The sequence below is a fragment of the Hyperolius riggenbachi genome, chromosome 10, assembly GCF_040937935.1.
Source record: "Hyperolius riggenbachi isolate aHypRig1 chromosome 10, aHypRig1.pri, whole genome shotgun sequence".
Lineage (NCBI taxonomy): Eukaryota > Metazoa > Chordata > Amphibia > Anura > Hyperoliidae > Hyperolius > Hyperolius riggenbachi.
In genome coordinates this window covers 292,237,817-292,378,256 of record NC_090655.1, presented here as the reverse complement: position 1 = coordinate 292,378,256, position 140,440 = coordinate 292,237,817, and the positions used below count along the sequence as shown (strand labels likewise).

General features: G+C 48.6%; 2 protein-coding genes across 2 annotated transcripts; both read left to right on the top strand.

Moving 5' to 3' along the window:
- The first annotated feature begins 10,801 nt into the window (after positions 1-10,801).
- Positions 10,802-19,125, top strand: LOC137537302 (zinc finger protein 84-like). The gene is made up of 3 exons (XM_068259378.1): positions 10,802-10,851; positions 15,469-15,512; positions 15,547-19,125. The coding sequence occupies exons 1-3, from the start codon at positions 10,802-10,804 to the stop codon at positions 17,010-17,012; spliced, it is 1,560 nt and encodes a 519-aa protein (XP_068115479.1). The 3' UTR covers positions 17,013-19,125.
- Positions 19,126-60,791: 41,666 nt separating this feature from the next.
- Positions 60,792-124,722, top strand: LOC137535612 (zinc finger protein 585A-like). The gene is made up of 4 exons (XM_068257467.1): positions 60,792-61,277; positions 87,043-88,681; position 88,767; positions 123,843-124,722. The coding sequence occupies exons 1-4, from the start codon at positions 60,842-60,844 to the stop codon at positions 124,335-124,337; spliced, it is 2,571 nt and encodes an 856-aa protein (XP_068113568.1). The 5' UTR covers positions 60,792-60,841; the 3' UTR covers positions 124,338-124,722.
- Positions 124,723-140,440: the final 15,718 nt, after the last annotated feature.

Here is a 140,440-nt window from a genome sequence, read left to right as displayed (position 1 = left end):
TCACGTGATAGAAATTACCATGTGTGTGGTTTTTATTCATTCTACCAACCTGTAATAAGCTGATAACAGTCACTGTACATTACTGTACACAGATTGGTTACAGTAGGGGTGACTTAGTGTTACTGGCCTGTAATAAGCTGATAATGGTCACTGCACATTACTGTACACAGATTGGTTACAGTAGGGGTGACTTAGTGTTACTGGCCTGTAATAAGCTGATAATGGTCACTGCACATTACTGTACACAGATTGGTGACAGTAGTGATGACTTAGTGTTACTGGCCTGTAATAAGCTGATAATGGTTACTGTACATTACTGTACACAGATTGGCCACAGTAGGGGGTGACTTAGTGTTACCGGCCTGTAATAAGCTGATAACGGTCACTGTACATTACTGTACACAGATTGGTCACAGTAGGGGTGACTTAGTGTTACCGGCCTGTAATAAGCTGATAATGGTCACTGTACATTACTGTACTCAGATTGGCCACAGTAGGGATGACTTAGTGTTACCGGCCTGTAATAAGCTGATAATGGTCACTGTACATTACTGGCAAGGATCGGCCAACAATCAGCTCCAGGAAGATCAGAGAAGGTCTGGAGTTACCTGTGAGTACTGTTACATTCACATGGATAGAAGAATAGCCAGAATGGCAAGGACTCTCCCAACAATCAGCACCAGGAAGATCCGAGAAGGTCTAGAGTTACCTGTGAGTACTGTTACATTCACATGGATAGAAGAATAGCCAGAATGGCAAGGCCTCGGCCAACAATCAGCTCCAGGAAGATCATAGAGGGTCTAGAGTTACCTGTGAGTACTGTTACATTCACATGGATAGAAGAATAGCCAGAATGGCAAGGACTCGGCCAACAATCAGCTCCAGGAAGATCAGAGAAGGTCTGGAGTTACCTGTGAGTACTGTTGCATTCACATGGATAGAAGAATAGCCAGAGTGGCAAGGACTCGGCCAACAATCAGCTCCAGGAAGATCATAGAAGGTCTATAGTTACCTGTGAGTACTGTTACATTCACATGGATAGAAGAATAGCCAGAATGGCAAGGACTCGGCCAACAATCAGCTCCAGGAAGATCATAGAGGGTCTAGAGTTACCTGTGAGTACTGTTACATTCACATGGATAGAAGAATAGCCAGAATGGCAAGGACTCGGACAACAATCAGCTCCAGGAAGATCATAGAAGGTCTAGAGTTACCTGTGAGTACTGTTACATTCACATGGATAGAAGAATAACCAGAATGGCAAGGCCTCCACCAACAATCAGCTCCAGGAAGATCATAGAAGGTCTGGAATTACCTGTGAGTACTGTTACATTCACATGGATAGAAGAATAGCCAGAATAGCAAGGTCTCCACCAACAATCAGCTCCAGGAAGATCATAGAAGGTCTGGAGTTACCTGTGAGTACTGTTACATTCACATGGATAGAAGAATAGCCAGAATGGCAAGGACTCTCCCAACAATCAGCACCAGGAAGATCAGAGAAGGTCTAGAGTTACCTGTGAGTACTGTTACATTCACATGGATAGAAGAATAGCCAGAATAACAAGGACTCGGCCAACAATCAGCTCCAGGAAGATCATAGAAGGTCTATAGTTACCTGTGAGTACTGTTACATTCACATGGATAGAAGAATAGCCAGAATGATAAGGACTCGGCCAACAATCAGCTCCAGGAAGATCAGAGAAGGTCTGGAGTTACCTGTGAGTACTGTTACATTCACATGGATAGAAGAATAGCCAGAATGGCAAGGACTCTCCCAACAATCAGCACCAGGAAGATCCGAGAAGGTCTAGAGTTACCTGTGAGTACTGTTACATTCACATGGATAGAAGAATAGCCAGAATGGCAAGGCCTCGGCCAACAATCAGCTCCAGGAAGATCAGAGAAAGTCTAGAGTTACCTGTGAGTACTGTTGCATTCACATGGATAGAAGAATAGCCAGAATGGCAAGGACTCGGCCAGCAATCAGCTCCAGGAAGATCATAGAAGGTCTAGAGTTACCTGTGAGTACTGTTACATTCACATGGATAGAAGAATAGCCAGAATGGCAAGGCCTCGGCCAACAATCAGCTCCAGGAAGATCATAGAAGGTCTGGAGTTACCTGTGAGTACGGTTACATTCACATGGATAGAAGAATAGCCAGAATGGCAAGGACTCCACCAACAATCAGCTACAGGAAGATCATAGAAGGTCTAGAGTTACCTGTGAGTAATGTTACATTCACATGGATAGAAGAATGGCAAGGCCTCCACCAACAATCAGCTCCAGGAAGATCATAGAAGGTCTAGAGTTACCTGTGAGTACTGTTGCATTCACATGGATAGAAGAATAGCCAGAATGGCAAGGCCTCGGCCAACAATCAGCTCCAGGAAGATCATAGAAGGTCTAGAGTTACCTGTGAGTACGGTTACATTCACATGGATAGAAGAATAGCCAGAATGGCAAGGCCTCGGCCAACAATCATCTCCAGGAAGATCAGAGAAGGTCTGGAGTTACCTGTGAGTACTGTTACATTCACATGGATAGAAGAATAGCCAGAATGGCAAGGCCTCTGCCAACAATCAGCTCCAGGAAGATCAGAGAAGGTCTAGAGTTACCTGTGAGTATTGTTACATTCACATGGATAGAAGAGTAGCCAGAATGGCAAGGACTCGGCCAACAATCAGCTCCAGGAAGATCAGAGAAGGTCTACAGTTACCTGTGAGTATTGTTACATTCACATGGATAGAAGAATAGCCAGAATGGCAAGGCCTCGGCCAACAATCAGCTCCAGGAAGATCAGAGAAGGTCTAGAGTTACCTGTGAGTATTGTTACATTTACATGGATAGAAGAATAGCCAGAATGGCAAGGCCTCGTCCAACAATCAGCTCCAGGAAGATCAGAGAAGGTCTAGAGTTACCTGTGAGTACTGTTACATTCACATGGATAGAAGAATAGCCAGAATGGCAAGGCCTCTGCCAACAATCAGCTCCAGGAAGATCAGAGAAGGTCTAGAGTTACCTGTGAGTATTGTTACATTCACATGGATAGAAGAATAGCCAGAATGGCAAGGACTCGGCCAACAATCAGCTCCAGGAAGATCAGAGACGGTCTATAGTTACCTGTGAGTACTGTTACATTCACATGGATAGAAGAATAGCCAGAATGGCAAGGCCTCTGCCAACAATCAGCTCCAGGAAGATCAGAGAAGGTCTATAGTTACCTGTGAGTACTGTTACATTCACATGGATAGAAGAATAGCCAGAATGGCAAGGCCTCTGCCAACAATCAGCTCCAGGAAGATCAGAGAAGGTCTAGAGTTACCTGTGAGTACTGTTACATTCACATGGATAGAAGAATAGCCAGAATAACAAGGACTCGGCCAACAATCAGCTCCAGGAAGATCATAGAAGGTCTATAGTTACCTGTGAGTACTGTTACATTCACATGGATAGAAGAATAGCCAGAATGATAAGGACTCGGCCAACAATCGGCTCCAGGAAGATCAGAGAAGGTCTATAGTTACCTGTGAGTACTGTTACATTCACATGGATAGAAGAATAGCCAGAATGGCAAGGCCTCTGCCAACAATCAGCTCCAGGAAGATCAGAGAAGGTCTAGAGTTACCTGTGAGTACTGTTACATTCACATGGATAGAAGAATAGCCAGAATAACAAGGACTCGGCCAACAATCAGCTCCAGGAAGATCATAGAAGGTCTATAGTTACCTGTGAGTACTGTTACATTCACATGGATAGAAGAATAGCCAGAATGATAAGGACTCGGCCAACAATCGGCTCCAGGAAGATCAGAGAAGGTCTAGAGTTACCTGTGAGTACTGTTACATTCACATGGACAGAAGAATAGTCAGAATGGCAAGGCGTCGGCCAACAATCGGCTCCAGGAAGATCAGAGAAGGTCTGGAGTTACCTGTGAGTACTGTTACATTCACATGGATAGAAGAATAGCCAGAATGGCAAGGCCTCAGCCAACAATCAGCTCCAGGAAGATCAGAGAAGGTCTAGAGTTACCTGTGAGTACTGTTACATTCACATGGATAGAAGAATAGCCAGAATGGCAAGGCCTCGGCCAACAATCAGCTCCTGGAAGATCAGAGAAGGTCTATAGTTACCTGTGAGTACTGTTACATTCACATGGATAGAAGAATAGCCAGAATGGCAAGGCCTCGGCCAACAATCAGCTCCAGGAAGATCAGAGAAGGTCTATAGTTACCTGTGAGTACTGTTACATTCACATGGATAGAAGAATAGCCAGAATGGCAAGGCCTTGGCCAACAATCAGCTCCAGGAAGATCAGAGAAGGTCTGGAGTTACCTGTGAGTACTGTTACATTCACATGGATAGAAGAATGGCAAGGCCTCGGCCAACAATCAGCTCCAGGAAGATCAGAGAAGGTCTATAGTTACCTGTGAGTACTGTTACATTAACCACTCTAAACCTTTCGTGCATAGCACAATAAACATGTGATATAAAAGACAATGGGCCTGATTCACAAAGCGGTGCAAACTTTATCGCGGACTTTTGCGCGCGCAAAAGTCCGCGATCGCGCGAATCGCAGCACTTTGCGCGCGCAAAAGTCCGCGAAAAAGTTTGCACCGCTTTGTGAATCAGGCCCATTGAGACACTTTTCTTGCAAAAGGTATTGGTGTATTAAAACAATACTATAACCTGCTATATAAACGTACCCCGTATATTGCACACACCCATATACAATGGACAGGCCCTACTATTGCTTCCGGCCTATTCTATACTTGCTGTGCTGCATAACAGTCCTTGCTGACTGCTGCTAAACTGAAAAGTCCAGCCGTATTCATTAGGACTATAACAAGCAGAACTATGCAATCTTCACTGGCCAGCAAAAAGAAGCCTTCACATGTCCATAATTATAGTGCTTTGTTAAAAGAAAAGCCAGGATCTCACCACTCTTACCCTCACCCACGTGCACATGGGGGTATTCGCCTAGTCTCCAGAAGCCTTGCGGTGGTCGCTTGTGACGGTGGCCACACCCTCCCCTTCTCACTTGGACTTGGAAAGTGCGGGCGTCCCCGCATGCCAGGAGGGGGCCGCTATGCTGCAAACAATGTCTCTTCCAAACCACACCGGCTTCAGACCTCAGGATGCTGGGATAGTGTGGTTGGAAAACTCACAGCATCTTCCTGGCTGAGAAATGGATGGTGGCCTGGCTTAGCCAAACTTAGTCCATTGGCCTAATACTAAATCTTATAACGGGGCGGGGGGGCCCCGAGGGACCACGAGACACCCGCCACAACCTAAATACAGTCCACAGCATCACTGCCAGATAAACGAACCCCCCCCCCCCCATGTACCAACCCACAAAATGTAAACTAAATGCCTGCTCTAGTGCTGGGTTCCATGTGACCTTGTTGGGTTGTTTTTTACCCGTTGCGTCGGTCAGTGGTTTAGCCAAAGTACTATAGGATGGAACAAGCTTCCTATAGTACCCCGCTGTTCCCAGGAAGGCTTGGATTTGTTTTTTGTTGGTAGGTTGAGGCCAGGCCACAATGGCGGCGACCTTCCCTATCTGGGGTTTCAGGGTCTGACTGCCCACTCTGTGCCCTAGGTAGTGAACTTCAGTCATGGCAATCTGACATTTGTTGGGCTTAAAGGTCAGATTGGCAGCGGACAGCCTTCCCAGTACCTGTGACAAATGGTCAAGGTGCTCTTCCCAGGTGGGGCTGAATACAGCGATGTCATCGAGGTAGGCTACTGCGTAACCTTGCATTCCTTCCAGCAGTTCGTTCATGGCCCGCTAAAAGGTGGCTGGCGCATTCTTCATCCCAAAGGGCATACGAGTGAACTCATAGAGCCCAAAAGGGGTGATGAATGCAGATTTCCCTCTCGCCTCGGGCACAAGCGGAATTTGCCAGTATCCACGGCTCAAATCCATGATTGTCAGATAGCTGGCGGAAGCCAGCTGATCCAGCAATTCATCGATTCGTGGCATGGGGTATGCGTCCGTTGTGGTGATGTCATTCAGTCTCCGATAGTCAACACAGAACCGGGTCGTCTTGTCCTTTTTGGGGACTAAGTCAACCGGGGCGGCCCATGGGCTAGCGGATTTCTGGATGACCCCCAGTTGAGGCATCTCCTCAATCTCTCGCTTTATCTCGGCTTGTACTTCTGGTGAGGTGCGATAGGGGCCCTGCCGTAGGGGCGTGTGGGTCCCAGTGTCGACTCGGTGAGCCGCTAGGTTGGTTTGACCAGGGAGTCCTGAGAAGGTGGCTCTGTGCACACTCAGGAGGGCAGTGAGCTGGCATCGCTGTGGATACGAGAGGTGGGGGTTGATGTCCCAATCCTCCGCCACTTCTCGTAGCTCTGCTAACAGGTCTATCAAGGGATCCGGCTCTTCTGGCTCTAGTTGGCTACACACGGCCATTACATATTGTTCTCGCTCCTCATGTGCTTTTAACATGTTCACGTGGAACAGTTTCTGACGTTTACCTCCCAGGCCTACTAGGTAGGTGACTGGGTTTACTTGTTTCAGAATGGTGTACGGCCCCTCCCACTCGGCCTGCAATTTGTTGTGCCTGACAGGGAGTAGGGCGTAAACCTTCTGGTCGACCTTGTATGACCGATCCCTCGCATGCTGGTCATACCAGGCCTTTTGTTTGGCCTGTGCCCTGGACAGATTTTCCGTCATGAGGGTTACAAGGGACTCCATTTTGTCCCAAAATTTTAGGACATACTCCACCACAGAGACTTCTGAGGGGTCATCTTTCCCCTCCCAAGTCTCCCGAATCCGTTTTAGTGGCCCTCGGACGTCTCGGCCATAGAGGAGTTCAAAAGGCGAAAACCCAGTGGACTCCTGTGGCACTTCTCGGTAGGCGAAAAGCAAATGAGGCAAGTGCCTCTCCCAGTCCTTCCCCTGCGATTCTTGCATTCTTGCCAGCATTTGTTTCAACGTTCCGTTGAATCGTTCACACAAACCGTTGGTTTGAGGGTGATAGGGACTGGAAGTGGTGTGCTTGATTTGCATTCGCTCACAGAGGGCTTCCATTAGCTCTGACATGAAGCAGGAGCCCTGATAGGAGATCATTGCGGCGGGAAACCCCACTCGCGAGAAGATCCCGATTAAGGCATCTGCTACGGTGGCAGACCTAAGAGAAGACAGTGCTACCGCCTCAGGATAACGGGTGGCGTAGTCCACAACCGTTAGAATGTAGCGCTTGCCAGAGGTGCTAGGAATGGGTAGGGGCCCAATTATATCCACTGCCACCCTCTGGAAGGGCTCAGTGATGACAGGCAGTGGCTGCAAAGGAACTTTGCGGGTGCCCCCGGCCTTCTTAACCTACTGGCAAGTGGAACATGATCGGCAGTACTTGGCTATGTCCTTCCCCATCGTGGGCCAGAAAAAATGGTTCTGCACACGGGTTTGGGCCTTTTTGGTACCCAAATGTCCTGCTAAGGGAATGTCGTGAGCTATGCGGAGTACCTGCGCACGAAACTCCCTAGGGACTATCAGCTGGCGGATGTTCTCACCCGCATCACCTGTGATAGGCTGCACCGGTTCGCAGTACAGTCTATAGTTTTCCCAGTATACTTTGTACAGAGTACTCTCATCTGGAGGCTGGCCGGCTCGGGCCCTAAGCGGTTCCAGACTGGGATCACTCCTCAAGGCCTGCACGAAGGCAGTGCCACAGGTCTCCTCCAGCTGACCGGTGATGCAAGAAGTCCGCTGCGGAGAGTTACCCTCACTGCTGGGGTCAGATGTTATTGGAGGGACAGTTGGGGCTGCCTCTCCCGCATCACCTGAGCCCAGGTTACTGGCGACACTGGGAGTATCTGCCAGCTGAGTTGTACCATCAACATCACAAACATTAGGAGTGTACGACATGATCTCTTTTCTTTGATTGTCATCCGCCTGAAGGTCAGAGCAGCCAGAGGGGGTCCCTGCTGTCGGCTCTGAGTTCAGGTGGCTGGCCATAGCAAGTGTAATGGCCAGAACAGAGACAGAATCAGGCATATCACAATTATTGACATTGACACATTCATCTGGGTCAACAGTGATAGGTACAGGCATAGTTAAAGGACATTCAGTCGCTTGTACATTTAAGTCTGATACCTCGCGCCTAGATGCGGTCGGTATGGTAGAAATAGCAGGTAAAGGGTTCCCCTAACCCTGTTTTCCTAAAGGTTGGTACAGTACCTGGTTGTCAGGGAGTCCGGCTTGGGTCACCTGCGGGTCCGCAGGGTATTCATAGTGGCAAACAAGTGTGCCCAAATCAGTGCCAAGCACTGTGGCCACGGGAAGATCATCTAGAACCCCAACCACTCGCTTGTTACACCCCACACCCCAATCCATGGTGACTTGGGCTTGGACCACGTTGGTTCGAGTACCTCCGATGCCTGTCAGTGTGAAGTACTTTCCTGGGAGAATATCCTCTTCCGAAACAAGATGTGAGCGGACAAGAGTGACATCTGCGCCGGTGTCTCGAAGCCCGACGACAGTCTGGCCGTTCACCGTGACAGGCTGGTGGTTCTGGGAGATGCGGTGTACCTCGGATCCTCCAACCAGCAGGGCAGTAGACGAAGCAGGTGCGGATGGGTTGGCCCCTCTAGGCCTTGATGACGCTGCGGTGCTAGCCGCCTGGCAAGTTGCTGGGCTGGCTTGCCGGCGTAGCAAGTTTGCTTGGTGTGGCCAGGCAGTTGACAGCGCTCGCACCAGGGCTTGGCCCACTCCCGGTTCGGAGGGCCAGCGGGCCTGCTTTCTCTCCAGTTCTGGGACATAGCTCTGTCCTTGTCAGGGGCTGGAGGTTTGCGGCTGTCAGGTACCAGGGGATTGCGAGAGTCTGGTACCGCAGGCCTGCGAGTGTCCGGTACCCGGGTCGCGACATACATGCCGGCCAGCTCAACGGCTTCTTTCGCGGACTTAGGCTTTCGCTCCAACACAAACTGTCTCACGTCTGTAGCGCAGACAGCAAGGAACTTGTCGTGGAGCATCAAATCCACAATAGCATCATAAGTCTTTAGTAAACAAAGAGACTAGTTGCGCTGGGCCTAAAGATGTTATCTAGCAGTTTAGCGAATAATAGATACTGTTCAACTTAATGAAAACATTTATCAGAATTTATTCAAAATGTACTTATAAAACACAAACTGTCAGTTGTTGCATAAATAAAGCGATTTTTTTTTCATCACAATATTGCATATATTTCATATTCAATGTATATACATATCATCCACTCACTCAGACATACACAGACCTTCCAATGTGCATGAAAAAAATGAAGATAAAAATTGGGATAAAAAATGGGATAAAAACTAAAATAGAGAGGTTTTAAAATAAAAAATCTGTATGGTATAGTCTCTATTGATAGCTCTGAATATGTGTTACTTGTAATGTCTTTTTAATCCTTAATAGGAGTGGAGTAGGTTGATGTGCTCCCATAGAGATACCCCATGGGGAACTAGTTATCACATCACAAGAGTATATCCTCTTCACTATAAGTTCCAAGTAGAGCCAGATGAGTTATTAGTGTTTACCTTGGCGTCTATGGTTCCTGCAATAAAGCATCCACACTGGTTCTACTCACGTTCCTGACAGGTAGGTTTAGGGTCAGGCTGGAGTCCAGTATTTGAATCAGAGCTCAGGCCGGCTGCTCCGTGACTCAACTCCGCGTGTGCACACGCTGTATCCTCAATCCGTTCCGCCGTCCACCACTAAGGTAGTTCCGGGTGACGGCTGGTTCACTTCCGGTGACGTCACCTATTCCCCGCATCCTGTACTGCTCAGCTGTTGCCTGGTAACAGCTTGAGTGGGTCAGTCCGTTAAGTGCGTCCTGTACCTAGTTGATGCGGCTGCAAGGCATTTGTTCCTGTAGCAATTTTGGACAGCGTGGGTTGTATGATGAGGGATCATCAGTCTTGACTTCCAGGACTCGGAGCCATTGATGCAGCGTGGTGCTTAAACGGCTATACACGTCTGCGTGAGAGTCTGCGGATCCTTTCTGGATCAGGTGGAATTTTTTCCGGTAGACCTCTGGCGTGAGCTGGAACTTAGCGAGAATGGCCTTCTTGATAGCCTGGTAGTCGCTGTCCTGGTCTGTGGGTAGCTCCGCAAAAGCATCCAAGGCTTTACCAGTGAGCTGCGGTGTCAGGTGGAGTGCCCACTGACCCTCAGGGTTGCGGAACTGGCGGCATGCTCTTTCAAACGAGCGTAGATACAAGTCAGTGTCCCCATTTTTCTCCATAACAGGAAACTGGACTTTAGGGATTGCAGGTAGAGGCGTGCCTCCTGCAGCAGGAGCGTTGGGAGGAGCTGGTCTCGCCTGGGCAAGTTCTAGTGCATGCCGGTGCTGCTGCTCCCCTTGCTCAAGCTGGAACCGACGCTGTCGCTCCTCGTTCTCAAGCTGGAGCTGCTGCTGTCGTGCCTGGAACTGGCGCTCCTCTCTCAGGAACTGCCGCTGTCGCTCTGCTTCCTGGCGCTCCTCTCTTTGTAACTCCCAGAATGCAGGTACAGCTGCTCCTGTCAGTCCTGGTAACAACTGCTGGCTCATGGGGCCCAAGACCCAAAAGTTTAGTCCAGAGCTGCTTCCTGGCTGTGGGTTAGCCAAAGCTGGGAGCAAGGCGTGATCCTGGATATTCACATCACCCAGAGCTGCAGTAGCAACGTCAGCACTCACAGCGCTCATGGTGCTGGGCGACTCTGTACGAGGGGGTGGCGAGGCTTCCTGTAGGGAATTGGAATCTTCCATTGACTGGCCGTTCCTCTCCGTCAAGGCTTGGATCAGCTGTGTGCGGTTGCGGTTCAAAGCGGCAATGCCGTGCGACTCGCACAGGGTTCACAAGTCAGAGACAGACCAATTCTGGTAATACTGAACTGAATCAGACATTCAGAAGAGAAGAGTACAAGGAAGAGTAGGATATAGCAAAGAAAAAGTTAGGAAATGTAGACCAATCTATTCGCTATCAATGTGTACCGTTTTGTGCCCAGAACTTCGGTTCTGCAAGACAGGATACTTTGCAACCAGAACAATAAGACAGTGGTCGCTAAGACTGAGTTTGTCAGATCTTTGCGCTCTGATTTCCCAAAAGCTGGCTATGCCTGGTTTTGGGGTGTTGCTATCACCACCACTGCCAACCAATGTGACAATCCAGCCCCGCGATCCCGTCGAGATCTGCTCCCATTAGCGTACGCAGGAAGTACGGGCGCAGACGGACAACGAAGACCGGTTGCTGGATCGTCAGAGGGAAGAAGGAAAAGGCGGCAGAGCGTGTCAATCCCGTCTAATCTGCTCCCGTTAGCCTACGCAGGAAGTACGGTGAACAGACTGACAATAAGGATTGATCGCGCAGCTGCCGACAATATGTAATGTGACAAACATCCACCAATCTCGTATTACTAGGCCACTGTTGCCCTGCAGGCCTCATGCACTAGAGACTGCTGGAGGCAACAGTGGCCTAGTAATCTGGGAGTGGTGGATAATTGTCCCATTACATATTGTCGGCAGCTGCAATCCTTATTGTCAGTCTGTTCACCGTACTTCCTGCGTATGCTAACGGGAGCAGATTAGACGGGATTGACACGCTCTGTCGCCTTTTCTTTCTTCCCTCTGACGATCCAGCAACCGGTCTCGTGTTCCGTCTGCGCCCGTACTTCCTGCGTACGCTAACGGGAGCAGATCTCGACGGGATCGCGGAGCTGGATTGTCACAGACACAACTACACATCAAGCTTTATTCTTACAGCAGAGAGGTTATTATATATAAAAGATTCCTGTGTGCACAGCAGATATACAGCCACAATCAGATATGTATACGCTTTATTGCAGCAGCACAAGTAACTGTGTTTGATTGGTTTATTTCATGTTTGTGGGCTAAGCACTGCTATTACTGTATATACAAGTAATTCCAGATGACTATTATCTGAGACATAGATTGTTATATTATTATTACATGTCTGTGGGCTAAGCACAGCTATTACTGTATATACAAGTCATTGCTGATGACTATTAGCTGAGACAGAGATTGTTATATTATTATTTCATGTTTGTGGGCTAAGCACTGCTATTACTGTATATACAAGTCATTTCTGATGACTATTAGCTGAGACATAGATTGTTATATTATTATTTCATGTTTGTGGGCTAAGCACAGCTATTACTGTATATACAAGTCATTTCTGATGACTATTAGCTGAGACATAGAATATGTTATATTATTTTTTTTAATAAATGTTTACATTTATTAAGAGTTGGACCATTTCTGTACGACTCCAGGTGCCCCAAAATTGCTCCGACTCCACAGCCCTGCTAATTATATGCAATGTTATGCAGCTGCTGTATCTGGGCCATTTCTAATCCGTATTGTGCAGCATTCACAAAGCTTTAGGTGGTAAAAAAACACCTCCATGGTCAGGAAATTTCCAAATGAGGTATTTTTCATTATTTTTAAGCATTCACAAAGATTTACACAGGTGCGGTAGAAGTTCGGTCATTTACAGAAAAAGACCTGTGTGGTAACAGTTCCATGCTGTTCTCTCAATAACTGATGACGTTATAATAGTAAAGGGCATCCCGAGAATCCCTTTACATTTACATGTTCTAATAATGTTTGTTCTACTCTCTCTCAATCTAATAGACTTTATTAACATTTTATCTAAAATCCATAGTTGAGATGAACTCTCACTGAACTCTCAATAAACATTAAACATGCCATGCTTAGATGATTCCCCCCACTAGCTCCTCCGCATTTTCAAACAGGAAAAGGTTCAACATCTGAAGGGCTGCAGGGGAAACCTCTTTTGTGCCCTTTTCTCTGCTCTGCAGCCTGGGGGGAGGGGCTTGTTCCTCCTGAGAAGGTGAGGCAGCATATCACAGGGAGTAGCAGGAGGCGGAGGCTGTTCCTATTGGCTCTCTGCTCTGCAGTCTGGGGGGAGGGGCTTGTTCCTCCTGAGAAGGTGAGGCAGCATATCACAGGGAGTAGCAGGAGGCGGAGGCTGTTCCTATTGGCTCTCTGCTCTGCAGTCTGGGGGAGGGGCTTGTTCCTCCTGAGAAGGTGTCACAGCATATCACAGGCAGTAGCAGGAGGCGGGGCTGTTCCTATTGGCTCTCTGCTCTGCAGCCTGGGGAGGAGGGGCTTGTTCCTCCTGAGAAGGTGTCGCAGCATATCACAGGGAGTAGCAGGAGGCGGAGGCTGTTCCTATTGGCTCTCTGCTCTGCAGCCTGGGGGAGGGGCTTGTTCCTCCTGAGGTGTGGCAGCATATCACAGGGAGTAGCAGGAGGCGGAGGCTGTTCTTATTGGCTCTCTGCTCTGCAGCCTGGGGGGAGGGGCTTGTTCCTCCTGAGAAGGTGTGGTAGGATAACACAGGGAGTAGCAGGAGGTGGGGCTGTTCCTATTGGCTCTCTGCTCTGCAGCCTGGGGCGAGGGGCTTGTTCCTCCTGAGAAGGTGTCACAGCATATCACAGGCAGCAGCAGGAGGCGGAGGCTGTTCCTATTGGCTCTCTGCTCTGCAGCCTGGGGGGGGAGGGGCTTGTTCCTCCTGAGAAGGTGTCACAGCATATCACAGGGAGTAGCAGGAGGCGGAGGCTGTTCCTATTGGCTCTCTGCTCTGCAGCCTGGGGGGAGGGGCTTGTTCCTCCTGAGAAGGTGTGGCAGCATATCACAGGGAGTAGCAGGAGGCGGGGCTGTTCCTATTGGTTCTCTCCTCTGCAGCCTAGGGGGGGGGGAGGGGCTTGTTCCTCCTGAGAAGGTGTCACAGCATATCACAGGGAGTAGCAGGAGGCGGAGGCTGTTCCTATTGGCTCTCTGCTCTGCAGCCTGGGGGAGGGGCTTGTTCCTCCTGAGAAGGTGTCACAGCATATCACAGGGAGTAGCAGGAGGCGGGGCTGTTCCTATTGGCTCTCTGCTCTGCAGCCTGGGGAGGAGGGGCTTGTTCCTCCTGAGAAGGTGTGGCAGGATAACACAGGGAGTAGCAGGAGGCGGGGCTGTTCCTATTGGCTCTCTGCTCTGCAGCCTGGGGGGGAGGGGCTTGTTCCTCCTGAGAAGGTGTCACAGCACATCACAGGGATTAGCAGGAGGCGGAGGCTGTTCCTATTGGCTCTCTGCTCTGCAGCCTGGGGGGAGGGGCTTGTTCCTCCTGAGAAGGTGTGGCAGGATAACACAGGGAGTAGCAGGAGGCGGGGCTGTTCCTATTGGCTCTCTGCTCTGCAGCCTGGGGGGAGGGGCTTGTTCCTCCTGAGAAGGTGTCACAGCATATCACAGGGAGTAGCAGGAGGCGGAGGCTGTTCCTATTGGCTCTCTGCTCTGCAGCCTGGGGGAGGGGCTTGTTCCTTCTGAGAAGGTGTGGCAGGATAACACAGGGAGTAGCAGGAGGCGGGGCTGTTCCTATTGGCTCTCTGCTCTGCAGCCTGGGGGAGGGGCTTGTTCCTCCTGAGAAGGTGTCGCAGCATATCACAGGGAGTAGCAGGAGATGGAGGCTGTTCCTATTGGCTCTCTGCTCTGCAGCCTGGGGGAGGGGCTTGTTCCTCCTGAGAAGGTGTCACAGCATAGCACAGGGAGTAGCAGGAGGCGGAGGCTGTTCCTATTGGCTCTCTGCTCTGCAGCCTGGGGGGAGGGGCTTGTTCCTCCTGAGAAGGTGTGGCAGGATAACACAGGGAGTAGCAGGAGGCGGGGCTGTTCCTATTGGCTCTCTGCTCTGCAGCCTGGGGGGAGGGGCTTGTTCCTCCTGAGAAGGTGTCACAGCATATCACAGGGAGTAGCAGGAGGCGGAGGCTGTTCCTATTGGCTCTCTGCTCTGCAGCCTGGGGAGGGAGGGGCTTGTTCCTCCTGAGAAGGTGTCACAGCATATCACAGGGAGTAGCAGGAGGCGGGGCTGTTCCTATTGGCTCTGCTCTGCAGCCTGGGGAGGAGGGGCTTGTTCCTCCTGAGAAGGTGTCACAGCATATCACAGGGAGTAGCAGGAGGCGGAGGCTGTTCCTATTGGCTCTCTGCTCTGCAGCCTGGGGGGAGGGGCTTGTTCCTCCTGAGAAGGTGTCACAGCATATCACAGGGAGTAGCAGGAGGCGGAGGCTGTTCCTATTGGTTCTCTCCTTTTGCCAATCATGGAATTTTGCTCTCTGGTTTTCACCACACCAGAGCTGCCGGTAATTACAGAACCTGTTTCTGGACTTTATCGCATCTTTTAATCTTTGTGAATTGACATTTTACTGACATGTGATGAGGTAATTACCACACAAGTCAGTAATTTACCTCACTGCCCGGGAATTTCAGCTCGGCAAGCAGTGACAGTCTTAGTAAATTGACATGTCACTAAATGCTCAGTAAGATCAGTTGTTTTCTGCATTACAGCATGTGGTACTGCTTTGTGGATGCTGCCCCTGACTTTACATCAACTTGGAATTATCAGCAGCTCACTGACCCTCCCTGATAATTGCTCCTCCCCTCAGAATTCTCTAACAGGAAGTAATGATGTTTCTCTGTTTGCAGGGCGGAGTCCCGGCATCAGGAACCTCTCAGAGACTCGTCTCTCTGTATCCACAGACTGTACAACGGATGATGATGTCACTGGACAAGAGTCTCCTGCAGATATTCTGGTGACCCCAAATATACCCCCAGACTCCCCTCACCTGTCTAACCCTGAGGGGCCTCATACCCAGCACAGCTCTCCCCCTGCTGGAGGGTCTTATTCCTGTTCCACGTGCAGGAAATGTTTTATTCAGAAGTCACATCTTGTCACACATGAGAGAACTCACACTGGAGAGAAGCCCTTTTCATGTGCTGAGTGTGGGAAATGTTTTGTTCAGAAAGCAAATCTCGTCACACATCAGAGAACTCACACTGGTGAGAAGCCTTATTCATGTGCTGAGTGTGGGAAATGTTTTGTTCAGAAATCAGAACTTGTCAGTCATGAGAGATCTCACACTGGTGAGAAGCCATATGCATGTCCTGAGTGTGGGAAATGTTTTGCACATAAATCCCTTCTTATCTCACATGAGCGATCTCACACTGGGGAGAAACCCTATTCATGTGCTGAGTGTGGGAAATGTTTTGGGCAGAAATTGCACCTTGTCGAACATGAAAGAATTCACACTGGTTTGAAGCCCTATTCATGTGCTGAGTGTGGAAAATGTTTTGTACAGAAATCACATCTTGTCCGACATGAGAGATCTCACACTGGCGAAAAGCCCTATTCATGTGCTGAGTGTGGGAAATGTTTTGGGTATAAATCACAGCTGGTTGAACATGAGAGGGTTCACACTGGTGAGAAGCCATATTCATGTGCTGAGTGTGGGAAATGGTTTTTGTTTAAATCACAGCTTGTCCAACATGAGAGATCTCACACTGGTGAGAAGTCGTATGCATGTGCTGAGTGTGGGAAATGTTTTGTTATTAAATCACACCTTGTCCAACATGAGAGATCTCACACTGGTAAGAATCCCTATTCATGTGCTGAGTGTGGGAAATGTTGTGTGGGTAAATCACAGCTTGTCAGACATGAGAGATCTCACACTGGTGAGAAGCCATATTCATGTGCTGAGTGTGGGAAACGTTTTGGGTCTAAATCGGACCTTGTCCAACATCAGAGATCTCACACTGGTGAGAAGCCTTATTTATGTGCTGAGTGTGGGAAATGTTTTGGGTCTAAATCAGACCTTGTCAAACATCAGAGATCTCACACTGGTGAGAAGCCCTATTCATGTACTGAGTGTGATAAATGTTTTGTGAATAAATCACAGCTTGTTGGACATGAGAGAACTCACACTGGTGAGAAGCCGTATTCATGTGCAGAGTGTGGGAAATGTTTTGGACAGAAAGGACAACTTATTATTCATGAGAGAAATCACACTGGTTCGAGGCCCTATTCATGTACTGAGTGTGGGAAATGTTATAAGAGTAAATCGCACCTTGTTGAACATGAAAAAATTCACACTGGGGTGAAGCCCTATTCATGTGCTGAGTGTGGGAAATCTTTTGTAAGTAAAGCACATCTTGCCAAACATGAAAGAATTCACACTGGTGTGAAGCCCTAATGATGTGCTGAGTGTGGGAAATGTTTTGTAAATAAATCCGAGCTTGTAACACACGACAGATGTCACACTGGTGAGAAGCTGTACATTTCTGCTTGTCTGACATTTGTGTTGAGGGTGGGAAATGTTTTGGACATATGTGTCCTTCTACATCAGGGGTCAGGAACTTTTTTTTTACTGAGAGAGCCATAAACGCCATGTATTTTAACCACTTTACCACCATGGGTGCGTGTATCTACGCCCCTTTAAACACCCTTTGACCACCAGGGGCATAGATACACGAACCCCCGCCGCTGACCGCGTTCCCGCTCGCTCGTGCACGCCGCCGGCATAATGAGTCACCTAAAGAAATCCTAATTGGTGGTGGCAAAAACAAGACATAGTTCATTTCATTGTGATAAGTAATGATAAAGTTATAAAAGAATGAATGGACGGAGCGCTGAAAGGTGAAAATTGCTCTGGTGCTCAAGGGGTAAAACCCCTCAGTGGTCAAGTGGTTAAATGTAATTCCGTAAGAGCCATACAATATTTTTCAAACTGGGACAGTAGGGCTCACGTCCCTGTTGCCATGGTGATGTGTACACAGTTGATCCTCCAGGCAGCGGAAGTGTCGCACACATCTTCAGCTTCTCTTGGATTTCAGCAACATCAGCAATTTGCCCAAGCGCCAGACAGGAGAAATACCGACTAACAGCTTGTACAATTATCTAGCTGACTTTGGGGTTGATTCACTTTGCAGGACGAGATCCCCGCACTTTGGCCCAATAGGCTGCCTGTCAAGTGACAGGCAGCCTATTGGGCCAATCAAAGTGTGGGGTTTTCGTCTTACAAAGTCATTGCACCTGACAGGGTCCAGAGTGGGACAATTGGAGCAGCCATTGATTTTGGGGGGAGCGCGAGTAAGTTAGTGGTGCATGCTACAGCAGTGCACTACTTAGAAAATGCATTTGCGCTGCCACACTAAGCTGTGCTGCTTGAGCCGTGTAGCTTAGTGAATCAGCCCCTACTGATGTGTCTGTGATCCAGATGCCACATCTGTCTCCCGAGCCATGGGTTCCCTACCCCTGCTTTACATGAAACTCTCAGAACGCAGGTGACACGGTGAGATAAACATCTCCTCATGTCACCACTGGTACTAAGCCTTGTTAGAACTTGCCTGGGTTCACTTATTATAGTCTGTTTCCTCTTGCGCGCAATTGAATCTCTTACGGAATACGTATCTGGTATTTAATGTGGACACTCGTTTTGCATATGTGTGTTTTTATGCGGAGATACGCAAAGTGATTTGAAAGCTGCCCAGCAACAACATATGTCACATGTGCATGATGGGTAAATCCGCGTCCGTAATGTGAATTTCCGCATTTGTAACGCAAATCTATGTGGCCCCCCTTGACTTACTTTAGCCGCGATTCGCATCCTGACCCCACCTGCATGCACCGCATCACTTCCAAACATTTGTATTGAATGGAAATGGCTCCATTCACTAACGTGTTGTAATTCCTATGCGGAAATTTGCATGCGGAAACCATGTGTAGTGGAGATAGGCCCTTTATCTATGCAAATGAGGCAGGATCTGCAGACACAGCTCTCCTGAAGAGCAAATAGAAGCCAAAACACTTTTATCTAGCTTAACAAGCAAGCCTGGTAAAAAGAAAGTGCTGAAAAGAATGTCTTTTCCAGGAATGGAAAGCACCCATGAGAGATAACCTCCCCTCCCCAATCTGGACAGGAAGTGGGATAAAATATTCAGATTAGCCACAGGGTATATATGTGCTGCCGTCCCACACACTGCCAGCTAATAGAAAAGATAACACCACTCAGGATAATATCTCACATACTTATTAATACAAATACAATGATGGGAGGGTTGTTAGGGTGCTGTCCTCTCCATTCCTGGAAAAGGTGTTACCACTAAGTAATGTTCTCTTTCCCAGGTCATCTCAGCACAGCACCCCTGAGAGGATAAACAAGACTAATAGATTAGGGAAGGACAATTACCTGCAACACTCCGCACCAAAATGTTACATCTCTTTTAGCCAACATATTTAGCCTTGTACATGGTCAGTAGTGGCTCCTGGCCTCTCTGCACAGGATGGGTGTCAGATGGGTGTCAGATGGGTGCTCATACCTTGCTTCTTCAGGGGGCAGCAGCCTTGTACATGGTCAGTAGTGGCTCCTGGCCTCTCTGCAGAGGATGGGTGTCAGATGGGTGCTCATATCCTGCTTCTTCAGGGGGCAGCAGCCTTGTACATGGTCAGTAGTGGCTCCTGGCCTCTCTGCACAGGATGGGTGTCAGATGGGTGCTCATATCCTGCTTCTTCAGGGGGCAGCAGCCTTGTACATGGTCAGTAGTGGCCCCTAGCCTCTCTGCACAGGATGGGTGTCAGATGGGTGCTCATATCCTGCTTCTTCAGAGGGCAGCAGCCTTGTACATGGTCAGTAGTGGCTTCTGGCCTCTCTGCACAGGATGGGTGTCAGATGGGTGCTCATATCCTGCTTCTTCAGGGGGCAGCAGCCTTGTACATGGTCAGTAGTGGCTCCTGGCCTCTCTGCACATGATGGTTGTCAGATGGCGGCTCACATCCTGCTTCTTCAGGGGGCAGCAGCCTTGTACATGGTCAGTAGTGGCCCCTGGCCTCTCTGCACAGGATGGGTGTCAGATGGGTGCTCACATCCTGCTTCTTCAGGGTTCAGCAGCCTTGTACATGGTCAGTAGTGGCTCCTGGCCTCTCTGCGGAGTATGGGTGTCAGATGGGTGCTCATATCCTGCTTCTTCAGGGGGCAGCAGCCTTGTACGTGGTCAGTAGTGGCTCCTGGCCTCTCTGCACAGGATGGGTGTCAGATGGGTGCTCACATCCTGCTTCTTTAAGAGCCAGCAGCCTTGTACATGGTCAGTAGTGGCTCCTGGCCTCTCTGCACAGTATGGGTGTCAGATGGGTGCTCATATCCTGCTTCTTCAGGGGGCAGCAGCCTTGTACATGGTCAGTAGTGGCTCCTGGCCTCTCTGTACAGGATGGGTGTCAGATGGGTGCTCATATCCTGCTTCTTCAGGGGGCAGCAGCCTTGTACATGGTCAGTAGTGGCCCCTGGCCTCTCTGCACAGGATGGGTGTCAGATGGGTGCTCATTTCCTGCTTCTTCAGGGGGCAGCAGCCTTGTACATGGTCAGTAGTGGCTCCTGGCCCCTCTGCACAGGGTGAAGAAGCTCTGGTCAGATGGGTACTCGCTGTCAGTGCTGGTCATTTCCTGTGTAGTTTGGAAGCTAGAGAAATTGTCTGATGAATCCAGAGGCTTGTGAAGTTTGATTGGCTGTAGATGTTTCAGAAATGAGGGTTAGGAAAGAGCTGGATCTACTCCAGACAGATGTAATCTTCAGGCATCAGATGACACAATATCTGACACCTAGATAGTGGGGAACATTCATCCATTTCCTCTTTAGATTGGTACAGAAGGAAGTTACAGTAGATACATTTCATGACACCTGTGGATTCCTATAGAAGAGATCTTGGGAAGGAAGAGTAATCCGCAAGGAATTATATATCCTACCTAATAAAAGCTAACTGTCCCTGCGTACTCCTGTCTCTGTGTCCTTGGGTCTGTGCTTTATGTTGCTGTGCATGTGCGCAGCACGGACCGTTGGGACAGGAGGGCGGTGCCAGTTAGCTGGACGGGTGTGTGTGCACTGACATGCGGCGGCGGCGATAGACAGACCTTCAGCCTGTTTTTACATTTGCTAAGGTCGCTAGTTCCATTATAAGACAGTAACGCTCTGTACTAGAGAGCTGCAATCCTGCCAGCATTCTGGGATCCCCGACAGCTGCAAAACCTTACATGTCGTTTGTCTGATATCTTTTAAGAACTCAAAGGGTGTTTCTGTTAAAACCTGAAAGACTATATTCAGATATCAAGAAGGCTTTGTTACCCCTATACTAATGTCTTCTGGGGAGGGTGCTGGTTTCTGGGGGTCCCCTTCTTAAAGGGGACTCTCAGATGCTACCATGCCCCCCCCCCCCCGGGCATCATTGGCCCCCCCTCCTCCTCCAGGGGCAGCTGAAGGCGGGGAAGAGCCCCTTGTCTATGGATTGGACAAGGGCACTGGATGACAAGGGGAGGGTTGGCCGCCTATCTCCCCCGGAGCCCCCCCATACCATGGACCATGCGGGCTGGTATAGCTCAGGGTGTGAAGCCCCACGTGGTCGGGGCTCTGCATTCTCGCTATCCCAGCCTGCGTGGGGGACGAGGGGATAAAGAGGCTCGGGAGGGGGGACCCCATGTCATTTTTTTTTACATTTCCCACACTCTGAACATATATATAAAATAAAATACATGTTAATACATTATCTGTCATTTTTACCGCATTAAGTTTGCTACTTTTTTCCTCTACATTTAATATTGATGTTCTCGAGAACTGTAAGATCTTGCATTTTTTTCCTGTTGTTCCCACTCTCCTCCTTTACATATCCTGCAAATCTAGCACATCAGCTAATTATAGCGCTCATAGATTTGGGCGTGGCTATCTTTATTGTTATTTATCGATTTTGTAATTTTTCACCCAACTTTGCAAATGTTTGGGCGCCTGTTATACTCACCGCGGTGGCGTCCTCCGGCGTTCCAGTGCGTGTCCTTATGCGTGCGTGGGAATACGCTGAGTTCTGTGGTCCTGTCCGGTTCATTACGCCGTTACGTACTGCGCATGCGTAGGCATTACTTCTGGCACCAAGTCCAGATCCTCACCAGTATATAAGCAGCACTGCCCACAACTGCACTGCTGTTCAATCTGACAGTCTGGAGGACTCTCTGTTGCTCTCCGCCTGCCCTGACCCTTGGCTTGTGACTCCGACCATCGGTTGCTCTCCGTCTGCCCTGACCCTTGGCTTGTGACCCCGACCATCCGTTGCTCTCCGCTTGCCCTGACCCCTGGCTTGTGACTCCGACCATCGGTTGCTCTCCACCTGCCCTGACCCCTGGCTTGTGACTCCGACCATCGGTTGCTCTCCACCTGCCCTGACCCTTGGCTTGTGACCCCGACCATTCCCTGCTCTCTTCCTGCCCTGACCCTTGGCTTGTGACCCCGACCATCCCCTGCTCTCTGCCTGCCCTGACCCTTGGCTTGTGACCCCGACCATCCCCTGCTCTCTGCCTGCCCTGACCCTTGGCTTGTGACCCCGACCATCCCCTGCTCTCTGCCTGCCCTGACCCTTGGCTTGTGACCCCGACCATCCGTTGCTCTCCGCCTGCCCTGACCCTTGGCTTGTGACCCCGACCATCCCCTGCTCTCTGCCTGCCCTGACCCTTGGCTTGTGACCCCGACCATCCCCTGCTCTCTGCCTGCCCTGACCCTTGGCTTGTGACCCCGACCATCCGTTGCTCTCCGCCTGCCCTGACCCTTGGCTTGTGACCCCGACCATCCCCTGCTCTCTGCCTGCCCTGACCCTTGGCTTGTGACCCCGACCATCCCCTGCTCTCTGCCTGCCCTGACCCTTGGCTTGTGACCCCGACCATCCCCTACTCTCTGCCTGCCCTGACCCTTGGCTTGTGACCCCGACCATCCGTTGCTCTCCGCCTGCCCTGACCCTTGGCTTGTGACCCCGACCATTCCCTGCTCTCTGCCTGCCCTGACCCTTGGCTTGTGACCCCGACCATCCGTTGCTCTCCGCCTGCCCTGACCCTTGGCTTGTGACCCCGACCATCCGTTGCTCTCCGCCTGCCCTGACCCTTGGCTTGTGACCCCGACCATCCATTGCTCTCCGCCTGCCCTGAGCCTTGGCTTGTGACCCCGACCATCCATTGCTCTCCGCCTGCCCTGACCCTTGGCTTGTGACCCAGACCATCCGTTGCTCTCTGCCTGCCCCTGAACCTTGGCTTGCGACCCCGACCATTCCCTGCTCTCTGCCTGCCCTGACCCTTGGCTTGTGACCCTGACCATCCCCTGCTCTCTGCCTGCCCTGACCCTTGGCTTGTGACCCCAACCATCCGTTGCTCTCCGCCTGCCCTAACCCTTTGCTTGTGACCTCGACCTCCGCTGTTTGCTGCCTGCCCTGACCCTTGGCTTGTGACCCAGACCATCCGTTGCTCTCCGCCTGCCCTGACCCTTGGCTTGTGACCCCGTCCATCCGTTGCTCTCCGCCTGCCCTGACCCTTGGCTTGTGACCCCGACCATTCGTTGCTCTCCGCCTGCCCTGACCCTTGGCTTGTGACCTCGACCATCCGTTGCTCTCCGCCTGCCCTGACCCTTGGCTTGTGACCCCGACCATCTGTTGCTCTCCGCCTGCCCCTGACCCTTGACTTGTGACCCCGACCATCCGTTGCTCTCCGCCTGCCCTGACCCTTGGCTTGTGACCCCGACCATCCGTTGCTCTCCGCCTGCCCTGACCCTTGGCTTGTGACCCCGACCATCCGTTTCTCTCTGCCTGCCCTGACCCTTGGCTTGTGACCCTGACCATCCGTTGCTCTCTGCCTGCCCTGACCCTTGGCTTGTGACCCCGACCATCCGTTGCTCTCTGCCTGCCCTGACCCTTGGCTTGTGACCCCGACCGTCCGTTGCTCTCTGCCTGCCCTGACCCTTGGCTTGTGACCCTGACCATCCGTTGCTCTCTGCCTGCCCCGACCCTTGGCTTGGGACCCCGACCATCCGTTGCTCTCCGCCTGCCCTGACCCTTGGCTTGTGACCCCCTACCATTCGTTGCTCAATGCCTGCCCTGACCTTTGGCTTGTGACCTCGACCTCCGCTGTTTGCCGCCTGCCCCGACCTTTGGCTTGTTACTGGAATACGGGTAATTCTACAAGTACTACAACAGAACGTTTGAAGACATAACAGCGCCATTGGCGATATATCAAAATTTTACTTAAATCAATAAAGTACGATTGCTAAATAGAGGTTTATGAAACTAAATCTAGACTTTCATTGTCTGATATCGTGTATGTTTTTTTTTAATGATATTTGCTGATTATATTGATATGTGACATTACGATAAATAAAGATGTGCAATGATGTAATTACGATAATAAACAATTATATATGTCTTTAAGATGTGCAATGATGTAATTACGATAATATGTCCTTATATGTAATGATTAATTTACAATAAAATGTGTTATTGCATTATTATCCTTTCTATGTGTAAAAGGGTGTTTATGCAGGGGAAGTGGTTAGGGTTAGGCACCACCAGGGGGGTGGTTAGGGTTAGGCACCACCAGAGGGGTGGTTAGGGATAGGCACCACCAGAGGGGTGGTTAGGGATAGGCACCACCAGAGGGGTGGTTAGGGATAGGCACCACCAGAGGGGTGGTTAGGGATAGGCACCACCAGAGGGTCTAGGAGTCAGGGATAGGTACAGGGAGGGTCCTGTGTGAGAGTAGGGTTAGGTATAGTTATGGTTAGGCACCACCAGTGGGATGGTTAGGGTTAAGCACCAGCAAGGGAGAGTTCTGTGTGAGAGTAGGGTTGGGTTAAGCTGTATTGTTGAATTACATTACGATATTTAACACTATTATATTTTCATTATCAACTTCAATCTGTTTTAAAACTGTATATTTTGTTTATCAATTTAGTTAAAATACCGGTAATAATCAGAATGAAGGATTTTACATTACACATACCGTTATTTATCGATTATTCTAAATTACTGCTGTATTTATTTTTGCCGATAAATCGCGCCCAAATTTGATCACAATTTTTTTAAATGTATGCGTTTCTTGCACCTATGGGGGCTCTGCTATTAACCGTCAGCGGCCATTCGCCTGCCATTTAGGAGGACCTGTAACAAAAAAAATGTTCCCCTGGGGGGTACTCACCTCGGGGGGGGGGGGGGGAGCCTCAGGGTCCCAATGAAGCTTCCCCCACCCCTGTAGCTGCAGGAAGTCCAGCGCAGGCCCCCCCTGAGGTATCCCGGAATCCTCCCCCGACAAGCGCTGATTTATTTACCTTTTCTTGGCTCCAGCGGGGGGCGCTGGTAGGCGAAAATAGCCGATCTCTGTCGGGTCCGCTCTACTGCGCCGGAGACTTGCAGGAGACTTGCGCCTGTGCAGTAGAGCGGTCCGACAGCGATCGGCTATTTCCGCCTATCTCAGAGCGGAGAGCCGATACTGCGCCTGCGCTGCAGCCGGGAAGGTAAATATTTTCATCACCGCCGCTCCGGGTGTTCGGGGAGCTTTATCGCCACCGCCGTGGGACCGAGGAGGACGGGGAACGCCTCAATAGGATCCAGAGGCTTCCCCCACCAGAGGTGAGTACCCCACAGGCTGAGTCTGGTAGTGCAAGGACTCAGCTGGTAGTTGGTAGCAGGAACAAGCTGGATTCCAGTGAGGAGGTAAGTAGGTAAACAGGCAGAGGTCGGCAACAGTTCAGGTTCTCGGACAGGTAACAGAGCGGGTTCTCAGATGGGCCGGGTTCAGCAACAGAGCGGGTAGTCGTACTGAGCAGAAGTCAAAGCCAGAGCGGATAGTCAGACAAGCCAGGTTCAGCATCAGTAATCAGGCAGACACAAAGTCACGTCACAGGCTCCAGGCTTTTATAGGCCGTTTGGTGCGCACTGCGCAACGCGTCACGCACGCACAGCGTAGCGCACCACGTGTCACGCACGCACAGCGCTACGTGTAAGGCGCGCACGCCCGCAAAACCAACCAGAGACCTGCATAAAACAGATCACCCTTGTGCGCGCGCGCACAATGCTCACATCAGCGCCTTGATGTGCCAACGCTTATGCCGCTCCACGCAACGTGCGCTGGAGAGCACCGACAGACTACCCCATGAGGAAGCCCGCCGAGACCCCCAGGATGACTGCCAGCATCCGTATGTGCCAGCCGCCTCACCTGAACAGGTAACTGACCGTGATAAGTGGACATGGTCGGAAGCCAAAAGTGACACCTGTGCTGGCCAGGACGATAGTGAGAGAGATGAAAAAGTATCCAAGGATCACCACCAAGGCCATCCTGGTGAATCTGGGCTCTGCTGGTGGCAATGTCTCAAGGCAGACAATCCAAGGACACTGCACACTGCTGGGTTCCATGGATGCAGACCAAGGAGGACGCCACTTCTCCAGATAAGGCACACAAAAGCTCACTTAGCCTTTGCAAATGCTCATCTGGACAAAGAAGAAGACTTCTGGCCTTCTGTGTTATGGTCAGATGAAACACAAATGTAATTGTTTGGTCACAGTGATTTTTCCTTCATTTGGTGTAAAAAAGGAGAAGCCTTCAACCCAAAGAACACCATCCCTTCTGTCAGACATGGTGGTGGGAACCTAATGCTTTAGGGGTGTTTTTCAGCCAATGGACCAGGGAACCTAATCACAGTAAACAGCACCATGAAAAAAGAGCAATACATGAGGATTCTCACCGACAACATCAGGCAGTCTGCAGAGAAACTTGACCTTGGGCACCAGTGGACATTGCAGCACGACAATGACCCAACACACTGCAAAAGAGGTGAAGAAATGGTTAGCTGACAACAACATTAACGGTTTGGAGAGGCCCAGCCAGAGTCCTGACTTAAATCCAATTGAGAATCTGTGGAGGGAGCTAAAGATCAGGGTGATGGCAAGAAGACCCTCCAACCTGAAAGATTTGGAGCTCATTGCTAAAGATGAATGGGCAAAAATACCTGTGGAGAAATGCAAAAGCTGGTCTGCAGGTATATGAAGCGTTTCATCGCTGTTATGGCCAATAAAGGCTTTTCTATTGATTATTGAGAAGGGTGTGAATGAATTTGGACTTGTGATGATTTGCTCGGCTGCCTGTGCAGGCAGCCAGCCTTTTGACCATTGTGTAGGTTTGCATGCTGCAGGACTCTGGAAAGAACAGCTTCTGTCAGTTTTGCAGCTTGTGCTTGCAGAGGAATTTGCATACGTTGTCATGCAAATTGCCTGGCCACATTCATTGGAGGCATGTACTATAAGTACTATGTCTTTCCCACAATGCTTCGCTGTTCATAAGGATTTCGTCCAATGTAACACTCCTGGTGGGGTGTCAGCCTTGCTCTCTGTTTGAACATCAGCTTAGAGTAATTCCTAAATCTGCGCTAGGCAGATTTCCCTAGTGCTGTTAGGATTGTATTATCTGTATTGCCTGTTCTGTCTTGTCTTGCCTGTTTGCCATTGTCCTGTCCCTATGGTGGTTGACAGGAAATGGTTCTGATCTCTGTTCTTGGAGTATTGCTGGTGCAGCGGTTGCTACCAGCTATCTCTTCTGTTCTGTCTCCTGGGATCGCGCTAGCTACTTTTTGCTAGCGCCGGGGATCCTTCTGTTCTGTCTCCTGGGATCGCACTAGCTACTTTTTGCTAGTGCCGGGGATCCTTCTGTTCTGTCTCCTGGGATCGCGCTAGCTACTTTTCGCTAGCGCTGGGGATCCTTCTGTTCTGTCTTCTGGGATCGCGCTGGTCACTTTTCGCTGGCGCTGGGGATCCTTCTGTTCTGCTACTCTGTACTTGGATCGCGCTAGCCACTTTTCGCTAGTGCTGTAGATCCTATCTCTCGCTTGTCCCTGTTTTCGTGTGTCTGTCTGCTACGCTTGCTGGAGGCTCGGTGAGGTAACCGTTAAGCAAGCGCTCGCGTCCTCTGTTTCATGTTTGTCTGTTAATGGTTAGTTATGCGTGCTTGTCTCTATTGTGCTTATCACGTGGAGACCGCGCATAACCGCGTGCACTGTTGCGAATGAGTGCGGTGTTCGCGGTTAGCTAGCATTTTTGTTATTTTCCGTATCTCCTCATTGTATTATTTGCTGTGCCTTTGCTAACCTCGTATTCTGTTCTGATCTGCCTTGTGTCTTGTCTGGCGATCGCACCTCTCGCGATCGCGTTCCTATTTCATATCTGCTGTTGTGTGTGTGCGGTTGCGGGGTGGCGACTGGATTGGCACACACACATACAACCTGTCCCTTTGCTCATTCTCATTCGCAATCGCCTCTCTTGCGATTGCGTTCTGCGTTTTGTACAATTCCTGTCTGGCATTTGTGGAGGTACAGAGGATTGGTTCCTCTGCACTCCCCAGCGCCATCTGCCGACAGGAATTTTCCCTCTACGGGTGCGTAGCACCTTTTGCTGGGTTCCTGCAAATTATACGCTTGTGGAGGATTTCCGCCGTGTCAGCGCACGCGTTGTGCGCTGATCACGGGGAAAGTTCCACAATCGTTACAGTATGAACAGCCCAACCCAAAACCCCAGTGTAGACGGAAATTCCGATTTGTACGATTTTGTCGAGTTTGGGTCCTGTGTCTTTAAGAGCTTTAAAAGGCTTAATTCAGAGACCAAGGTGGAATTTCTTTCTGAATGTGTGAGGTTTTGCCTGAATCCCACCTTTCAGATTTCTGATCCGTCCATGTCGGCTCTTCTGTTTGCCTATGTGCTCTTAAAAGACGATTTGTTCACCTGGGCATATAATCTGTTAAAAATCAATTCTTGGAATGGTAATCTGTATCAGTTGCTTGCAGAGATATTCTCTCACTGGTTTAAACTGCCTGGCTTACCACCTGCTCTGATTGAGTGTGTAGCTGCTAAGTCAGCTGATCTTTCCCTTCCATGCAAAACCTTTCAGTATGACAATCAGTTCAATGTGTCTGTTGCCACTTCAGGTTTTAAACAGCAGACATGCAAAGTGGTGAAAAAGAGAAAAACTAAAAAACGCAAGCATCGGAATAAAACACTCCCTATTGATGTTTGTAATGATGTTGTTCCGTCTCCGGCTTTTTTGCCCCAATCCAAAGCTTATGTGGATCCTGCTATAGGTAGGATCGCACACTACATTAAAGCAGTTAAAAAATCTGTTCTTTTTCCTGAACTCCAACCCTATGGAGATTATCTGGATACTGGCCTGTTTGAACCCCCATTTGCTTCCTGGGATGTTGGGGCCTTGCTGGAGGAATTCGATTTTGATTGGAAAGCCTTTTGCGATTTTTACATCGCAAAAAGCGAAGATGTCTTGAATGCTTGTCTTGACTCTATGTACCTTCTGATTGATTCTGATGAATGTGACAAGGATGATGTGGATCTGGTGATCTATGTATGGCAAACGATTTTGGATGAGTTGCACACACACCAACCAATTGATTCCAATAAAGAGACATCGTTGTCGGATGATTGTTCCTGCCTTTCTGGGGTAAAGCATGTGAGTCTTGACTTTGTGCAATCTGAAATGAATGAGTGTGCTGCTGTGGTTGATTCCTGTGCGAATCCTGAAGGATTCTCTCCTGACAGTGTGCAGTTTGAATCTGTGCGATCTGATGCCTGTTTCTCGGATGTTCCTGCAGATTGTGATCGGCATGAGTCTGCCGGTTTCCTCAAGGATGTGTGGGATCCTTTGTCATTTAGAAACAGATCTTTGAGATCTTCCGTCTGTGACCCTGCTATGGGGAAAAATTCTCGACTATGCAGCGTCAAAAGTAAATTTAATATGCCTAATAAAGTTTGTCCTGTTGATGTCACTATTTCTTCTGCAGATGAGTCTCTGTCTCACCCTGTTCACACCTGTAAGGGCCCGTTGCCTGGGGACAGTTGCTCCAGCGTTTCGGTCCTAGATGCCTTGCAGTCTGCTCCGCAGATCGCGGAGGTTTGCGCTATAGAAGCGTCAGTTTCACAACCTAAAGTGAATTTTGATTCGCAGGTTTTGCGTTCTGATTCCTCGGATTCGACATTGTTAGCCGAATCTAAGAGTGAGACAGCGCTTCGGTTTTGCGAATCTGATGCTGAACCCTCTTTGCCTTATTCAGAGACGCTTTCTCTGAATCTGCCCTGTACCATGAATAAAAACATGATCTCCACTTGCACTGACATTTGTGAGTCCCTTTCTTGTTTTGAGAAAAATGCTGATTCTGCACCCTGTACTCTGGATGAGTTAATATTGCCTTGTACAATGTCTCCTGCAGTGCCCCTAGAGGCTCGTCTAGGTATTGCTGCTATACTCACCTGTTTTTCTGCAGTTTTGGAGTTGCAAGCTAGTTTGACTGCTACGCAGAATTCGGGGTGCAGTGAGATTAAAGTTGGGGAGTCAGTGTGTGTTCTAGTAGATATTCCTGTACATTCCGCTCATGATGATGAGATCCAGTCTCAGTTTATAGTGGAACCTTCCCTGGGACATTTGCCCTGTCCACAAAATAAAGTTCTAGTTTTGCCCTGTAACATGGATAGTTCAGAATCCTTCTCAGAAAACTTGAAAAATTATGTTCCTGAAGTTTTGTCTGATGTTCTGGAGGTCTCTGAGTTCCTCCCAAAGGGAGCAGAACTTGTAGGAGATGTCTCCTGCCCCCCAAGTCCTTCTGAGGTGTTGCCCACTTCAGTAGGCATTGCTGTTGTGCTGGCTACCTTTGCAGCTCTGGTGGAGCTTCACTCATATGTAGTCAATGATGATATTGCAGTCACAGAAATTTCTGAATTTGAGTCCGAGTCTTCTTTTGAAAGTCCAGTGCTTGAGACCATTGCTCGTGATGATTCTCTGCCCGGTCCTGGTTTTGGTTTCCTCGTGTCGGACTCTGAGGTTGGCAGTTCCCCAACATGTCCTGAGGTTTCTCCTGTGCTGGTGTACCCCAGTGTGCTCTGTGACCCAGAAAGCCCAAGTGTGCCTCGGTTACCAGCATACTCAGATGCTTCTTCGGTGGAGACATGTTCTGACTTAGCCTGACTTCTTGCATGCCCAGAAGTGGTCCCTGAAAGTCTTGATCTTGATGGGGGTCCTCGTAATTCTGAATCCGGAATTGTCATTGGTTCCATGGGGGTTCTTGGTAATTCTCCATGTGAGCCTGGTGATTGTTCTACCCTCTTGGGATCTCTGTGGAGCTTCAAAAGGTTCTGGGAGATTCCGGGAGAAATTTTGCTTGGTACCCTGGATAAGATCAACGGTGGCTTTTGTGTTGTAAGGGACACTTCGAACAGGTATTGTGGCAGGTTTGGTATTTTCAGACGCTCCGTGGAAGGTGGTGGGTATTGTCTGGAGGGTGTCGATGGCTTCTTCTCTGGCGTTCACAGTCCTGATGGGTGTTATACTGAGACTGGTAGTACTGATGGGCATGTTTCGGTGGCTTCTGTTTCCGATGAGGTCGGTTTTGGGTGGACTGACTCTGGAATTGGACCTTGTCGGGCTGCCCCGACCTTCATGAGTCTTCAGTTTGAGTCTGTTGCTAATAGCAGTTTTGAGGGTCGTCTGGAATTCGACCCTGGAGGGGGAGGTACTGTGATGATTTGCTCGGCTGCCTGTGCAGGCAGCCAGCCTTTTGACCATTGTGTAGGTTTGCATGCTGCAGGACTCTGGAAAGAACAGCTTCTGTCAGTTTTGCAGCTTGTGCTTGCAGAGGAATTTGCATACGTTGTCATGCAAATTGCCTGGCCACATTCATTGGAGGCGTGTACTATAAGTACTATGTCTTTCCCACAATGCTTCGCTGTTCATAAGGATTTCGTCCTATGTAACACTCCTGGTGGGGTGTCAGCCTTGCTCTCTGTTTGAACATCAGCTTAGAGTAATTCCTAAATCTGCGCTAGGCAGATTTCCCTAGTGCTGTTAGGATTGTATTATCTGTATTGCCTGTTCTGTCTTGTCTTGCCTGTTTGCCATTGTCCTGTCCCTATGGTGGTTGACAGGAAATGGTTCTGATCTCTGTTCTTGGAGTATAGCTGGTGCAGCGGTTGCTACCAGCTATCTCTTCTGTTCTGTTTCCTGGGATCGCACTAGCTACTTTTTGCTAGCGCCGGGGATCCTTCTGTTCTGTCTCCTGGGATCGCACTAGCTACTTTTTGCTAGTGCCGGGGATCCTTCTGTTCTGTCTCCTGGGATCGCGCTAGCTACTTTTCGCTAGCGCTGGGGATCCTTCTGTTCTGTCTTCTGGGATCGCGCTGGTCACTTTTCGCTGGCGCTGGGGATCCTTCTGTTCTGCTACTCTGTACTTGGATCGCGCTAGCCACTTTTCGCTAGTGCTGTAGATCCTATCTCTCGCTTGTCCCTGTTTTCGTGTGTCTGTCTGCTACGCTTGCTGGAGGCTCGGTGAGGTAACCGTTAAGCAAGCGCTCGCGTCCTCTGTTTCATGTTTGTCTGTTAATGGTTAGTTAGGCGTGCTTGTCTCTATTGTGCTTATCACGTGGAGACCGCGCATAACCGCGTGCACTGTTGCGAATGAGTGCGGTGTTCGCGGTTAGCTAGCATTTGTTATTTTCCGTATCTCCTCATTGTATTATTTGCTGTGCCTTTGCTAACCTCGTATTCTGTTCTGATCTGCCTTGTGTCACGTCTGGCGATCGCACCTCTCGCGATCGCGTTCCTATTTCATATCTGCTGTTGTGTGTGTGCGGTTGCGGGGTGGCGACTGGATTGGCACACACACATACAACCTGTCCCTTTGCTCATTCTCATTCGCAATCGCCTCTCTTGCGATTGCGTTCTGCGTTTTGTACAATTCCTGTCTGGCATTTGTGGAGGTACAGAGGATTGGTTCCTCTGCACTCCCCAGCGCCATCTGCCGACAGGAATTTTCCCTCTACGGGTGCGTAGCACCTTTTGCTGGGTTCCTGCAAATTATACGCTTGTGGAGGATTTCCGCCATGTCAGCGCACGCGTTGTGCGCTGATCACGGGGAAAGTTCCACAATCGTTACAGGACTGGACACTTTTTGCTGAAGTTTAAATAAAAGCTGAGAAATGTTTTTTTTCCACAATATTGCCTCTTGTACATCGTCTTATTATCTTTTGGGAGACACCTATGTCATTTCCCATCAAAAAATTACTTGCTGGTTGAATAAAAGTAACTTTAAGTCAAAATTTGCCAGGGATATGAATAATTATGGGCAGCACTGTAAATACAAAATAATAATATTTCTGTCGCTGACTCCTCACAGGAGCTCACTATCTAATCCCTCACATTGTACAGCACCACAGAAGGTGAGAGAGTTTGACATAAATAAATTGGTAAACGCCTCCAAAATCATGGCCACGCCCAGATGACTGTCCCCGCCCTCATACCTAGCCACACCTCTCTATCTCCCAGATACTCCCTTGCTGCTCTCTCCTCCTATGACTGATAAATGAGGCTGCAGTTAGCTGACTGACCACGCCCAGATGATATTGTCCCCGCCATCATACCTAGCCACACCCCTCTATCTCCCGGATACCCCCTGGCTGCTCTCTCTTCCTGTGAGTGATAAATGAGGCTGCAGTTAGCTGACTGACCACGCCCAGATGATATTGGCCCCGCCCTCATACCTGGCCACACCCCTCTATCTCCCGGATACTCCCTGGCTGCTCTCTCCTCCTATGACTGATAAATGAGGCTGCAGTTAGCTGACTGACCACGCCCAGATGATATTGTCCCCGCCCTCATACCTAGCCACACCCCTCTCTCTCCCGGATACTCCCTGGCTGCTCTCTCTTCCTGTGAGTGATAAATGAGGCTGCAGTTAGCTGACTGGCCACGCCTAGATGATATTGTCCCCGCCCTTATACCTAGCCACACCCCTCTCTCTCCCGGATAATCCCTGGCTGCTCTCTCCTCCTATGACTGATAAATGAGGCTGCAGTTAGCTGACTGACCACGCCCAGATGATATTGTCCCCGCCATCATACCTAGCCACACCCCTCTCTCTCCCTGGCTGTTCTCTCCTCCTATGACTGATAAATGAGGCTGCAGTTAGCTGACTGACCACGCCCAGATGATATTGGCCCCACCTTCATACCTAGCCACACCCCTCTATCTCCCGGATACTCCCTGGCTGCTCTCTCTTCCTATGATTGATAATTGAGGCTGCAGTTACCTGACTGACCACGCTAAGATGATATTGTCCCCGCCCTCATACCTAGCCACACCCCTCTCTCTCCCGGATACTCCCTGGCTGCTCTCTCTTCCTATGACTGATCAGTGATGCTCATCCGAGCTAGGATATCCGAGATACTCGGATATCCTAGCTCTTTTTTCACTATTCGAGCTCGAATACCGAGCTCGAATAGTATTTGTTATCCGGACTGTGCTATCCGAGCGCACTCGGATAGCAATCAGCAATCCGGAGATATCCTAGCTATCTGAGCTCGGATAGCGTCACGAGCTCGGATAGCGTCACGCCAGACGTCACCTCGAGTCCTCACAAGCGAATCAGAGGGCTCCCAGCCCTCTGACTGCAGCCAATCACAGAGGGGGAGCCTGGCCAAGCCCCCCCTCTATAAATAGCGGACCCCATCTTGCCTCACTCGTCCTGCTTGCGACTTACTGACAGTACTGAGAGAACTGCTCCAGTGCTTTGTCTGTGTGCAAGTGCATTGCTATTGTTCTAAACCAAGCGTTTTTACACTCCAACACTTGATCTTCAACTGTATTGCTTTGTATTGTAGATAGATTGTATTTTAGGCAGTTTAGGTTGTGTGATTAGGGACTAGGGAGGGAGACTGTCACTGGTGCTACTGCTGCAGGCCTGCAGTCAGCAGCTAGGCCCTGTGCCTGCCCTGCTCTGTGCTCTTGCTCTAGTCTCTAGTTACCTCACCTCACCTCTGCTCTCACCTGTCCTTACTGTACTACTTCTGTGTTAGATAGATATTGTACTATTTTATAGTTAGCAAGGCCCAGCTTTACTGCTATACCTGTCCTGCTGTATCTGCTCTCTGTAATCTAGTCACACCTGTTCTAGTGTTTAGCTAGTTTCTTTCTTCTATTGTTTAGTTAGTACTGTATTAGTGTACTCTAGTCTTTGTATAGGGACCAGCGTCCGTCACCGGCGCATTACCTAGGGTCTTTGTGTGTGCAGTGCACGTCTGCGCTGTCCGCACCCTCTCGTTAGTGCTACACCCGTCCTATTGTTTATATTACTTGTATTGTGTATTCGCTGACTTGTACTGTAGTGTGTGTATAGGGACACCGTCAGTCAGCGTCAGCTAGGGTCTTTGTGTGCGCACTGCGCACTCTCTCGTTAGCGCTACACCGATCTCTGCTGTAGAGTACACCTGTCCGTCACCTCACACACCCACCACCACTAGTCCCACCCCATTAAAGTACCCCACTTGTCCCACCCGCCTTTACATACATACATAAGTTTTTTTATTTCATTTGTATAATATTAAAAATATACAATGTCTGGCACTGGCAGCCGCGGTTTGGGCAGGGGCAGCAAGGGCATCGCCAAGAGAGGAGGTCGTGAACGTGGCAGCTGCGCCACCACCACCATGCGCAGTTCTGCGTCTGCACCAGTGGCTATTCCGCCATTAGCCACTGGCCGTGGACGCCTTGGCCGCCCAACAGCTGGGAGTCACGCTGCAGAGACACAGCAGCAGCAGCAGCAGCAGCGTGTGGCGCAGATGTTCCTCCCACCGCCAGGTCGTAGCCATCTTATTGAGGAGAAGGACGCAGGCGCTGTGATGGAACTGATGGTGGATGAGCAGGCCACCATTAGCTCTGGAACAGAGTCCTCCACCCCCGCCACCACTCCTGTTCGCAAGAGCAGCAGCAGCCGCCCAGCACTGCTTGTGGAGGAGGAGGAGTGCAGCAGTTCTCCAGCCCCAGCGGGCAACATCAGCACCCTGTCACTCAGCACCCTCTTATCCCCAAGCACAGCGGGGGTATGGAGAGATGTTGCGGCAGAATTGGAGAAGGAAGGAATGCTGATGGGCACTTTAGGATATGATGCTTTGGACAGTCAGACAGTGGTGACTGTCCATCCGCACATGCTTGCAGAAGGGGAGATTGTGGGGTCATCCCAGCAGGACATGTTTGCGGAGGGGTAGGATGATGATGATGACAGGGTGAGGGACAGAGACTGGGTGCCAGGTCCTGGGGGCGGGGATGTTATCAGCTCTGAGGAGGAGGATGTGTCTGTGGGCCTTGCTAGAAGGATCAGCATCGCAGGCATGGGCAGGATCACAAGTGGGCAGGCCAGACAGTGTGCTGATCAGGAGACGAGTTCTGCCAGTGCCACCACCAGCCGCACCAAGAAACCCCCCCCCCCAACCACCACAGGGAGACTAGCGGCAGCAGCACCTTCCAGCCGAAGGGGCAACTTCACCTCCCCAATATGGAATTTTTTCACCCTGCCATATTTGGAGTGCAAGTATGCCACCTGCAACCAGTGCCGCAAGCAGCTCAGCAGAGGGAAGGAGCCCTCTGCATTTGGCACCACCTCTCTGGTCAACCATCTTGCAGGGAAACACTTTCATGAGCATGAGGAGTTCATGAAGTTGAAGGCAGCTGGCAGTGGCAGACCCACCACCACTGCCAAGCCGTCAGCTGCAGCCACCCGCCCTCCTCCACCTCCTCCAGCAGCACCAGCAGGAGTGCGTCAGAAACGCACTGCTCCTCCTCCCTCTGCAACTCCTGCCGCCGACACTGAGGCCTGTTCTGGCAGCCAGTCCTCAGTGGCCTCCTCTGCTCCCTCCAGTGATTCCCGTGCCAGCAAAAGGCGTCGCCAGACCCTGCTCAGCGACACCTTCCAGGGGATGGTCAGGGTTCTGCCTCCCAGCAGCCGTCGCGTGCGTCAGCTTGCTTGCTGGCACGGGCCATGTGCTCCCAACTCCTGCCTTATTCCCTTGAGCAGGAGGGGAGTGACATGCGTGCACTCCTGATGTGCGCATCCCCCGATTGGCCAATCCCCAGCCGACATTATTTTTCGCACACGGCCATCCCTGCACTTCACCGCTCTGTGATGGCCAATGTCAGGAGAAGGATGGATCACGCGGTGGGTCAACGGGTCCATGTCACCATGGACTCGTGGAGCAGCCGGTTTGGGACAGACCGCTATCTGTCCTTCACCGTGCATTGGGTCAGCTTGGTGGAAGGGGGTGAGGAGGGGGGAGCAGCATCGGGCACTGTCAGAGCAGCAGCACCAACAACGCAGTGGGTGGTGCCACCATGCAGGGTCAGAGGAACAGCAGCAGGTTCCTCTGATCCGCTTCCATCCTCCGGCACACCAGCCCAAACCCCCACCGCCTCAGCAGCAGCGTGAAGCCCCGCCACTGCCAAGCGCTGCTGGAATTGGTCAGCCTGGAGAAGACCAAACTGACGGCGAACCACGTCCTGGCCAAACTCCGAGAGCAGGAGAGGAATTGGCTGACCCCCAGAGGCCTCAGAGTCGTAGAGGTGGTGTCCGATAATGGGGCAAACCTTGTTTCTGCCATCAAGAAGGGAGACCTGACCCACATCCCCTGCCTGGCGCACGTCCTAAACCTGGTAGTCCAAAAGTTCCTGCGGACCTACCAGGGGATGGACCGACTCCTTGAGGCAGCAAGGAAGGTTGTGCGTCACTTCCGGCACTCGCCTGCAGCCGTAGCGAGCCTGGAAGAGGTGCAGAAGGAGCTGCACCTGCCACAGCACCGGCTCATGCTCGATGTTCCATCTCGCTGGAACTCCACCCTGGCGATGTTGGAGCGTCTAGTTGAACAGAGGCAGGCTGTCAGCCAGTACGTTTCACGAGCAACAGTTGCCTCCATCATTGCAACTGGGCGTGCCGCCACCAACCTCCCATCCATCATCTCCACGGAGGACTGGGGGCACATGCAGCAGGTGTGCTCAGTGCTGGCACCCTTCCTGCAGGCCACCAACATGGTAAGCAGGGACCATGCAATGGTGTGCGAGTGGGTGCCCTTGGTGTGTGTGCTGGACAGGGCCCTGTATGCACTGGTGGAAGAGGGAGCGGCAGCCTTGGACGAGCAGGAGCTGCAGGCAGCTTCACAGGCCACCTCTGAGGAGGAGGGCTCGGAGTTGGTGGAGGTCCCTGACCTTGCTGCTGATGAGGGGGAGCAGAAGAGCGCAGCTGGACTGGTGCGGGGGTGGAGAGAGGATGAGGTGGAGGGGGCAGCGGAAGAGGAGGACAGCACTCTCGGCTCTGGGAATGCCGATGATGTGCCAGCAGACGTGGCCAGACTCTTCCCAATGGCAGTGCACATGCTGAGGTGCCTGCGCAAGGACCCAAGGGTGATCCAGATGAAGAAGAGGGAGGACATCTGGATCTGCATGATGCTGGACCCACGTCTGAAGGGGAAGCTCAGCCAGTTCCTACCTGCAGGAGGAGACCGTGCGCAACAAATGAGGGATTTGCAGCTGTCCCTTGTTGAGCGCTTGCAGGAAGCCTTCCCTGAGCCATCCACCCCCACTGTCCAGCCAGCACAGAGGCAGCAGCAGGTGCCTGCATCCACCAGCAGCAAGCGCCCGCGCACCACAGACCTGCTGTCTCTGACCAACGAGCTCTACATGAGTGTAGAGCTGCCAAGGACTAGAGAGGAGGTGCCTGCAGCAGCATCCTTCTCCGGTCACAGTCAGCGCTTGACCTGCATGATGGCTGACTACATGGGGTCCTTCAGCGGGCTTGACAGCGTTGCCCCTGTTTATCCCATGGAGTATTGGGTCAAGCACCTGCCGATCTGGAGCGAGCTTGCGCAGTACGCCCTGGAAGTGCTCTCCTGCCCCCCTTCCAGCGTACTGTGAGAGTGTTGCTTCAGTGCAGCCGGTGGAGTCGTCACTGCGAAGCGATCTCATCTGTCTCACAAGTCTGAACAGACTGACGTTTCTCAAAATGAACCAGGCTTGATTGGAAGGCGAATTCCTGGCCCCTGTTGTCGGCGAGAGGGGGACATGAAGTGACGACTGGCACACACACATTATACCTGCTGCTGCTGCTGTTGTATTTCATCCTGCTGTCTGTGTCTCCACTGCCAGGGAACACATTACAAGGTGCTGCTGCCCATGCGCCACCAGCTATTACACTCAAAAATAGCTGCATTCAATTTGAAAAAAAAAAAATTATATTGTTTTAGAGGCGTCTGGGTTGAAAACTGTGCTGTCCCAATTGTGTATTGGACACAATGTGGGCTTCACGACCGCTGTCTGGAACCTCATGCTGTGTATTTACGGCCCTGGAACCACTGCTAGGACCCAGGGCCTATTATGTCTCGCTGCCTGCCCTCCTGCCTGCTGCCACAGTCTGCCACCACACACTCAACCTCCTCACGCTGCCTGCTGTTGTAATTACTCCTGCTGTCTGTATGTTTCCACTGCCAGGGAACACATTACAAGGTGCTGCTACCCATGCGCCACCAGCTATTACGCTACAAAATAGCTGCATTAATTTGAAAAAAAAAATTATATTGTTTTAGAGGTGTCCGGGTTGAAAACTGTGCTGTCCCAATTGTGTATTGGACACAATGTGTGCTTCACGACCGCTGTCTGGAACCTCATGCTGTGTATTTACGGCCCTGGAACCACCGCTAGGACCCAGGGCCTATTATGTCTAGCTGCCTGCCCTCCTGCCTGCTGCCACAGTCTGCCACCACACACTCAACCTCCTCACGCTGCCTGCTGTTGTAATTACTCCTGCTGTCTGTATGTTTCCACTGCCAGGGAACACATTACAAGGTGCTGCTACCCATGCGCCACCAGCTATTACGCTACAAAATAGCTGCATTAATTTGAAAAAAATAAAAATGATATTGTTTTAGAGGTGTCCGTGTTGAAAACTGTGCTGTCCCAATTGTGTATTGGACACAATGTGGGCTTCACGACCGCTGTCTGGAACCTCATGATGTTCATTTACGGCCCTGGAACCACCGCTAGGACCCAGTGCCTATTATGTCAGTCACATCACACTGCCTGACACACACACTACTCCTCCTCCTGTAGCTGCATTGAGCTTCTGCTGTCTGTGTGCTGCTAGTACCACTGCCAGGGAGAACAGAAGAAGAACTATTTTCTGCTGCCACCCACTCTCCTACCAGCTATTGCCACACTACAATAGCTGCAACTACTTCCTCCTCCTGCTGATGTCTGTGTTTTACCACCGCCAGGGTACACAGAAAAAGGCGCGGAGGGGGAGGAGGAGGAGGATTCCAACTTACAACCATTTTTGACACACCTTCTCATGCAAACACTTTTCATGAAGTTTATTTACTATTTTTGATACCTTTTTTATTACTACTGCATCACCACATAATCACTTGATGTTCGAGGTCGAATCGGGTATTCGATTAACTCGAATATCAAACTTCGAGTGAATTCGGATAGTTTACTATCCGAATTCGACCAAACTCGAATAGGTTAATGAGGTATCTGAGCAACACTGAGACTGATAAATGAGGCTGCAGTTACCTGACTGACCACGCCCAGATGATATTGTCCCCGCCCTCATACCTATCCACCATTGGCGTCCGCAGAAAATTCCAGAGCTGTGGAGTCGGTCTAAAAATCCACCGACTCCGACTCCTCAGTTTAGGATTCCTCCGACTCCTCGACTCCGACTCCTCTAATTTGCATATTACAATTTTGTTGATTAAAAGTATGTAACATGAAATTCGTCTCTTAACTGCCAACGCTTAGGAATTTTACAAGACAACTGAAGTGAGAAGGATATGTAGACTACTATATTTATTCCCTTTAGACTAAAACTAGTCCTTGGTAAGATTACTTGTAAAAGATACAAACCGGAACAAAGAACATCTATCAGGCCCTAGGCAATGTAAGTGTGGGTACATGTAAGAATGATGTGCAGGTACTCTGCAGGGGAATGAGGAAATTGTAAACAGACAACACCTCTGTGTTCAATGTGCACAGCATTCTCAGTGGATTCCCTGCAGCTCTGTGGGGAGTGCATATGTAGAGTATAGTACTACTGTGTAACAAAGTAAACCTGAGACAGATGAAATTAAAGTTTTATACATATGTGGGGCTTCCTCCAGCCGCCTTCAGGAAATTCAGTCCCTCGTTGTCCTCCACCACCTGGATCTTCTGCTATGAGTCCAGGTACTTGAGCCAGTCGGGCGTAGTGCGCATGCACACACTCCGCCGCCAGGAGCATACTACACCTGTGCAGCACTATTGCGCAGGTGCAGAATGTTCATGGCTGTGGGAGTGGCATGCGGCCGGACAGCGCTGACTGGCTGAATTACCAGGACTCATAGCAGAAGATCCGGGTGGTGGAGGACAGCGAGGGACTGATTAGCCTGAAGGGGGCTGGAGGAAGCCCCAGGTATGTATAAAACTTTACTTTTCATCCGTCTCAGGTACCCTTTAATTTGTAGTCACCAAACCAAATTTTAACAACATATCAAATTATTTGATTTCATCAGTAAAGGGAGTGCATACATTTGCATAAATCAGCATCAACGCAGAATTATTTCCATCTCATTGACCATCTCTATTAGTGACACAGCTACACATCAGGCTTTATTCTTACAGCATAGATGATATTTAGTATATATAAGAGATTCTTGTGTACACATCATATATACAGTCACAATCAGATGTGTATATCTGACCTTAAAAATACGGGGACTGCTTTATTGAAGCAGCACAAGTAACTAATTTTTATTGGTTTATTTCATTTTTGTGGACTAAGCACAGCTATTACTGTATATATACACATTATTTTTAATGACTATTATCTGAGAAATAGGACATTTTATCATATTTTCTATTTTAATTACAGTTACAAATTCATTAGGAGTCGGAGTCGGTGCATTTTTTTCCGACTCCGACTCCAGGCACCCAAAATTGCCCGACTCCATGACTCCGACTCCGACTCCACAGCCCTGGAAAATTCTCCGGGGGGGGCAAAAAGAGGGGGAGGAAGGAGTGGGGCGGCACGCCGAGAATTTGGCGTGGTGTTGTTTGGCGCATGTAGCGCACAAAAAAATTGGTGTGGCCATGGACCAGAATGTGGGTGTGGTCATGGGTGGAGACAAGTTTACATGAACCTAGCAATGGTGGGACATTAGATTAGGACAGTAGTAGCGAACCTTTTGGAGGCCGAGTGCCCAAACTGCAACCCACAAGTCACTTATCTATCGCAAAGTGGCAACCGCAATTTAAACTAAATACAAACGTTTTAACTCATACATGAACATTATGGAAAATCCAAGTTGAAAATAAACTGTGAAGATAAACAATTTCATCCATCCTACTCCTAAAAAATGTATTCAATTTTTTAGAACCTCCCAGTTTTATTTTCTGTTTTAAAAAGCTAAAAAAATAGGTTTAATGTTATTGTCTCATATGATAAGGATTCAGCTTTTCCCATAGTCTCGCAGTTAGCAATCATGTGACCCCCAACAAAACAAATTCAGCAATCATGAGGCCCCTATCAAGACAAATTCAGCAATCATGAGGCCCCCAACAAGACAAATTCTGCAATCATGAGGCCCCCAACAAGACAAATTCAGCAATCATGAGGCCCCCAACATGACAAATTCAGCAATCATGAGGCTCCCAACAAGACAAATTCTGCAATCATGAGGCCCCCAACAAGACAAATTCTGCAATCATGAGGCCCCCAACAAGACAAATTCAGCAATCATGAGGCCCCCAACATGACCAACTCAGCAATCATGAGGCCCCCAACAAGACAAATTCAGCGATCTTGGGGCCCCCAACAAGACAAATTCAGCAGTCATGAGGCACATAAATAGACAGCATTTCACATAAATAGGCAGAATGCTCCCTTAATATGGTAGACACCTCTCACCTGGCAGCAGTTCCCCAAAATACACTCAATCTGACAGCAGTGGTTCCCCAAAATTAGGTAGCCCCAGGTTTATAGGTGTTCCCAGAATAGGAAACCAGCGGTATAGATGTCCCCAGAATAGGTTTGCCAGCGGTATAGATGTCCCCAGAACAGGTAGCCAGGGGTAGAGATGTCCCCAGAACAGTTAGCCAGGGGTATATGTGCCAAGTATATGTAGCCAGGGGTATATGTGCCAAGTATATGTAGCCAGGGGTATATGTGCCAAGTATATGTAGCCAGAGGTATATGTGCCCAGTATATGTGCTCAGTATATGTAGTCAGGGTTATATGTGCCCAGTATATGTAGCCAGGGGTATATGTGCCAAGTATATGTAGGCAGGGGTATATGTCCCCAGTATATGTAGCCAGAGGTATATGTGCCCAGTATATGTGCTCAGTATATGTAGTCAGGGTTATATGTGCCCAGTATATGTAGTCAGGGGTATATGTGCCCAGTATATGTAGTCAGAGGTATATGTCCCCAGTATATGTAGCCAGAGGTATATGTGCCCAGTATATGTAGACAGGGGTATATGTAGACAGGGGTATATGTGCCCAGTATATGTAGCCAGGGGTATATGTGCCAAGTATATGTAGGCAGGGGTATATGTCCCCAGTATATGTAGCCAGAGGTATATGTGCCCAGTATATGTGCTCAGTATATGTAGTCAGGGTTATATGTGCCCAGTATATGTAGTCAGGGGTATATGTGCCCAGTATATGTAGTCAGAGGTATATGTCCCCAGTATATGTAGCCAGAGGTATATGTGCCCAGTATATGTAGACAGGGGTATATGTGCCCAGTATATGTAGACAGGGGTATATGTGCCCAGTATATGTAGCCAGAGGTATATGTCCCCAGTATATGTAGGCAGGGGTATAAGTGCCCAGTATATGTAGGAAGGGGTATATGTCCCCAGTATATGTAGCCAGAGGTATATGTGCCCAGTATATGTAGACGGGTATATGTGCCCAGTATATGTAGCCAGAGGTAAATGTGCCCAGTATATTTAGCCAGAGGTATATGTTCCCAGTATATGTAGCCAGGGGTATATGTGCCCAGTATATGTAGGCAGGGGTATATGTCCCCAGTATATGTAGTCGGGGGTATATGTCCCCAGTATATGTAGCCAGAGGTATATGTGCCCAGTATATGTAGTCAGAGGTACTGTATATGTGCCCAGTATATGTAGTCAGAGGTATATGTCCCCAGTATATGTAGCCAGGGGGGTATATGTGCCCAGTATATGTAGCCAGGGGTATATGTGCCCAGTATATGTAGCCAGGGGTATATGTGCCCAGTATATGTAGCCATGGGTATATATGCCCAGTATATGTAGCCATGGGTATATGTGCCCAGTATATGTAGGCAGGGGTATATATGCCCAGTATATGTAGCCAGGGGTATATGTGCCCAGTATATGTAGGTAGGGGCATATGTGCCCAGTATATGTAGGCAGGGGCATATGTGCCCAGTATATGTAGCCAGGGGCATATGTGCCCAGTATATGTAGTCAGGGGTATATGTGCCCAGTATATGTAGCCAGGGGGATATGTCCCTAGTATATGCAGCCAGGGGTATATGTGCCCAGTATATTTAGGCAGGGGTATATGTCCCCAGTATATGTAGGCAGGGGTATATGTGCCCAGTATATGTAGGCAGGGGTATATGTGCCCAGTATATTTAGGCAGGGGTATATGTGCCCAGTATATGTAGGCAGGGGTATATGTGGCCAGTATATTTAGTCAGGGGTATATGTGCCCAGTATATTTAGTCAGGGGTATATGTGCCCAGTATATGTAGTCAGGGGTATATGTGCCCAGTATACGTAGGCAGGGGTATATGTCCCCAGTATACGTAGGCAGGGGTATATGTGCCCAGTATATGTAGGCAGGGGTATATGTCCCCAGTATATGTAGGCAGGGGTATATGTCCCCAGTATACGTAGCCAGGGGTATATGTGCCCAGTATATGTAGTCAGGGGTATATGTGCCCAGTATGTGTAGGCAGTGGTATATGTCCCCAGTATGTGTAGGCAGGGGTATATGTCCCCAGTATATGTAGGCAGGGGTATATGTGCCCAGTATATGTAGGCAGAGTTATATGTGCCCAGTATATGTAGGCAGGGGTATATGTGCCCAGTATATGTAGACAGTGGTATATGTGCACAGTATATGTAGCCAGAGGTATATGTCCCCAGTATATGTAGGCAGGGGTATATGTAGGCAGGGGTATATGTGCCCAGTATATGTAGACAGGGGTATATGTGCCCAGTATATGTAGCCAGAGGTATATGTCCCTAGTATATGTAGGCAGGGGCATAAGTGACCAGTATATGTAGGAAGGGGTATATGTCCCCAGTATATGTAGCCAGAGGTATATGTGCCCAGTATATGTAGACAGGGGTATATGTGCCCAGTATATGTAGCCAGAGGTAAATGTGCCCAGTATATTTAGCCAGAGGTATATATTCCCAGTACATGTATCCAGGGGTATATGTGCCCAGTATATGTAGGCAGGGTTATATGTCCCCAGTATATGTAGTCGGGGGTATATGTCCCCAGTATATGTAGCCAGAGGTATATGTGCCCAGTATATGTAGTCAGAGGTACTGTATATGTGCCCAGTATATGTAGTCAGAGGTATATGTCCCCAGTATATGTAGCCAGGGGTATATGTGCCCAGTATATGTAGCCAGGGGTATATGTGCCCAGTATACGTAGTCAGGGGTATATGTGCCCAGTATATGTAGTCAGTGGTATATGTGCCCAGTATATGTAGACAGGGGTATATGTGCCCAGTATGTGTAGGCAGTGGTATATGTCCCCAGTATGTGTAGGCAGGGGTATATGTCCCCAGTATATGTAGGCAGGGGTATATGTGCCCAGTATATGTAGGCAGAGTTATATGTGCCCAGTATATGTAGGCAGGGGTATATGTGCCCAGTATATGTAGACAGGGGTATATGTAGCCAGAGGTATATGTCCCCAGTATATGTAGGCAGGGGTATATGTGCCCAGTATATGTAGGCAGGGGTATATGTGCCCAGTATATGTAGTCAGAGGTATATGTCCCCAGTATATGTAGCCAGAGGTATATGTGCCCAGTATATGTAGACAGGGGTATATGTGCCCAGTATATGTAGACGGGGTATATGTGCCCAGTATATGTAGCCAGAGGTATATGTCCCCAGTATATGTAGGCAGGGGTATAAGTGCCCAGTATATGTAGGCAGGGGTATATGTCCCCAGTATATGTAGTCGGGGGTATATGTCCCCAGTATATGTAGCCAGAGGTATATGTGCCCAGTATATGTAGTCAGAGGTACTGTATATGTGCCCAGTATATGTAGTCAGAGGTATATGTCCCCAGTATATGTAGCCAGGGGTATATGTGCCCAGTATATGTAGCCAGGGGTATATGTGCCCAGTATATGTAGCCAGGGGTATATGTGCCCAGTATATGTAGCCAGGGGTATATATGCCCAGTCTATGTAGCCATGGGCATATGTGCCCAGTATATGAAGGCAGGGGTATATATGCCCAGTATATGTAGCCAGGGGTATATGTGTCCAGTATATGTAGGTAGGGGCATATGTGCCCAGTATCAGTGGTGCTCACCGCCAGGCCGTGATCTTGCTTATGCGTGGATTCACGACCATTTTGACGCATTCCGCCTCGGACACGCTAAGCCGTGAATAGATTTTCAACCACGAAAATCTGCTTCGGCTTCGCGTGAATGCGGACAGAAATCCGCATTAACGCTCGTGAAACCCGGCGCTGAAGTCGTGGTTAGCGGAAATGCGTCAAACTATGCGGAAGTGACACATTGCAGGCCAATCAGAGGGCCCCAGCCAGGCCCTAGCAACCAATCACAGGAGGGGAGCTATGCCCTCCCCTCCTGAATATAAAGCGGCGGCCATGATGGAAAAGCTCTGTCCTGCATTGTAGTCAGTGTAGTGGGAGTGGGGATTATCTGTGTGTAGTGCAGGCAGGCAGGTTAGTGCAGCTGCAGTGTTCACTTGTATATTCCAGTGACAGTTATACACTTGTACTATTTGCAGGCAGCGAGTCACACCGCCGGTGCCGCCACTCTCTGCCAGCGCTGTTCATTAATTCTGTCAGTGACCTTGTGCCGTGCCCAGTGCCCACTGCTCGCTCGCTGGCATATAAGCATCTCATTACACACTTGTATATTATTTCAGTGACAGTTATACACTTCACTTGTACTATTTGCAGGCAGCCAGTCACACCGCCGGCACCGCCACTCTCTGCCAGCGCTGTTCATTCATTCTGTCAGTGACCTTGTGCCGTGCCCAGTGCCCACTGCTCGCTCGCTGGCATATAAGCATCTCATTACACAGTGTGACATCCTTGTGTGCCCACTGCTTCCTTCAGTGACCTAGTTGTATATCCAGTGCCCACTGCTGTGCCCACTGCATCCTTCAGTGACCTTGTACTGTGCCCACTGCATCCTTCAGTGACCTAGTTGTATATCCAGTGCCCACTGCTGTGCCCACTGCATCCTTCAGTGACCTTGTACTGTGCCCACTGCATCCTTCAGTGACCTAGTTGTATATCCAGTGCCCACTGCTGTGCCCACTGCATCCTTCAGTGACCTTGTACTGTGCCCACTGCATCCTTCAGTGACCTACTTGTATATCCAGTGCCCACTGCATCCTTCAGTGACCTTGTACTGTGCCCACTGCATCCTTCAGTGACCTTGTACTGTGCCCACTGCATCCTTCAGTGACCTCGTTGTATATCCAGTGCCCACTGCTGTGCCCACTGCATCCTTCAGTGACCTTGTACTGTGCCCACTGCATCCTTCAGTGACCTAGTTGTATATCCATTGCCCACTGCTGTGCCCACTGCATCTTTCAGTGACCTTGTACTGTGCCCACTGCATCCTTCAGTGACCTACTTGTATATCCAGTGCCCACTGCTGTGCCCACTGCATCCTTCAGTGACCTTGTACTGTGCCCACTGCATCCTTCGGTGACCTACTTGTATATCCAGTGCCCACTGCTGTGCCCACTGCATCCTTCAGTGACCTTGTACTGTGCCCACTGCATCCTTTAGTGACCTACTTGTATATCCAGTGCCCACTGCTGTGCCCACTGCATCCTTCAGTGACCTTGTACTGTGCCCACTGCATCCTTCAGTGACCTTGTACTGTGCCCACTGCATCCTTCAGTGACCTTGTATATCCAGTGCCCACTGCTGTGCCCACTGCATCCTTCAGTGACCTTGTACTGTGCCCACTGCATCCTTCAGTGACCTAGTTGTATATCCAGTGCCCACTGCTGTGCCCACTGCATCCTTCAGTGACCTTGTACTGTGCCCACTGCATCCTTCAGTGCCGTTGTACTGTGCCTGGTGCATCCTTCAGTGACCTTGTACTGTGCCCACTGCATCCAGTGATTCATTACAAGCAACATGTCTGGCAGGGTTTCGCGGGGTGAGAGGAAAGGGAGTTCAATTGCCTCAGCCACTTCTGGGACTGCTCCACGTCCAGGGAGAGGACGCCCAGCTGTACGTGGTCGTGATGCAGCAGAAAGGGGGGCAGCAAAGCCTGTGCCGAGCCAGCGGACGCCATTGTCCAAATATTTTAAAGTTTCTGGTCCCCGTGTGGTGGTTGAGCAAATGGAACCTGACGTACTCATGGACATCATGACTTCCTCCCAGACCTCTACTGTGAGCACCACTCCAAGCAGTAGCAGCAGCAGCCAACGTCCCACGCTTGTTGTGACATCCACCCCAGCAACCACTGGTCAGCAGCCCTCCCAGGATGACAGCGTTCTGTCCCTCAGTCCGGCATCTGGGAACCTGCTGATGCAAGAAGCTCAGGACTTACTGGGGACTGATGTGGCAGAGATTGAGATCGGGCCACAATCACAAGCGTTGTTGAGTTCTGGTGATGAAGAAGAGGGGTCTGTGTCTGGGTATGTTGGGACAGAAGAGGAGGCGGGGGAGTCAGAGGAAGAGCTGGATTATGATGATGCTGCTGATGATGACGACGTTGTGGACCCTAACTATACGCAGAAGAAAAGAGTTTGTGCTTGCGCTCAACAAATCAGTTATGGCCCTTTAAATATGCACCCGATGCAGCTCTTTTGTACTGGATGGAGCCAGATTCTATTAAAACAAGAAGGTAGGGGAAACAGAGAGCGCTCCGATGGTGCATTAAACACAAATATACTCAGCACACGCTTAAGTAGTTACACTTACAATTTCTAGTAGCTGCGCAGCAAGTCCTGAGGAAGGCGTGGACTTACGCCGAAACCGGTAGTGACGTTGGACAGCGGAAGCCGCGCGCTGCTCTCCCTGGACGGACGTTCTCTAGTGTTTACTATCTACACCGCCAGCCCTGGCCAGGCTGGATTAGGCTGAGGATACCGACCGGTGGATCTGAGTGGAAGCGCTGCACAGCTACTAGAAATTGTAAGTGTAACTACTTAAGCGTGTGCTGAGTATATTTGTGTTTAATGCACCATCGGAGCGCTCTCTGTTTCCCCTACCTAACTATACGCAGCCTGCTCAGTCCGGGGAAGAATGGTCAGAGCAGGATGACGAGTCACCTCGGCCTAGGCAAGGATATCGCCATATGTCAGGCAGGGGCAGGGGCATCGGCAGCAGTGGGCGTGGAGGAAGTAGACAGGACACTGCTTCAGCCGGCACCACCACCATGCAACCCCCGGCAACTACTACCACACATTGTTCCGCTGCACCCTCTGCTAGTGGGGGCCGCAGTAAATTAAAGTCACCAGTGTGGGATTGCTTTGACGAATGTACTGATGACAAAAGGTATGCGGTGTGCAGTTATGCAGCAAAAGATTGAGCCGTGGGAAAAGTCTGAGCAAGATGGGTACCTCATCCCTCCAGGGCCACCTGGAGCCGCGAGTATGCGGAGTTTAAGAGGAAGCAGGCACTGCTGGTAGGGGTTCCTGAGAGCAGAAGGTCCACCAGCGCAGAAGCATCATCCCTCCCTCAGGGTCGTGAATCCCCCACAGCAGCAGCAGCAGTAGTAGCACGCAAGCGCTCTTCCACCTCGGCTACTCAGGACACAGACATTGAGGCTGGCAGCCAGTGGTCGTCTCTCTCCTCTGTCTCCCCTGCATCCCAGCGTCGTCAGACCCTGCTGAGCGACACCTTTCAGGGTCTGACCAAGCCTCTGCCTCCAAGCCACATGCGGATCCGCAAGCTAAATGGCTTGCTGGCCCGGGCCATGGCATCACAGCTGCTTCCCTACTCCCTGGTGCAGGAGGGGAGCGCCATGCGGACGCTGCTCCAATTTGGCATCCCCGAGTGGCAAGTCTCCAGTCGCCACTATTTCAGCAGGAGCGCGATCCCAGCACTCCACAAGTTTGCGGTGGAAAACGTGGCCCGTTCCCTGGACTACTCTGTGGGCAAGCGGGTCCACGTGACCATGGACTCGTGGAGTAGCAGATTTGGGACAGGTCGCTACCTGTCCTTTACGGCCCACTGGGTGACACTGATGGAAGGGAGGGAGGACAAGAGCGCATCAGCCCAGCTAGTGGTGCCACCACGCGGGATCAGGGGGGATGCAGAAGGGTCCTGTCACGACACTCCCTCTGCACCCGGAAAGCAAGCCCGCCTCGGCAGCAGCAGCGCCAAGCCTCGGCACTGCCAAGCCCTTTTAAAATTGGTGACCCTGGGGAAGGAGAGGCGTACGGCCACCAACGTCCTGGCCGCCCTCAGGAAGCAGGAGCGGAGGTGGCTGACCCCCAGAGGCCTGGAAGTGGGGTATGTGGCAGCCGATAACAGGGCCAACCTGGTGGCAGCAGTGCAGCAGGGAAACCTCCAGCACATCCCCTGCTTGGCCCACGTGCTCAATCTTGTGGTGCAGCGCTTCTTGCGCACCTACCAGGGGATGATCGAGCTGCTGCAGGATGCCCGGGCGGTGGTACGCTTTTTCCGCCTGTCAGCCACTGCCTCTGCACTCTTGTCCACCTTACAGCAGCAGTATGGAAGGCCACAACACCGGATGATCATCGACATGCCAGTTCGCTGGAATTCGACTCTGGCCATGTTGGAGCGGCTGTGTCAGCACAGGCTGGCTGTTAGGGCCTACATGCTAGACCCAAGTGTCCCCAGCAACCAGCAAGTCCCCATGATTACTACCACTCAGTGGACACTGATGCAGCAAGTATGCCTGGTGCTGAGTCCCTTCCTGGAGGCAACCAAGATGGTCAGTGAGGAGCGGGCCTCTGTGTGCCAGTGGGTGCCCTTGGTTTGTCTACTAGAGCAGGCAATGGACAATTTAATTGAGCGTGGGGATGAAGCCCTGAGGCAGTTGGAAGAACAGGAGCAGATGGCAGCACAGTCCAGCTCAGAGGAGGGCTCACAGCAGGTAGTGGAAGAGTTGGAGGTCCCTAACCTGAATGAGGAGGAGGAGGAGGAGCAGAGTGCAGCAGGCGTTGTACGTGGATGGCGGTTTGAGGAGGACAACGACATGGCACAGGAAGAGGACAGGCATGCGTTATGGGACAATGGCGAGGACGAGGAAGATCTTGCTGGCAGGGCCCACTTGTTTCCCATGGCTGTGCACATGTTGCGCTGCCTTCGCAGGGACCCCCGGGTGATCCAGATGCGTTCAAGGGAGGACATCTGGATTACCTTGATGCTTGATCCCCGTCTGAAGGGGAAGCTGGGAGACTTAATGACGCCATCCACCACCGAGCAACGCACAAGGGAGTTGAAGGAGGCCCTTGTGCGCAGACTACTGGAAGCATTCCCCCAGCCTTCCACCCCCACTGTAACTGCTCTGCCAAGCCAGCAAGAGGTGCCTGCCATTGCCACTAGCAGCACAACAACAACCACCAGCACCAGCAGCAGCAGCAAGTGGTGCCTCCGAGACCTGAAGAGCCTAAGCAAGACCCTGTATGCAGTGCAGCAGCCCAGAACAGAGGTGCCCGCCACAGCATCCACCACCAACCAGCACAAGCACCGACTGACCACCATGGTGTCTGACTATATGGGGTCATCCAGCGGGCTCAATGACACAGACAGCCCCGTGGACCCCTTGGAGTACTGGGTCAAGAGACTGGACATCTGGAGCGAGCTTTCCCAGTACGCCCTGGAACTCCTATCCTGCCCTCCTTCCAGTGTCCTCTCAGAGAGATGCTTTAGTGCGGCCGGTGGCGTGGTCACAGAGAAGCGCTCTCGGCTCTCCCACGCCTCTGTGGACAAACTCACCTTCCTGAAAATCAACCAGGCTTGGGTGGAAGGTGAGTTCCTGGCCCCTATTGTCGGACACAGGGGGACATGAAGTGGCTGCTGCATGTGCTGTTGTTAACTATGCCTGCCTTTATAAAGACAGTTACTACCTGCCTAGTGCCTACCTTGGTTAATTTTTTGGTGTTATGGTACTACTACCAGTAAGTTGCCATGGTCCTCCTTCTGAGCTGCTGAACTGACCGCCCGCTTTGTCCTCCTGACTCAGTCGCTACTACACTCTGCGTTCACACTGCCCGGGTAACTGGGTGCATTTATTTTTTTGGCCAGCACTATGACGCTGTGCTACTACTACTACCACCAGTATGTTGCCATGGTCCTTCTGTGCTGCTGCTGCTACTGCTGCTGAACTGAACACCCGCTCTGTCCTCCTCCTCCTCCTGACTCAGTCGCTACCACGGTACCACCAATGCACTCTGTCTGCGTTATCACTGCCCGGGTCACCGGGTGCATTTAATTTTTTGGCCAGCACTATGACGCTGTGCTACTACTACTACCACCAGTATGTTGCCATGGTCCTTCTGTGCTGCTGCTGCTGCTGAACTGAACACCCGCTCTGTCCTCCTCCTCCTCCTGACTCAGTCGCTACCACGGTACCCCCGGGTCACCGGGTGCATTTAATTTTTTGGCCAGCACTATGACGCTGTGCTACTACTACTACCACCAGTATGTTGCCATGGTCCTTCTGTGCTGCTGCTGCTGAACTGAACGCCCGCTTTGTCCTCCTCCTCCTCCTGACTCAGTCGCTACCACGGTACCACCAATGCACTCTGTCTGCGTTATAACTGCCCGGGTCACCGGATGCATTTAATTTTTTGGCCAGCACTATGACACTGTGCTACTACTACTACCACCACCAGTATGTTGCCATGGTCCTTCTGTGCTGCTGAACTGACCGCCCGCATTGTCCTCCTCCTCCTGACTCAATCGCTTCCACCAATGTACTCTGTCTGCGTTCACACTGCCCGGGTCACCGGGTGCATTTAATTTTTGGCCAGCACTATGACGCTGTGCTGCTACTACTACCACCAGTATGTTGCCATGGTCCTTCTGTGCTGCTGAATTGACCGCCCGCATTGTCCTCCTCCTCCTGACTCAATCGCTTCCACCAATGTACTCTGTCTGCGTTCACACTGCCCGGGTTACCGGGTGCATTTAATTTTTTGGCCAGCACTATGACGCTGTGCTGCTACTACTACTACCAGTATGTTGCCGTGGTCCTTCTGTGCTGCTGAACTGACCGCCCGCATAGTCCTTCTCCTGACTCAGTCGCTACCACCACTGCACTCTGCGTTCACACTGCCCGTGTCCACTGACAACTCTGCTGTGATGTCATTGCTAATTGCTGCAAAAAAAAAAAAAATTACAAAAACCTCTCTGGGGCCTTTTTGGCGTCAGCCACTCATCCTCCTCCAGCGGTACCTTCGCCGCCAAGTGCCATTGGAACTCGCCTTCACCTCTTTGATTGCTTAACGCGTATATCCCTTTTTAAAACCACGTATTACCAATTAATAGCCCCATTTACAGTGGTGATTTGTCTTTAAAAGCCATTAAAATAAAAAACCAATTTTTGGAATTTTTTATGTTGAAGTTATGTTGCCCCTTATCACCTCGATAATCCATGCAATTTGGGGGATTGTAGCATGTATGGGGGCTTTGTTATTAACGTTAAAAGAAATTCCGCCTCCGGGCGGGAATCCACGCGTGATTACGCCATTCACGGCAGAAAATCCGCGTGGTTGCGTGGACGCGGACGAAAATCCGCATTCGTGGATGAGGCACATCCGAGCATCCCTGCCCAGTATATGTAGGTAGGGGCATATGTGCCCAGTATATGTAGGCAGGGGCATATGTGCCCAGTATATGTAGCCAGGGGCATATGTGCCCAGTATATGTAGTCAGGGGCATATGTACCCAGTATATGTAGTCAGGGGTATATGTGCCCAGTATATTTAGGCAGGGGTATATGTCCCCAGTATATGTAGGCAGGGGTATATGTCCCCAGTATATGTAGGCAGGGGTATATGTGCCCGGTATATTTAGGCAGGGGTATATGTGCCCAGTATATGTAGGCAGGGGTATATGTGCCCAGTATATTTAGTCAGGGGTATATGTGCCCAGTATATGTAGTCAGGGGTATATGTCCCCAGTATATGTAGGCAGGGGTATATGTCCCCAGTATACGTAGGCAGGGGTATATGTGCCCAGTATACGTAGCCAGAGGTATATGTGCCCAGTATATGTAGGCAGGGGTATATGTGCCCAGTATATGTAGGTAGGGGTATATGTCCCCAGTATATGTATGCAGGGGTATATGTCCCCGGTATACGTAGCCAGGGGTATATGTGCCCAGTATACATAGTCATGGGTATATGTGCCCAGTATATGTAGGCAGGGGTATATGTGCCCAGTATATGTAGGCAGGGGTATATGTCCCCAGTATATGTAGGTAGGGGTATATGTCCCCAGTATAAGTCCCCAGTATTTGTAGCCAGGGGTATATGTCCCCAGTATCTGTAGACAGGGGTATATGTCCCCAGTATATGTAGCCAGGGGTATATGTCCCCAGTGCATGTAGGCAGGGGTATATGTCCCCAGTATATGTAAGCAGGGGTATATGTGTCCAGTATATGTAGCCAGGGGTATATATCCCCAGTATACAGTATGTAGTCAGAGGTATATGACCCCAGTATATGTAGGCAGGGGTATATGTGCTCAGTATATGTAGGCAGGGGTATATGTGCCCAGAATAGGTAGCCAGGTGTGCCCCCAGCAGGAGGGGAGCAGAGAAGAGGGAGAGCTGTGGGGACAGTGGGGAAGGGGGGCCATCTCTCCCCTCCTTCCCTCACCTTTGGGGGCTCCCCCTCCCTCGCTCACCCCTGCAGAACTGATGTGCGGGTGGCTGGCAGCAGGCGGAACTTACCTCCGTCTCGTTGCAGGCGCGGGATGGATTTGCCGCTAGTCTGGTCCAGACCAGAGCAGCGGCACCAGAACTTCCGGCGTTGGAGCGAGACGAAGGTGAGTTCCGCCCACTGCCAGCCACCCGCACATTAGTTCTGGAGGGGAGAGCGAGCCCCCAAAGGTGAGGGAAGGAGGGGGGAGATGGCCCAGCTGTCCCTATAGCTTTCCCTCTTCTATGCGCTGCTCCCATCCTGCTGGCCGCATAGGCACGTGGCCGGGGGGGGGGGGGGGGAGTGGCCCCCTGGCTCTATTTGCGAACGCCCATGCTAGCCACACCCCTTTCTCTCCCAGATACTCCCTGGCTGCTCTCTCTTCCTATGATTCATAAATGAGGCTGCAGTTACCTGACTGACCACGCCCAGATGATATTGTCCCCGCCCTCATACCTAGCCACACCCCTCTCTCTCCTGGATACTCCCTGGCTGCTCTCTCTTCCTATGACTGATAAATGAGGCTGCAGTTACCTGACTCACCACGCCCAGATGATATTGTCCCCGCCCTCATACCTAGCCACACCCCTCTCTCCAGGGGCGTAGCAATAGGGGGTGCAGAGGTAGCGACTGCATCGGGGCCCTTGGGCCAGAGGGGCCCTGAAGGGTCCACCCTCTATCACAGTATTAGCTCTCTGTTGGTCCTGTGCTGGTAATAACCAGTTCTATAGATGCTTTGAATAGTAGTAATCCTTAACAAACTGTTCCCCATCCCCTTCTTGCACCTCTGACACTGGGGTTGTCCTTAGCAGGTTTTAGTGCGCCGTATCAATTGTTATGTATAGAGTGCTTGGGGGGGCCCCATGTAAAACTTGCACCGGGGCCCACAGCTCCTTAGCTACGCCACTGCCTCTCTCTCCCGGATACTCCCTGGCTGCTCTCTCTTCCTATGATTAATAAATGAGGCTGCAGTTACCAGACTGACCACACCCAGATGATCTTGTCCCCACCCTCATACCTAGCCACACCCCTCTATCTCCCGGATACTCCCTGGCTGCTCTCTCTTCCTATGATTAATAAATGAGGCTGCAGTTAGCTGATTGACCACAAGATGGCGAGCTCCCCTCTACCAGCTGGAACGCAGAAACCGGAAATACGGAACCACAGAGAGGAAGTGATGAGAGAAGCCGGAAGTTGGTGAGTGGAGCATATTGTCCTGCAGTCTCTGATAGGTACAATCACCCAGAGGAGGTCACGTGGCGGAGTTACATCACTGGGAATCCCCGCTCTCTGCTGTCCTCGGAAGAAAGAGACCGGAAGTGGTGATAGACCGGAAGTGGTGAGAGCAGAGCTCGCGCTGGATGCAGAGGAGGGGAAAGGTTACTTTGTTTATATTTTATTTCCATTATTTCCCGCCTGTAACTATAATTATAATAAGTGTAACATTTGTAAAGGGCTTTCCTCCTGTCACACCCAGTGCCTGAGAGCTGCAGCCACCAGAGGGAGGGGAGGGGCACATAGTGGGGGAGGGAGGAGCACATAGTGGGGGAGGGGAGGACAGGTATTGGGGTGAGGGAGGAGCACATGGAGGGGAGGACAGGTATTGGGGGAGGATCACATAGTGGGGGGAGGGGTGGAGCACAGAGGAGGGGAGGACAGGTATTGGGGTGAGGGAGGAGCAAATCGTGGGGGAGGGGAGGACAGGTAGTGGGGTGAGGGAGGAGCACATAGTGGGGGTGGAGAAATGTATAGTGTAGAGGACATTCTGTGCACTTTCTGTTTGTCACACGTAGAGAATAGACACCCCCTGCAGACTTAGACGTAACTGGAGAGGTGAGGAAGATTCTGGGGGTGTCACATGACTGGAGAGGTGAGGAGGATTCTGGGAGTGTCACATGACCTTACCTTCAGTCTCTCCATACAGAGTTTCCCTTCTGTGAAGTCTGGTGACCATCGCGGTGCCCCCACCTCACCCCCTGATATCTGAGAGACACGAGAAGCCCACAACATCCTCACTGATCTGCTGTCGGGGTGAGTTGAGCATTTGCAGGAATTATGGGACAGTATCCAGTGACAGCCAGTGATTTGTATGGTGGTGACTGTATCATTCTGTGTGTCAGGTTCCTATAAGGAGGCTCATTGTCTCATCTATTTCTCCATGGAGGAGGGGCAGTATATAGAAGGACACCAGGACCTCTACAAGGACGCCACAATGGAGAGTCAGCCGCCCCTCACATCACCAGGTAAGGGGAGACTTTCATTGTACAGGAGAGAGCAGTACTTGGGGTCCGCCTAGATACAGCCGCCCCTCCCCCCCACCCATCATCTGATAGACACATGCAGGCTCTCACAACAAAGAATACATTCGTAAGAGTGTCAACGTTCTGATTAAAGTGTGGATATTTTTTGTGCCTACCGTTCTTTTCCAGCACCGCCCCTCTTGGGCGTGGAGGTCACTAGAGCGTCACAGGTGCCACTGGAATCCTCTTACCCTCCTCCATGATGAAGCTGGGGGATGTTAGAGACTTTGTGCTCCTCCACCTTCCATATGAGGATGTCCCGCAGGTGCACAATAGGGTTTAGGTCTGGAGACATGCTTGGCCAGTCCAGCACCCTTGCCCTTTAGTTTCTATAGCCAGGCAATGGTCATCTTGGAGGTGTGTTTGGGGCCATTATCATGCTGGAATACTGCCCTGCAGCCCAGTGTCTGAAGGGAGGGGATCATGCTCTGCTTCAGTGTGTCACAGACAGTACATGTTGGCATTCATGGCTCCCCTAATGATCTGTAGCTCCCCAATTCCAGCAGCACTCATGCAGCCCCAACCCATGACCCTCCCACCACCATGCTTCACTGTAGGCAAGACACGCTTGTCTTTGTACTCCTCACCTGGTTGCTTGACACTATCTGAAGCAAATAAGTTTATCTTGATCTCATCAGACCTCAGAAGGTTCTATTAATCCCTGTCCTTAGTCTGCTGGTCTTCAGAAAATTGTTAGCAGGCTTTCTTGTACATCATCTTTAGAAGAGGCGACAGCCACACAGACTGGCGACCGCCACACATAGACCACTTTAGCAATGTTGTCAGCACTCACAGCGTGTTTGCAATATAGTTATAGCCTAGGCCATCTTTATGTAGAGCAAGAATTCTTCTATAAACTCCTCAGAGTTCTCTGCCATGAGGAGCCATGCTGAGCTTCCAGTGACCAGTATGAGAGTGTGTGAGAGCGATAACACCAAATGTAACACACCTCCTGCTCCCCAGTCACACCTGAGACCTTGTAATACTAACCAGTCACATGACCCCGGGGAGGGAAAATGTCTGATTGGGCAGAATTCCTCTATAAGCTCCTCAGAGAGTTCTCTGCCAAGAGGAGCCATGCTGAGCTTCCAGTGACCAGTATGAGAGTGTGTGAGAGCGATAACACCAAATGTAACACACCTCCTGCTCCCCAGTCACACCTGAGACCTTGTAACACTAACCAGTCACATGACCCCAGGGAGAGAAAATGTCTGATTGGGCAGAATTCCTCTATAAGCTCCTCAGAGAGTTCTCTGCCATGAGGAGCCATGCTGAGCTTCCAGTGACCAATGTGAGAGCAATAACACCAAATGTAACACACCTCCTGCTCCCCAGTCACACCTGAGACCTTGTAACACTAACCAGTCACATGACCCCGGGAGGGAAAATGTCTGATTGGGCAGAATTCTTCTATAAGCTCCTCAGAGAGTTCTCTGCCATGAGGAGCCATGCTGAGCTTCCAGTGACCAGTGTGAGAGTGATAACACCAAATGTAACACACCTCCTGCTCCCTAGTCACACCTGAGACCTTGTAACACTAACCAGTCACATGACCCCAGGGAGAGAAAATGTCTGATTGGGCAGAATTCTTCTATAAACTCCTCAGAGTTCTCTGCCATGAGGAGCCATGCTGAGCTTCCAGTGACCAGTATGAGAGAGTGTGAGAGTGATAACACCAAATGTAACACACCTACTGCTCCCCAGTCACACCTGAGACCTGTAACACTAACCAGTCACATGACCCCAGGGAGAGAAAATGTCTGATTGGGCAGAATTCCTCTATAAGCTCCTCAGAGAGTTCTCTGCCAAGAGGAGCCATGCTGAGCTTCCAGTGACCAGTATGAGAGAGTGTGAGAGCGATAACACCAAATGTAACACACCTCCTGCTCCCCAGTCACACCTGAGACCTTGTAACACTAACCAGTCACATGACCCCGGAGAGGGAAAATGTCTGATTGGGCAGAGTTCTTCTATAAGCTCCTCAGAGAGTTCTCTGCCATGGGGAGCCATGCTGAGCTTCCAGTGACCAGTATGAGAGAGTGTGAGAGCAATAACACCAAATGTAACACACCCCCTGCTCCCCAGTCACACCTGAGACCTTGTAACACTAACTAGTCACATGACCCCAGGAGGGAAAATGTCTGATTGGGCAGAATTCCTCTATAAGTTCCTCAGAGAGTTCTCTGCCATGAGGAGCCATGCTGAGCTTCCAGTGACCAGTATGAGAGAGTGTGAGAGCGATAACACCAAATGGGTACAATTTAGATTTTTTTTTTATTTAGAGGTGTGTTGTTTGTTGCCATGAAAAGATGTAATAAAATCTTTGTGCACCTAGATCCCCCATCATCTGATAATCTCATAGAGACAGTGTATTCAGTCAGTGTGTGTGTTTCCTACAGATGTATCCAGTAACAGAAACCCACCAGAGAGATGTACAGGTCCTCTTTATTCCTGGGATTGTCCACCTAGATCCCCCATCATCTGATAATCACATAGAGACAATGTATTCAGTCAGTGTGTGTGTTTCCTACAGATGTATCCAGTAACAGAAACCCACCAGAGAGATGTACAGGTCCTCTTTATTCCTGGGATTGTCCACCTAGATCCCCCATCATCTGATAATCACATAGAGACAATGTATTCAGTCAGTGTGTGTGTTTCCTACAGATGTATCCAGTAACAGAAACCCACCAGAGAGATGTACAGGTCCTCTTTATTCCCGGGATTGTCCACCTAGATCCCCCATCATCTGATAATCACATAGAGACAATGTATTCAGTCAGTGTGTGTGTTTCCTACAGATGTATCCAGTAACAGAAACCCACCAGAGAGATGTACAGGTCCTCTTTATTCCCAGGATTGTCCACCTAGATCCCCCATCATCTGATAATCACATAGAGACAATGGCCTCAATTCACTAAGATTATCTCCTGTCTTTAATAACTCTTCTAGAGTTGTTACCATGGTGATAAGGCATGTAGTATTCAGGAAACCTTTTACCTCAGGCAAACCTAAAGTTTAACTCTTCTGTCTTTAAGTTAACTCTTCAATCCTTAAAATAACTCCAGAGTTAAAGACAGGCTGTTAATTAACTGCATGTGAAATTAACTACAGAGGAGGTAAATTAACTACAGAGGAGGTAAATTAACTACAGAGGAGGTAAAATAACTACAGAGGAGGTAAATTAACTACAGAGGAGGTAACTTAAGGAACTCTCTTGCCTTATTATCTCCAGCATGATCTTAGTGAATTGAGGCCATTGTATTCAGTCAGTGTGTGTGTTTCCTACAGATGTATCCAGTAACAGAAACCCACCAGAGAGATGTACAGGTCCTCTTTATTCCCAGGATTGCCCACCTAGATCCCCCATCATCTGATAATCACATAGAGACAATGTATTCAGTCAGTGTGTGTGTTTCCTACAGATGTATCCAGTAACAGAAACCCACCAGAGAGATGTACAGGTCCTCTTTATTCCCGGGATTGTCCACAGGAAGATCCCACCATCCCCCACCATTATCAGGTAGGTGGGACTGAGGGTCCCTGGAGACCCCAAACTATGACACATTCTTTTTTCCTGTGTATGCTGTTATCTGTGTGTTCACATTTTACATTACATACATTATCTCTGACTTTATGCACTTAGGGTGGAGAACTGACACATGTAAGTGTTGTGGTTAAAGAGGAAGAAGAAGAGACATATGTGAGGAGTGATCAGCAGTCTATGGAGGAGGGAGGCATGATGAGGACAAGTAAAGAGGAAGAAGAAGAGACGTATGTGAGGAGTGATCAGCAGTCTATGGGGGAGGGTGACATGATGAGGACAAGTAAAGAGGAAGAAGAAGAGACGTATGTGAGGAGTGATCAGCAGTCTATGGAGGAGGGTGACATGATGAGGACAAGTAAAGAGGAAGAAGAAGAGACGTATGTGAGGAGTGATCAGCAGTCTATGGAGGAGGGAGGCATGATGAGGACAAGTAAAGAGGAAGAAGAAGAGACGTATGTGAGGAGTGATCAGCAGTCTATGGAGGAGGGTGACATGATGAGGACAAGTAAAGAGGAAGAAGAGACGTATGTGAGGAGTGATCAGCAGTATATGGAGGAGGGTGACATGATGAGGACAAGTAAAGAGGAAGAAGAAGAGACATATGTGAGGAGTGATCAGCAGTCTATGGAGGAGGGTGACATGATGAGGACATGTAAAGAGGAAGAAGAAGAGACGTATGTGAGGAGTGATCAGCAGTCTATGGAGGAGAGTGACATGATGAGGACATGTAAAGAGGAAGAAGAGGAGACATATGTGAGGAGTGATCAGCAGTCTATGGAGGAGGGTGACATGATGAGGACAAGTAAAGAGGAAGACCATGTTACAGAGCGCAAAACAGGTGAGGACTTTCCAACTGTGACAGCCACTAAATTGTCACATGTAGCTATAATCACCGATTTATTTCAAGTGATAGAAATCTACCATGTGTATGGTTTTTATTCATTCTACCGGCCTGTAATAAGCTGATAATGGTCCCTGTACATTACTGTACACAGATTGGTCACAGTAGGGGTGACTTAGTTTTACCGGCCTGTAATAAGCTGATAATGGTCACTATACATTACTGTACACAGATTGGTCACAGTAGGGGTGACTTAGTGTTACAGGCCTGTAATAAGCTGATAATGGTCACTGTATATTACTGTACACAGATTGGTCACAGTATGGGGTGACTTAGTGTTACCGGCCTGTAATAAGCTGATAATGGTCACTGTACATTACTGTACACAGATTGGTCACAGTATGGGGTGACTTAGTGTTACTGGCCTGTAATAAACTGATAATGGTTACTGAGCATTATTTTACACAAATTGTACACAGGGGGGGGGGGGGGGGGGGGGGGTCTTATGTATAGGAGTAGGAGGATAGATAGTGCATCTGTAAAGTATTCACAGCGCATCAATTTTTCCACATTCACTTATTACAGCCATATTTCAGAATCGATTATATTATTTTTCTCCTCAGAATTATATGCACAACACCCCATAATGACAACATGAACACTTTTTTTTACTTGAGGTTTCTGCAAATGTTTTAAAAATCAAAACATGAGAATGCACATGTACATAAGTGTTCACAGCCTTTTCCATGAAGCTTAAAATTGAGCTCAGTTGCATCCTGTTTCCCCTGATCATTTGTGTGATGTTTTTGCAGCTTAATTGGAGGCCACCTGTGGTAAATTCAGTTGATTGGACATGATTTGGGAAGGCACACAGGTATCCATATAACATACAGGTGACAGTTCATATCAACCCACAAACCATGCATGAAATCCAAGGAATTGTCTGTAGACCTCTGAGACAGGATTGTCTCCAGGCACGAGTCTGGGTAAGGTTACAGAAAAATTTCTGCTGCTTTGAAGGTCCCAATGAGCACAGTGGCCTTTATCATCTGTAAGTGGAAGAAGTTCAAAACCACCAGGACTTTTACTAGTGCTGGCACCCTCATCACCAGGCCAATACCATCCCTACAGTGAAGCATGGTGGTGGCAGTATCCTCACCAGGCCAATACCATCCCTACAGTGAAGCATGGTGGTGGCAGTATCCTCACCAGGCCAATACCATCCCTACAGTGAAGCATGGTGGCAGCATCATTACCAGACCAATACCATCCCTACAGTGAAGCATGGTGGTGGCAGTATCCTCACCAGGCCAATACCATCCCTACAGTGAAGCATGGTGGTGGCAGTATCCTCACCAGGCCAATACCATCCCTACAGTGAGCATGGTGGTGGCAGCATCATCACCAGGCCAATACCATCCCTACAGTGAAGCAGAGTGGCAGCATCATCACCAGGCCAATACCATCCCTACAGTGAAGCATGGTGGCAGCATCATTACCAGACCAATACCATCCCTACAGTGAAGCATGGTGGCAGCATCATTACCAGACCAATACCATCCCTACAGTGAAGCATGGTGGTGGCGGTATCATCACCAGGCCAATACCATCCCTACAGTGAAGCATGGTGGTGGCGGTATCATCACCAGGCCAATACCATCCCTACAGTGAAGCATGGTGGTGGCAGCATCATCACCAGGCCAATACCATCCCTACAGTGAAGCATGGTGGCAGCATCATTACCAGACCAATACCATCCCTACAGTGAAGCATGGTGGTGGCAGTATCCTCACCAGGCCAATACCATCCCCACAGTGAAGCATGGTGGTGGCAGCATCATCACCAGGCCAGTACCATCCCTACAGTGAAGCATGGTGGTGGCAGCCTTATCACCAGGCCAATACCATCCCTACAGTGAAGCATGGTGGTGGCGGTATCATCACCAGGCCAATACCATCCCTACAGTGAAGCATGGTGGTGGCAGCCTTATCACCAGGCCAATACCATCCCTACAGTGAAGCATGGTGGTGGCAGCATCATCAACAGGCCAATACCATCCCTACAGTGAAGCATGGTGGCAGCATCATTACCAGACCAATACCATCCCTACAGTGAAGCATGGTGGTGGCGGTATCATCACCAGGCCAATACCATCCCTACAGTGAAGCATGGTGGTGGCAGATTCATCAACAGGACAATACTCTCCCTACAGTGAAGCATGGTGGTGGCAGCATCATCACCAGGCCAATACCATCCCTACAGTGAAGCATAGTGGCAGCATCATTACCAGACCAATACCCTCCCTACAGTGAAGCATGGTGGTGGCAGCATCATCACCAGGCAATACCATCCCTACAGTGAAGCATGGTGGTGGCAGCATCATCACCAGGCCAATACCATCCCTACAGTGAAGCATGGTGGTGGCAGCATCATTACCAGACCAATACCCTCCCTACAGTGAAGCATGGTGGTGGCAGAATCATCACCAGGCCAATACCCTCCCTACAGTGAAGCATGGCAGTGGCATCCTTATCACCAGACCAATACCATCCCTACAGTGAAGCATGGTGGGGGCAGCATCATGCTGTGGTGATGTTTATCAGCTGCAGGAACTGAGAGACTAGTCAGGAAAGAGGGAAAGATGACTGCAGCAATGTACAGAGATATCCTGGATGAACATCAGCTCCAGAGCTCTCTTGTACTCAGACTGGGGGATGGTTCATCTTTTTGCAGGACAACAATCCAAAGCACACAGCCAAGATATCACAGGAGTGGCTTCAGGGCAAAAATCTATTAACCCTTCGCACTCTCGCATGCAAATGTTCAAACAAATGCATTCACAGATTTACTCATCCAGGCACCACTGTTATCCCTACAGCTAAGGTAAAAGCCAGGGTTTTAGTTCACAGAAGAATGCATTCTTATGCTTAGTCACCTATACTGCGTAGAAGTACCCAGGTAAACATAGGTGTCCTAACTCTGGCCCTGTAACATGCATAGTGCAGACATGCAAACACATTCATTGCATCAAACCTATCAATGGATTAGGAGCACACATCCTGACGTCCTCTCCTGGGACAGACAGTGCATCTTACCAATCGCACAAGGGAGCTAACGTAATGTATCCATGTGCACCATGCGCATACACCAGCATAAGCTGTGTGCATGCTGACAAACACATACAGGGGAAGGAGGTAGTGCACTGAATTAGACCCTAGCCACAGGGGTCAGTAACAAGAAAAAAATACATATATCCAGGCACATCGCCTCTAGTTAGGACATTAAATAAGTTATTAAGGAAAGGGAGGTGCTGAAGGGGGTGTGGCTAAAAACAGCAAACATCTATTAACCCTTTGCACTCTCACATGCAAATGTTCAAACAAATGCATTCACAGATTTACTCATCCAGGCACCACTTGTTATCCCTACAGCTAAGTTAAAAGCCGGGGTTAAGCATAAGAATGCATTCTTCTGTGAACTAAGACCCTGGCTTTTAACTTAGCTGTAGGGATAACAGTTGTGCCTGGATGAGTGAATCTGTGAATGCATTTGTTTGAACATTTGCATGCGAGAGTGCGAAGGGTTAATAGATTTTTGCTGTTTCCTAGCCACACCCCCTTCAGCACCTCCCTTTCCTTAATAACTTATTTAATGTCCTAACTAGAGGCGATGTGCCTGGATATATGTGTTTTTTGTTTTTTTTTGGCTTCAGGACAACTCTTTGATTGGCCTTGAGTGGCCCAGCCAGAGCCCAGACTTGAATCCCATTGAAAGTCTTTGGAGAGATCGTACAATTTCTGTGCACCAACGCTTCCCATCCAACCGGTGCTATGATTAAGGACGTTTGAGTCCGAAACATGTCAGCTTGATGCCTGCCGAACTTGTATTTTGGACATGTCCACAATAAAGGTAACTTCAAACTGTTAAGTGCGGACCTTCCTTGTGTGTTGTACTCTCTGGTCCTGGTAACCAGGTCGAGCACTACAGTTGAAGTGGTGGAGTGGAGCGGTGTTTACTTTGCAAATCCAACCTTATGGAGCTTGAGAGGTGCTGCAATGAGGAATGGGTGACACTGACCCAAGAGAGGTGTGCCAAGCTTGTGGCATCATATTCACAAAGACTGGAGGCTGTAATTGCTGCCAGAGGTGAATGGACAAAGTATTGAGCAAGGCTGTGTATACTTACAGTCATGGTCAGATTAATAGCAGTCGCACATCACTAACCTGGTCACTGTTTTTGGTAGTAATGATATTTCTACATGGCAAATAATTTACTAGCCGGTGGAGAACTAGAAATCCAACAGACCCACCAGTCATGACCGGCATGCTGCTGATTCTCTGTCATTGAATCCCTACAAAATGATAGCAACATAGAGTTCAATCAGTGAGGTCATTCATTCTTTGAGGAACAGGTGGCAATTATTGCCCTTAGGTAAGGAAGGAAGCAGCCGATGTTGTTCAGGCTGGTTATAGTGCATTTATTTCTCTCTGAATTTCTGAGGAAAATGGGTCATTCCAGACATTGTGGAGAAGAACAGCGTGCCTTGATTACACAGGTGATTGGAGAGGGGAAAACATATAAAGAAGTGCAGAAAATGATCGGCTCCTCACCTAAACTGATCACAAATGCTTTAAAATGGCAGCAAAAATCTGAAAGATGTGGAAGAAAGCGAAAATCTACCATTCACATGGATAGAAGAATAGCCAGAATGGCAAGGCCTCGGCCAACAATCAGCTCCAGGAAGATCAGAGAAGGTCTAGAGTTACCTGTGAGTACTGTTACATTCACATGGATAGAAGAATAGCCAGAATGACAAGGCCTCAGCCAACAATCAGCTCCAGGAAGATCAGAGAAGGTCTAGAGTTACCTGTGAGTACTGTTACATTCACATGGATAGAAGAATAGCCAGAATGGCAAGGCCTCAGCCAACAATCAGCTCCAGGAAGATCAGAGAAGGTCTAGAGTTACCTGTGAGTACTGTTACATTCACATGGATAGAAGAATAGCCAGAATGGCAAGGACTCCACCAACAATCAGCTCCAGGAAGATCATAGAAGGTCTAGAGTTACCTGTGAGTACTGTTACATTCACATGGATAGAAGAATAGCCAGAATGGCAAGGACTCCACCAACAATCAGCTACAGGAAGATCATAGAAGGTCTAGAGTTACCTGTGAGTACTGTTACATTCACATGGATAGAAGAATAGCAAGGCCTCGGCCAACAATCAGCTCCAGGAAGATCAGAGAAGGTCTAGAGTTACCTGTCAGTACTGTTACATTCACATGGATAGAAGAATAGCCAGAATGGCAAGGCCTCAGCCAACAATCAGCTCCAGGAAGATCAGAGAAGGTCTAGAGTTACCTGTGAGAACTGTTACATTCACATGGATAGAAGAATAGCCAGAATGGCAAGGCCTCGGCCAACAACCAGCTCCAGGAAGATCAGAGAAGGACTAGAGTTACCTGTCAGTACTGTTACATTCACATGGATAGAAGAATAGCCAGAATGACAAGGACTCGACCAGCAATCAGCTCCAGGAAGATCATAGAAGGTCTAGAGTTACCTGTGAGTACTGTTACATTCACATGGATAGAAGAATAGCCAGAATGGCAAGGCCTCGGTCAACAATCAGCTCCAGGAAGATCAGAGAAGGTCTGGAGTTACCTGTGAGTACTGTTACATTCACATAGATAGAGGAATAGCCAGAATGGCAAGGCCTCGGCCAACAATCAGCTCCAGGAAGATCAGAGAAGGTCTAGAGTTACCTGTGAGTACTGTTACATTCACATGGATAGAAGAATAGCCAGAATGGCAAGGACTCCACCAACAATCAGCTCCAGGAAGATCATAGAAGGTCTGGAGTTACCTGTGAGTACTGTTACATTCACATGGATAGAAGAATAGCCAGAATGGCAAGGACTCGGCCAACAATCAGCTCCAGGAAGATCATAGAAGGTCTAGAGTTACCTGTGAGTACTGTTACATTCACATGGATAGAAGAATAGCCAGAATGGCAAGGCCTCGGTCAACAATCAGCTCCAGGAAGATCAGAGAAGGTCTAGAGTTACCTGTGAGTACTGTTACATTCACATGGATAGAAGAATAGCCAGAATGGCAAGGCCTCGGCCAACAATCAGCTCCAGGAAGATCATAGAAGGTCTAGAGTTACCTGTGAGTACTGTTACATTCACATGGATAGAAGAATAGCCAGAATGGCAAGGCCTCGGTCAACAATCAGCTCCAGGAAGATCAGAGAAGGTCTGGAGTTACCTGTGAGTACTGTTACATTCACATGGATAGAAGAATAGCCAGAATGGCAAGGACTCGGCCAACAATCAGCTCCAGGAAGATCATAGAAGGTCTAGAGTTACCTGTGAGTACTGTTACATTCACATGGATAGAAGAATAGCCAGAATGGCAAGGCCTCGGCCAACAATCAGCTCCAGGAAGATCATAGAAGGTCTAGAGTTACCTGTGAGTACTGTTACATTCACATGGATAGAAGAATAGCCAGAATGGCAAGGACTCCACCAACAATCAGCTCCAGGAAGATCAGAGAAGGTCTAGAGTTACCTGTGAGTACTGTTACATTCACATGGATAGAAGAATAGCCAGAATGGCAAGGCCTCCACCAACAATCAGCTCCAGGAAGATCAGAGAAGGTCTAGAGTTACCTGTCAGTACTGTTACATTCACATGGATAGAAGAATAGCCAGAATGGCAAGGCCTCCACCAACAATCAGCTCCAGGAAGATCATAGAAGGTCTAGAGTTACCTGTGAGTACTGTTACATTCACATGGATAGAAGAATAGCCAGAATGGCAAGGACTCGGCCAACAATCAGCTCCAGGAAGATCAGAGAAGGTCTAGAGTTACCTGTGAGTACTGTTACATTCACATGGATAGAAGAATAGCCAGAATGGCAAGGCCTCGGTCAACAATCAGCTCCAGGAAGATCAGAGAAGGTCTAGAGTTACCTGTGAGTACTGTTACATTCACATGGATAGAAGAATAGCCAGAGTGGCAAGGCCTCGGCCAACAATCAGCTCCAGGAAGATCAGAGAAGGTCTGGAGTTACCTGTGAGTACTGTTACATTCACATGGATAGAAGAATAGCCAGAATGGCAAGGCCTCAGCCAACAATCAGCTCCAGGAAGATCATAGAAGGTCTAGAGTTACCTGTGAGTACTGTTACATTCACATGGATAGAAGAATAGCCAGAATGGCAAGGCCTCGGCCAACAATCCGCTCCAGGAAGATCATAGAAGGTCTATAGTTACCTGTGAGTACTGCTACATTCACATGGATAGAAGAATAGCCAGAATGGCAAGGCCTCCACCAACAATAAGCTCCAGGAAGATCAGAGAAGGTCTATAGTTACCTGTCAGTACTGTTACATTCACATGGATAGAAGAATAGCCAGAATGACAAGGACTCGGCCAACAATCAGCTCCAGGAAGATCAGAGAAGGTCTGGAGTTACCTGTGAGTACTGTTACATTCACATGGATAGAAGAATAGCCAGAATGGCAAGGCCTCGGTGAACAATCAGCTCCAGGAAGATCAGAGAAGGTCTAGAGTTACCTGTGAGTACTGTTACATTCACATGGATAGAAGAATAGCCAGAATGGCAAGGCCTCGGCCAACAATCAGCTCCAGGAAGATCATAGAAGGTCTAGAGTTACCTGTGAGTACTGTTACATTGACATGGATAGAAGAATAGCCAGAATGGCAAGGACTCGGCCAACAATCAGCTCCAGGAAGATCATAGAAGGTCTAGAGTTACCTGTGAGTACTGTTACATTCACATGGATAGAAGAATAGCCAGAATGGCAAAGCCTCGGCCAACAATCAGCTCCAGGAAGATCAGAGAAGGTCTGGAGTTACCTGTGAGTACTGTTACATTCACATGGATAGAAGAATAGCCAGAATGGCAAGGACTCGGCCAACAATCAGCTCCAGGAAGATCATAGAAGGTCTAGAGTTACCTGTCAGTACTGTTACATTCACATGGATAGAAGAATAGCCAGAATGGCAAGGACTCGGCCAGCAATCAGCTCCAGGAAGATCAGAGAAGGTCTAGAGTTACCTGTCAGTACTGTTACATTCACATGGATAGAAGAATAGCCAGAATGGCAAGGACTCGGCCAACAATCAGCTCCAGGAAGATCAGAGAAGGTCTAGAGTTACCTGTCAGTACTGTTACATTCACATGGATAGAAGAATAGCCAGAATGGCAAGGCCTCGGTCAACAATCAGCTCCAGGAAGATCAGAGAAGGTCTAGAGTTACCTGTGAGTACTGTTACATTCACATGGATAGAAGAATAGCCAGAATGGCAAGGCCTCGGCCAACAATCAGCTCCAGGAAGATCAGAGAAGGTCTGGAGTTACCTGTGAGTACTGTTACATTCACATGGATAGAAGAATAGCCAGAATGGCAAGGCCTCAGCCAACAATCAGCTCCAGGAAGATCATAGAAGGTCTAGAGTTACCTGTGAGTACTGTTACATTCACATGGATAGAAGAATAGCCAGAATGGCAAGGCCTCGGCCAACAATCCGCTCCAGGAAGATCATAGAAGGTCTATAGTTACCTGTGAGTACTGCTACATTCACATGGATAGAAGAATAGCCAGAATGGCAAGGCCTCCACCAACAATCAGCTCCAGGAAGATCAGAGAAGGTCTATAGTTACCTGTCAGTACTGTTACATTCACATGGATAGAAGAATAGCCAGAATGACAAGGACTCGGCCAACAATCAGCTCCAGGAAGATCAGAGAAGGTCTGGAGTTACCTGTGAGTACTGTTACATTCACATGGATAGAAGAATAGCCAGAATGGCAAGGCCTCGGCCAACAATCAGCTCCAGGAAGATCAGAGAAGGTCTAGAGTTACCTGTGAGTACTGTTACATTCACATGGATAGAAGAATAGCCAGAATGGCAAGGACACAGCCAACAATCAGCTCCAGGAAGATCATAGAAGGTCTAGAGTTACCTGTGAGTACTGTTACATTCACATGGATAGAAGAATAGCCAGAATGGCAAGGCCTCGGCCAACAATCAGCTCCAGGAAGATCATAGAAGGTCTAGAGTTACCTGTGAGTACTGTTACATTCACATGGATAGAAGAATAGCCAGAATGGCAAGGCCTCGGCCAACAATCCGCTCCAGGAAGATCATAGAAGGTCTATAGTTACCTGTGAGTACTGCTACATTCACATGGATAGAAGAATAGCCAGAATGGCAAGGCCTCCACCAACAATAAGCTCCAGGAAGATCAGAGAAGGTCTATAGTTACCTGTCAGTACTGTTACATTCACATGGATAGAAGAATAGCCAGAATGACAAGGACTCGGCCAACAATCAGCTCCAGGAAGATCAGAGAAGGTCTGGAGTTACCTGTGAGTACTGTTACATTCACATGGATAGAAGAATAGCCAGAATGGCAAGGCCTCGGTGAACAATCAGCTCCAGGAAGATCAGAGAAGGTCTAGAGTTACCTGTGAGTACTGTTACATTCACATGGATAGAAGAATAGCCAGAATGGCAAGGCCTCGGCCAACAATCAGCTCCAGGAAGATCAGAGAAGGTCTGGAGTTACCTGTGAGTACTGTTACATTCACATGGATAGAAGAATAGCCAGAATGGCAAGGACTCGGCCAACAATCAGCTCCAGGAAGATCATAGAAGGTCTAGAGTTACCTGTCAGTACTGTTACATTCACATGGATAGAAGAATAGCCAGAATGGCAAGGACTCGGCCAGCAATCAGCTCCAGGAAGATCAGAGAAGGTCTAGAGTTACCTGTCAGTACTGTTACATTCACATGGATAGAAGAATAGCCAGAATGGCAAGGACTCGGCCAACAATCAGCTCCAGGAAGATCAGAGAAGGTCTAGAGTTACCTGTGAGTACTGCTACATTCACATGGATAGAAGAATAGCCAGAATGGCAAGGCCTCCACCAACAATAAGCTCCAGGAAGATCAGAGAAGGTCTATAGTTACCTGTCAGTACTGTTACATTCACATGGATAGAAGAATAGCCAGAATGACAAGGACTCGGCCAACAATCAGCTCCAGGAAGATCAGAGAAGGTCTGGAGTTACCTGTGAGTACTGTTACATTCACATGGATAGAAGAATAGCCAGAATGGCAAGGCCTCGGTGAACAATCAGCTCCAGGAAGATCAGAGAAGGTCTAGAGTTACCTGTGAGTACTGTTACATTCACATGGATAGAAGAATAGCCAGAATGGCAAGGCCTCGGCCAACAATCAGCTCCAGGAAGATCAGAGAAGGTCTGGAGTTACCTGTGAGTACTGTTACATTCACATGGATAGAAGAATAGCCAGAATGGCAAGGACTCGGCCAACAATCAGCTCCAGGAAGATCATAGAAGGTCTAGAGTTACCTGTCAGTACTGTTACATTCACATGGATAGAAGAATAGCCAGAATGGCAAGGACTCGGCCAGCAATCAGCTCCAGGAAGATCAGAGAAGGTCTAGAGTTACCTGTCAGTACTGTTACATTCACATGGATAGAAGAATAGCCAGAATGGCAAGGACTCGGCCAACAATCAGCTCCAGGAAGATCAGAGAAGGTCTAGAGTTACCTGTCAGTACTGTTACATTCACATGGATAGAAGAATAGCCAGAATGGCAAGGCCTCGGTCAACAATCAGCTCCAGGAAGATCAGAGAAGGTCTAGAGTTACCTGTGAGTACTGTTACATTCACATGGATAGAAGAATAGCCAGAATGGCAAGGCCTCGGCCAACAATCAGCTCCAGGAAGATCAGAGAAGGTCTGGAGTTACCTGTGAGTACTGTTACATTCACATGGATAGAAGAATAGCCAGAATGGCAAGGCCTCAGCCAACAATCAGCTCCAGGAAGATCATAGAAGGTCTAGAGTTACCTGTGAGTACTGTTACATTCACATGGATAGAAGAATAGCCAGAATGGCAAGGCCTCGGCCAACAATCCGCTCCAGGAAGATCATAGAAGGTCTATAGTTACCTGTGAGTACTGCTACATTCACATGGATAGAAGAATAGCAAGAATGGCAAGGCCTCCACCAACAATCAGCTCCAGGAAGATCAGAGAAGGTCTATAGTTACCTGTCAGTACTGTTACATTCACATGGATAGAAGAATAGCCAGAATGACAAGGACTCGGCCAACAATCAGCTCCAGGAAGATCAGAGAAGGTCTGGAGTTACCTGTGAGTACTGTTACATTCACATGGATAGAAGAATAGCCAGAATGGCAAGGCCTCGGCCAACAATCAGCTCCAGGAAGATCAGAGAAGGTCTAGAGTTACCTGTGAGTACTGTTACATTCACATGGATAGAAGAATAGCCAGAATGGCAAGGACACAGCCAACAATCAGCTCCAGGAAGATCATAGAAGGTCTAGAGTTACCTGTGAGTACTGTTACATTCACATGGATAGAAGAATAGCCAGAATGGCAAGGCCTCGGCCAACAATCAGCTCCAGGAAGATCAGAGAAGGTCTAGAGTTACCTGTGAGTACTGTTACATTCACATGGATAGAAGAATAGCCAGAATGGCAAGGCCTCGGCCAACAATCAGCTCCAGGAAGATCAGAGAAGGTCTAGAGTTACCTGTGAGTACTGTTACATTCACATGGATAGAAGAATAGCCAGAATGGCAAGGCCTCCACCAACAATCAGCTCCAGGAAGATCAGAGAAGGTCTAGAGTTACCTGTGAGTACTGTTAAATTCACATGGATAGAAGAATAGCCAGAATGGCAAGGCCTCCACCAACAATCAGCTCCAGGAAGATCATAGAAGGTCTGGAATTACCTGTGAGTACTGTTACATTCACATGGATAGAAGAATAGCCAGAATGGCAAGGCCTCAGCCAACAATCAGCTCCAGGAAGATCAGAGAAGGTCTGGAGTTACCTGTGAGTACTGTTACATTCACATGGATAGAAGAATAGCCAGAATGGCAAGGCCTCGGCCAACAATCAGCTCCAGGAAGATCATAGAAGGTCTAGAGTTACCTGTGAGTACTGTTACATTCACATGGATAGAAGAATAGCCAGAATGGCAATGCCTTGGCCAACAATCAGCTCCAGGAAGATCAGAGAAGGTCTAGAGTTACCTGTGAGTACTGTTACATTCACATGGATAGAAGAATAGCCAGAATGGCAAGGCCTCGGCCAACAATCAGCTCCAGGAAGATCAGAGAAGGTCTAGAGTTACCTGTGAGTACTGTTACATTCACATGGATAGAAGAATAGCCAGAATGGCAAGGCCTCCACCAACAATCAGCTCCAGGAAGATCATAGAAGGTCTGGAATTACCTGTGAGTACTGTTACATTCACATGGATAGAAGAATAGCCAGAATGGCAAGGCCTCAGCCAACAATCAGCTCCAGGAAGATCAGAGAAGGTCTGGAGTTACCTGTGAGTACTGTTACATTCACATGGATAGAAGAATAGCCAGAATGGCAAGGCCTCGGCCAACAATCAGCTCCAGGAAGATCAGAGAAGGTCTAGAGTTACCTGTGAGTAATGTTACATTCACATGGATAGAAGAATAGCCAGAATGGCAAGGCCTCGGCCAACAATCAGCTCCAGGAAGATCAGAGAAGGTCTGGAGTTACCTGTGAGTACTGCTACATTCACATGGATAGAAGAATAACCAGAATGGCAGGGCCTCGGCCAACAATCAGCTCCAGGAAGATCAGAGAAGGTCTAGAGTTACCTGTGAGTACTGTTACATTCACATGGATAGAAGAATAGCCAGAATGGCAAGGCCTCGGCCAACAATCAGCTCCAGGAAGATCAGAGAAGGTCTAGAGTTACCTGTGAGTACTGTTACATTCACATGGATAGAAGAATAACCAGAATGGCAAGGACTCCACCAACAATCAGCTCCAGGAAGATCAGAGAAGGTCTAGAGTTACCTGTGAGTACTGTTACATTCACATGGATAGAAGAATAGCCAGAATGGCAAGGCCTCGGCCAACAATCAGCTACAGGAAGATCAGAGAAGGTCTAGAGTTACCTGTGAGTACTGTTACATTCACATGGATAGAAGAATAGCCAGAATGGCAAGGCCTCGGCCAACAATCAGCTCCAGGAAGATCAGAGAAGGTCTAGAGTTACCTGTCAGTACTGCTACAATTAGAAGACGACTATGTGAAGCCAAGCTATCTGCAAGAAGCCCCTGCAAAGTCCCACTGTGGAAAAAGAGACCTGCTGAAGAGATTACAACTTGCCGAAGAGCCCCATTGACTGACCTGGAGAGAAATGGTGGAATATTTTGTGGACTGGTGAAAGTTAGATTGTTCTTTTTGGGTCTAGTGGCAGGAGACCATTTATCAGACGACCCCCAAACTCTGAATTCAATCCACAGTATACTGTGCAGACCGAGAAGATTGGTGGTGCAACCAATTAAACTGACAACCATGGCTGAACAAGAAAAATCATACACCAAAAAGTGTCAGTAGTAACCTATTTCTTTATAAGTGACTTGTTAATAAAAACCGGGGTTAGCAGACAGCTCTTAGAATGTAGTGAATACATATATATATGAATCAATACCAGATACTTGCAGGATAAATCTAGCACCACCTGCAGGCAAGTATATAGCATAAGGCAAGCACATCTGCACTATACGGCTAAATCACAGCAAAGATCTCTTCACTATAAAACCAGTAATCAAAGTGCAATTTCTGTATCCACTGCATTCTGTAATCCGGCTGTTGTTGAGTTAAATGTCTCAGAACAGAAGAATAAGGGCGCTTCTCCGCTCGCACTTACCCAGGGATCCACCTCTCCTTACGTTCGTCCGCTGGCCTGGCAGGCTGCAGTGGATACAGAAATTGCACTTTGATTACTGGTTTTATAGTGAAGAGATCTTTGCTGTGATTTAGCCGTATAGTGCAGATGTGCTTGCCTTATGCTATATAGTGGCCTGCAGGTGGTGCTAGATTTATCCTGCAAGTATCTGGTATTGTTTCATATATATGTATTCCCTACATTCTATGAGCTGTCGGCTGCCCCCGGTTTTTACTGTATATACAAGTCCATAATAAAGAAATTGGCTGTTATTGACACTTTTTGGTGTATGATTCTTCTTGTTCAGCCGTGGTTGTCTGTTTAAATTGATTGTATAGATGTAATACTTCCAAGGCTCCTTATTGGATTATGCTGGCTGCGCTCTGCAGTCTCTATTGCATTTTTTGGCATGGTGGCACAAGCATCATGATATGGGGATGTTTCTCATACTAGGGTGCTGGGCCTATTTATCGCATACCAGGGATCATGGATCAGTCACAATATATCAGAATACTTGAAGAGGTCATGCTGCCTTATGCTGAAGAAGAAATGTCCCTGAAATGGGTGTTCCAACAAGACAACGACCCCAAACACACCAGTAACCGTGCAGCATCTTGGCTCCAGACCAACAAGACTGGCATTATGGAGCAGCCAGCCCGATCCCCGAACCTTAATCCAATAGAAAGCTTGTGGAGTAACATCAAAAATGCAGTTTCTGAGGCAAAACCGAAAAATAGAGAAGAACTGTGGAATGTAGTCCACTCATCCTGGGCCGGAATACCTGATCACAGGTGCCAGAAGCTGGCTGACTCCATGCAACACAGATGTACAGCAGCTCTCAGAAGCAGGGCTTATATAACTAAATATTACAGTATTTCCTGCCATATAGGATGCACTTTTTCTCCCCAAAATGAAGCACCAGCACGTCAGGGATTCCCTGCCTGTGTGTCCGCTCTCCCCGCGTGCCTCTGCTCCCCCCCCCCCCCCCCGTGTGTAGTGGCAGCTTACCTAGTCCATGCACCTGCAGGGATTGCAGACCTCCGTCTCCTCTATGCAGCTTCCTTTGGTGTATGACTTGTACTGGTTGCATCATTGTTACAACCTGCCCACTAGAGGGAGACATGCAGAGGAGACAGAGGTCTGCACTCCTCGCAGGGTGCATGGAGTAGGTAAACTGCCGCTACACATAGGGGGCAGGAGTCAGAAGGGAGAGGGGAAGGGGAACAGACAGAAGAGGACACATGGGGGTCACATGGTGATACAGGAGGAAACGGGATATACAGGAGGACACATGGGGGACACAGGAGGACACATCTTTAATATCTTGAAAACCATAACAGGTAGAACAGTGATTTTTGCAGAACAGATGGGCACAAACCCAGCACTAACCAACCATACCATTTTCCTGTTCATGCCTTGTTGTAGGGGGGCTGGGTGAAGTCATCGTCTGGAAAAAAAATAATTGCTATTAACTTCAAATTAAAAGCAGCAAAAATCTTTATTTTTGCGGCACAAACGTAGCACTAACCAAACATGCTAGAATTTTTATTTGTGCTGGTTGTACGGAGGGCCAACTTCACACAGCCTTCATGTTTAGCAATGAGCTCCAAATCTTTCAGGTTGGAGGGTCTTCTTGTCATCACCCTGATCTTTAGCTCCCTCCACAGATTCTCAATTGGATTTAAGTCAGGACTCTGGCCGGGCCACTCCAAAACGTTAATGTTGTTGTCTGCTAACCATTTCTTCACCACTATTGCTGTGTGCTTTGGGTCATTGTCATGCTGAAATGTCCACTGGTGCCCAAGGCCAAGTTTCTCTGCAGACTGCCTGATGTTGTCGGTGAGAATCCTCATGTATTGCTCTTTTTTCATGGTGCCGTTTATTGTGATTAGGTTCCCTGGTCCATTGGCTGAAAAACACCCCCAAAGCATTAGGTTCCCACCAGCATGTTTGACAGTAGAGATGGTATTATTTGGGTTGAAGTCTTTTCCTTTTTTATGCCAAATGAAGGAAACATCATTGTGACCAAACAATTCAATTTTTGTTCCATCTGACCATAACACAGAAGCCCAGAAATATTCTTTGTCCAGATGAGCATTTGTAAAGGCCAAGCGAGCTTTTGTGTGCCTTATATGGAGAAGTGGCGTCCTCTTTGGTCTGCATCCGTGGAACCCAGCAGTGTGCAGTGTCCGTTGGATTGTCTGCCTTGAGACATTGCCACCAGCAGAGCCCAGATTCACCAGGATGGCCTAGATGGTGATCCTTGGATTCTTTTTCACCTCTCACTATCCTGGCCAGCACAGGTGTTACTTTGGCTTCCGACCACGTCCTCTGAGATTTTCCACAGTGCGGAACATCTTGTATTTTTTAATAATACTTTGCACTGTGGCCACTGGAACTTGAAAACCTTTAGAATTGGCCTTGTAGCCCTTTCCTGACTTGTGAGCAGCCACAATACGCAGCCGCAGGTCCTCACTGAGCTCCTTTGTCTTAGCCATGACTGTCCACAAACCAACTGCAGAGAGCTGCTGCTTGTCACCTGTTGAGTTGATTAAAACAGCTGATCCCAATTAATCAGGGGAATTAGGATGCTTTAGAACAGCTTGGACTATTTGGAATGGTATAATAGAACTTTGGATTTTCCCACAGACTGACCGTTTGTGAGGGGTATGAATAATTTTGAAATGGCCTTTGTCCACTAAACCTGGGTGCATCTTATATTCTGGACGAGTCAGCAATTCAAAGGAAAGCAAAATCTTAAAAAAATTTTGAGTCTATATACAGGATCTTCTCAAAAAATTAGCTTAGTTACATAGTTATTTTGGTTGAAAAAAGACATACGTCCATCGAGTTCAACCAGTATAAAGTACAACTCCAGCCCGTCACCCACATACCCCTGTTGATCCAGAGGAAGGCGAAAAAAAACCCACAAGGCATGGTCCAATTAGCCCCTAAAGGGAAAAATTCCTTCCTGACTCCAGATGGCAATCAGATAAAATCCCTGGATCAACATCATTAGGCATAACCTAGTAATTGTAGCCATGGATGTCTTTCAACGCAAGGAAAGCATCTAAGCCCCCTTTAAATGCAGGTATAGAGTTTGCCATAACGACTTCCTGTGGCAATGCATTCCACATCTTAATCACTCTTACTGTAAAGAACCCTTTCCTAAATAAATGGCTAAAACGTTTTTCCTCCATGCGCAGACCATGTCCTCTAGTCCTTTGAGAAGGCCTAGGGACAAAAAGCTCATCCGCCAAGCTATTATATTGCCCTCTGAAGTATTTATACATGTTAATTAGATCCCCTCTAAGGCGTCTTTTCTCTAGACTAAATAAACCCAGTTTATCTAACCTTTCTTGGTAAGTGAGACCTTCCATCCCACGTATCAATTTTGTTGCTCGTCTCTGCACCTGCTCTAAAACTGCAATATCTTTTTTTGTAATGTGGTGCCCAGAACTGAATTCCATATTCCAGATGTGGCCTTACTAGAGAGTTAAACAGGGGCAATATTATGCTAGCATCTCGAGTTTTTATTTCCCTTTTTAATGCATCCCAAAATTTTGTTCGCTTTAGCTGCAGCGGCTTGGCATTGAGTACGATTATTTAACTTGTTGTCGATGAGTACTCCTAAGTCCTTCTCCAAGTTTGATGTCCCCAACTGTATCCCATTTATTTTGTATGGTGCTAGACCATTGGTACGACCAAAATGCATGACTTTACATTTGTCAACATTGAACTTCATCTGCCATGTATGTGCCCATATAGCCATCCTATCCAGATCCTGTTGCAATATGACACTATCTTCCTGAGAGTTGATGATTTTGCACAATTTTGTATCATCTGCAAAAATAGCAACATTGCTCACTACTGCATCTACTAGGTCATTAATAAATAAATTGAAGAGCACTGGACCCAGAACAGACCCCTGTGGGACCCCACTGCTAACAGTCTCCCATTTTGAGTACGATCCATTGACCACAACTCTTTGTTTTCTGTCCATTAGCCAGTTCCCTATCCATGAACACAGACTCTTCCCCAGTCCTTGCATCCTCAACTTTTGCACCAGACTTCTGTGGGGAACAGTGTCGAAGGCCTTTGCAAAGTCCAAGTATATCACATCTACAGCATTCCCAATATCCATATTAGCATTCACTACCTCATAAAAGCTGAGTATGTTAGTCTAACAGGACCTGTATTTAGTAAACCCATGTTGATGCTGAGAAATAAGATTATTTTCTACTATGAAGTCATGTATAGTATCTCTTAGTAACCCTTCAAATAGTTTGCATGCAACTGATTTAAGCTTACAGGTCTAATTTCCTGGATCATATTTTTTGCCCTTCTTAAATAATGGGAAAACGTGGGCTGTACGCCAATCCACTGGGACTCTGCCAGTTGCAAGAGAGTTACAAAAGATAAGATAAAGGGGCTTAGCTATAACTGAACTTAATTCCCTTAGGACCCGAGGATGCATGCCATCCGGGCCAGGTGCCTTGTCTATTTTTAATTTATTTTATATTGTGATAAAGTTCATTCTTTTCTGTAATGTACTGATAAACATTAGACTTTCATATATTTTAGATTCAAATACACACAACTGAAGTAGTTCAAGCCTTTTATTGTTTTAATATTGATGATTTTGGCATACAGCTCATGAAAACCCAAATTTCCTATCTCAAAAAATTTTTATTTCATCCGACCAATAAAAGAAAAGTGTTTTTAAAACAAAAAAAAAGGTCAACCTTCAAATATGTTCAGTTATGCAGTCAATACTTGGTCGGGAATCCTTTTGCAGAAATGACTGCTTCAATGCGGCGTGGCATGGAGGCAATCAGCCTGTGGCACTGCTCAGGTGTTATGGAGGCCCAGGATGCTTCAATAGCGGCCTTAAGCTCATCCAGAGTGTTGGGTCTTGCGTCTCTCAACTTTCTCTTCACAATATCCCACAGATTCTCTATGGGGTTCAGGTCAGGAGAGTTGGCAGGCCAATTGAGCACAGTAATACCATGGTCCGTAAACCATTTACCAGTGGTTTTGGCACTGTGAGCAGGTGCCAGGTCGTGCTGAAAAATGAAATCTTCATCTCCATAAAGCTTTTCAGCAGATGGAAGCATGAACCCACTTTTGAACCAGAAACAGCGGCAGAAGCGCCTGACCTGGGCTACAGAGAAGCAGCACTGGACTGTTGCTCAGTGGTCCAAAGTACTTTTTTAGGATGAAAGCAACTTTTGCATGTCATTCGGAAATCAAGGTGCCAGAGTCTGGAGGAAGACTGGGGAGAGGGAAATGCCAAAATGCCTGAAGTCCAGTGTCAAGTACCCACAGTCAGTGATGGTCTGGGGTGCCATGTCAGCTGCTGGTGTTGGTCCACTGTGTTTTATCAAGGGCAGGGTCAATGCAGCTAGCTATCAGGAGATTTTGGAGCACTTCATGCTTCCATCTGCTGAAAAGCTTTATGGAGATGAAGATTTCATTTTTCAGCACGACCTGGCACCTGCTCACAGTGCCAAAACCACTGGTAAATGGTTTACTGACCATGGTATTACTGTGCTCAATTGGCCTGCCAACTCTCCTGACCTGAACCCCATAGAGAATCTGTGGGATATTGTGAAGAGAAAGTTGAGAGACGCAAGACCCAACACTCTGGCTGAGCTTAAGGCCACTATTGAAGCATCCTGGGCCTCCATAACACCTGAGCAGTGCCACAGGCTGATTGCCTCCATGCCACGCCGCATTGAAGCAGTCATTTCTGCAACAGGATTCCCGACCAAGTATTGGCTGCATAACTGAACATAATTATTTGAAGGTTGACTTTTTTTGTTTTTAAAAACACTTTTCTTTTATTGGTCGGATGAAATATGCTAATTTTTTGAGATAGGAAATTTGGGTTTTTATGAGCTGTATGCCAAAATCATCAATATTAAAACAATAAAAGGCTTGAACTACTTCAGTTGTGTGTATTTGAATCTAAAATATATGAAAGTATAATGTGTATCAGTACATTACAGAAAATAATGAACTTAATCACAATATGCTAATTTTTAGAAGATCCTGTATATACAAATCCTTTCTGATGACTATTATCTGAGACATAGAATATGTTATATTATTATTTTTATTAAAGGTTTACATTTATTAGGAGTTGGAACATTTCTGTACGACTCCAGGTGCCCCAAAATTGCTCCGACTCCTCCACTCCACAGCCCTGCTAATTATATGCAATGTTATGCAGCTGCTGTATCTGGGCCATTTCTAATCCGTATTGTGCAGCATTCACAAAGCTTTGGGTGGTAAAAAAAACACCATGGTCAGGAAATTTCCAAATGAGGTCTTTTTCTTTTAAGCATTCACAAAGATTTACACAGGTGCGGTAGAAGTTCGGTCATTTACAGAAAAAGACCTGTGTGGTAACAGTTCCATGCTGTTCTCTCAATAACTGATGACGTTTTAATAGTAAAAGGCTTCCCCAGAATCCCTGTAGATTTACATGTTCTAATAATGTTTGTTCTACTCCCTCTGAATCTGTCTAGTAGCCTTTAACATTTTATCTAAAAGCCAGAGTTTAGATGAACTCTCAATAAACATTAAACATGCCATACTTAGATGATTCCCCCCACTTGCTCCTCCGCATCTTCAAACAGGAACCTAAAAGGTTAAATGTCGGAAGGGCTGCAGGGGAAACCTCTTTTGTGTCTCTGCTCTGCAGCCTGGGGGGGTGGCTTGTTCCTACTGAGGTGTCACAGCATATCACAGGGAGTAGAAGGAGGCGGAGGCTGTTCCTATTGGCTCTCTGCTCTGCAGCCTGGGGGAGGGGCTTGTTCCTCCTGAGAAGGTGTCACAGCATATCACAGGGAGTAGCAGGAGGCGGAGGCTGTTCTTATTGGCGCTCTGCAGCCTGGGGAGGGGATAGTTCCTCCTGAGAAGGTGTCACAGCACATCACAGGGAGTAGCAGGAGGCGGAGGCTGTTCCTATTGGCTCTCTGCTCTGCAGCCTGGGGGAGGGGCTTGTTCCTCCTGAGAAGGTGTCACAGCACATCACAGGGAGTAGCAGGAGGCGGAGGCTGTTCTTATTGGCTCTCTGCTCTGCAGCCTGGGGGGAGGGGCTTGTTCCTCCTGAGAAGGTGTCACAGCATATCACAGGAAGTAGCAGGAGGTGGAGGCTGTTCCTATTGGCTCTCTGCTCTGCAGCCTGGGGGGAGGGGCTTATTCCTCCTGAGAAGGTGTGGCAGGATATCACAGGGAGTAGCAGGAGATGGAGGCTGTTCCTATTGGCTCTCTGCTCTGCAGCCTGGGGGAGGGAGGGGCTTGTTCCTCCTGAGAAGGTGTCGCAGCATATCACAGGGAGTAGCAGGAGGCGGAGGCTGTTCCTATTGGCTCTCTGCTCTGCAGCCTGGGGGGAGGGGCTTGTTCCTCCTGAGAAGGTGTGGCAGGATAACGGAGTAGCAGGAGGCGGGGCTGTTCCTATTGGCTCTCTGCTCTGCAGCCTGGGGAGGAGGGGCTTGTTCCTCCTGAGAAGGTGTCGCAGCATATCACAGGGATTAGCAGGAGGCGGAGGCTGTTCCTATTGGCTCTCTGCTCTTCAGCCTGCGGAGGGAGGGGCTAGTTCCTCCTGAGAAGGTGTCACAGCATATCACAGGGAGTAGCAGGAGGCGGAGGCTGTTCCTATTGGCTCTCTGCTCTGCAGCCTGGGAGGAGGGGCTTGTTCCTCCTGAAAAGGTGTCGCAGCATATCACAGGGATTAGCAGGAGGCGGAGGCTGTTCCTATTGGCTCTCTGCTCTGCAGCCTGCGGAGGGAGGGGCTAGTTCCTCCTGAGAAGGTGTCACAGCATATCACAGGGAGTAGCAGGAGGCGGAGGCTGTTCCTATTGGCTCTCTGCTTTGCAGCCTGGGGGGAGGGGCTTGTTCCTCCTGAGAAGGTGTGGCAGGATATCACAGGGAGTAGCAGGAGGCGGAGGCTGTTCCTATTGGTTCTCTGCTCTGCAGCCTGGGGGAGGGGCTTGTTCCTCCTGAGAAGGTGTGGCAGGATATCACAGGGAGTAGCAGGAGATGGAGGCTGTTCCTATTGGCTCTCTGCTCTACAGCCTGGGGGGGAGGGGCTTGTTCCTCCTGAGAAGGTGTGGCAGCATATCACAGGGAGTAGCAGGAGGCGGAGGCTGTTCCTATTGGCTCTCTGCTCTGCAGCCTGCGGGGGGAGGGGCTTGTTCCTCCTGAGAAGGTGTCACAGCATATCACAGGGAGTAGCGGAAGGCGGAGGCTTTTCCTATTGGCTCTCTGCTCTGCAGCCTGGGGGGAGGGGCTTGTTCCTCCTGAGAAGGTGTGGCAGCATATTACAGGGAGTAGCAGGAGGCGGAGGCTGTTCCTATTGGCTCTCTGCTCTGTAGCCTGGGGGAGGGGCTTGTTCCTCCTGAGAAGGTGTCACAGCATATCACAGGGAGTAGCAGGAGGTGGAGACTGTTCCTATTGGCTCTCTGCTCTGCAGCCTGGGGGTGGAGGGGCTTGTTCCTCCTGAGAAGGTGTCACAGCATATCACAGGGAGTAGCAGGAGGCGGGGCTGCTCCTTTTGGCTCTCTGCTCTGCAGCCTGGGGCGAGGGGCTTGTTCCTCCTGAGAAGGTGTCACAGCATATCACAGGGAGTAGCAGGAGATGGAGGCTGTTCCTATTGGCTCTCTGCTCTGCAGCCTGGGGGAGGGGCTTGTTCCTCCTGAGAATGTGTCACAGCATATCACAGGGAGTAGCAGGCGGCGGGGCTGTTCCTATTGGCTCTCTGCTCTGCAGCCTGGGGAGGAGGGGCTTGTTCCTCCTGAGGTGTGGCAGCATATCACAGGGAGTAGCAGGAGGCGGAGGCTGTTCCTATTGGTTCTCTGCTCTGCAGCCTGGGGGAGGGGCTTGTTCCTCCTGAGAAGGTGTCGCAGCATATCACAGGGAGTAGCAGGAGGCGGAGGCTGTTCCTATTGGCTCTCTGCTCTGCAGCCTGGGGGGGAGGGGCTTGTTCCTCCTGAGAAGATGTGGCAGCATATTACAGGGAGTAGCAGGCGGCGGGGCTGTTCCTATTGGCTCTCTGCTCTGCAGCCTGGGGGGAGGGGCTTGTTCCTCCTGAGAAGGTGTCACAGCATATCACAGGGAGTAGCAGGAGGCGGAGGCTGTTCCTATTGGCTCTCTGCTCTGCAGCCTGGGGGGAGGGGCTTGTTCCTCCTGAGAAGGTGTCACAGCATATCACAGGGAGTAGCAGGAGATGGAGGCTGTTCCTATTGGCTCTCTGCTCTGCAGCCTGGGGGGGGAGGGGCTTGTTCCTCCTGAGAAGGTGTCACAGCATATCACAGGGAGTAGCAGGAGGCGGAGGCTGTTCCTATTGGCTCTCTGCTCTGCAGCCTGGGGGGGAGGGGCTTGTTCCTCCTGAGAAGGTGTCACAGCATATCACAGGGAGTAGCAGGAGGCGGAGGCTGTTCCTATTAGCTCTCTGCTCTGCAGCCTGCGGGGAGGGGCTTGTTCCTCCTGAGAAGGTGTCACAGCACATCACAGGGAGTAGCAGGAGGCGGAGGCTGTTCCTATTGGCTCTCTGCTCTGCAGCCTGGGGGGAGGGAGGGGCTTGTTCCTCCTGAGAAGGTGTCGCAGCATATCACAGGCAGTAGCAGGAGGCGGAGGCTGTTCCTATTGGCTCTCTGCTCTGCAGCCTGGGGGAGGGGCTTGTTCCTCCTGAGAAGGTGTCACAGCAGATCACAGGCAGTAGCAGGAGATGGAGGCTGTTCCTATTGGCTGTCTGCTCTGCAGCCTGGGGGGAGGGGCTTGTTCTTCCTGAGAAGGTGTCACAGCATATCACAGGGAGTAGCAGGAGGTGGAGGCTGTTCCTATTGGCTCTCTGCTCTGCAGCCTGGGGGGAGGGGCTTGTTCCTCCTGAGAAGGTGTCGCAGCATATCACAGGGAGTAGCAGGAGGCGGTGGCTGTTCCTATTGGCTCTCTGTTCTGCAGCCTGGGGGGAGGGGCTAGTTCCTCCTGAGAAGGTGTCACAGCATATCACAGGGAGTAGCAGGAGGCGGAGGCTGTTCCTATTGGTTCTCTGCTCTGCAGCCTGGGGGGAGGGAGGCACTTGTTCCTCCTGAGAAGGTGTCGCAGCATAATCACAGGGAGTAGCAGGAGGCGGAGGCTGTTCCTATTGGCTCTCTGCTCTGCAGCCTGGGGGGGGAGGGGCTTGTTCCTCCTGAGAAGGTGTCACAGCATATCACAGGGAGTAGCAGGAGGCGGAGGCTGTTCCTATTGGCTCTCTGCTCTGCAGCCTGGGGGGGAGGGGCTTGTTCCTCCTGAGAAGGTGTCACTGCATATCACAGGGAGTAGCGGAAGGCGGAGGCTTTTCCTATTGGCTCTCTGCTCTGCAGCCTGCGGGGAGGGGCTTGTTCCTCCTGAGAAGGTGTCACAGCACATCACAGGGAGTAGCAGGAGGCGGAGGCTGTTCCTATTGGCTGTCTGCTCTGCAGCCTGGGGGGAGGGGCTTGTTCCTCCTGAGAAGGTGTGGTAGGATAACACAGGGAGTAGCAGGAGGCGGGGCTGTTCCTATTGGCTCTCTGCTCTGCAGCCTGGGGGGAGGGGCTTGTTCCTCCTGAGAAGGTGTCAAAGCATATCACAGGGAGTAGCAGGAGGCGGAGGCTGTTCCTATTGGCTCTCTGCTCTGCAGCCTGGGGAGGAGGGGCTTGTTCCTCCTGAGAAGGTGTGGCAGGATAACACAGGGAGTAGCAGGAGGCGGGGCTGTTCCTATTGGCTCTCTGCTCTGCAGCCTGGGGGAGGGGCTTGTTCCTCCTGAGAAGGTGTCACAGCATATCACAGGGAGTAGCAGGAGGCGGAGGCTGTTCCTATTGGCTCTCTGCTCTGCAGCCTGGGGAGGAGGGGCTTGTTCCTCCTGAGAAGGTGTGGCAGGATAACACAGGGAGTAGCAGGAGGCGGGGCTGTTCCTATTGGCTCTCTGCTCTGCAGCCTGGGGGAGGGGCTTGTTCCTCCTGAGAAGGTGTCAAAGCATATCACAGGGAGTAGCAGGAGGCGGAGGCTGTTCCTATTGGCTCTCTGCTCTGCAGCCTGGGGAGGAGGGGCTTGTTCCTCCTGAGAAGGTGTGGCAGGATAACACAGGGAGTAGCAGGAGGCGGGGCTGTTCCTATTGGCTCTCTGCTCTGCAGCCTGGGGGAGGGGCTTGTTCCTCCTGAGAAGGTGTCACAGCATATCACAGGGAGTAGCAGGAGATGGAGGCTGTTCCTATTGGCTCTCTGCTCTGCAGCCTGCGGGGGGAGGGGCTTGTTCCTCCTGAGAAGGTGTCACAGCATATCACAGGGAGTAGCAGGAGGCGGAGGCTGTTCCTATTGGCTCTCTGCTCTGCAGCCTGGGGAGGAGGGGCTTGTTCCTCCTGAGAAGGTGTGGCAGGATAACACAGGGAGTAGCAGGAGGCGGGGCTGTTCCTATTGGCTCTCTGCTCTGCAGCCTGGGGGAGGGGCTTGTTCCTCCTGAGAAGGTGTCACAGCATATCACAGGGAGTAGCAGGAGGCGGAGGCTGTTCCTATTGGTTCTCTTCTCTTGCCAATCATGGAATTTTGCTTTCTGGTTTTCACCTCAGAGCTGCCGGTAATTACAGAACATGTTTCTGGACTTTATCGCATCTTTTAAGCTTTGTGAATTGACATTTTACTGACATGCATTGAGGTGTTTACTGCATAAGTCAGTAATTTACCTCACTGCTCGGGAATTTCAGCTCGGCAAGCAGTGACAGTCTTAGTGAATTGACATGTCACTAAATGCTCAGTAAGATCAGTTGTTTTCTGCATTACAGCATGTGGTACTGCTTTGTGGATGCTGCCCCTGACTTTACACCAAGTTGGAATTATCAGCAGCTCACTGACCCTCCCTAATGATAATTGCTCCTCCCCTCAGAATTCTCTAACAGGAAGTAATGATGTTTCTTTATTTTCAGGGCAGAGTCCCGGCATCAGGAACCTCTCAGAGACTCGTCTCTCTGTATCCACAGACTGTACAACGGATGATGATGTCACTGGACAAGAGTTTCCTGCAGATATCCTGGTGACCCCAAATATTCCCCCAGACCCTCCTCACCTGTCTAAACCTGAGGGGCCTCATACCCAGCACAGCTCTCCCCCTGCTGGAGGGTCTTATTCCCGTTCCATGTGTGGGAAATGTTTTGTGCGGAAATCAAATCTTGTCAGTCATGTGAGAACTCACACTGGAGAGAAGCCGTATTCATGTGCTGAGTGTGGGAAATGTTTTGTTCAGAAATACCTTCTGGTCTCACATAAGAGATCTCACACTGGTGAGAACCCCTATTCATGTGCTGAGTGTGGGAAATGTTTTGGTTTTAAATCAAACCTTGTCAAACATGAGAGATCTCACACTGGTGAGAAGCCCTATTCATGTGCTGAGTGTGGGAAATGCTTTTCAATTAAAATAAACCTTGTCAGACATGAGAGATCTCACACTGGTGAGAAGCCATATTCTTGTGCTGAGTGTGGGAAATGTTTTACAGATAAAGCAAACCTTGTCAGGCATGAGCGATCCCACACTGGTGAGAAGCCCTTTTCATGTGCTGAGTGTGGGAAATGTTTTGCAGATAAATCACATCTTGTCACACATGAGAGAACTCACACTGGGGAGAAGCCCTTTTCATGTGTTGAGTGTGGGAAATGTTTTGGACAGAAATCAGACCTTGTCGCACATGAGAGATGTCACACTGGTGAGAAGCCCTATTCATGTACAGAGTGTGGGAAATGTTTTGCACATAAATCACAACTTATTATCCATGAGAGATCTCACACTGGGGAGAAGCCATTTTCATGTGCAGAGTGTGGGAAATCTTTTGGGTCTAAATCACAGCTTGTCAAACATCAGAGATCTCACACTGGAGAGAAGCCCTATGCATGTGCTGAGTGTGGGAAATGTTATGCGCATAAATCACAACTTATTATCCATCAGAGATCTCACACTGGGGCGCAGCCATATTCATGTAAAGAGTGTGGGAAATGTTTTGCACAGAAATCACAACTTATTATCCATGAGAGATCTCACACTGGGGAGCAGCCATATTCATGTAAAGAGTGTGGGAAATGTTTTGGGTCTAAATCGGACCTTGTCAGACATGAGAGATCACACACTGGTGAGAAGCTCTATTCGTGTGCAGAGTGTGGGAAATGTTTTGCACAGAAATCACTGCTTGTCATACATGAGAGATCTCACACTGGTGAAAAGCCCTTTTCATGTGCTGAATGTGGGAAATGTTTTGGGCAGAAATCAGACCTTGTCAAACATGAGAGAACTCACACTGGTGAGAAGCCCTATTCATGTACTGAGTGTGGGAAATGTTTTGGACAGAAAGGAAGCCTTGTCAAACATGAGAGATCTCACACTGGTGAGAAGCCCTTTTCATGTGCTGAGTGTGGGAAATGTTTTGGACAGCAAGGACATCTTTCAATACATAAGAGATCTCACACTGGTGAGAAGCCCTTTTCATGTGCTGAGTGTGGGAAATGTTTTGGCCAGAAAGGAAGCCTTGTCAAACATGAGAGATCTCACACTGGTGAGAAGCCCTTTTCATGTGCTGAGTGTGGGAAATGTTTTAGAGAGAAAGGAACCCTTCTAAAACATAAGAGACGTCACACTGCTGTGAAGCCCTAATGATGTGCTGAGTGTGGGAAATGTTTTGTAAATAAATCCGAGCTTGTAACACACGACAGATGTCACACTGGGGAGAAGCGTACATTTCTGCTTGTCTGACATTTGTGTTGAGGGTGGGAAATGTTTTGGACATATGTTTCCTTCTACATCAGGGGTCAGGAACTTTTTTGGCTGAGAGCCATAAACTTCACTTATTTTAACCACTTTACCACCATGGATGCGTGTATCTACGCCCCTTTAAACACCCTTTGACCACCAGGGGTGTAGATACACGCATCCCCGCCGCTGACCGCGTTCCTGCTTGCTCGTGCACGCCGCCGCCCGGAGATCAATGAATGGGAAAAATTGTGAAAAAAAAAAGTTTCCCATCCTCCCTGAACTTCCTGCAAGCATACTTCCTACGCTTGCAGGACGCATTTACAAAAAATTACTGTGGCCATCTTGTGGCCAAATAGTAAAACTACAGTCATAAGCATTTTTCATATACAAATACAGTACATTATTTTACATTATAAATTAACTCATTAACTCCCACACTCCCCAATTGTTACCATTTTTTTTTTTTTTGTAATAAAAAAACTAAATTACAATAAAAAAAAACATTAGGCACTGAACTTTTTAAATATTTATGTCAGGAGGGTATAACACTGTTACTTTATAAACTATGGGCTTGTAATTAGGGATGGATGCAAAACTGAAAAAAAATGCACCTTTATTTCCAAATGCGCCAAACATTGTGATAGGGACATAATTTAAATGGTGTAATAACCGGGACAAATTGGCAAATTTCATGGATTTTAATTACAGTAGCATGCATTATTTAAAAACTATAATGGCTGAAAACTGAAATATAATTTTTTTCCACATTTTTTTTGCTATTTTCCCATTAAAACACATTTAGAATAAAATAATTCTTGGCATAATGTCTCACCTAAAGAAAGCCTGATTGGTGACATAGTTCATTTCATTGTGATAAGTAATGATAAAGTTATAGACAAATGAATGGAAGGAGCGCTGAAAGGTGAAAATTGATCTGGTGCTCAAGGGGTAAAACCCCTCAGTGGTCGAGTGGTTAAATGTAATTCCGTAAGAGCCCAGTGTTCTCCCCAGAGCCTATTACCCGGGCGGAGCGCCCACCTGGGTCTCTGTTCCCGCCCGGCTGATTTGATTAGCCTCCGAGTGTAAAAGCAGAGTCTCTTTCCTCTGCGTAGTTTTGAATCAGACAGGCAGCGCTGAGTGCAGAGACACATCTCCGCCCTCCTCCTCAGCTCCTTCCTATCAGCAGCGAGGAGGGGCGGGGGAAGCTTCTAGCACAGATGAGTCAGACCTGGGGAACTTTGCTGGAGCTGACTATAGAATAGAACGTACGGCTCTATTGCCTTTCCTTTTGGTGAGTCACCCGATCTCTCCCAGCAGTGGACAGAAGCTCTCCTCCTTCTCAATTATCTATGCAGCAGATACAAAGCCCCTTCCCAGCTCCTTCCGTTCACAGGAATGTCCGGAATACTGAGATAAGTGTGGCTCATTAACATATCACCACGCTGGTCATTCAGTGTGAGGGGAGAGCTAATGAGTGGTTTACGGGGCTGTAATATGAACCTGGTGCAGCATTCACTCTGCCCCCTGTGTCCCTGCACTTCATGCCAGACTGACATCTTGTGTGTCAGTGATTGTTAAATCACTGTGATATCCAGCTCTCAGTATGGGCAAATATGAATGGCAAAAAGTTCAATGGCACACATTTAGCCTGACTTATCTCAGCAGTTACAGTTTTTAGGTGGAAAAAAAAGCCATACGTTCATTGAGTTCAGCCAGAATACTTGTATCTCATATCACTGTGCTTTTTGAACTAGCATGGTCCTCTAGCAAGTCTCTGGAGTTGTCACACTCTGTTGCCTGCCTGTGTGATCAGCTTTAAAGAGAACCTGTAACAAAACAAAAGTTCCCCTAGGCTAGGGGGTACTCACCTCGCTAGGGGGAAGCCTCGGGGTCCCAGTGAGGCTTCCCCCTCCGCTGTAGCTGCAGGCAATCCAGCGCTGGCTCCCCCGAAGTGTCCCGGAATCCTCCCTCGACAAGCGTCGATTTATTTACCTTTCCTGGCTCTAGCGCGGGTGCTATTGCGGCTCTCAGCACGAAGATAGGCAAAAAAGCCGATCTCCGTCGTGTCCCCTCCACTGCGCAGGTGACTTGCGCCTGCGCAGTATACCGACCCGACAGCGATCGCCTATTTCTGAGCAGAGAGCAGATACTGCGCCTGCGCTGGGAAGGTAAATATTTACATCCTCGCTGTTAGGGGAGCTTTATCACCACCGCCGTGGGACCGAGGAGGACGGGGGAAGCCTCAATAGGATCCGGAGGCTTCCCCCACCTGAGGCAAGTACCTCCCAGGGAAGGTTTTTTTGTTACAGGTTTTCTTTAAGTCAGCACTCCTCTGCTCCTAGTGTATGTCCAGCAGCAGGAGTCGCAATACATTGCATGCAGAGAGTGGTGAATGTCAGGTCATATATGTAATGATGGGGCTATGGTACTAAGGCCCCATTCACACTAAGATACTTTTCCAGGAATTTACAGAGCTTTGCTGAATGCCAGCGAACAGAGAAGCGCTATGACAAAGTTTCCCTCAGGAAGCATTCACACTAGAATTGTGATGTATGTAAATCACAAATAAACTGCATACAGCATTTTGGGATTGTTTGCAATGCGATTTTTGTTTCTTGATAGTTATCTCACTACCCCCCCCCCCCCCCAACCAGCACCCAGCATTATGCCGAATTGTACCCACCCAGCGTGATCCACTCCCACCCCACCCAGTGTGACCCTTTTTCTCCATTCAGCGTTTCTTTACTTTTTCACCCAGCAGCACCCAGCGTGACCTTATGTCCCCACCCGGCTACTTTTTCATGCCACCCGGCTGGAAAATATTTCTGGGGAGAACACTGGAGTCTTACAATATTTTTCAAACTGGGACAGTAGGGCTCACGTCCCTGTTGCCATGGTGATGTGTACACAGTTGATCCTCCAGGCAGCGGAAGTGTCACACACATCTTCAGCTTCTCTTGGATTTCAGCAACATCAGCCATTTGCCCAAGCGCCAGACAGGAGAAATACCGACTAACAGCTTGTACAATTATCTAGCTGACTTTGGGGTTGATTCACTTTGCAGGACGAGATCCCCCCACTTTGGCCCAATAGGCTGCCTGTCAAGTGACAGGCAGCCTATTGGGCCAATCAAAGTGTGGGGTTTTCGTCTTACAAAGTCATTGCACCTGACAGGGTCCAGAGTGGGACAATTGGAGCAGCCATTGATTTTGGGGGGAGCGCGAGTAAGTTAGTGGTGCATGCTACAGCAGTGCACTACTTAGAAAATGCATTTGCGCTGCCACACTAAGCTGTGCTGCTTGAGCCGTGTAGCTTAGTGAATCAGCCCCTACTGATGTGTCTGTGATCCAGATGCCACATCTGTCTCCCGAGCCATGGGTTCCCTACCCCTGCTTTACATGAAACTCTCAGAACGCAGGTGACACGGTGAGATAAACATCTCCTCATGTCACCGCTGGTACTAAGCCTTGTTAGAACTTGCCTGGGTTCACTTATTATAGCCTTTTTCCTCTTGCGCGCAATTGAATCTCTTACGGAATACGTATCCGGTATTTAATGTGGACACTCGTTTTGCATATGTGTGTTTTTATGCGGAGATACGCACAGTGATTTGAAAACTGCCCAGCAATAGCATATGTCACATGTGCATGATGGGTAAATCCGCCTCCGTAATGTGAATTTCTGCATTTGTAACGCAAATCTATGTGGCCCCCCTTGACTTACTTTAGCCGCGATTCGCATCCTGACCCCACCTGCATGCACCGCATCACTTCCAAACATTCGTATTAAATGGAAATAGCTCCATTCCCTAACGTGTTGTACTTCTTATGTGGAAATTTGCATGCGGAAACCATGTGTAGTGGAGATAAGCTCTTTATCTATGCAAATGAGGCAGGATTTGCAGCCACAGCTCTCCTGAAGAGCAAATAGAAGCCAAAACACTTTTCTCTAGCTTAACAAGCAAGCCTGGTAAAAAGCAAGTGCTGAAAAGATAACATTCCTTACTGTTAATGTCTTTTCCAGGAATGGAAAGCACCCATGAGAGGTAACCTCTCCTCCCCAATCTGGACAGGAAGTGGGATAAAATATTCAGATTAGCCACAGGGTATATATGTGCTGCCGTCCCACACACTGCCAGCTAATAGAAAAGATAACACCACTCAGGATAATATCTCACATACTTATTAATACAAATACAATGATGGGCGGGTTGTTAGGGTGCTGTCCTTTCCATTCCTGGAAAAGGTGTTACCGCTAAGTAATGTTCTCTTTCCCAGGTCATCTCAGCACAGCACCCCTGAGAGGATAAACAAGACTAATAGATTAGGGAGGGAATATTACCTGCAGCACTCTGCAACAAAATCTTACATCTCTCTTAGCCAACATATTTATTCTATAGTGTCTTACAGAAACATCCTGCTTCTTCAGGGGGTATCAGCCTTGTACATGGTCAGTAGTGGCTCCTGGCCTCTCTGCACAGGATGGGTGTCAGATGGGTGCTCATATCCTGCTTCTTCAGGGGGCAGCAGCCTTGTACGTGGTCAGTAGTGGCTCCTGGCCTCCCTGCATAGGATGGGTGTCAGATGGGTGCTCATATCCTGCTTCTTCAGGGGGCAGCAGCCTTGTACATGGTCAGTAGTGGCTCCTGGCCTCTCTGCACAGTATGGGTGTCAGATGGGTGCTCATATCCTGCTTCTTCAGGGGGCAGCAGCCTTGTACATGGTCAGTAGTGGCTCCTGGCCTCTCTGCAGAGGATGGGTGTCAGATGGGTGCTCATATCCTGCTTCTTCAGGGGGCAGCAGCCTTGTACATGGTCAGTAGAGGCTCCTGGCCTCTCTGCGCACGATGGTTGTCAGATGGGTGCTCATATCCTGCTTCTTCAGGGGGCAGCAGCCTTGTACATGGTCAGTAGTGGCTCCTGGCCTCTCTGCAGAGGATGGGTGTCAGATGGGTGCTCATATCCTGCTTCTTCAGGGGGCAGCAGCCTTGTACATGGTCAGTAGTGGCTCCTGGCCTCTCTGCACAGGATGGGTGTCAGATGGGTGCTCACATCCTGCTTCTTCAGGGGGCAGCAGCCTTGTACATGGTCAGTAGTGGCTCCTGGCCTCTCTGCAGAGGATGGGTGTCAGATGGGTGCTCATATCCTGCTTCTTCAGAGGGCAGCAGCCTTGTACATGGTCAGTAGTGGCTCCTGGCCTCTCTGCACAGGATGGGTGTCAGATGGGTGCTCACATCCTGCTTCTTCAGGGTTCAGCAGCCTTGTACATGGTCAGTAGTGGCTCCTGGCCTCTCTGCGGAGTATGGGTGTCAGATGGGTGCTCATATCCTGCTTCTTCAGGGGGCAGCAGCCTTGTACATGGTCAGTAGTGGCTCTTGGCCTCTCTGCGGAGTATGGGTGTCAGATGGGTGCTCATATCCTGCTTCTTCAAGAGCCAGCAGCCTTGTACATGGTCAGTAGTGGCTCCTGACCTCTCTGCACAGGATGGGTGTCAGATGGGTGCTCACATCCTGCTTCTTCAGAGGGCAGCAGCCTTGTACATGGTCAGTAGTGGCTCCTGCCCTCTCTGCACAGGATGGGTGTCAGATGGGTGCTCATATCCTGCTTCTTCAGGGGGCAGCAGCCTTGTACATGGTCAGTAGTGGCTCCTGACCTCTCTGCAGAGGATGGGTGTCAGATGGGTGCTCACATCCTGCTTCTTCAGGGGGCAGCAGCCTTGTACATTATCAGTAGTGGCTCCTGCCCTCTCTGCACAGGATGGGTGTCAGATGGGTGCTCATATCCTGCTTCTTCAGGGGGCAGCAGCCTTGTACATGGTCAGTAGTGGCTCCTGGCCTCTCTGCGGAGTATGGATGCTCATATCCTGCTTCTTCAGGGGGCAGCAGCCTTGTACATGGTCAGTAGTGGCTCCTGGCCTCTCTGCGGAGTATGGGTGCTCATATCCTGCTTCTTCAGGGGGCAGCAGCCTTGTACATGGTCAGTAGTGGCTCCTGACCTCTCTGCACAGGATGGGTGTCAGATGGGTGCTCATATCCTGCTTCTTCAGGGGGCAGCAGCCTTGTACATGGTCAGTAGTGGCTCCTGGCCTCTCTGCACAGTATGGGTGTCAGATGGGTGCTCATATCCTGCTTCTTCAGGGGGCAGCAGCCTTGTACGTGGTCAGTAGTGGCTCCTGGCCTCCCTGCATAGGATGGGTGTCAGATGGGTGCTCATATCCTGCTTCTTCAGGGGGCAGCAGCCTTGTACATGGTCAGTAGTGGCTCCTGGCATCTCTGCACAGTATGGGTGTCAGATGGGTGCTCATATCCTGCTTCTTCAGGGGGCAGCAGCCTTGTACATGGTCAGTAGTGGCTCCTGGCCTCTCTGCAGAGGATGGGTGTCAGATGGGTGCTCATATCCTGCTTCTTCAGGGGGCAGCAGCCTTGTACATGGTCAGTAGAGGCTCCTGGCCTCTCTGCGCACGATGGTTGTCAGATGGGTGCTCATATCCTGCTTCTTCAGGGGGCAGCAGCCTTGTACATGGTCAGTAGTGGCTCCTGGCCTCTCTGCAGAGGATGGGTGTCAGATGGGTGCTCATATCCTGCTTCTTCAGAGGGCAGCAGCCTTGTACATGGTCAGTAGTGGCTCCTGGCCTCTCTGCACAGGATGGGTGTCAGATGGGTGCTCACATCCTGCTTCTTCAGGGTTCAGCAGCCTTGTACATGGTCAGTAGTGGCTCCTGGCCTCTCTGCGGAGTATGGGTGTCAGATGGGTGCTCATATCCTGCTTCTTCAGGGGGCAGCAGCCTTGTACATGGTCAGTAGTGGCTCTTGGCCTCTCTGCGGAGTATGGGTGTCAGATGGATGCTCATATCCTGCTTCTTCAAGAGCCAGCAGCCTTGTACATGGTCAGTAGTGGCTCCTGACCTCTCTGCACAGGATGGGTGTCAGATGGGTGCTCACATCCTGCTTCTTCAGAGGGCAGCAGCCTTGTACATGGTCAGTAGTGGCTCCTGACCTCTCTGCAGAGGATGGGTGTCAGATGGGTGCTCACATCCTGCTTCTTCAGGGGGCAGCAGCCTTGTACATTATCAGTAGTGGCTCCTGCCCTCTCTGCACAGGATGGGTGTCAGATGGGTGCTCATATCCTGCTTCTTCAGGGGGCAGCAGCCTTGTACATGGTCAGTAGTGGCTCCTGGCCTCTCTGCACAGTATGGGTGTCAGATGGGTGCTCATATCCTGCTTCTTCAGGGGGCAGCAGCCTTGTACGTGGTCAGTAGTGGCTCCTGGCCTCCCTGCATAGGATGGGTGTCAGATGGGTGCTCATATCCTGCTTCTTCAGGGGGCAGCAGCCTTGTACATGGTCAGTAGTGGCTCCTGGCCTCTCTGCACAGTATGGGTGTCAGATGGGTGCTCATATCCTGCTTCTTCAGGGGGCAGCAGCCTTGTACATGGTCAGTAGTGGCTCCTGGCCTCTCTGCAGAGGATGGGTGTCAGATGGGTGCTCATATCCTGCTTCTTCAGGGGGCAGCAGCCTTGTACATGGTCAGTAGAGGCTCCTGGCCTCTCTGCGCACGATGGTTGTCAGATGGGTGCTCATATCCTGCTTCTTCAGGGGGCAGCAGCCTTGTACATGGTCAGTAGTGGCTCCTGGCCTCTCTGCAGAGGATGGGTGTCAGATGGGTGCTCATATCCTGCTTCTTCAGGGGGCAGCAGCCTTGTACATGGTCAGTAGTGGCTCCTGGCCTCTCTGCACAGGATGGGTGTCAGATGGGTGCTCACATCCTGCTTCTTCAGGGGGCAGCAGCCTTGTACATGGTCAGTAGTGGCTCCTGGCCTCTCTGCAGAGGATGGGTGTCAGATGGGTGCTCATATCCTGCTTTTTCAGAGGGCAGCAGCCTTGTACATGGTCAGTAGTGGCTCCTGGCCTCTCTGCACAGGATGGGTGTCAGATGGGTGCTCACATCCTGCTTCTTCAGGGTTCAGCAGCCTTGTACATGGTCAGTAGTGGCTCCTGGCCTCTCTGCGGAGTATGGGTGTCAGATGGGTGCTCATATCCTGCTTCTTCAGGGGGCAGCAGCCTTGTACATGGTCAGTAGTGGCTCTTGGCCTCTCTGCGGAGTATGGGTGTCAGATGGGTGCTCATATCCTGCTTCTTCAAGAGCCAGCAGCCTTGTACATGGTCAGTAGTGGCTCCTGACCTCTCTGCACAGGATGGGTGTCAGATGGGTGCTCACATCCTGCTTCTTCAGAGGGCAGCAGCCTTGTACATGGTCAGTAGTGGCTCCTGACCTCTCTGCACAGGATGGGTGTCAGATGGGTGCTCACATCCTGCTTCTTCAGGGGGCAGCAGCCTTGTACATTATCAGTAGTGGCTCCTGCCCTCTCTGCACAGGATGGGTGTCAGATGGGTGCTCATATCCTGCTTCTTCAGGGGGCAGCAGCCTTGTACATGGTCAGTAGTGGCTCCTGGCCTCTCTGCGGAGTATGGATGCTCATATCCTGCTTCTTCAGGGGGCAGCAGCCTTGTACATGGTCAGTAGTGGCTCCTGGCCTCTCTGCGGAGTATGGGTGTCAGATGGGTGCTCATATCCTGCTTCTTCAGGGGGCAGCAGCCTTGTACATGGTCAGTAGTGGCTCCTGGCCTCTCTGCACAGTATGGGTGTCAGATGGGTGCTCATATCCTGCTTCTTCAGGGGGCAGCAGCCTTGTACATGGTCAGTAGAGGCTCCTGGCCTCTCTGCGCACGATGGTTGTCAGATGGGTGCTCATATCCTGCTTCTTCAGGGGGCAGCAGCCTTGTTCATGGTCAGTAGTGGCTCCTGGCCTCTCTGCAGAGGATGGGTGTCAGATGGGTGCTCATATCCTGCTTCTTCAGGGGGCAGCAGCCTTGTACATGGTCAGTAGTGGCTCCTGGCCTCTCTGCACAGTATGGGTGTCAGATGGGTGCTCATATCCTGCTTCTTCAGGGGGCAGCAGCCTTGTACATGGTCAGTAGTGGCTCCTGGCCTCTCTGCGGAGTATGGGTGTCAGATGGGTGCTCATATCCTGCTTCTTCAGGGGGCAGCAGCCTTGTACATGGTCAGTAGTGGCTCCTGGCCTCTCTGCACAGTATGGGTGTCAGATGGGTGCTCATATCCTGCTTCTTCAGGGGGCAGCAGCCTTGTACATGGTCAGTAGTGGCCCCTGGCCTCTCTGCACAGGATGGGTGTCAGAAGGGTGCTCATATCCTGCTTCTTCAGGGGGCAGCAGCCTTGTACATGGTCAGTAGTGGCCCCTGGCCTCTCTGCACAGGATGGGTGTCAGATGGGTGCTCATATCCTGCTTCTTCAGGGGGCAGCAGCCTTGTACATGGTCAGTAGTGGCCCCTGGCCTCTCTGCACAGTATGGGTGTCAGATGGGTGCTCATTTACTGCTTCTTCAGGGGGCAGCAGCCTTGTACATGGTCAGTAGTGGCCCCTGGCCTCTCTGCACAGGATGGGTGTCAGATGGGTGCTCATATCCTGCTTCTTCAGGGGGCAGCAGCCTTGTACATGGTCAGTAGTGGCTCCTGGCCCCTCTGCACAGGGTGAAGAAGCTCTGGTCAGATGGGTACTCGCTGTCAGTGCTGGTCATTTCCTGTGTAGTTTGGAAGCTAGAGAAATTGTCTGATGAATCCAGAGGCTTGTGAAGTTTGATTGGCTGTAGACGTTTCAGAAATGAGGATTAGGAGAGAGCTGGATCTACTCCAGACAGATGTAATCTTCAGGCATCAGATGACACAATATCTGACACCTAGATAGTGGGGAACATTCATCCATTTCCTCTAGATTGGTACAGAAGGAAGTTACACTAGATACATTTCATGACACCTGTGGATTCCTATAGAAGAGATCTTGGGAAGGTAATCCGCAAGGAATTCTATATCCTACCTAATAAAAGCTAACTGTCCCTGCGTACTCCTGTCTCTGTGTCCTTGGGTCTGTGCTTTATGTTGCTGTGCATGTGCGCAGCACACGTGCACTGACATGCGGCGGCGATAGACAGACCTTCAGCCTGTTTTTAAATTTGCTAAGGTCGCTAGTTCCATTATAAGGCAGTAACGCTCTGTACTAGAGAGCTGCAATCCTGCCAGCATTCTGGGATCCCCGACAGCTGCAAAACCTTACATGTCGTTTGTCTGATATCTTTTAAGGACTCAAAGGGTGTTTCTGTTAAAACCTGAAAGACTATATTCAGATATCAAGAAGGCTTTGTTACCCCTATACTAATGTCTTCTGGGGAGGGTGCTGGTTTCTGGGGGTCCCCTTCTTAAAGAGGACTTTCAGATGCTACCATGCCCCCCCCCCCCCCCCCCCCCCGGGCATCATTGGCCCCACCTCCTCCAGGGGCAGCTGAAGGCGGGGAAGAGCCCCTTGTCTATGGATTGGACAAGGGCACTGGATGACAAGGGGAGGGTTGGCCGCCTATCTCCCCCGGAGCCCCCCCATACTATGGACCATGCGGGCTGGTATAGCTCAGGGTGTGATGACCCCATGTTGTCGGGGCTCTGCATTCTGGCTATCCCAGCCTGCGTGGGGGACGAGGGGATAAAGAGGCTCGGGAGGGGGACCCCATGTAATTTTTTTTTTTACATTTCCCACACTCTGAACATTAAGTTTGCTACTTTTTTCCTCTACATTTAATATTGATGTTCTTGAAAACTGTAAGATCTTGCATTTTTTTCCTGTTGTTCCCGCTCTCCTCCTTAACATACGCTGCAAATCTAGCACATCAGCTAATTCTAGCGCTCATAGATTTGGGCGTGGCTTTCTTTAATGTTATTTATCGATTTTGTAATTTTTCACCCAACTTTGCAAATGTTTGGGCGCCTGTTATACTCACCGCGGTGGCGTCCTCCGGCGTTCCAGTGCGTGTCCTTATGCGTGCGCGGGAATACGCTGAGTTCTGTGGTCCTGTCCGGTTCATTACGCCGTTACACAGTACGCGCATGCGTAGGCATTACTTCTGGCACCAAATCCAGATCCTCACCAGTACATAAGCTGCACTGCCCTCAACTGCACTGCTGTTCAATCTGACAGTTTGGAGAACTCTCTGTTGCTCTCCGCCTGCCCTGACCCTTGGCTTGTGACCCCGACCATCCGTTGCTCTCCGCCTGCCCTGACCCTTGGCTTGTGACCCCGACCATCCGTTGCTCTCCGCCTGCCCTGACCCTTGGCTTGTGACCTCCACTCTGTTGCGCTCCGCCTGCCCTGACCCTTGGCTTGTGATCCCGACCATCTGTTGCTCTCTGCCTGCCCTGACCCTTGGCTTGTGACCCCGACCATCCGTTGCTCTCCGCCTGCCCCGACCCTTTGCTTGTGACCCAGACCATCCGTTGCTCTCTGCCTGCCCCGACCCTTTGCTTGTGACCCCGACCATCCGTTGCTCTGTGCCTGCCCTGACCCTTGGCTTGTGACCCCGACCATCCGTTACTCTCCGCCTGCCCTGACCCTTGGCTTGTGACCCAGACCATCCGTTGCCCTCCGCCTGCCCTGACCCTTGGCTTGTGACCCAGACCATCCGTTGCCCTCCGCCTGCCCTGACCCTTGGCTTGTGACCCCGACCATCCGTTGCTCTCCGCCTGCCCTGACCCTTGGCTTGTGACCCCGACCATCCGTTGCTCTCCGCCTGCCCTGACCCTTGGCTTGTGACCCAGACCATCCGTTGCCCTCCGCCTGCCCTGACCCTTGGCTTGTGACCTCGACCTCCGCTGTTTGCCGCCTGCCACGACCTTTCGCTTGTTACTGGAATACGGGTAATTCTACAAGTACTACAACAGAACGTTTGAAGACATAACAGCGACATTGGCGATATATCAAAATTTTACTTAAATCAATAAAGTACGATTGCTAAATAGAGGTTTATAAAACTAAATCTAGACTTTCATTGTCTGATATTTGCTGATTATATTGATATGTGACATTACGATAAATAAAGATGTGTAATGATGTAATTACGGTAATAAACAATTATATATGTCTTTAAGATGTGCAATTATGTAATTACGATAATATGTCATTTTATGTAATGATTAGTTTACAATAAAATGTGTTGTTAAAATTATTGTCCTTTCTATGTGTAAAAGGGGGTTAATGCAGGGGAAGTGGTTAGGGTTAGGCAATACCAGGGAGGTGGTTAGGGTTAGGCACCACCAGGGGGGTGGTTAGGGTTAGGCACCACCTGGTTAGGGTTAGGCACCACCATGGGGGTGGTTAGGGTTAGGCACCACCTGGTTAGGGTTAGGCACCACCTGGTTAGGGACCACCATGGGGGTGGTTAGGGTTAAGCACCATCAGAAAGGGGGGGTTAGGGTTAGGTACCACCATGGGAGTTGTTGGGGTTAGGCACCACCAGGGGGGTGGTTAGGGTTAGGCACCACCAGAGGGTCTAGGAGTCAGGGATAGGTACAGGGAGGGTTCTGTGTGAGAGTAGGGTTAGATATAGTTATGGGTAGGCACCTCTATGGGGGTGGTTATGGTTAGGCACCACCAGGGGGGGGTCAGGGATAGGTACAGGGAGGGTCCTGTGTGAGAGTAGGGTTAGGTATAGTTATGGTTAGGCACCACCGGGGGGGTGGTTAGGGTTAGGCACCAGCAAGGGAGAGTTCTGTGTGAGAGTAGGGTTGGGTTAAGCTGTATTGTTGAATTACATTACGATATTTAACACTATTATATTTTCATTATCAACTTCAATCTGTTTTAAAACTGTATATTTTGTTAATCAATTTAGTTAAAATACCGGTAATAATCAGAATGAAGGATTTTACATTACACATACCGTTATTTATCGATTATTCTAAATTACTGCTGTTTTATTTTTGCCGATAAATCGCGCCCAAATTTGACCACAACTTTTTTAAATGTATGCGTTTCTAGCACCTATGGGGGCTCTGCTATTAATCGTCAGCGGCCATTCGCCTGCCATTTAGGAGAACCTGTAACAAAAAAATTTTCCCCTGGGGGGTTCTCACCCCGGGGGGGAAGCCTCAGGGTTCCAATGAGGCTTCCCCCACCCCTGTAGCTGCAGGCAGTCCAGCGCAGGCCCCCCCCGAGGTATCCCGGAATCCTCCCCCGACAAGCGCTGATTTATTTACCTATTCTTGGCTCCAGCGGGGGGCGCTGGTAGGCGAAAATAGCCGATCTCCGTCGGGTCCGCTCTACTGCGCCGGAGACTTGCAGGAGACTTGCGCCTGTTCAGTAGAGCGGTCCGACAGCGATCGGCTATTTCCGCCTATCTCAGAGCGGAGAGCCGATACTGCGCCTGCGCTGCAGCCGGGAAGGTAAATATTTACATCACCGCCGCTCCGTGTGTTCGTGGAGCTTTATCACCACCGCCGTGGGACCGAGGAGGACGGGGAACGCCTCAATAGGATCCGGAGGCTTCCCCCACCCGAGGTGAGTACCCCCAGGGGAGCTTTTTTTCGTTACAGGTTTTCTTTAAGTCTATGGATCCCACCGCAAACTGCCGGTTCGTGAACATTTGCAGTAGATTTGCAAAAAAACTTGATGTTCACTACATTACTACAGATATACCCCAATGCCTCAGTGCTGCACCCCAAATGTAAATTAGGAGATGATTGGATACAGGTGTTTGGGCTGGAGGTGTGATGCAGGAATTCTGGGGTGGAGAGGGGGACAGGTTATTGTTATATGTGTTACAATCACTGCTATAGACACCCCAATGCCTCAGTGCTGCACCCCAAATGTAAATTAGGAGATGATTGGATACAGATGTTTGGGGTTGAGGTGAGATACAGGAATTCTGGGGTGGAGAGGGGGACAGGTTATTGTTATATGTGTTACAGTCACTGCTATAGACACCCCAATGCCTCAGTGCTGCACCCCAAATGTAAATTAGGAGATGATTGGATACAGGTGTTTGGGGTTGAGGTGAGATACAGGAATTTTGGGGTGGAGAGGAGGACAGGTTATTGTTATATGTGTTACACTCACTGCTATAGACACCCCAATGCCTCAGTGCTGCACCCCAAATGTAAATTAGGAGATGATTGGATACAGGTGTTTGGGGTTGAGTTGAGATACAGGAATTCTGGGGTGGAGAGGAGGACAGGTTATTGTTATGTGTTACACTCACTGCTATAGACACCCCAATGCCTCAGTGCTGCACCCCACATGTAAATTAGGAGATGATTGGATACAGGTGTTTGGGGCTGGAGGTGAGATACAGGAATTCTGGGGTGGAGAGGGGGACAGGCTACTGTTATGTGTTACAGTCACTGCTATAGACACCCCAATGCCTCAGTGCTGCACCCCAGATGTAAATTAGGAGATGATTGGATACAGATGTTTGGGGTTGAGGTGAGATGCAGGAATTCTGGGGTGGAGAGGGGGACAGGTTATTGTTATATGTGTTACAGTCACTGCTATAGACACCCCAATGCCTCAGTGCTGCACCCCAAATGTAAATTCGGAGATGATTGGATACAGGTGTTGGGGTTGAGGTGTGATACGGGAATTCTGGGGTGGAGAGGGGGACAGGTTATTGTTATATGTGTTACAGTCACTGCTATAGACACCCCAATGCCTCAGTGCTGCACCCCAAATGTAAATTAGGAGATGATTGGATACAGGTGTTTGGGCTGGAGGTGAGATGCAGGAATTCTGGGGTGGAGAGGGGGACAGGTTATTGTTATATGTGTTACAGTCACTGCTATAGACACCCCAATGCCTCAGTGCTGCACCCCACATGTAAATTAAGAGATGATTGGATACAGGTGTTTGGGGTTGGGGTGAGATACAGTAATTCTGGGGTGGAGAGGGGGACAGGTTATTGTTATATGTGTTACAGTCACTGCTATAGACACCCCAATGCCTCAGTGCTGCACCCCAAATGTAAATTAGGAGATGATTGGATACAGGTGTTTGGGGCTGGAGGTGAGATACAGGAATTCTGGGGTGGAGAGGGGGACAGGTTATTGTTATATGTGTTACAGTCACTGCTATAGACACCCCAATGCCTCAGTGCTGCACCCCAAATGTAAATTAGAAGGAGATGATTGGATACAGGTGTTTGGGCTGGAGGGGAGATACAGGAATTCTGGGGTGGAGAGGAGGACAGGTTATTGTTATGTGTTACAGTCACTGCTTTAGACACCCCAATGCCTCAGTGCTGCACCCCAAATGTAAATTAGGAGATGATTGGATACAGGTGTTGGGGTTGAGGTGTGATACAGGAATTCTGGGGCGGGGAGGGGGACAGGTTATTGTTATATGTGTTACAACCACAGCTATAGACACCCCAATGCCTCAGTGCTGCACCCCAAATGTAAATTAGGAGATGATTGGATACAGGTGTTTGGGCTGGAGGTGAGATACAGGAATTCTGGGGTGGAGAGGGGGGCAGGTTATTATGTGTTACAGTCACTGCTATAGACACCCCAATGCCTCAGTGCTGCACCCCAAATGTAAATTAGAGGATTGGATACAGATGTTAGGGGTTGAGGTGAGATACAGGAATTCTGGGGTGGGGAGGGGACAGGTTATTGTTATATGTGTTACAATCACTGCTATAGACACCCCAATGCCTCAGTGCTGCACCCCAAATGTAAATTAGATGATTGTATACAGATGTTTGGGGTTGAGGTGAGATGCAGGAATTCTGGGGTGGAGAGGAGGACAGGTTATTGTTATATGTGTTACAGTCACTGCTATAGACACCCCAATGCCTCAGTGCTGCACCCCAAATGTAAATTAGGAGATGATTGGATACAGGTGTTTGGGCTGGAGGTGAGATACAGGAATTCTGGGGAGGAGAGGGGGACAGGTTACTGTTATATGTGTTACAGTCACTGCTATAGACACCCCAATGCCTCAGTGCTGCACCCCAAATGTAAATTAGGAGATGATTGGATACAGGTGTTTGGGCTGGAGGTGAGATACAGGAATTCTGGGGTGGAAAGGGGGACAGGTTATTGTTATATATGTTACAGTCACAGCTATAGACACCCCAATGCCTCAGTGCTGCACCCCAAATGTAAATTAGGAGATGATTAGATACAGGTGTTTGGGCTGGAGGTGAGATACAGGAATTCTGGGGTGGAAAGGGGGACAGGTTATTGTTATATATGTTACAGTCACAGCTATAGACACCCCAATGCCTCAGTGCTGCACCCCAAATGTAAATTAGGAGATGATTGGATACAGGTGTTGGGGTTGAGGTGAGATACAGGAATTCTGGGGTGGAGAGGGGGACAGGTTATTATATGTGTTACAGTCACTGCTATAGACACCCCAATGCCTCAGTGCTGCACCCCAAATGTAAATTAGGAGATGATTGGATACAGGTGTTTGGGCTTGAGGTGAGATACAGGAATTCTGGGGTGGAGAGGGGGACATGTTATTGTTATATGTGTTACAGTCACTGCTATAGACACCCCAATGCCTCAGTGCTGCACCCCAAATGTAAATTAGGAGATGATTGGATACAGGTGTTTGGGGTTGAGGCGAGATGCAGGAATTCTGGGGTGGAGAGGACGACAGGTTATTGTTATGTGTTACAATCACTGCTATAGACACCCCAATGCCTCAGTGCTGCAGCCCAAATGTAAATTAGGAGATGATTGGATACAGGTGTCTGGGCTGGAGGTGAGATACAGGAATTCTGGGGTGGAGAGGGGGGCAGGTTATTGTTATATGTGTTACAATCACTGCTATAGACACCCCAATGCCTCAGTGCTGCACCCCAAATGTAAATTAGGAGATGATTGGATACAGGTGTTTGGGGTTGAGGTGAGATGCAGGAATTCTGGGGTGGAGAGGGGGACAGGTTACTGTTATATGTGTTACAGTCACTGCTATAGACACCCCAATGCCTCAGTGCTGCACCCCACATGTAAATTAGGAGATGATTGGATACAGGTGTTTGGGCTGGAGGTGAGATACAGGAATTCTGGGGTGGAGAGGGGGATAAGTTACTGTTATATGTGTTACAATCACTGCTATAGACACCCCAATGCCTCAGTGCTGCGCCCGAAATGTAAATTAGGAGATGATTGGATTCAGGTGATTGGGCTGGAGGTGAGATACAGGAATTATGTGGTGGAGAGGGGGGCAGGTTATTGTTATATGTGTTACCGTCACTGCTATAGACACCCCAATGCCTCAGTGCTGCACCCCAAATGTAAATTAGAAGGAGATGATTGGATACAGGTGTTTGGGCTTGAGGTGAGATACAGGAATTCTGGGAGGGAGGGGGGGGGGACAGGTTATTGGTATGTGTTACAATCACTGCTGTAGACAAATGTGGAAAGCTGTTAATGGAAACGATTCTGTGTTATGTAACAAAATACATCCTATTAGAATGGAAATCTGATGCATCTCCAAGTATCTCTCCTGTGTGTAAAGCTGCTAATAAAGTTATTCCTCTGGATAATGTGCTGAATATCAGCTGTATATTGTCCCCACAGTGTGACGTGTTCCTCTGCATGGAATGTTAGATGTACTGTTACCTGCTTCAGATTACTGTAATACATAAACTGCATTGTTATAATGAATGAGGCCAGTGTAAGCTCAGTGTGTGTAGCCAGATCTCTCTGTAACATTGCAGGCCTCAGATTACTGTAATACATACACTGCATTGTTATAATGAATGAGGCCAGTGTAAGCTCAGTGTGTGTAGCCAGAGCTCTCTGTAACCTTGCAGGCCTCAGATTGAAGATGGAGTGATAGAATAATGCTGACTTGTGATGGAATAATGCTGAGGGGCGATATGATTGGTGGATTCTCAAGCTGCATACATTTGCATAATCCTGCAGCAAGTTGGACAGACAAGGACTTGTTCCCAACAGGGCGACTTCCCTCCATAGTTACAGTTAGTTTAGCTGATAAACAAAACATCCATCCATCAAGTTCATCCAGAAAAAACAAATTAGCCATAAATGTGACCCTGAAAGAGAAAGTTCGGCTTCGGATCCTCTAGATCAGGCTTCCGCCCCCAGGCTCTGGATCCTATAGATCAGGCTTCCTCTCCCAGGCTCCGGATCCTCTAGATCAGGCTTCCTCCCGCAGGCTCCGGATCCTCTAGATCAGGCTTCCTCCCCCAGGCTCCGGATCCTCTAGATCAGGCTTCCTCCCCCAGGCTTCGGATCCTATAGATCAGGCTTCCTCCCCCAGGCTCCGGATCCTATAGATCAGGCTTCCTCCCCCAGGCTCCGGGTCCTATAGATCAGGCTTCCTCCCGCAGGCTCCGGATCATCTAGATCAGGCTTCCTCCCGCAGGCTCCGGACCCTTTAGATCAGGCTTCCTCCCCCAGGCTCCGGGTCCTATAGATCAGGCTTCCTCCCCCAGGCTCCGGATCCCATAGATCAGGCTTCCTCCCCCAGGCTCCGGGTCCTATAGATCAGGCTTCCTCCCGCAGGCTCCGGATCATCTAGATCAGGCTTCCTCCCGCAGGCTCCGGACCCTTTAGATCAGGCTTCCTCCCCCAGGCTCCGGGTCCTATAGATCAGGCTTCCTCCCCCAGGCTCCGGGTCCTATAGATCAGGCTTCCTCCTCCAGGCTCTGGATCTTATAGATCAGGCTTCCTCCCCCAGGCTCCGGGTCCTATAGATCAGGCTTCCTCCCCCAGGCTCCGGGTCCTATAGATCAGGCTTCCTCCCCCAGGCTCCGGATCCCATAGATCAGGCTTCCTCCCCCAGGCTCCGGGTCCTATAGATCAGGCTTCCTCCCGCAGGCTCCGGATCATCTAGATCAGGCTTCCTCCCGCAGGCTCCGGACCCTTTAGATCAGGCTTCCTCCCCCAGGCTCCGGGTCCTATAGATCAGGCTTCCTCCTCCAGGCTCTGGATCTTATAGATCAGGCTTCCTCCCCCAGGCTCCGGGTCCTATAGATCAGGCTTCCTCCCCCAGGCTCCGGGTCCTATAGATCAGGCTTCCTCCTCCAGGCTCTGGATCTTATAGATCAGGCTTCCTCCCCCAGGCTCCGGGTCCTATAGATCAGGCTTCCTCCCCCAGGCTCCGGGTCCTATAGATCAGGCTTCCAGGAGTTCTCTGCAGGGGGTCTTTGGCATCGTGGGGAAGTATAATAGAGCACATTATAATGGGGTTCTGTAAAATTAAGCACTAAATTGGGGGTCAGAATAATGAGCACTTTAAAGCGGATCCGAGATGAAAAGCTAACTATAACAAGTAACTTGTCTATATATCTTATCTACAGTTTAGATGGTTTACACAGCAAATCTATCTGCAAACAGCTTTAATAGAATATGATTGATTATTCCTGTGATACAATGACAGCAGACATGTTGTTTGTAAACATTACACAGAGGCAGGCTTACCTGTATCTTGATCACTCCGCCTGTGAGAAAAAACCTAATCCCCCCTCCTCCCCTCTGCCTCTGAAATCTCTGGCTAGTAATACCTCCCCCTCCTACTGTCCAGACTGAGCTCCCATGAGCCCTTGCTACTGCCAAGGCTCTCTGAAAACCTGTGGGCGTGTCTTGTTTAGTTTACAGTGAATTAGAGTATTAAAAGAAAAAAGTATTTGGCTTGAGGAATGCCCTATAAACAATAGGAAAGGAACACAATTATGCAGTGAGAAAAGTTCACCTCGGATCCACTTTAATAAAAAGCACTAGGATAAGGAGACTGAATAATGAGTGGCAGTGTAATGGGGAGTAGTGAAATAAACAGCCTCACCTACTTTTAATGCCCATGCCTCCTGCAAAATACTGTGGCTTTCAAAAGTATTTGGCCCCCTTGAAGCTTTCCACATTTTGTCCCATTACTGCCACAAACATGAATCAATCTTATTGGAATTCCACGTGATAGACCAATACAAAGTGATGTACACGTGAGAAGTGGAACGAAAATCATACGTGTTTCCAAACATTTTTTACAAATCAATAACTGCAAAGTGGGGTGTGCGTAATTATTCAGCCCCCTTTGGTCTGAGTGCAGTCAGTTGCCCATAGACATTGCCTGATGGGTGCTAATGACTAAATAGAGTGCACCTGTGTGTAATCTAATGTCAGACAACCTCTGAGACCGTCACAGAGCAGCTGTATTTGTACTAAGAGAATATTGGGAGCAACAACACCATGAAGTCCAAAGAACACACAAGACCTGACCTAGGTATAAAGTTATTGAGAAATTTAAAGCAGGCTTAGGCTACAAAAAGATTTCCAAAGCCTTGAACATCCCACGGAGCACTGTTCAAGCGATCATTCAGAAATGGAAGGAGTATAGCACAACTGTAAGCCTACCAAGACAAGGCCGTCCACCTAAACTCACAGGCCGAACAAGGAGAGCGCTGATCAGAAATGCAGTCAAGAGGCCCATGGTGACTCTGGACGAGCTGCAGAGATCTACAGCTCAGGCGGGAGACTCTGTCCATAGGACAACTATTAGTCATGCACTGTACAAAGTTGGCTCTTATGTAAGAGTGACAAGATGAAAGCCATTGTTAACAGAAAAGCATAAGTCCCGTTTGCCACAAGCCATGTGGGGGACACAGCAAACGTGGAAGAAGGTGCTCTGGTCAGATGAGACCAAAATGGAACTTTTTGGCCAAAATGCAAAACGCTATGTGTGGCAGAAAACTAACACTGCACATCACTCTGAACACATCATCCCCACTGTCAAATATGGTGGTGGCAGCATCATGCTCGGGGGGGGCATCTCTTCAGCAGGGACAGGTAAGCTGGTCAGAGTTGATGGGAAGAAGGATGGAGCCAAATACAGGGCAAACTTGGTAGAAAACCTCTTGGAGTCTGCAAAAGACTTGAGACTGGGGCGGAGGTTCACCTTCCAGCAGGACAATGACCCTAAACATAAAGCCAGGTCAACAATGGAATGGTTTAAAAGAAAACATATCCATGTGTTAGAATGGCCCAGTCAAAGTCCAGATCTAAATTCAATCGAGAATCTGTGGCAAGATCTGAAAACTGCTGTTCACAAACGCTGTTTATCTAATCTGACTGAGCTGGAGCTGTTTTGCAAAGAAGAATGGGCAAGGATTTCAGTCTCTAGATGTGCAAAGCTGGTAGAGACATACCCTAAAAGACTGTCAGCTGTAATTGCAGCAAAAGGTGGTTCTACAAAGTATTGACTCAGGGGGCTGAATAATTACGCACACCCCACTTTGCAGTTATTGATTTGTAAAACATGTTTGGAATCATGTATGATTTTCATTCCACTTCTCACATGTACACCACTTTGTATTGGACTTTCACGTGGAATTCCAATAAAATTGATTCATGTTTGTGGCAGTAATGTGACAAAATGTGGAAAACAAGGGGGCCGAATACTTTTGCAAGCCACTGTAAATGCAGGGGTTTCCTGAGGTTAAAAACATACTTGCAGAGGTTCCTTGAGGTCCTAAAATTACTTGCCGGTGTCCTCCAGTGTAAAAAGGTTGAGAAAGGTTGCTATAGACCCTTCCCAGTCCTCTCCATCCTGTCATCCCTTCACTGTCCCCCACTCATCATCCCACCAGCTGTGTCTTCCCAGTCCTCTCCATCCTGTCATCCCTTCACTGTCCCCTACTCATCATCCCACTGGCTGTGTCTTCCCAGTCCTCTCCATCCTGTCATCCTGACTGATAAATGAGGCTGCAGTTAGCTGACTGACCACGCCCAGATGATATTGTCCCTGTCCTTATACCTAGCCACACCCCTCTCTCTCCCGAATACTCCCTGGCTGCTCTCCCTTCCTATGATTGGTAAATGAGGCTGCAGTTACCTGACTGACCACGCCCAGATGATATTGTCCCCGCCCTCATACCTAGCCACACCCCTCTATCTCCCAGATACTCCCTGGCTGCTCTCTCTTCCTATGACTGATAAATGAGGCTGCAGTTACCTGACTGACCACACCCAGATGATATTGTCCCCACCCTCATACCTAGCCACACCCCTCTCTCTCCCGGATACTCCCTGGCTGCTCTCTCTTCTTATGACTGATAAATGAGGCTGCAGTTAGCTGACTGACCACACCCAGATGATATTATCCCCGCCCTCATACCTAGCCACACCCCTCTATCTCCCGGATACTCCCTGGCTGCTCTCTCTTCCTATGACTGATAAATGAGGCTGCAGTGAGCTGACTGACCACGCCCAGATGATATTTTCCCCACCCTCATACCTGACCACACCCCTCTATTTCCCGGATACTCCCAGGCTGCTCTCTCTTCCTATGACTGATAAATAAGGCTGCAGTTAGCTGAATGGCCACGCCCAGATGATATTTTCCCCACCCTCATACCTAGCCACACCCCTCTATCTCCCGGACACTCCTTGGCTGCTCTCTCTTCCTATGACTGATAAATGAGGCTGCAGTTACCTGACTGACCACGCCCAGATGATATTGGCCCCGCCCTCATACCTAGCCACACCCCTCTATCTCCCGGATACTCCCTGGCTGCTCTCTCTTCCTATGACTGATAAATGAGGCTGCAGTTACCTGACTGACCACGCCCAGATGATATTGTCCCCACCCTCATACCTAGCCACACCCCTCTATCTCCCGGATACTCCCTGGCTGCTCTCTCTTCCTATGACTGATAAATGAGGCTGCAGTTACCTGACTCACCACGCCCAGATTATATTGTCCCCGCCCTCATACCTGGCCACACCCCTTTATCTCCCGGATACTCCCTGGCTGCTCTCTCTTCCTATGACTGATAAATAAGGCTGCAGTTACCTGACTGACCATGCCTAGATGATATTGTCCCCGCCCTCATACCTGGCCACACCCCTCTATCTCCCGGATACTCCCTGGCTGCTCTCTCTTCCTGTGACTGATAAATGAGGCTGTAGTTACCTGACTGACCACGCCCAGATGATATTGTCCCCGTCCTTATACCTGGCCACACCCCTCTCTCTCCTGGATACTCCCTGGCTGCTCTCTCTTCCTATGACTGATACATGAGGCTGCAGTTAGCTGAATGGCCACGCCCAGATGATATTGTCCCCGCCCTTATACCTAGCCACACCCCTTTATCTCCCGGATACTCCCTGGCCGCTCTCCCTTCCAATGACTGATAAATGAGGCTGCAGTTACCTCACTGACCACGCCCAGATGATATTGTCCCCGCCCTCATACCTAGCCACACCCCTCTATCTCCCGGATACTCCTTGGCTGCTCTCTCTTCCTATGACTGATAAATGAGGCTGCAGTTAGCTGACTGACCACGCCCAGATGATATTGTCCCCACCCTCATACCTAGCCACACCCCTCTCTCTCCTGGATACTCCCTGGCTGCTCTCTCTTCCTATGACTGATAAATGAGGCTGCAGTTACCTGACTGACCACACCCAGATGATATTGTCCCCACCCTCATACCTGACCACACCCCTCTATCTCCCGGATACTCCCGGGCTGCTCTCTCTTCCTATGACTGATAAATAAGGCTGCAGTTAGCTGACTGACCACGCCCAGATGATATTGGCCCCGCCCTCATACCTAGCCACACCCCTCTATCTCCCGGATACCCCCTGGCTGCTCTTTCTTCCTATGACTGATAAATGAGGCTGCAGTTACCTGACTGACCACGCCCAGATGATATTGTCCCCGCCCTCATACCTGGCCACACCCCTCTATCTCCCGGATACTCCCTGGCTGCTCTTTCTTCCTATGACTGATAAATGAGGCTGCAGTTTGCTGAATGGCCACGCCCAGATGATATTTTCCCCACCCTCATACCTAGCCACACCCCTCTATCTCCCGGATACTCCCTGGCTGCTCTCTCTTCCTATGACTGATAAATGAGGCTGCAGTTACCTGACTGACCACGCCCAGATGATATTGGCCCCGCCCTCATACCTAGCCACACCCCTCTCTCTCCTGGATACTCCCTGGCTGCTCTCTCTTCCTATGACTGATAAATGAGGCTGCAGCTAGCTGAATGGCCACGCCCAGATGACAATGTCCCCGCCCTCATACCTGGCCACACCCCTCTCTCTCCTGGATACTCCCTGGCTGCTCTCTCTTCCTATGACTGATAAATGAGGCTGCAGTTAGCTGAATGGCCACGCCCAGATGATATTGTCCCCGCCCTTATACCTAGCCACACCCCTCTATCACCCGGATACTCCCTGGCCGCTCTCCCTTCCTATGACTGATAAATGAGGCTGCAGCTAGCTGAATGGCCACGCCCAGATGATATTGTCCCCGCCCTTATACCTAGCCACACCCCTCTATCTCCCGGAAACTCCCTGGCCGCTCTCCCTTCCTATGACTGATAAATGAGGCTGCAGTTACCTCACTGACCACGCCCAGATGATATTGTCCCCACCCTCATACCTAGCCACACCCCTCTATCTCCCAGATACTTCCTGGCTGCTCTCTCTTCCTATGACTGATAAATGAGGCTGCAGTTACCTGACTGACCACGCCCAGATGATATTGTCCCCGCCCTCATACCTAGCCACACCCATCTATCTCCCGGATACTCCCTAGCTGCTCTCTCTTCCTATGACTGATAAATGAGGCTGCAGTTACCTGACTGACCACGCCCAGATGATATTGTCCCCGCCCTCATACCTAGCGACACCCCTCTATCTCCCGGATACTCCCTGGCTGCTCTCTCTTCCTATGAGTGATAAATGAGGCTGCAGTTACCTGACTAACCACGCCCAGATGATATTGTCCCCGCCCTTATACCTAGCCACACCCCTCTATCTCCCGGAAACTCCCTGGCCGCTCTCCCTTCCTATGACTGATAAATGAGGCTGCAGTTACCTCACTGACCACGCCCAGATGATATTGTCCCCACCCTCATACCTAGCCACACCCCTCTATCTCCCAGATACTTCCTGGCTGCTCTCTCTTCCTATGACTGATAAATGAGGCTGCAGTTACCTGACTGACCACGCCCAGATGATATTGTCCCCGCCCTCATACCTAGCCACACCCATCTATCTCCCGGATACTCCCTAGCTGCTCTCTCTTCCTATGACTGATAAATGAGGCTGCAGTTACCTGACTGACCACGCCCAGATGATATTGTCCCCGCCCCCATACCTAGCCACACCTGTCTCTCCCGGATACTCCCTGGCTGCTCTCTCTTTCTATGACTGATAAATGAGGCTGCAGTTACCTGACTGACCACGCCCAGATGATATTGTCCCCGCCCTCATACCTAGCCACACCCATCTATCTCCCGGATACTCCCTGGCTGCTCCCTCTTCCTATGAGAGATAAATGAGGTTGCAATTACCTGACTGACCACGCCCAGATGATATTGTCCCCGCCCTCATACCTGGCCACACCCCTCTATCTCCTGGATACTCCCTGGCTGCTCTCTCTTCCTATGACTGATAAATGAGGCTGCAGTGACCTCACTGACCACGCCCAGATGATATTGTCCCTGCCCTCATACCTAGCCACACCCCTCTATCTCCCGGATACTCCTTGGCTGCTCTCTCTTCCTATGACTGATAAGTGAGGCTGCAGTTACCTGACCGACCACACCCAGATGATATTATCCCCGCCCTCATACCTAGCCACACCCCTCTATCTCCCGGATACTCCTTGGCTGCTCTCCCTTCCTATGACTGATAAATGAGGCCGCAGTCACCTGACTGACCACGCCCAGATGATATTGTCCCCGCCCTCATACCTGGCCACACCCCTCTCTCTCCCAGATACTCCCTGGCTGCTCTCCCTTCCTATGACTGATAACTGAGGCTGCAGTTACCTGACTGACCACAAGATGGCGTGCTCCCCTCTACCAGCTGGAGCGCATAAACCGGAAATACAGAGCCACAAAAAGGAAGTGATGAGAAAGGCCGAAAGTTGGTGGGTGGAGCATTTTGTCCTGCAGCCTCTGATAGCTACAATCATCCAGAGGTCACGTGGGGCAGTGACGTCACTGGGAATCCTCGCCCTTTGTTATTGGAAGGCAGAGCCCGGATGTAGTGGTAGACCGGAAGTGGTGAGAGCAGAGCTCGTGCTGGCTGCAGAGGAGGGGAAAGGTTACATTGTTTATATTTTTTTTCCCGCCTGTAACTATAATTAATAATCATTGTGATATTTGTAAAGGGCTTTCCTCCTGAGAGCTGCAGCCACCAGGGGGGAGGGGAGGAGCACATAGTGGGGGAGGGGAGGACAGGTATTGGGATTAGGGAGGACAGGTATTGGGGGGAGGGGAGGACAGGTATTGGGATTAGGGAGGACAGGTATTGGGGGGAGGGGAGGAGCACATAGTGGGGGAGGGGAGGACAGCTATTGGGGTGTGGGAGGAGCACACAGTGGGGAAGCGGTGGACAGGTATTGGGGTGGGGGAGGGGAGGGCAGGTATTGGGGTGAGGGGAGGAGCACATAGTGGGGAGGGCAGGACAAGTATTGGGGTGGGGGAGGGGAAGAGCACATAGTGGGGGAGGGGAAGGCAGGTATTGGGGTGAGGGAGGAGGACATAGTGGGGGTGTGGACGAAAGGTATTGGGGTGAGGGAGGAGCACACAGTGGGGAGGGGAGGAGCACATAGTGGGGGTGGGGAGGACAGGTATTGGTGTGAGGGAGGAGCAAACAGTGGGGGAGGGGAGGACAGGTATTGGGGTGAGGGAGGAGCACATAGTTGGGGGAGGGGAGGGCAGGTATTGGGGTGGGGGAGGAGCACATAGTGGGGGAGGGGAGGACAGGTATTGGGGTGAGGGTGGAGCACATAGTGGGGGAAGGGAAGGCAGGTATTGGGGTGAGGGAAGAGCACATAGTGGGGGAGGGGAGGACAGGTATTGGGGTGGGGGAGGAGCACATAGTGGGTGAGGGGAGGAGCACATAGTGGGGTTGGGAAGGACAGGTATTGGGGTGAGGGAGGAGCACATAGTGGGGGAGGGGAGGACAGGTATTGGGGTGGGGGAGGGGAGGACAATTATTGGGGTGAGGGAGGAGCACATAGTGGGGGATGAGAGGACAGGTATTGGGTGGGGGAGGGGCACATAGTGGGGTGAGGGGAGGACAGGTATTGGGGTGATGGAGGAGCACATAGTGGGGGAGGGGAGGTATTGGGGTGAGGGGAGGGGCACATAGTGGGGGAGGGGAGGACAGGTATTGGATTGAGGAAGGAGCACATAGTAGGGGTGGGGAAGTGTATAGTGTAGAGGACATTCTGTGCACTTTCTGTTTGTCACACAAAGAGAATAGACACGCAGTGCAGACTTAGACGTTACTGGAGAGGTGAGGGGGATTCTGGGAGTGTCACATAACAGGAGAGGTGAGGAGGATTCTGAGAGTGTGACATGACTGGAGTGGTGAGGAGGATTCTGGGAGTGTCACATGATTGGAGAGGTGAGGAGGATTCTGGGAGTGTCACATGACTGGAGAGGTGAGCAGGATTCTGGGAGTGTCACATGACTGGAGAGGTGAGAAGGATTCTGTGAGTGTCACATGACTGGAGAGGTGAGGAGGATTCTGGGAGTGTCACATGACTGGAGAGGTGAGGAGGATTCTGGGAATGTCACATGACTGGAGAGGTGAGGGGGGTTCTGGGAGTGTCACATGACTGGAGAGGTGAGCAGGATTCTGGGAGTGTCACATGACTGGAGAGGTGAGAAGGATTCTGTGAGTGTCACATGACTGGAGAGGTGAGGAGGATTCTGGGAGTGTCACATGACTGGAGAGATGAGGAGGATTCTGGGAGTGTCACATGACCTTACCTTCAGTCTCTCCATACAGAGTGTCCCTTCTGTGAAGTCTGCTGACCATCGCGGTGCCCCCACCTCACCCCCTGATATCTGAGAGACACGAGAAGCCCACAACATCCTCACTGATCTGCTGTCGGGGTGAGTTGAGCATTAGCAGGAATTATGGGGCAGTATCCAGTGACAGCCAGTGATTTGTATGGTGGTGACTGTATCATTCTGTGTGTTAGGTTCCTATAAGGAGGCTCATTGTCTCATCTATTTCTCCATGGAGGAGGGGCAGTATATAGAAGGACACCAGGACCTCTACAAGGACGCCATGATGGAGAGTCAGCCGCCCCTCACATCACCGGGTAAGAGGAGACTTTCATTACTTGTACAGGAGAGAGCAGTACTTGGGGTCCACCTAGATACAGCCACCCATACCCCACCCCCACCCATTATCTGATAAACACATGCAATATTTCACAGCAAAAAGTACATCCGTAAGGGAAGAGTGTCAACGTTCTGATTAAAGTGTGGATATGTTGCGTGGCCACCATTATTCTCCAGCACTGCCTCTCTTGGGCGTGGAGGTCACTAGAGCGTCACATGCCACCACTGGAATCCTTTTCCCCTCCTCCATGCTGAAGCTGGTGGATGTTAGAGACCTTGCGCTCCTCCACCTTCCATATGAGGTTGCCCCGCAGGTGCTCAGCAAGGTTTATGTCTGGAGACAGGCTTGGCCAGTCCAGCACCTTTACCCTCTATTTCTATAGCCAGGCAGTGGTTGTCTTGGAGGTGTGTTTGGGGCCATTATCATGCTGGAATACTGCCCTGCAGCCCAGTGTCTGAAGGGAGGGGATCATGCTCTGCTTCAGTATGTCACAGTACATGTTGGCATTCATGGCTCCCTTAATGAACTGTAGCTTCCCAATTCCAGCAGCACTCATGCAGCCCCAACCCATGACCCTCCCACCACCATGCTTCACTGTAGGCAAGACAAGCTTGTCTTTGTACGCCTCACCTGGCTGCCATCACACACGCGTGACACCATCTGAACCAAATAAGTTTATCTTGGTCTCACCAGAGCACAGGAGATTCCAGTAATCCCTTACCTTAGTCTGCTGGTCTTCAGCAAACTATTTGCAGGATTTCTTGTACATCATCTCTAGAAAAAGCTTCCTTCTGGGGAGACAGCCACACAGACTGATTTAAAGAGACACTGAAGCGGAAAAAAAATATGATATAGTGAATTGGTTGTGTACTATGAATAATTACTAGAAGATTAGCAGCAAAGAAAATATTCTCATACTTTTATTTTCAGGTATATAGTGTTTTTTCTAACATTGCATCATTCTATAATATTATTATTATTATTTATTGTATTTATAAAGCGCCAACATATTACGCAGCGCTGAACATTAATTTAGGTTACAGACAATATTTAGGGGTGACATATAGCAATATGACAATACAGGAATAATAGAAAACCAGATCACACAGCACAGTATGAGTACAAGGTAATGCTTAGTCAGTCACTGGATGGAGCTTGGAGATTAGGCAAGTCGAGCTCACTCAGATCCATAGGATGGGTGCACAGTAATGGAGGTGCATGATCAGGTAGGACACAAAAGGAGGAGGACCCTGCCCAAAGGCTTACAATCTAGAGGGAGAGGTAAGGACACGAACGGTAGGGGACCAGAGTTCAGCTGTAGGTTTAGAGCACTTGTGAGGGGTAGTAGGCCAAAGTGAAAAGGTGAGTTTTGAGGGCTTTCTTGAAGATGTTGAAGGAGGGGGCTGCCCTAATGGGTGGAGGTAGGGAGTTCCATAGTGTTGGAGCAGCTCTTGAGAAGTCCTGGAGGCGTGCATGGGACTGGGTGATGCGGGGGGCGGTTAGGCGAAGTTCATTGGAAGAGCGGAGTGAGCGGCTAGGTGTGTACCTCTGAGTAAGATCGGAAATGTAGGTTGGACAGGTTTTGTGGACCGATTTGTAGGTCAGACACAGTATCTTGAATTTGATTCTGGACTGGATAGGAAGCCAGTGGAGGGATTCTAGGAGGGGATCTGCCGTGGTGGAGCGATGGGAGCAGTGGATAATTCTGGCTGCCGCATTCATGATGGACTGCAGTGGGGCTGTTCGGGTCATAGGGAGACCAGACAGCAGGGCATTGCAGTAGTCAAGGCGGGAAATTATGAGGGCATGGATGAGGAGTTTGGTGGTGGCAGAGGTCAGGAAAGGGTGAATCTTACAGATGTTACGAAGGTGGAAGTTGCAGGACTTTGTGAGGATTTGGATGTGGGAAGTGAAGGAGAGTGCGGAGTCCAGGGTGACACCCAGACAACGGGCTTGAGAGGTTGGGGCGAATGGTAGTGTGGTTAACAGTGACATGCACATCTGGGAGGTTCGTGGATGGCCGGGGTGGGAAGATCATAAATTCCGTTTTGTCTAGATTTAGTTTCAGGAACCTAGCGGACATCCAGGAGGAGATGGCTGATAGGCAGGAGGAGACCTTGTCCATGGTAGTGGTGGATATGTCAGGGGTGTGGAGGTAGATCTGGGTGTCATCTGCATACAGATGATAGTTAAAACCCATGGAGGAGATAACCTTGCCAATGGAGGATGTGTATAGGGTGAACAGTAGGGGGCCAAGGACCGAACCTTGGGGGACTCCCACCAAGAGGTGGTTGGGGGTGGACGAGGACTCATTGAAGGCGGTCGTGAAGGAGTGGTTGGAGAGGTAGGATGAAAGCCAGGACAGGGCGAGATCGTGAATGCCCAAGGACTGGAGGGACTGGAGGAGTAGGGGATGATCTACTGTGTCAAAAGCTGCTGAAAGGTCAAGGAGGAGGAGAATGGAGTATTTACCTTCAGCTTTAGCTAAGGCAAGGTCATTGACCACTTTGGTGAGAGCAGTTTCGGTTGAGTGGGCAGGCCGAAATCCAGATTGCAGTGGGTCTAGGATTGAGTTGGCATTGAGGTACTGGGTCAGGCGTTTGTGAACCAGACGCTCTAGGAGTTTTGAGGCAAAGGGGAGGAGGGAGATAGGACGGTAGTTGGAGGGTAGCGAGGGGTCGAGGGAGGGTTTCTTGAGCAGGGGTAGTACAGTGGCCTGCTTGAAGTCTGAGGGGAAGGTGCCTGTGGATAGGGAGAGGTTGAACAGGGTAGTGAGGATTGGGGCCAATTCCGTGAAGTGAGGCTGGAGTAAATCAGAAGGGATGGGGTCAAGGGGCGAAGTAGTGGTATGGGAAGTCTGCAGTAGGTGGTTGACTTCCTCGGTGGTAGTAGGAGTGAAGGTTGTGAGGGGAGGATAGGGTGGAGGAGGAGCTGGTTGGGAGGGGGTGGGAGGTGAAGATTGGAGATTGGATATTTCTTGGCGGATGGAGACAATTTTGTTGGTGAAGTGGGTGGCTAAATCTGTGGCAGAGAGATAGGAAACTGAGGGTGGGGGGGTGGGTTTAAGCAGGGAGTTGAAAGTGGCAAAAAGACACCGGGGATTGGAAGCTTGTGCTCCGATGAGCTTGGTAATATGTGCAGATTACACAACACTCAGCATTCAAAATGAGTCTTTTAGAGCAGTCTGTGAAGTAATGACCTCTCCTCTGGCAGAGGAAAAGTAAACAGTTCACTTACAGTTAAGATAATAAAAGTCAGATAACAGCCCTCTCCACGACTAACTTAGTCGGAGAGCTTAATGGCTTGTTTGCATAGAGATAACAACTGGAGTTTCTCAACTCGTCCTGTACTGGAAACAATTAGACTGATGTATCTGATCTTAATGTTTTATTTCTTAGATGTACTACACATACAAATCATAATATCATATTTTTTTTTCGCTTCAGTGTCTCTTTAATTTAGTGTGTTGTGTATGACCTGAGTACTGCACCCCCCTCCCCCCCCTCCCCCCCTCATACACACACGCACACACAAAGCAGTTTAGCAATCTGTTTGCAATGTAGTTATAACCTGGGCCATCTTTATGTAGTGCAAGAATTCTTCTATAAGCTCCTCAGAGAGTTCTCTGCCACGAGGAGCCATGCTGAGCTTCCAGTGACCAGTATGAGAAAGTGTGAGAGCAATAACTCCAAATGGGAACAATTTAGATTTTTTTTTATTTAGAGATGTGTTAACTTTTGTTGCCATGAAAAGATGTAATAAAATATTTGTCCACCTAGATCCTCCATCATCTGATAAACACATAGAGACAATGTATTCAGTCAGTGTGTGTGTTTCCTACAGATGTATCCAGTAACAGAAACCCACCAGAGAGATGTACAGGTCCTCTTTATTCCTGGGATTGTCCACTTAGATCCCCCATCATCTGATAGTCAGTGTGTGTGTTTCCTATAGATGTATCCAGTAACAGAAACCTACCAGAGAGATGTACAGGTCCTCTTTATTCCTGGGATTGTCCATCTAGATCCCCCATCATCTGATAAACACAGAGAGACAATGTATTCAGTCAGTGTGTGTGTTTCCTACAGATGTATCCAGTAACAGAAACCCACCAGAGAGATGTACAGGTCCTCTTTATTCCCAGGATTGTCCACAGGAAGATCCCACCACCCCTCACCATTATCAGGTAGGTGGGACTGAGGGTCTCCAAAGACTCTAAATTGTATTACATTTTTCCTTCTGCATATGCTGTTATCTGTGTTCACAATTTAAATGTGATCTTATTTTGTGAACTTAGAGTAAAGAACTGATACATGTAAGTGGTGTGGTAAAAAAGGAAGAAGAGACGTATGTGAGGAGTGATCAGCAGTCTATGGAGGAGGGTGACATGATGAGGACAAGTAAAGAGGAAGAAGAAGAGACATATGTGAGGAGTGATCAGTTTATGGAGGAGGGTGACATGATGAAGACATGTAAAGAGGAAGAAGAAGAGACATATGTGAGGAGTGATCAGCAGTTTATGGAGGAGGGTGTCATGATGGTGAAAATTAAAGAGGAAGAAGAAGAGACGTATGTGAGGAGTGATCGGCAGTCTATGGAGGAGGGAGACATGATGAGGACAAGTAAAGAGGAGGACAATGTTACAGAAGGCAGAACAGGTGAGTAATCAGCAGTAATATAGAATAAATGTGTATATACACTCACCTAAAGGATTATTAGGAACACCTGTTCAATTTCTCATTAATGCAGTTATCTAATCAACCAATCACATGGCAGTTGCTTCAATGCATTTAGGGGTGTGGTCCTGGTCAAGACAATCTCCTGAACTCCAAACTTAATGTCAGAATGGGAAAGAACGGTGATTTAAGCAATTTTGAGCGTGGCATGGTTGTTGGTGCCAGACGGGCCGGTCTGAGTATTTCACAATCTGCTCAGTTACTGGGATTTTAGGGTTTACTGAGAATGGTGTAAAATGGGAAAAAACATCCCGTATGCGGCAGTCCTGTGGGTGAAAATGCCTTGTTGATGCTAGAGGTCAGAGGAGAATGGGCCGACTGATTCAAGCTGATAGAAGTGCAACATTGACTGAAGTAACCTCTCGTTCCACCTGAGGTATGCAGCAAAGCATTTGTGAAGCCAGAACACGCACAACGTTGAGGTGGATGGGCTACAACAGCAGAAGACCCCACCGGGAACCACTCATCTCCACTACAAATAGGAAAAAGAGGCTATAATTTGCACAAACTCAACAAAATTGGACAGTTGAAGACTGGAAAAATGTTGCCTGGTCTGATGAGTCTCGATAGAGTCAGAATTTGGCGTAAACAGAATGAGAACATGGATCCATCATGCCTTGTTACCACTGTGCAGGCTGGTGGTGGTGTAATGGTGTGGGGGATGTTTTCTTGGCACACTTTAGGCCCCTTAGTGCCAATTGGGCATCATTTCAATGCCACGGGCTACCTGAGCATTGTGTCTGACCATGTCCATCCCTTTATGACCACCATGTACCCATCCTCTGATGGCTACTTCCAGCAGGATAATGCACCATGTCACTCGAATCATTTCAAATTGGTTTCTTGAACATGACAATGAGGTCATTGTACTAAAATGGCCGCCACAGTCACCAGATCTCAACCCAATAGAGCATCTTTGGGATGTGATGGAACGGGAGCTTCGTGCCCTGGATGTGCATCCCACAAATCTCCCTCAACTGCAAGATGCTATCCTATCAATATGGGCCAACATTTCTAAAGAATGCTTTCAGCACCTTATTAAATCAATGCCTCGTAGAATTAAGGCAGTTCTGAAGGTGAAAGGGGGTCAAACACTGTATTAGTATGTGTTCCTAATAATCCTTTAGGTGAGTGTAGGTCTGTTGTCACAGGAGTAACACATTGCTTCCACTGCCTCATCAAGCTCTACAATTTACTGCTTTCCATGTATGGCCAATGCTTTAGCTGTAGGGAGGGTCAGTGACATGCAAATAACTCTGACTTGTATGCAAATATAATGCAAGTTGTAAGCAGATAAACACATTTGTCAGGAAATGCATTTGATTGGCTGAATTCCAAGCTACATGATATTTTCATGCAAGGAAAAGTTATTGCCCTGTGATTGGCCGCCTGTAATGAGCACAACCTTCTGCAGTTCTCTGTCAGGCTGATAGCTAGTGATGGTCAGTGACATGCTAATAACTCTGAGATGGTGCAACTTGTATGCTAATTACATGCAAAGCTATGCAGCTGTTGCATTAGGTACATTTCCAATCTGCATAAACTTTGCACCAACTTGGAATTCTCAGCAGCTCACTGACCCTCCCTAATGATAATTGCTCCTCCCCTCAGAATTCTCTAACAGGAAGTGATGATGTTTCTCTATTTGCAGCGCGGAGTCCCGGCATCAGGAACCTCTCAGAGACTCGTCTCTCTGTATCCACAGACTGTACAACGGATGATGATGTCACTGGACAAGAGTCTCCTGCAGATATCCTGGTGACCCCAAATATTCCCCCAGACTCCCCTCACCTGTCTAACCCTGAGGGGCCTCATACCCAGCACAGCTCTCCCCCTGCTGGAGGGTCTTATTCCTGTTCCACGTGTGGGAAATGTTTTGTATGGAAATCACAGCTTTTCCGACATGAGAGATCTCACACTGGAGAGAAGCCATATTCATGTGCTGAGTGTGGGAAATGTTTTGCACGGAAATCATATCTTGTCATGCATGAGAGATCTCACACTGGTGAGAAGCCCTATTCATGTGCTGAGTGTGGGAAATGTTTTCTATGGAAATCACAGCTTGTTATACATGAGAGATCGCACACTGGTGAGAAACCCTATTCATGTGCTGAGTGTGGGAAAGGTTTTGCAAGGAAATCACATCTTGTCACACATGAGAGATCTCACAATGTTGTTAAGCCATATTCATGTGCTGAGTGTGGGAAATGTTTTGCACGGAAATCACAACTTGCCAGTCATGAGAGATCTCACACTGGTGCGAAGCCCTATTCATGTGCTGAGTGTGGGAAATGTTTTTCTCAGAAATCATACTTTGTCATACATGAGAGATCTCACACTGGTGAGAAGCCCTATTCATGTGCTGAGTGTGGGAAATGTTTTGGATGGAAATCACATCTTGTCATACATGAGAGATCTCACAATGGTGAGAAGCCTTATTCGTGTGCTGAGTGTGGGAAATGTTTTGTCCATAAATCACAACTTATTATTCATGAGAGATTTCACACTGGAGAGAAGCCATATTCATGTTCTGAGTGTGGGAAATGTTTTGGGTGTAAATCAACCTTAGTCAGGCATGGCCGAATTCACACTGGTGAGAAACCCTATTCATGTACTGAATGTGGGAAATGTTTTGCTCATAAACCACTTCTTGTCAGGCATCAAAGAAATCACACTGGTGAAAAGCCCTATTCATGTGGTGAGTGTTGGAAATGTTTTGGACATAAAGCAGACTTGGTCAAACATGAAAAAACTCACACTGGTGGGAAGCCCAGTTGATGTGCTGAGTGTGGGAAATGTCTTGCAATAGAGAAGAGATATCACGCTGGTAAGAACATGTTTTCATGTGCAGAGTGTGGGAAATGCTTTGGTAATAAATCCTATCTTGTCCAATATGAAAGACAGCGTTAGAAATGATTTGGTAGCAAATCACAGCTTGTCATACACAAGAGTTCGCACACTGGTGAGAAGCCTTATTCGTGTGCTTAGTGTGGGAAATATCTTGGCCATAAGTGTTCTTTACAAAGTCTTATTTCTTGGACACTTTACACAGCAGCATATTAGCACAAGATCCTGAGGGCTCTTCCATGTCAATCAGTGTATTGGTGGTGTGTAAAGGGGTAAAGACCCTGAGCTGAGGTGACGTGATAAGGCAGACATGAGTTCATACCGCACTAAGCCTAAGCTTCTCTAAGCTTCATCCATGCAATTGCGGCATTATCTGTTACGGCACAACTGATCAGTAAATTAACCATTTCAGCCTGCGGGTATTTTTCACCTTATGGACAAGACGAATTTCAGCGCTCCGCCCTTTCATTTCCCAATAACTTTATCACTACTTATCACAACAAAATGATCTATACCTTGTTTTTTCTGCCACCAATTAGGCTTTGTTTGGGTGGTACATTATGCTAAGAATTAGTTTATTCTAAATGCAGCATAATGGGAATAATAAGAAAAAAAATGGAAGAATGTAATTATTTGTCAGTTTTCAGCCATTATAGTTTTAAAATAATACATGCTGGTGGAGGGGGGGGGGCGTGGCCTGATGCCGAAGAGCATGGACGGCTAGTGCGCTGGGGGGGCGTGGCCTGATACTGAAGAGTATGGACGGCTAGTGCGCTGGGGGGGCGTGGCCTGATACTGAAGAGTATGGACAGCTAGTGCGCTGGTGGGGGCGTGGCCTGATACTGAAGAGCATGGACAGCTAGTGCGCTGGGGGGGGCGTGGCCTGATACTGAAGAGTATGGACAGCTAGTGCGCTGGTGGGGGCGTGGCCTGATACTGAAGAGTATGGACGGCTAGTGCGCTGGGGGGGCGTGGCCTGATACTGAAGAGTATGGACGGCTAGTGCTTGAGGTAAACATCCTCCGTTTCACCTTGAAAACTTTAATCTATTTCTATCTAAAACCAAATTACCAGTGCTCACTCGGGAAGCCTTGGCCACTTTAAATGACCCCATTGGTCAGAAGGAATTGCTCTTAGCAGTTAAATCTTTACCCTCACGCAAAGCTTCTGGTCCAGATGGACTTCCATACATTTATTATAAAACTTATCAAGATATATTAAACCCGTACTTCATTAAACTTTTCAATAATATATTGACAAGAGAAGATATCCCTCCTAAATATGGACATTCCCATTTGTCTGTGATCCTGAAGCCAGGTAAGGATGAGACAAAGTGGGGTAGTTACAGGACTATAGCTCTCTTAAACTCAGACTACCAACTTTTCACTAAAATCTTGGCGACCCGATTAGCTAACTTATTGCCAGACCTGATTAATAAGGATGAAGTGGGCTTTGTGTATCACAGACAGGCAGGAGATAATACAAAGCGTGCTATTTCCTTCTTATTGCCAGACCTGATTAATAAGGATCAAGTGGGCTTTGTGTGTATTACAGACAGGCGGGGGATAATACAAGGCGTACTATTTCCTTCTTATTACCAGACCTGATTAATAAGGATCAAGTGGGCTTTGTGTATCACAGACAGGCGGGACATAATACAAGGCATACTATTTCCTTCTTATTGCCAGACCTGATTAATAAGGATCACGTGGGCTTTGTGTATCACAGACAGGCGGGACATAATACAAGGCGTACTATTTCCTTCTTATTGCCAGACCTGATTAATAAGGATGAAGTGGGCTTTGTGTATCACAGACAGGCGGGACATAATACAAGGCGTACTATTTCCTTCTTATTGCCAGACCTGATTAATTAGGATGAAGTGGGCTTTGTGTATCACAGACAGGCAGGAGATAATACAAGGCGTACTATTTCCTTCTTATTACCAGACCTGATTAATAAGGATGAAGTGGGCTTTGTGTATCAAAGACAGAGGGGACATAATACAAGGCGTACTATTTCCTTCTTATTGCCAGACCTGATTAATAAGGATGAAGTGGGCTTTGTGTATCACAGACAGGCGGGACATAATACAAGGCGTACTATTTCCTTCTTATTACCAGACCTGATTAATAAGGATGAAGTGGGCTTTGTGTATCAAAGACAGAGGGGACATAATACAAGGCGTACTATTTCCTTCTTATTGCCAGACCGGATTAATAAGGATCAAGTGGGCTTTGTGTGTATTACAGACAGGCGGGGGATAATACAAGGCGTACTATTTCCTTCTTATTGCCAGACCTGATTAATAAGGATGAAGTGGGCTTTGTGTATCACAGACAGGCGGGACATAATACAAGGCGTACTATTTCCTTCTTATTGCCAGACCTGATTAATAAGGATCAAGTGGGCTTTGTGTATCACAGACAGGTGGGACATAATACAAGGCGTACTATTTCCTTCTTATTACCAGACCTGATTAATAAGGATGAAGTGGGCTTTGTGTATCACAGACAGGCGGGACATAATACAAGGCGTACTATTTCCTTCTTATTGCCAGACCGGATTAATAAGGATCAAGTGGGCTTTGTGTGTATTACAGACAGGCGGGGGATAATACAAGGCGTACTATTTCCTTCTTATTACCAGACCTGATTAATAAGGATCAAGTGGGCTTTGTGTATCACAGACAGGTGGGACATAATACAAGGCATACTATTTCCTTCTTATTGCCAGACCTGATTAATAAGGATCACGTGGGCTTTGTGTATCACAGACAGGCGGGACATAATACAAGGCGTACTATTTCCTTCTTATTGCCAGACCTGATTAATAAGGATGAAGTGGGCTTTGTGTATCACAGACAGGCGGGACATAATACAAGGCGTACTATTTCCTTCTTATTGCCAGACCTGATTAATAAGGATGAAGTGGGCTTTGTGTATCACAGACAAGCAGGAGATAATACAAGGCATACTATTTCCTTCTTATTGCCAGACCTGATTAATAAGGATCAAGTGGGCTTTGTGTGTATTACAGACAGGCGGGGGATCATTCAAGGCGTACTATTTCCTTCTTATTACCAGACCTGATTAATAAGGATGAAGTGGGCTTTGTGTATCACAGACAGGCGGGACATAATACAAGGCGTACTATTTCCTTCTTATTGCCAGACCTGATTAATAAGGATGAAGTGGGCTTTGTGTATCACAGACAGGCGGGACATAATACAAGGCGTACTATTTCCTTCTTATTGCCAGACCGGATTAATAAGGATGAAGTGGGCTTTGTGTATCACAGACAGGCGGGACATAATACAAGGCGTACTATTTCCTTCTTATTGCCAGACCTGATTAATAAGGATCACGTGGGCTTTGTGTATCACAGACAGGCGGGAGATAATACAAGGCGTACTATTTCCTTCTTATTACCAGACCTGATTAATAAGGATCACGTGGGCTTTGTGTATCACAGACAGGCGGGGGATAATACAAGGCGTACTATTTCCTTCTTATTACCAGACCTGATTAATAAGGATGAAGTGGGCTTTGTGTATCACAGACAGGCGGGAGATAATACAAGGCGTACTATTTCCTTCTTATTGCCAGACCTGATTAATCAGGATCACGTGGGCTTTGTGTATCACAGACAGGCGGGAGATAATACAAGGCGTACTATTTCCTTCTTATTGCCAGACCTGATTAATAAGGATGAAGTGGGCTTTATGTATCACAGACAGGCAGGAGATAATACAAGGCGTACTATTTCCTTCTTATTGCCAGACCTGATTAATAAGGATGAAGTGGGCTTTGTGTATCACAGACAGGTGGGACATAATACAAGGCGTACTATTTCCTTCTTATTGCCAGACCTGATTAATAAGGATGAAGTGGGCTTTGTGTATCACAGACAGGCGGGAGATAATACAAGGCGCACTATTTCCCTCTTATTGCCAGACCTGATTAATAAGGATGAAGTGGGCTTTGTGTATCACAGACAGGCAGGAGATAATACAAGGCGTACTATTTCCTTCTTATTACCAGACCTGATTAATAAGGATGAAGTGGGCTTTGTGTATCACAGACAGGCGGGACATAATACAAGGCGTACTATTTCCTTCTTATTGCCAGACCTGATTAATAAGGATGAAGTGGGCTTTGTGTATCACAGACAGGCGGGACATAATACAAGGCTTACTATTTCCTTCTTATTGCCAGACCTGATTAATAAGGATGAAGTGGGCTTTGTGTATCACAGACAGGCAGGAGATAATACAAGGCGTACTATTTCCTTCTTATTGCCTGACCTGATTAATAAGGATGAAGTGGGCTTTGTGTATCACAGACAGGCGGGACATAATACAAGGCGTACTATTTCCTTCTTATTGCCAGACCTGATTAATAAGGATGACGTGGGCTTTGTGTATCACAGACAGGCGGGACATAATACAAGGCGTACTATTTCCTTCTTATTGCCAGACCTGATTAATAAGGATGAAGTGGGCTTTGTGTATCACAGACAGGCGGGAGATAATACAAGGCGTACTATTTCCCTCTTATTGCCAGACCTGATTAATAAGGATGAAGTGGGCTTTGTGTATCACAGACAGGCGGGAGATAATACAAGGCGTACTATTTCCTTCTTATTGCCAGACCTGATTAATAAGGATGAAGTGGGCTTTGTGTATCACAGACATGCGGGGGATAATACAAGGCATACTATTTCCTTCTTATTGCCAGACCTGATTAATAAGGATGACGTGGGCTTTGTGTATCACAGACAGGCAGGAGATAATACAAGGCGTACTATTTCCTTCTTATTGCCAGACCTGATTAATAAGGATCAAGTGGGCTTTGTGTATCACAGACAGGCGGGGGATAATACAAGGCGTACTATTTCCTTCTTATTACCAGACCTGATTAATAAGGATCAAGTGGGCTTTGTGTATCACAGACAGGCGGGACATAATACAAGGCATACTATTTCCTTCTTATTGCCAGACCTGATTAATAAGGATGAAGTGGGCTTTGTGTATCACAGACAGGCGAAGATAATACAAGGCGTACTATTTCCTTCTTATTACCAGACCTGATTAATAAGGATGAAGTGGGCTTTGTGTATCACAGACAGGCGGGAGATAATACAAGGCGGACTATATCCTTCTTATTACCAGACCTGATTAATAAGGATGAAGTGGGCTTTGTGTATCAAAGACAGGCAGGAGATAATACAAGGCGTACTATTTCCTTCTTATTACCAGACCTGATTAATAAGGATGACGTGGGCTTTGTGTATCACAGACAGGCGGGACATAATACAAGGCGTACTATTTCCTTCTTATTGCCAGACCTGATTAATAAGGATCACGTGGGCTTTGTGTATCACAGACAGGCGGGAGATAATACAAGGCGGACTATTTCCTTCTTATTACCAGACCTGATTGATACACAAAGCCCACTTCATCCTTATTAATCAGGTCTGGTAATAAGAAGGAAATAGTCCGCCTTGTATTATCTCCCGCCTGTCTGTGATACACAAAGCCCACGTGATCCTTATTAATCAGGTCTGGCAATAAGAAGGAAATAGTACGCCTTGTATTATGTCCCGCCTGTCTGTGATACACAAAGCCCACGTCATCCTTATTAATCAGGTCTGGTAATAAGAAGGAAATAGTACGCCTTGTAATATCTCCTGCCTGTCTTTGATACACAAAGCCCACTTCATCCTTATTAATCAGGTCTGGTAATAAGAAGGATATAGTCCGCCTTGTATTATCTCCCGCCTGTCTGTGATACACAAAGCCCACTTCATCCTTATTAAAGACAGGCAGGAGATAATACAAGGCGTACTATTTCCTTCTTATTGCCAGACCTGATTAATAAGGATCACGTGGGCTTTGTGTATCACAGTCAGGCGGGGGATAATACAAGGCATACTATTTCCTTCTTATTACCAGACCTGATTAATAAGGATGACGTGGGCTTTGTGTATCACAGACAGGCGGGACATAATACAAGGCGTACTATTTCCTTCTTATTGCCAGACCTGATTAATAAGGATGAAGTGGGCTTTGTGTATCACAGACAAGTGGGACATAATACAAGGCGTACTATTTCCTTCTTATTTCCAGACCTGATTAATAAGGATGAAGTGGGCTTTGTGTATCACAGACAGGCAGGAGATAATACAATGCGTACTATTTCCTTCTTATTGCCAGACCTGATTAATAAGGATGACGTGGGCTTTGTGTATCACAGACAGGCGGGAGATAATACAAGGCGTACTATTTCTTTCTTATTACCAGACCTGATTAATAAGGATGAAGTGGGCTTTGTGTATCACAGACAGGCGGGAGATAATACAAGGCGTACTATTTCCTTCTTATTACCAGACCTGATTAATAAGGATGACGTGGGCTTTGTGTATCACAGACAGGTGGGACATAATACTAGGCGTACTATTTCCTTCTTATTTCCAGACCTGATTAATAAGGATGAAGTGGGCTTTGTGTATCACAGACATGCAGGAGATAATACAAGGCGTACTATTTCCTTCTTATTGCCAGACCTGATTAATAAGGATCACGTGGGCTTTGTGTATCACAGACAGGCGGGAGATAATACAAGGCGTACTATTTCCTTCTTATTGCCAGACCTGATTAATAAGGATCACGTGGGCTTTGTGTATCACAGACAGGCGGGAGATAATACAAGGCGGACTATTTCCTTCTTATTACCAGACCTGATTAATAAGGATGAAGTGGGCTTTGTGTATCAAAGACAGGCAGGAGATAATACAAGGCGTACTATTTCCTTCTTATTGCCAGACCGGATTAATAAGGATGACGTGGGCTTTGTGTATCACAGACAGGCGGGGGATAATACAAGGCATACTATTTCCTTCTTATTACCAGACCTGATTAATAAGGATGACGTGGGCTTTGTGTATCACAGACAGGCGGGACATAATACAAGGCGTACTATTTCCTTCTTATTGCCAGACCTGATTAATAAGGATGACGTGGGCTTTGTGTATCACAGACAGGTGGGACATAATACAAGGCGTACTATTTCCTTCTTATTTCCAGACCTGATTAATAAGGATGAAGTGGGCTTTGTGTATCACAGACAGGCAGGAGATAATACAAGGCGTACTATTTCCTTCTTATTGCCAGACCTGATTAATAAGGATCACGTGGGCTTTGTGTATCACAGACAGGCGGGAGATAATACAAGGCGTACTATTTCCTTCTTATTACCAGACCTGATTAATAAGGATCACGTGGGCTTTGTGTATCACAGACAGGCGGGAGATAATACAAGGCGTACTATTTCCTTCTTATTGCCAGACCTGATTAATAAGGATCACGTGGGCTTTGTGTATCACAGACAGGCGGGAGACAATACAAGGCGTACTATTTCCTTCTTATTGCCAGACCTGATTAATCAGGATCACGTGGGCTTTTTGTATCACAGACAGGCGGGAGATAATACAAGGCGTACTATTTCCTTCTTATTGCCAGACCTGATTAATAAGGATGAAGTGGGCTTTGTGTATCACAGACAGGTGGGACATAATACAAGGCGTACTATTTCCTTCTTATTGCCAGACCTGATTAATAAGGATGAAGTGGGCTTTGTGTATCACAGACAGGCGGGAGATAATACAAGGCGCACTATTTCCCTCTTATTGCCAGACCTGATTAATAAGGATGAAGTGGGCTTTGTGTATCACAGACAGGCAGGAGATAATACAAGGCGTACTATTTCCTTCTTATTACCAGACCTGATTAATAAGGATGAAGTGGGCTTTGTGTATCACAGACAGGCGGGACATAATACAAGGCGTACTATTTCCTTCTTATTGCCAGACCTGATTAATAAGGATGAAGTGGGCTTTGTGTATCACAGACAGGCGGGACATAATACAAGGCGTACTATTTCCTTCTTATTGCCAGACCTGATTAATAAGGATGAAGTGGGCTTTGTGTATCACAGACAGGCGGGACATAATACAAGGCTTACTATTTCCTTCTTATTGCCAGACCTGATTAATAAGGATGAAGTGGGCTTTGTGTATCACAGACAGGCAGGAGATAATACAAGGCGTACTATTTCCTTCTTATTGCCTGACCTGATTAATAAGGATGAAGTGGGCTTTGTGTATCACAGACAGGCGGGACATAATACAAGGCGTACTATTTCCTTCTTATTGCCAGACCTGATTAATAAGGATGACGTGGGCTTTGTGTATCACAGACAGGCGGGACATAATACAAGGCGTACTATTTCCTTCTTATTGCCAGACCTGATTAATAAGGATGAAGTGGGCTTTGTGTATCACAGACAGGCGGGGGATAATACAAGGCGTACTATTTCCTTCTTATTGCCAGACCTGATTAATAAGGATGACGTGGGCTTTGTGTGTATTACAGACAGGCGGGGGATAATACAAGGCGTACTATTTCCTTCTTATTACCAGACCTGATTAATAAGGATCACGTGGGCTTTGTGTATCACAGACAGGCGGGAGATAATACAAGGCGTACTATTTCCTTCTTATTGCCAGACCTGATTAATAAGGATCACGTGGGCTTTGTGTATCACAGACAGGCGGGAGATAATACAAGGCGGACTATTTCCTTCTTATTACCAGACCTGATTAATAAGGATGAAGTGGGCTTTGTGTATCAAAGACAGGCAGGAGATAATACGAGGCGTACTATTTCCTTCTTATTGCCAGACCGGATTAATAAGGATGACGTGGGCTTTGTGTATCACAGACAGGCGGGGGATAATACAAGGCATACTATTTCCTTCTTATTACCAGACCTGATTAATAAGGATGACGTGGGCTTTGTGTATCACAGACAGGCGGGACATAATACAAGGCGTACTATTTCCTTCTTATTGCCAGACCTGATTAATAAGGATGACGTGGGCTTTGTGTATCACAGACAGGTGGGACATAATACAAGGCGTACTATTTCCTTCTTATTTCCAGACCTGATTAATAAGGATGAAGTGGGCTTTGTGTATCACAGACAGGCAGGAGATAATACAAGGCGTACTATTTCCTTCTTATTGCCAGACCTGATTAATAAGGATCACGTGGGCTTTGTGTATCACAGACAGGCGGGAGATAATACAAGGCGTACTATTTCCTTCTTATTACCAGACCTGATTAATAAGGATCACGTGGGCTTTGTGTATCACAGACAGGCGGGAGATAATACAAGGCGTACTATTTCCTTCTTATTACCAGACCTGATTAATAAGGATCACGTGGGCTTTGTGTATCACAGACAGGCGGGAGATAATACAAGGCGTACTATTTCCTTCTTATTGCCAGACCTGATTAATCAGGATCACGTGGGCTTTTTGTATCACAGACAGGCGGGAGATAATACAAGGCGTACTATTTCCTTCTTATTGCCAGACCTGATTAATAAGGATGAAGTGGGCTTTGTGTATCACAGATAGGTGGGACATAATACAAGGCGTACTATTTCCTTCTTATTGCCAGACCTGATTAATAAGGATGAAGTGGGCTTTGTGTATCACAGACAGGCGGGAGATAATACAAGGCGCACTATTTCCCTTTTATTGCCAGACCTGATTAATAAGGATGAAGTGGGCTTTGTGTATCACAGACAGGCAGGAGATAATACAAGGCGTACTATTTCCTTCTTATTACCAGACCTGATTAATAAGGATGAAGTGGGCTTTGTGTATCACAGACAGGCGGGACATAATACAAGGCGTACTATTTCCTTCTTATTGCCAGACCTGATTAATAAGGATGAAGTGGGCTTTGTGTATCACAGACAGGCGGGACATAATACAAGGCTTACTATTTCCTTCTTATTGCCAGACCTGATTAATAAGGATGAAGTGGGCTTTGTGTATCACAGACAGGCAGGAGATAATACAAGGCGTACTATTTCCTTCTTATTGCCTGACCTGATTAATAAGGATGAAATGGGCTTTGTGTATCACAGACAGGCGGGACATAATACAAAGCGTACTATTTCCTTCTTATTGCCAGACCTGATTAATAAGGATGACGTGGGCTTTGTGTATCACAGACAGGCGGGACATAATACAAGGCGTACTATTTCCTTCTAATTGCCAGACCTGATTAATAAGGATGACGTGGGCTTTGTGTATCACAGACAGGTGGGACATAATACAAGGCGTACTATTTCCTTCTTATTTCCAGACCTGATTAATAAGGATGAAGTGGGCTTTGTGTATCACAGACAGGCAGGAGATAATACAAGGCGTACTATTTCCTTCTTATTGCCAGACCTGATTAATAAGGATCACGTGGGCTTTGTGTATCACAGACAGGCGGGAGATAATACAAGGCGTACTATTTCCTTCTTATTACCAGACCTGATTAATAAGGATCACGTGGGCTTTGTGTATCACAGACAGGCGGGAGATAATACAAGGCGTACTATTTCCTTCTTATTGCCAGACCTGATTAATAAGGATCACGTGGGCTTTGTGTATCACAGACAGGCGGGAGACAATACAAGGCGTACTATTTCCTTCTTATTGCCAGACCTGATTAATCAGGATCACGTGGGCTTTTTGTATCACAGACAGGCGGGAGATAATACAAGGCGTACTATTTCCTTCTTATTGCCAGACCTGATTAATAAGGATGAAGTGGGCTTTGTGTATCACAGACAGGTGGGACATAATACAAGGCGTACTATTTCCTTCTTATTGCCAGACCTGATTAATAAGGATGAAGTGGGCTTTGTGTATCACAGACAGGCGGGAGATAATACAAGGCGCACTATTTCCCTCTTATTGCCAGACCTGATTAATAAGGATGAAGTGGGCTTTGTGTATCACAGACAGGCAGGAGATAATACAAGGCGTACTATTTCCTTCTTATTACCAGACCTGATTAATAAGGATGAAGTGGGCTTTGTGTATCACAGACAGGCGGGACATAATACAAGGCGTACTATTTCCTTCTTATTGCCAGACCTGATTAATAAGGATGAAGTGGGCTTTGTGTATCACAGACAGGCGGGACATAATACGAGGCGTACTATTTCCTTCTTATTGCCAGACCTGATTAATAAGGATGAAGTGGGCTTTGTGTATCACAGACAGGCGGGACATAATACAAGGCTTACTATTTCCTTCTTATTGCCAGACCTGATTAATAAGGATGAAGTGGGCTTTGTGTATCACAGACAGGCAGGAGATAATACAAGGCGTACTATTTCCTTCTTATTTCCTGACCTGATTAATAAGGATGAAGTGGGCTTTGTGTATCACAGACAGGCGGGACATAATACAAGGCGTACTATTTCCTTCTTATTGCCAGACCTGATTAATAAGGATGACGTGGGCTTTGTGTATCACAGACAGGCGGGACATAATACAAGGCGTACTATTTCCTTCTTATTGCCAGACCTGATTAATAAGGATGAAGTGGGCTTTGTGTATCACAGACAGGCGGGGGATAATACAAGGCGTACTATTTCCTTCTTATTGCCAGACCTGATTAATAAGGATGACGTGGACTTTGTGTGTATTACAGACAGGCGGGGGATAATACAAGGCGTACTATTTCCTTCTTATTACCAGACCTGATTAATAAGGATCACGTGGGCTTTGTGTATCACAGACAGGCGGGAGATAATACAAGGCGTACTATTTCCTTCTTATTGCCAGACCTGATTAATAAGGATCACGTGGGCTTTGTGTATCACAGACAGGCGGGAAATAATACAAGGCGGACTATTTCCTTCTTATTACCAGACCTGATTAATAAGGATGAAGTGGGCTTTGTGTATCAAAGACAGGCAGGAGATAATACAAGGCGTACTATTTCCTTCTTATTGCCAGACCGGATTAATAAGGATGACGTGGGCTTTGTGTATCACAGACAGGCGGGGGATAATACAAGGCATACTATTTCCTTCTTATTACCAGACCTGATTAATAAGGATGACGTGGGCTTTGTGTATCACAGACAGGCGGGACATAATACAAGGCGTACTATTTCCTTCTTATTGCCAGACCTGATTAATAAGGATGACGTGGGCTTTGTGTATCACAGACAGGTGGGACATAATACAAGGCGTACTATTTCCTTCTTATTTCCAGACCTGATTAATAAGGATGAAGTGGGCTTTGTGTATCACAGACAGGCAGGAGATAATACAAGGCGTACTATTTCCTTCTTATTGCCAGACCTGATTAATAAGGATCACGTGGGCTTTGTGTATCACAGACAGGCGGGAGATAATACAAGGCGTACTATTTCCTTCTTATTACCAGACCTGATTAATAAGGATCACGTGGGCTTTGTGTATCACAGACAGGCGGGAGATAATACAAGGCGTACTATTTCCTTCTTATTGCCAGACCTGATTAATAAGGATCACGTGGGCTTTGTGTATCACAGACAGGCGGGAGATAATACAAGGCGTACTATTTCCTTCTTATTGCCAGACCTGATTAATCAGGATCACGTGGGCTTTTTGTATCTCAGACAGGCGGGAGATAATACAAGGCGTACTATTTCCTTCTTATTGCCAGACCTGATTAATAAGGATGAAGTGGGCTTTGTGTATCACAGATAGGTGGGACATAATACAAGGCGTACTATTTCCTTCTTATTGCCAGACCTGATTAATAAGGATGAAGTGGGCTTTGTGTATCACAGACAGGCGGGAGATAATACAAGGCGCACTATTTCCCTTTTATTGCCAGACCTGATTAATAAGGATGAAGTGGGCTTTGTGTATCACAGACAGGCAGGAGATAATACAAGGCGTACTATTTCCTTCTTATTACCAGACCTGATTAATAAGGATGAAGTGGGCTTTGTGTATCACAGACAGGCGGGACATAATACAAGGCGTACTATTTCCTTCTTATTGCCAGACCTGATTAATAAGGATGAAGTGGGCTTTGTGTATCACAGACAGGCGGGACATAATACAAGGCGTACTATTTCCTTCTTATTGCCAGACCTGATTAATAAGGATGAAGTGGGCTTTGTGTATCACAGACAGGCGGGAGATAATACAAGGCTTACTATTTCCTTCTTATTGCCAGACCTGATTAATAAGGATGAAGTGGGCTTTGTGTATCACAGACAGGCAGGAGATAATACAAGGCGTACTATTTCCTTCTTATTGCCTGACCTGATTAATAAGGATGAAATGGGCTTTGTGTATCACAGACAGGCGGGACATAATACAAGGCGTACTATTTCCTTCTTATTGCCAGACCTGATTAATAAGGATGACGTGGGCTTTGTGTATCACAGACAGGCGGGACATAATACAAGGCGTACTATTTCCTTCTAATTGCCAGACCTGATTAATAAGGATGACGTGGGCTTTGTGTGTATTACAGACAGGCGGGGGATAATACAAGGCGTACTATTTCCTTCTTATTACCAGACCTGATTAATAAGGATCAAGTGGGCTTTGTGTATCACAGACAGGCGGGACATAATACAAGGCATACTATTTCCTTCTTATTGCCAGACCTGATTAATAAGGATGAAGTGGGCTTTGTGTATCACAGACAGGCGGAGATAATACAAGGCGTACTATTTCCTTCTTATTACCAGACCTGATTAATAAGGATGAAGTGGGCTTTGTGTATCACAGACAGGCGGGAGATAATACAAGGCGGACTATATCCTTCTTATTACCAGACCTGATTAATAAGGATGAAGTGGGCTTTGTGTATCAAAGACAGGCAGGGGATAATACAAGGCGTACTATTTCCTTCTTATTACCAGACCTGATTAATAAGGATGACGTGGGCTTTGTGTATCACAGACAGGCGGGACATAATACAAGGCGTACTATTTCCTTCTTATTGCCAGACCTGATTAATAAGGATGACGTGGGCTTTGTGTATCACAGACAGGTGGGACATAATACAAGGCGTACTATTTCCTTCTTATTTCCAGACCTGATTAATAAGGATGAAGTGGGCTTTGTGTATCACAGACAGGCAGGAGATAATACAAGGCGTACTATTTCCTTCTTATTGCCAGACCTGATTAATAAGGATCACGTGGGCTTTGTGTATCACAGACAGGCGGGAGATAATACAAGGCGTACTATTTCCTTCTTATTGCCAGACCTGATTAATAAGGATCACGTGGGCTTTGTGTATCACAGAAAGGCGGGAGATAAAACAAGGCGGACTATTTCCTTCTTATTACCAGACCTGATTAATAAGGATGAAGTGGGCTTTGTGTATCAAAGACAGGCAGGAGATAATACAAGGCGTACTATTTCCTTCTTATTGCCAGACCTGATTAAAAAGGATCACGTGGGCTTTGTGTATCACAGACAGGCGGGAGATAATACAAGGCGTACTATTTCCTTCTTATTGCCAGACCTGATTAATAAGGATCACGTGGGCTTTGTGTATCACAGACAGGCGGGAGATAATACAAGGCACACTATTTCCCTCTTATTGCCAGACCTGATTAATAAGGATGAAGTGGGCTTTGTGTATCACAGACAGGCGGGACATAATACAAGGCGTACTATTTCCTTCTTATTGCCAGACCTGATTAATAAGGATGAAGTGGGCTTTGTGTATCACAGACAGGCGGGACATAATACAAGGCGTACTATTTCCTTCTTATTGCCAGACCTGATTAATAAGGATCAAGTGGGCTTTGTGTATCACAGACAGGCGGGACATAATACAAGGCATACTATTTCCTTCTTATTGCCAGACCTGATTAATAAGGATGAAGTGGGCTTTGTGTATCACAGACAGGCGGAGATAATACAAGGCGTACTATTTCCTTCTTATTACCAGACCTGATTAATAAGGATGAAGTGGGCTTTGTGTATCACAGACAGGCGGGAGATAATACAAGGCGGACTATATCCTTCTTATTACCAGACCTGATTAATAAGGATGAAGTGGGCTTTGTGTATCAAAGACAGGCAGGGGATAATACAAGGCGTACTATTTCCTTCTTATTACCAGACCTGATTAATAAGGATGACGTGGGCTTTGTGTATCACAGACAGGCGGGACATAATACAAGGCGTACTATTTCCTTCTTATTGCCAGACCTGATTAATAAGGATGACGTGGGCTTTGTGTATCACAGACAGGTGGGACATAATACAAGGCGTACTATTTCCTTCTTATTTCCAGACCTGATTAATAAGGATGAAGTGGGCTTTGTGTATCACAGACAGGCAGGAGATAATACAAGGCGTACTATTTCCTTCTTATTGCCAGACCTGATTAATAAGGATCACGTGGGCTTTGTGTATCACAGACAGGCGGGAGATAATACAAGGCGTACTATTTCCTTCTTATTGCCAGACCTGATTAATAAGGATCACGTGGGCTTTGTGTATCACAGAAAGGCGGGAGATAATACAAGGCGGACTATTTCCTTCTTATTACCAGACCTGATTAATAAGGATGAAGTGGGCTTTGTGTATCAAAGACAGGCAGGAGATAATACAAGGCGTACTATTTCCTTCTTATTGCCAGACCTGATTAAAAAGGATCACGTGGGCTTTGTGTATCACAGACAGGCGGGAGATAATACAAGGCGTACTATTTCCTTCTTATTGCCAGACCTGATTAATAAGGATCACGTGGGCTTTGTGTATCACAGACAGGCGGGAGATAATACAAGGCACACTATTTCCCTCTTATTGCCAGACCTGATTAATAAGGATGAAGTGGGCTTTGTGTATCACAGACAGGCGGGACATAATACAAGGCGTACTATTTCCTTCTTATTGCCAGACCTGATTAATAAGGATGAAGTGGGCTTTGTGTATCACAGACAGGCGGGACATAATACAAGGCGTACTATTTCCTTCTTATTGCCAGACCTGATTAATAAGGATGAAGTGGGCTTTGTGTATCACAGACAGGCGGGACATAATACAAGGCTTACTATTTCCTTCTTATTGCCAGACCTGATTAATAAGGATGACGTGGGCTTTGTGTATCACAGACAGGCGTGACATAATACAAGGCGTACTA

What these genes read in the sequence shown, in the direction of transcription:
- LOC137537302 (XM_068259378.1), top strand. Translation starts at nt 10,802, where the DNA reads ATGCCGTGCGACTCGCACAGGGTTCACAAGTCAGAGACAGACCAATTC. An exon ending in TCAGAGACAGACCAATTCTG is followed by an intron (nt 10,852 to 15,468) that starts GTAATACTGAAC and finishes CTCTGTTTGCAG; the next exon opens with GGCGGAGTCCCGGCATCAGG. An exon ending in TCTCAGAGACTCGTCTCTCT is followed by an intron (nt 15,513 to 15,546) that starts GTATCCACAGAC and finishes ATGATGATGTCA; the next exon opens with CTGGACAAGAGTCTCCTGCA.
- LOC137535612 (XM_068257467.1), top strand. Translation starts at nt 60,842, where the DNA reads ATGGAGGAGGGAGGCATGATGAGGACAAGTAAAGAGGAAGAAGAAGAG. An exon ending in TGTTACAGAGCGCAAAACAG is followed by an intron (nt 61,278 to 87,042) that starts GTGAGGACTTTC and finishes CTTTATTTTCAG; the next exon opens with GGCAGAGTCCCGGCATCAGG.